This window comes from Schistocerca piceifrons, chromosome 1, assembly GCF_021461385.2.
Source record: "Schistocerca piceifrons isolate TAMUIC-IGC-003096 chromosome 1, iqSchPice1.1, whole genome shotgun sequence".
Lineage (NCBI taxonomy): Eukaryota > Metazoa > Arthropoda > Insecta > Orthoptera > Acrididae > Schistocerca > Schistocerca piceifrons.
Genome location: NC_060138.1, coordinates 847,188,402 through 847,332,580, shown reverse-complemented (window position 1 = coordinate 847,332,580; position 144,179 = coordinate 847,188,402). Strand labels below are relative to the sequence as shown.

General features: G+C 41.5%; 1 protein-coding gene across 1 annotated transcript; it reads left to right on the top strand.

The window, feature by feature from the left end:
* The first annotated feature begins 27,249 nt into the window (after window positions 1-27,249).
* On the top strand, window positions 27,250-143,398 carry LOC124775849. The gene is made up of 16 exons (XM_047250687.1): window positions 27,250-27,452; window positions 37,525-37,710; window positions 52,207-52,491; window positions 58,938-59,172; window positions 61,770-62,015; window positions 62,229-62,415; window positions 73,312-73,436; window positions 79,111-79,251; window positions 87,788-87,864; window positions 92,543-92,726; window positions 94,193-94,436; window positions 99,193-99,487; window positions 106,147-106,294; window positions 123,166-123,231; window positions 142,192-142,278; window positions 142,600-143,398. The coding sequence occupies exons 1-16, from the start codon at window positions 27,250-27,252 to the stop codon at window positions 142,759-142,761; spliced, it is 2,871 nt and encodes a 956-aa protein (XP_047106643.1). The 3' UTR covers window positions 142,762-143,398.
* The last annotated feature ends 781 nt before the right edge of the window (window positions 143,399-144,179 follow it).

Genomic DNA, 144,179 nt, shown 5'->3' with positions numbered 1-144,179 from the left:
TTTTGGTTAATAATTGTAAGTTCAACCAGTGTTGGAATTAACATCGGTTAAATTATCATTTAATCACGTTACGTTTTCATGTAAAAGTTTTATGAAAAAAAGCGTAACCGCTGTTAAAAATTGGTTTGGAGTTAAGTACGACCACAAAGCGGAATTAAGCGATTCGGTTCTTGAATAAAATTTTCCGCGCGATGTTAGGTTGGTTGGTTGGTTGGTTGGTTGCGGGGAGGGGGGGGGGGGCGCAAGGGTTGCAACGGACCAAACGACGACGTCATCAGGCCCCTTGATTCAAGGGTAATCCATCCGGAAGTAGAGACGTCCACCGAAAGATTTTTCTGATCTAGTCGGGAATTTCACAACAGTAAAAGTGAGAAGGCTAAAAACTTAGTGGACATTTTTCGTACCGTGAATAATAAAAGCAAGATCTAGGAAATAGGGACGTTAGCAGGTCGGCGTCCTTGGGGCTCTGCGTGCGAGAGGAAACGTCCCACCCTCAGCTGTCCCACTTCTGATCCATTACGGTCAAGAGCGCCCACTATCCGTGATGTTAGGTAGTTGAGTAAGGTAATACAGAAAGCAGGCGGAACATACGAGAGTCGAGGGGCAGGAAAGGGAGGCAGGGCTGAAAAGCGAATGAGACTGGGTTGTAGCCTATAAACGATGTTATTCAATCTGTACATCGAGAAAGCAGTGAAGGAAACCGAAGAAAAATTTATAGTTGGAATTTAAGTCCAGAGAGAGAGGACATAAAAATTTTGAGGTTTGCCGACGACATTTTAATTCTGTCAGAGACAGCAAATGACTTGGAAGACACCTGAACGGAATGGAAAAGGAATATATAAGATGAACATCAACAAAAGCGAAACAGGGATAATGGAATGTTGTCGAACTAAATCAGCCGATGCTGAGGAAATTAGATTAGGAAACGAGACAATTAATGTAGTAGATGAGTTTCGCTATTTGGGCAGCAATATAACTGATGATGGTCATAGTAGAGATGATATAAAATGTAGAAGAATGGCTATGGCAAGAAAAGCGTTTCCGAAGAAAAGAAATTTATGAACATCGAGTATAGATTTAAGCGTCAGGAAGTCTTTTCTGAAAGTATTTGTATGGAGTGTAGCCATGTATGGAAGTGAAACATGGACAATAAACAGTTTAGACAAGAAGAGAACAGAAGCTTCTGAAATGTGGTGCTACTGAAGAATGCTGAAGAGTCGATGGATAGATCGCTTAACTAATGAGGAGTTACTGAATTGATTTGGGAGATAAGAAATTTATGTCACAACCTGACAAGAAGAAGGGGCCGGTCTATAGAACACGTACTGACACAACAAGGCGTCACCAGTCTAGTGTTGGAGGGAAAAGTGAGGTAAACATCGTAGACAGAGACCAAGAGATGAATACAGTAACCAGACTCAGAAGGACGTGGGTTGTAATAGTTATTCGGAAAAGAAGAAACTAAGAGGTTTGCACAGGGTAGTGTATCATGGACAGCTTCATCAGTCCAGTCTTCGGCCTGAAGACCACAACAACAACGACAACAACAACAGCAACAGTATTATGGTAAATCCTTTTAGAAAAAGTCTGGGAATGCGATTCCTAGCATTGCCGCTTGTTACGTTCGCTCGAGGTTGATTAGGAATGATTTGCAATAGCTGCCAGTGTCGCGGGTGAGCACCTCGTATAATAACCAATAACGGTACCACTTTACGTCACAGTCTTGCCACAAGCTGAGGCTGTACGTGGACTCGTATTTTGGAGGTAAGAGAAATCCCAGGACCAGTTGAGAGATGAAGTCCATACGTTTCTCGTGTTGTATCGATGCTTGCAGAGCCAATTTGCAGATACCAGGTAATAAATTATATACTTTAGTTAAATATAACTGGACGAAGACTCGTCTTTTTGGTCTCTCACGAGAGAAAAAATACTTGCTCGCATTCTGTTCCCTCCCGCGGAGGAGTCCGTTTCGTCCATGAATAATTTAGACGGCGCTGTGTTCCGACGCGCGTTATTTATACCGGACACGGCCGCGGGGCACGCCGGGAAATAAATGCTGACAACATCTGTCTGGAGGAAGGAGCCGGCGGAATTCCAGAGACGCGGCCTGGAACGGGTCCAGCGCCGGGACAACGACAGGAATCACCGCCCGTCTCCAGCCAAGTACAGAAGCGCCGCTAACAGCGATACAAATTTCATCACGAAATGTGTGACCCAGGACAAGTATTGCGGGAATCACAAATATCCTATTATTTATAATCAAGAACGTGACCCAAGAGCACAGAAAGCTCAAACTACAAAGCATACACGTTACGCGACTTCTGTTATCATAGTTTCTCAATGTATATAAACTGATCGCTTTCGGTGTTTCATTCTTTGTCAGCTTGTCTATGCCTCTGGCTCTTAAGGAATAAATACGACGAGAAGTCCATGTAAATAATGAGAAGAAACAACGTACCTCGCAAAGCTGTTGCCGCACAGAATTTACATCAGGCTTATCAACTGGGACTGAAAAAAATGCAAGTCTTGGCTAACATCAGACTTTTACACTGGGGCTCCACGTTAACGTTTTAGACGTGCTAGCACATGCAGATATTTACGGCTCGTTCTGGTATAATTATTTCGGTTGTGTATCTTTCTGTTTGTGTTACGGAATATTTCTGTTCGTTAAACAGCTTTCCTCTTCTGCGTATGTGTTAGTACATTTGCTAGATTCTAGATACCGAAAATAGCATCTGCTTTACTATAACGTAAGTGATCCTGCTTGTGCAAGCTATTTTATCCTCGTTCCGGGAACTTAACATTACTATTGTCTTTCTTTTGTTCCTCTGTAAGCATCATTATTTGTCGAGATGTATGTCCAGCACTTTCTGCAGTCGTAAATCTTTGTAAGTTGGCACTAGGAGGACTACAATATTTGCGAACTGTCACACATTACTATTTTAATTTGATTCATAACGTCTCTTTCTCTTCTTTCATTACCTCTCCAGCACTCGCGCTAAAAAAATCAGCTGATAAAGTACATAATGGTCTTAAAACTATTTTGCATAAAAAGTTGTATGTTAACTTGTGTCAAATTCAGAAAAATCTCAACCTTTCGGTTATTGAGGCAGTCATAGACGTCAGGGGCAGATCATATTGCCCTGAACCTGGCAAGGTTCACACTTTTCTTCCTTGAGTATGAAATCATTGTCTAGATTACGCAATGCCACCCTTTGCATCCAGAGATTACATTTTCGCTCGCCGTACAGCGTCGCTTGCGGCGCCTCCACTCGCGTGGAGCGATAAATTGCATGAAGTCTTCCCCGGTGATCTGTCTTTGTCAAGCGCACGGTTCCATGGAGAGCAGGTGTCCTTGTTGAAGTTGCTGTCAAAAAGCCTTATTTTCTTGGCCTTCCTAATCACAGAGTCCCAATGCGTAGTTAGAAGTGTTAGTCAGAAGCCTCATCTATTCAAACATAATATTGTGTTTGTTTATTGGGCTATTAGTGGACATCGCTGGTTTTTAAAGATAGTCGAGGTGACGCTGATGTTTGGTACGACACGAAGCAGTAGTCCGTATAGAGTGACCCATGAAATTGCTGAGACATTCGCATCCCCCAGAGAGTTCCAGGCCGAGATTATCTTTTACAGGTCACAAAATTTAATTTTTCTAGGTGGCTGGAATAGATGTCTGATTCCTTACCTGTTTAAGCGCTGCACGAAGGCATTATCTGAACAGGGTGGAGCCGGCCGGGGTGGCCGAGCAGTTCTAGGCGCTACAGTCTGGAACCGCGCGACCACTACGGTCGCAGGTTCGAATCCTGCGTCGGGTATGGATGTGTGTGATGTCCTTCGGTTAGTTAGGTTTAAGTAGTTCTAAGTTATAGGGGACTGATGACCTCAGCAGTTAAGTCCCATAGTGCTCAGAGCCATTTGAACCATTTGAACAGGATGGAAATCGGTAGGTGCGATGTACATGTTCAGCGAAACAAATGATTACAATTTCGGGAAAAGCGATGATTTATTTGAAAGAAAGAGCTTCACAAACTGAGCGACTCAATAGCGCGTTGGTTCACCTGTGGCCCTAACAAGCAGTTATTTGGCTTGGCTTGACTGATAGAGTTGTTGGACGTCTTGCTAAGGGATATCGCGCCACATCCTGTCCAGTTGGTGTATTTGTCAAAATCCCGAGCTGGTTGGAAGGCCCTCCCCATAATGCTCCACATGTACTCAGCTGAGGAGAGATCCAGCGACCTAGGTGACCAAGATAGGGTTTGGCAAGTACGAAGAGCAGCAGTAGAAATTCTCGCCGTCTGCAAGCAAGCATTATCTTGCTGAAATGTAAGCCCAGGGTGGCTTGCCATGAAAGGCGAGAAAACGGGAAGTAGAATATCGTGGACGTACCGCTGTGGTGCAAGGGTTCCACAGATGACAACCAAAGGGCTATGCTAGAGATGAAATGTCACTCCCGATCATCACTCCTGGTTGTCGTGCCGTATGGCGGGCGGCGTCAAGGTGGTATCTCACCGCTGTCCTGGGCGTCTCAAGACACGTCTTCGATGGTCATCGGGGCTCAGTTCGAAGCCGATCTTACGACTGAAGACATTTGTGTTCCAGTAATGAGTTTACAAGGCGAAGAGGAGTCGCCCAGGATAGCTGTGGGATACCAGCCTAACTGTCGCCCGCCATGTGGCCCGACAACTAGGAGTGATGGCCAGGGGTGCCACTTCTTTTCACGACAGGACCCCTTTGGTTTTCATCCGTGGCACCCTTGCTGCACAACAGTACGTCGTCGATATTCTACACCCGGATTTTGTTGCCCTTCATGGTAAGCATCCTGAGCTTACATTTTAGCAAAATAATGCCTGTCCGCACACGGCGACAGTTTCTACTGCTTGTCTTGTTTGTCAAACCCTATCTTGGCCAGCAAGATCGCCCCGGATCGCTCCCCAGTTGAGAACATTTGAAGCATTAGTGGGAGGGCCCTCCAACCAGCTCGGGATTTTGACGATCTAACGCGCCAATTGAACGGCACTATATCCCTCAGTTGGTCACCCAATAAATCTGTCAATCAATGCGAAGCCGAATAAGTGCTTGAATAAAGGCCAGAGGTGGACCAGCGCGTTATTGACTCGCTCAGTTTGTCAAGCTCTTTCTGTAAGTGGGCTGCTTCTGTGTTGGCAGCGCTGTGTAGAGCTTTGCATTGGATCTCTCCGATTTCTTTGTAAGAGACTCTGTGGCTGGTTGGACTCGTCGTTGGAAGTTAATCGCCAGTAGTGTTGGGCAGTTGGAAGTTAGTCGCCAGCAGTGATGGATTTACTGTTGGGCAGTTGGAGGTGAACAGCCAGCAGTGATGGATGTTACATATGAGAAGTTAGCATTGATGGAGGGTAGAGGTATGAAGTGTTAGCGTAGGCTAACGATCTGTACATGTTCGAGATTGAATATTATTCATGATTGTACTAGATGTACTAGATGTCAATGACGATTTATATTCCTATTTGAACTAGATGTCACATTATTAAGGTAGAAAATACGTTATTTGGTTTGCAACAAAATCTTTTCTTTGCTAACCACATGCCTATTAGAAACTAGTGGCTTTAGTAGTTAGACTCTTTTATTTAGCTGGCAGTATTGACGCTCGCCGTATTGCAGTAGTTCGAGTAATGAAGATTTTTGTAAGGTAAGTGCTTAATGAAATGTATTGGTTATTGTTAGGATTTCTTTTTAGTCAGGGCCATTCTTTTGAATTAATTATTTGAAGTCAGGTTACCTTTTTTTTTAGCAGTCAGATTGCGATGCGCTAGGATATTGTGGGTCTGTCATTTAGCAATTTAAGTACAGATTCACTCACTTAAATAAAGAAGTTTCATTTCTTTTGAATAAATCATCCAATTTTTCTGAAACTGTCATCGCTTGTTTCTCTGTACATGTACATCACATCTACCGATTTATGTCCCATTTGGCTAATTCCTTCGTGGTGAGTCGTTTTTTCTTCTTTTTCTTTATCTTAGAGAATAGAAATCTTATTCGTTCTTGTACTGCAGAATGGAATTCGCACTGTGTGTTGGTCATCTTGCCTCGGTTGAACTGTTGATGTGTTGGCTCCCCAGGCAGCACGGACTTAATGTCACGGACTGAACAGACTTGTCCCCGGAACACTGTCTTCGTGTCATTAATTCGGAGCCGAAGTGACCCTCGTCCAAATTTGCGCTGGCTCTGTGTATTAGGCTATTCAACATATTTCTTTTCTGAGGTGGATGATGCAAGCTATATCCATTGAGATAAGGTTCGTGTGCACCTGTTTCCAATACAGAGATTGCTTTTGTTCATTCAGCACGATTAAGAAAGGCAGCTTTCCGCCTCCTCCCCCCTCCCCTTTCGTGTATCACCGCTGTATACATGATGTTTGGGTATATATTGTTTATACGGTAGGTAAGTTGTTGTATCACCTCACCACCATTTGACAAAACCAAATGTCTATTGTCAATATACCTTAAGAAGCGAATGGTCGGAAGGAGGCTCTGTTCAGTGCTCGTTTTTCGAAAACCTCCATGGAGGAAAAAAAACCGCTAGTTTGATACGTAGTATTTTCCCTTCCAGATCTGTTAGCTGACTGTTGCATTTGTTGTCACAGCAGAGCATTAATGTAGCGGAGTTCTTAATCTCCATTCCCTTTGTAAACACCTCATTCTCAAAAATTTCCGTGGGTATATGAAGGTGCGCTCGTTTCTCGTCGCACTTCGTTCCCTTTTAAATCAAAATAGTTTCTCCTGTGTCTCTACCTTCCTTTCGGCAAAGCTTACTGTCCAGGTTTCAACATTTTTGTCGCCTTTCTTAAGGACTAACCTGTTCCAAACATAAAAGTGTGAGATAGACTGGTCTGACAGTGGTTATCACATGCATACAGGCCATTTACTTCCAAAAATATCCATACGTATATCTTTAGATAGCATCAATGCTTGTACATCTGAGACCGCTGTCTTTCAGTCAGAAGCAATGTTACGCCACGCATCTTCTGTAAGCGGCAGTTTAGTCCTTTCCCTTCAGGCTGCTTTGTGGCCAGCAGGCAAGTTCCGGATCAGCTGTGACGTGTCTGCTGCGAACCGGCGTCAGATGTCCCGTGATACCACAGGGGGCCAACTGAGTCATCGTCTGGCGCTATTACGCCGCCTGCCGGAAATGCTGTTGATCGTCGCCATGGGAGCTGCTCGGCTGGGGAGCAGAGCGGGCGCGCGGGGGGGGGGGGGGGGGGGAGGGGACGCAAATGTACTCTGAGGAGCGCACACAGGCCTCGTGTTGGTCGTTCCTACTGCCTAACTTGCCGTCTCTTTTCTATTTTATATTTAGCTTTTTTGAGCGTACCACCGAACACCGAATCCGCACCGTGAGGAAAACCCGCCCATCACGCAATGCGAGTATGTGCTTTCTGGCCGTCGCCTCTAACGGCTTTAGTTTCGACGGAACGCTAAACCCTAGGCTTCCTTCTTTCTGCTCGGATATTCTTCCTTCTGCCACAATGTCACTACAGGCTACATTTGTAGAGAGGAGGGACATACCACCGCCATAAATCTTGTTAACTCTGCTTTACGTTTGTTGTTGCGTGAATTGCGTATAGTGCACAGAGGGTGAAAATGGGTGTCCAATCGGTGTGTAGCTTAAACGAAAGAAAATGAGTTTCACGATCCATCAACTCCAAGATAGCTGTAGACCGGTCAGGTGGAGGAGATGGACGAGGGAAGCAGTCGACCGTGGTTTCAACAAAAGGGACCATCCCGACATCCGCACGAAGCGGCTATGGGGAACAACGGAAGAGTTTCATCAGGAAGAAATAACCCTACTTACATCGTCAAGGCACAGCTGCTAAAATTAATTTGTCTTACAGACAGAAGGAAGAATTTGCTTCATTCCTCTCAATCCCAACATGTGCAGACTGTTGAAACGAGCAAGCAAGTGAACGATGAAGTTGACTCCATTCGTAATATCACTGATACATAAACTGCCTACTAGGTACGCAGAGTCGAAGAAATGGTTGCCCGCCTACTGACGAATATATCGTTCAGCTACTTGGCGAAAGGACGAATTCTACCTCCGGCTGGTAGTGTAGATTCCTAATTTGCCCAACTGATAGTTATCTACGCTACACCATTTTTGTCCTACACAAGATCATTAAATTTTATTGCAATACAGCTTTATCAAGTGAAGTGGGTCAGTGGTAAAGACACGCGGTCCGTACTCGATGCCAGCGAGTTAAAAACCCCTATACTCGTCTGATTTCCTTCCTTCTACGTACCCAAACGAGCACTGCGATGTCTCCCAGCCTTCAGACTCCACTTCCTTTTGTGTGCCTGTCAGTCGTTTTTTGCCTCTGATGTACATAACGTTGTAGTACTAACAATTCGAACTTTTTGTCGGAATAGTCAAGTGGCCCCTATCACCCCATCGTTCTCCGCACACTGTTAGTGTCAACTCATTGATTGGCTGGAATATTGCAGTACTTTACAAGGCATCGTCCTGGTGGATATGGTATGACTTTGCCTTCCTCGGACCTTAGAAGTGACTCAGATAGCCAGTTATACGAGGGTATACAGTTAAATGAGGACTCCGAACCATGTTTCCCGTTCTGATGACATTGGCCTAATCTTCCTTCCTTCGAACCATGGTGCAGTTTGGCGTTTTTCACACATCGTCGCATGAGGTGAAAGAAGCGATAAGTTGCTGAAGAAGTCCTAGGACCTACTGGGGATATAACACCGGACATTTGCATTTTAATCTTGGCATTGAGCCTTCAAGCCATCGAGCTGGTGCACACATTCATAACCTGCACGTCAATTGTTATGAGTCTGAGTACCGAGTAAGTGAGCTTGTTTAGTCAGTCCTGCGTACAACAACAAACTAGGGGAAAAATTCAAGGGGACATGTTTGAGAGAAAAATTCCTAGGCAGCTAGTCCATTTTAATAAACAAATAAATGGGGCATCGTTATAGATAGGCGCATATTACACTCTGATAATTGCAACAAACGAATATCAACTGCAAACCATCATGCGAAGGTTGGTCCAACGAAGCAGAGAATGTGGTCTGCAAATCAACAACCAAAAGACCAAAGTGAAGTCGTAGATTGCCGTAATGTCAACAGACCTGACATCACAAGAACTGCCTGCCACGAGAACTCTAATCTTTCCCATCATTACTTGTACTGCAGAAACTTGGACGATGAAAGTGGTGGATCGTCGCAGGATTGGTACTCTGGAATTTTGGTACTGTAGAAATTACTTAGAATACCATGGACAGCACATCGGACTAATGAATAGATCCTGAGGCAGCTCGGATTCAGAGGAAGACTGTTGACTATTGTCAAACAAAATCAGTTGAAATATTTTGGTCACACTGCTTGACGGCAACAGGCAATGGAAAGAACAATCATAGAAGAAAAAGTTGGCCGCCGAAGATCTAGAGAATGGAGCAGATTAAGAGCCTCACAGGGATGGGCTTGCGGTAAGCAAGTCGTCATGCCCAAGACAGCTTCGTGAATGCAGGTCGTCAAGGGGCTTACCCGGTGATGCTACTACACACTTGCATAGGTTAGGCCAAAGCGAGAGAGAGAGAGAGAGAGAGAGAGAGCGGGGGGGGGGGGGGGGGTGAGGGGAGTGGCTGCAAATTTTTACTGTCGCTCGGTTTGGCGAGGTGAGCGTCCAGACGGGAATTCCAGTGAGGGGTCCAGCGGCGCTCCAAATATACCGACGCCGTGTGCTCGCTCTCTCCAGCCCGGCAGCGCGGCAGGAATAGCAGAAACAGCGGCAGCATTAGCAGGCACTGCCTACTGGCCAGTGTCCGACGGGCCGGCAGCCTGGGGGCCAGGTCTGGCGTACTCCGTAGGCACAGGGACGCTGGTGACTGGAATTTGCACGGACACGTTCGTGTGACGCGGAATGACATCGCATGCATTGAAAACTTCTTACTGTTACTTTTGTGCCCAGATGAAAATTAGAAAAGCTGTTTTTGCAATGCTTTGTAGGAGTTTGATATACGTTCAAAAATTGGAACCGCCTTTACAGTATGAAAAGAAGTAAGGTAAAGTCTCACCATGCGTACTCAGCGATACATGAAAGAAACTAATCGAATCACAAGTGGCGATACATGATATGAATGGTCGGTGTTCTTCACGAGCCAATTGATGACGGGCAAGCAGAGATGCACAAAATCTACGTGGTACGACACACCTATTTATTTTCTTGGTGCAAATGAAGGTACTCGCGGCCGTGAAAAGACTTAAGCATCAATAATACGTTCTCCTCCAACAACAGTCTGCCAATACTGTAGTAACTTTTCGATTCCGCGACTGTCGGAATGTGGTGGTTTTGAGGCTAAGAATTCGTCGAGACGTGTTCGGAGCGCATTAAAAAAAAAAAAAAAAAGTGTTTCAAACGGCTCTAAGCACTATGGGACTTAAACCTAACTAACCTAAGGACATCACACACATCCATGCCCAAGTCAGGATTCGAACCTGCAACCGTAGCAGCCGCGTGGTTCCGGACTGAAGCGCCTAGAACCGCTCGACCACAACGGCCAGCGGAGCGCATTTTACTCCGTAAAGGTAGTTACTTGAAGGTTGTTCGATAGTCTGAATTACAAAACTCTTTACTTTAAAACAGTCCAGGACATCTACATTTCTATTCTCCTGTCGATTTTCCAAGTCTCCGTAATGAGTTTACAGAAGTGCTACAATATTTCGGTTGACGTACTTGTGTGAAAGACCTTCTTTCGATTGTGAAACTAAATAAGTCAAGATTACGTGGCAACTTGAATGCGAAACTCTGTGAAATTGCCTGCATCAGCCCGTATGCTGATAGTTTGTAGCAGATAAAAATTATATTATGACTTCAGCGTGCCAAAAGTAATTAATTAATATTAGAAACTTGTTTCGTTTGTCATCTATGTTGTTGAGAAATGTGAAATATAAAACCAAGTAGTATGCAGTACGCCTGTCCTGCCATTTAAAGGCGGCGCGTTCCCTGTTTTCCCCTCTTTACCCTCCTCGCGCTCAGACAGTGCGGCGTGGCGGTGGGGGAAATGTGAAGCGCGTCTGAGAGGCCCCTGGATCACATGAACAACTTACTTTAATGAACACGTATTACAGGATCAGCGCAGGAAACGAAGTATTTCGCTCCATGCAACAAACAATGAATTACCTGTTCCAAACACAGCGTTTATTCCCGCACAGAACGTCTTCCCCATATAAAATATTGGTTGGTCTGGGGGAGGGAACCAAACAGCGAAGTATAAAGACGTTCCTGTCATTTGTTGTTGACCATTGGAACTGTGTGTAGAAGGCTTACTTTATGTAGGGCAAAGAATGTGTCTGCTATCAGGGAATAAAGTATGTCACAGGAGTTAATAGACTTACCCTATATAAAGTCATAATGTTTTGCATCCGGTAAAGAGTTATGCTGAGCTTTGTCTTTCTGACTTAGGATGTCAGTCGCTTACAATGAACTTATTAGAAGTATTCTTAAATTCATTGAACAGAAGACGATTGACATGAATTGCACTAATAGACTACTACGAAAGTGTTTCAGTAGTGCCTGATTTATTTTAGTATTTCAAACTAATTTCCCCCCCCCCCCCCTTTTCCCCCACTGCACCCGCACACGTGGTGCATCTTTTCCATCATCCGAAACTATTTCTAAACTTCTAAATCTATTTGCTGACTGCGAGTTCGTTGACATCAGGTTTATCTACTACTCGATATTGACATACAGGGTAGTAGGTATATATAATACATTTGATGTCATCGAATTCGCAGCCACTAATAAATTTCGAAGTATTTCGCACAGCTGTGGATTGCCAAGAGTGTCTGTTCTTTCAGACGTGCATATAAGTATTTCTAAAATTACCTTCAAATTGCTGAGATCATTTATCGTCCCATTCATGCCTGGGCTTTCATCCTAGAAAAGCGTCTTTGCGTTTCTTTCCATCGAATCTTTACTTTGTGAAATACTTTGCCTCAAAACTGATCACCACTTAGCTTTCTTCCACTGGCAGCGTACATTCTTGTGAAATGACAAGCGGCTACAGCGGAAAAGAAATTAGAGTTCCTTACTGCAGCTCCATTCGGAAGCAAGATAAGTCTTGATCACCACATGCGCCTCACAGTACAGAACTTCACTGGTAACCTTTGTATGGCGTGGTTGCACAGGAGCCCAAATAATCGAATGAGTGTGTGCGGAGAAAAAAGGCCGCCATATTTCTGTCCTCGTTTGGAAACAGGAATCTTGTGTTAAAGCGGTGGTTCCAAAGAAGCCGCAGTTTACTGCTCATTCATATTTTTGCATACGTTTCAGACTATGACGCAAATTTTGAAGCGCTGTTCTCCTAAATTAAGGTACACTATCTGATCAAAAGTACCTGGAGAGCTATTAGAGGACATTAATATCGAGTGTGTCCACCATTCGCCTTCAGGACGGCTTGAATTCTGCTGGGGTCACTTTCGTTGGGGCACTATCAGTCAGGCTTCTAAACGTCTGTGAAGCAATTGCAGCCCATTCTTCCTCGAGGGCCAAATACAGATAAAAATGTAAGACGCTGGGATCAGGAGGGAAATGGAAGTTCTAAATCATCCCAAATGTGTCCCATTGGCCATTGGGTTCAAGTCGGGACTCGGGGCAGGGCAGGCCATTTTAAGAATGTTATTGTCCAGACACCATTGTCTCGCAGACACTGGTTTTTCATACGGTGCTTTGACATGCGGATACAAACACTGTCTGTGAACTGTTTCTCTGCTGCATACAGTACACTGTCTTTTCGCATTTAGTGTTTTCACAAGCGCAGTAAAGGGAGGACCCCTTCCTATACCGTATGACCAACTCCTTGGTACGTCACTGTTTTCACTACACGTGATGGCACGTAACGTTCCCGAGGCACTCGCCAATCCGGAACCCTTCCATCGGAATGCTACAAGATAGAGCGTGATTTAGGAATCCAGATCACTCGTTTCGAGTCGTACACTTTAAAGTGGCAACAGTCTTTACACCACCTCAAGCATCGCTTAGCACTGACTACAGCAGTATTTGGCTTATGAGGAACTGATCGACCACTGTATACCTAGTTCTCCTTAACTGCGTAAATACAATCATTGTACTAACTGGACTACTGGTGCCAGTTTCGAACTCACGAGTGATTTCTTCCGCTGATTTCATGAGCTTTTCTGCAACCGCCCTAGTGCTCGACTGTCCCTGATCGTCAGTAGACGAGGTCTGACTGGTCTTGGTTAAACTTATTCCTTCGCGTTTCCTTTTCAGAATCACATCACTAACAGTCGACTTTGGCAGCCTTAGAAGGGTTGAAATGTTCCTAACGGATTTGTTAGTCATGTGTCATCTAATGACTAGTCACCGAGCTCTCCTGACGACCCATTCTGCTGTCAGTGCTTCTCTACTGACATCACAGTACTCCTTGTCTCCGTTTATACTCGCAGGTTCATCCCTCGTGGCATGTAGAAGTCAGTTCCAAACTACATAAGGGTGTCCGGGGACTTTTGATCAGATGGTGCAAATGTGATTCTACCACGTATGGATTCTTAGTGTTATGCGTGCAGAAGCGTTTAGTTCTTTGCGAGAGCCTAAAATTGCTGCTGGCTGAGGACAAATGGCTCTGGGAATCACTTGATGTTTCTTATGTCAGGCAGACATAAATCAGATGTCCTCATGACTTCAACATCTTGTCCCTATCTCTTTGGCGGCTAATAATAACAGAGCAGCCTGGGTGCGGTTGGACAGCCGTACGTATCTGCGGGACCAGGCAGTGGGGAACGCGGAAGCAATCCAGCACGCTGGGTGGCGAGTGGAGCGCAGTGGAAATAGACTGCGACGGCCGGGGCTCTGTCTGAAGCTGTGCCCGCTGCTCCGAGAAGCTGGCGGGGAGTGGACTGTCCTCGGTGAGGCCGATGAGTCAAGAAAGAGCAAAACCTGTCACACGCAACACAGATGCGAAATTTTCTCCGTTGAAGTAAATGACAGGTCAGTAATGGGAAATTACAGCTGTTAAGGCGTCAGTACGAAGAAAGCAACTTGCAGTTATCACATGCTATGCCTGTCCTAGAAGATCATAGACTACGATATGACAGACATCCGTATTTTCTTCCATTCTTCCAGAAACATAGCGAAGAGATCTGTTGCTTGTGAAGCTGTTTGATCTGACCGCCGAAGGGCGCTAAATATTAGGTTCGTGCGTAAGTCCGTAGCGTTTCTCCGTAAGTTAAACACAACAGCTACACGTAACAGATACTGTTACCGTCAGTAATACGTATATTTTCCTTCACCATTTACAACTGTCTTCCAACGCTGGGGTAATTTTCCGATTCCGCGACTGTATAAATCACGTGTTTTGATGTGAAGAAATCGTCGATCCATGTCTGGAGCACATTTCCACCCGGAAAAGAAGTCCCTTGAAGGTTGTTCTGTAGAGAGCGGAAAAGGTGAAAATCTGAGGCCGCAAGACCGGGGAATAAGGTGGGTGCGGAATGACTTCCCATCTCAACTCCCGAGCTAGAGTTTTTGTCAGTGTAGCAGAATCGGGGCGGGCGTTATCGCAGAGCAGCAGCATCACCTCACGCAGTCTTTCTGGTCATTGTTTTTGGACTACGTCAATAAAACCTCTCTGTTGTTGACAGTAAATGTCGGCAGTGACTGTTACATCTCGGGGAAGCAGTTCGTAGTACACCAAATGCATAACATCTTTTATGGGTGTGCGCAGGTCTTTGTACGGGGAGATGCTGCGTGGCTTGTGTTGGCGTAAAGACGCCAGTTGTCGCCACCTGTTACGATACAGGATATTAATGGTCTGTGTTGTGCACGTGCAGCTTGATGACCAGCAAGCAGAGATGCACATGGGAGAGATGCATATGGGATACGTGGAGTGGCCGTGCGGTTCTAGGTGCTACAGTCTGGAGCCGAGCGACCGCTACGGTCGCAGGTTCGAATCCTGCCTCGGGCATAGATGTGTGTGATGTCTTTAGGTTAGTTAGGTTTCATTAGTTCTAAGTTCTAGGCGACTGATGACATCAGAAGTTAAGTCGCATAGTGCTCAGAGCCATTTTTTTATTTTTTATTTTATTTTATTCATTTATTTGTTTCTTTTTTTTGGGAGACGTGAAACTGCGACAAGAATTTGACAGAGCACTGAAAGACCTAAGCCGAAACGAGGTCCGTAGAGTAGACAACATTCCGGCACAACTACTGATAACATTGGGAGTGCCACCCTTCATAAATCTCTTCTATCTGGTGTGCAAGAATATGAGACAGGCCGAGTACCCTCAGACTTCAAAAAGTATAATTTCAACTCCAAAGAAAGCAAGTGGAGATATATGTGAAATTTACCGAACTATCAGTTTAGTAAGTCATAGTGAAAAAGTGCTAACAGGAATTCTTTACATAAGAATGAAAAAATTGGTAGAAGCAGACCTCGGGCAACATTTCTTTGGATTTCGGTGAAATGTAGGAACACGCGAGGCAATTCTGAGACTATGACTTATCTCAGAAGATGGATTAAGGGAAAGCAAACCCATTTTTATAGCATTTGTAGACATAGAGAAAGCTTTTGACGATGTTGACTGGAATAATCTCCATGAAATTCTAAAGGTTGCAGGAGTAAAATAAAAGGACCGAAAGGCTACTTACAATTTGTTTAGAAACCAGACGGCAGTTTTACGAATAGAGGGATCATGAAAGGGAAGCAATGGCTGAGAAGGGGGTGAAACATCGTTGTAGCCTATCACCGATGTTATTCAATCTGTACATTAAGCAAGCAGTAAAGGAAACCAAAGAAACATTTATGGAAGGTGTTGAAGTCCAAGGAGAAGAAATAAAAACATTGAAGTTTGCCGTTGACATAGTATTCTGTCAGAGACGGCAAAGGACTTGGGAGAGCAGTTGAACAGAACGGACAGTGTCTTGAAAGGAAGATATAAGATGAAAAACAACAAAAGCAAAACAAAGGTAATGGAATGTAGTCGAATTGATTCCGGTGATGCTGAGGGAACTAGATTAGGAAACAAGGCACTTAAAATAGTAGATGAGTAGCAGTAAAATAACTGATGATGACCGAGGCAGAGAGGATATAAAAAGTAAACTGACAATGGCAAGAAAAGTTTTTCTGAAGAAAAGATATTTGTTAATATTGTATACAGATTTAAGTGTTAGGATGCGTTTTCTACAAGTATTTTTATGGAATGTAGCCACGTATGGAAATGAAGTATGAGCGATAAACAGTTTATACAAGTAGAGAATAGAAGCTTTTCGAATGTGACGCTACACAGATGAAGATTAGATGGGTAGATCATGTAACTAATGAGGAGGTACTGAACAGAATTGGAGAGGAAAGAAATATGTGGCACAAGCTAACTAGAAGGAGGAATCGGTTAATAGGAAACATTCTGAGACATCAAGTGATCACCAATTTAGTACCGGAGCAAAGTGTAAGTTACTCGGAGATGATGAGCCTTGCACAGGATAGAGTAGCGTGGAGAGCTGCACCAAACAAGTTTCTGGACTGAAGTTCACAACAACAACAACATTTTACCCCTAGAACGTGATGTGTCATGTCTTATTATTCTGCTTTATCTCCGTAACTTTTACATGTTGATTAGGATATATTCCATGCTATTCTGATATTCATACAGATTTCCAACTGACTAAAAAAGGATGGTTCAAGCGAATGTCACAGTGTAATAAATGGAACATCACCTGGATTCTCTCTCTCTCTCTCTTTCTCTCTCTCTCTCTCTCTCTCTGTGTGTGTGTGTGTGTGTGTGTGTGTGTGTGTGTGTGTGATATGCAAATGATTAGCTTTTCAGAGCATTCACACAAGGTTGACGCCGGTGGCGACACCTACAACGAGCTGACATGAGGAAAGTTTCCAAACAGCAGTTGACCGGCGTTGCCCTTGTGAAACGTTGTTGTGATGCCTCGTGTAAGGAGGAGAAATGCGTACCATCACGTTTCCGACTTTGATAAAGGTCGGATTGTAGGCTATCGCGATTGCGGTTTATCGTATCGCGACATTGCTGCTCGCGTTGGTCGAGACCCAATGACTGTTAGCAGAATATGGAATCGGAGGGTTCAGGAGGGTAATACGGAACGCCGTGCTGGATCCCAACGGCCTCGTATCACTAGCAGTCGAGATGACTGGCATCTTATCCGCATGGCTGTAACGGATCGTGCAGTCACGTCTCGATCCCTGAGTCAACACATGGGGACGTTTGCAAGACAACAACCATCTGCACGAACAGTTAGACGACGTTTGTAGCAGCACGGACTATCGGCTCGGAGACCATGGCTGCGGTTAGCCTTGACGCTGCATCACAGACAGGAGCGCCTGCGATGGTGTACTCAACGACGAACCTGGATGCACGAATGGCAAAACGTCATTTTTTCGGATGAATCCAGGTTCTGTTTACAGCATCATGATGGTCGAATCCGTGTTTGGCGACATCGCGGTGAACGCACATTGGAAGCGTGTATTCGTCATCGCCATACTGGCGTATCACTCGGCGTGATGGTGTGGGGTGCCATTGGCTACACGTCTCGGTCAACTCTTGTTCGCATTGACGGCACTTTGTATGGTATCGATAGTAACGATGCCACATAGTTAAAAAGGTTGACACTACCACGAGACACCGACGGCAGCGCCCTCTAGCTGGTGCTGTGCAGCTCTACGAGCTCCGCTACAGATTCTGCCCTTTTCATCAGGTGCAGCGAGCCAGGACACTTCGCTTCAGCTTCGCACCTCATTCCAAGTTACGTATTCTTATTGCTTGAGTAAAGGGGATTTAAATTCATACAGCAGTACCGACGTGTTTCACCTGTTTCTGCTCCTTACCCACGCGCCGCCTCCCAGGCGGGATATAAAACTTTGAACAGTGGACGTTACATTTCAGATGTGTTAGGACCTGTGGCTCTACCCTTCATTCGATCTCTGCGAAACTCTTCATTTCAGCAGGATAATGCACGACCGCATGTTGCAGGTCCTGTACGGGCCTTTCTGGATACAGATAATCTTCGACTGCTGCCCTGGCCAGCACATTCTCCAGATCTCTCACCAATTGAAAACGTCAGGTCAATAGTGGCCGAGCAACTGGCTCGTCACAATACGCCAGCCACTACTATTGATGAACTGTGGTGTCGTGTTGAAGCTGCATGGGCAGCTGTATCTGTACAAGCCATCCAAGCTCTGTTTGACTCAATGCCCAGGCGTATCAGGACCGTTATTCTGGGTACCGATTTCTCGGGATATATGCATCCAAATTGCGTGAAAATGTAATCACATGTCAGTTCTAGTATAATATATTTGTCCAATGAATACTCGTTTATCATCTGCATTTCTTCTTGGTGTAGCAATTTTAATTGCCGGTAGTGTGTGTATATATATTTATATAATCTCGTCCTCGAGAATAGAGGAAGATGAACGGAAGGAAGAGAGGTTAGCGTCCAAGGACTCGTCGACATCAAGGTGACCATACACTCATTCCGTTCTCTTGATAGAGCGGGTTGTATGAGAAAGTGCAAAGCAGCCTTTCTGAATCACGTATCTCGGTATTTGCCTGTAGTAACTCAGGAAGATCGAGGAGAACTTCCCGGATGGTGCAATGTCGAAGGGACGACCTGAAGTCTCCCCTCCCCTTATTCCAATCTTGACCAATCCTCTTGTCTTCGCCCAACAACGGCATGTTTACACACCGAAAACAGTACTTCATTCGAGGAAAGTAATCGTGACTGATTTGTGACTTCTCGCTCATGTTAACACAATTCGCTCATGAAAACTTCGTAATCTTTCGAGATGATAAAGTACATTGAGATTTATGGACTAAACGCAGCGCGTAAACACGTACAATAAGTAAAATAACGAATTTTGTATATGAACGTGGGCTATACAGGGTGTTACAAAAAGGTACGGCCAAACTTTCAGGAAACATTCCTCACACACAAATAAAGAAAAGATGTTACGTGGAGATGTGTCCGGAAACGCTTAATTTCCATGTTAGAGCTCATTTTAGTTTCGTCAGTATGTACTGTACTTCCTCGATTCACCGCCAGTTGGCCCAATTGAAGGAAGGCAATGTTGGCTTCGGTGCTTGTGTTGACATGTGACCCAATGCTCTAAAGTACTAGCATCAAGCACATCAGTACGTAGCATCAACAGGTTAGTGTTCATCACGAACGTGGTTTTGCAGTCAGTGCAATGTTTACAAATGCGGAGTTGGCAGATGCGCATTTGATGTATGGATTAGCACGGGGCAATAGCCATGGCGCGGTACGTTTGTATCGAGACAGATTTCCAGAACGAAGGTGTCCTGACAGGAAGACGTTCGAAGCAATTGATCGGCGTCTTAGGGAGCACGGGACATTCCAGCCTATGACTCGCAACTGGGGAAGACCTAGAACGACGATGACACCCGCAATGGACGAGGCAATTCTTCGTGCAGTTGACGATAACCCTAATATCAGCGTCAGAGAAGTTGCTGCTGTACAAGGTAACGTTGACCACGTCACTGTATGGAGAGTGCTACGGGAGAACCAGTTGTTTCCATACCATGTACAGCGTGTGCAGGCACTATCAGCAGCTGATTGGCCTCCACGGGTACACTTCTGTGAATGGTTCATCCAACAATGTGTCAATCCTCATTTCAGTGCAAATGTTCTCTTTACGGATGAGGCTTCATTCCAACGCGATCAAATTGTAAATTTTCACAATCAACATGTGTGGGCTGACGAGAATCCGCACGCAATTGTGCAATCACGTCATCAACACAGATTTTCTGTGAACGTTTGGGCAGGCATTGTTGGTGATGTCCTGATTGGGCCCCATGTTCTTCCACGTACGCTCAATGGAGCACCTTATCATGATTTCATACGGGATACTCTACCTGTGCCGCTAGAACATGTGCCTTTACAAGTACGACACAACATGTGGTTCATGCACGATGGAGCTCCTGCACATTTCAGTCGAAGTGTTCGTACGCTTCTCAACAACAGATTCGGTGACCGATGGATTGGTAGAGGCGGACCAATTCCATGGCCTCCACGCTCTCCTGACCTCAACCCTCTTGACTTTCATTTATGGGGGCATTTGAAAGCTCTTGTCTACGCAACCCCGGTACCAAATGTAGAGACTCTTCGTGCTCGTATTGTGGACGGCTGTGATACAATACGCCATTCTCCAGGGCTGCATCAGCGCATCAGGGATTCCATGCGACGGGGGGTGGATGCATGTACCCTCGCTAACGGAGGACATTTTGAACATTTCCTGTAACCAAGTGTTTGAAGTCACGCTGGTACGTTCTGTTGTTGTGTGTTTCCATTCCATGATTAATGTGATTTGGAGAGAAGTAATAAAATGAGCTCTAACATGGAAAGTAAGCGTTTCCGGACACATGTCCACATAACATATTTTCTTTCTTTGTGTGTGAGGAATGTTTCCTGAAAGTTTGGCCGCATCTTTTTGTAACACCCTGTATATCATCAGTGGAGAGGTTCCAGCATTACTGCTTAACCACACCCCGCCGTACAACCTAATGGTTTCTACTGTACTTTCACGCTCCCAACCACTTCTGGGACACTCCCGTGGTACCATTCTACATCGGTTTACTTCATCTGGTACAAGAATTCTCATCAACAACAATTTCATTATATTATACATATTTAAATATTAATTCGTTATATTATACATATTTAAATATTAATGATATTTAAATCTATCGAAAAATTTGCAAGTAACTATTTAGTTTTTTCAGTAACTGAGCGAAATTTGTAGGAACGAAAGAGAGTTACTGAGGAAGCGTTAATATTTATCGGATGTAGATGATAAATAATCAGTGTAATACAGGCAAATCTCATAACTGATGGGCGGTTTAATTGTTTATCCCTCAAAAATTCGTTTGGAGCGCTACATTCGCAAAAACAAAAACTGTTTTGTTTCGATTGCTACCAGCTGAAAAACTAAAGCGATATATTGAACTGCTTTGACAGTTGCTACGCAAAAGCTTATTACCTTTCAACATCTGTCAAATGACATGAATTACAGCCGCCTGAGTATTGTATTTTTATTCTTTAACGCTGACAGACACTTTGTAGTAAAGTACGACGATTAGAATTAAAACTTTTACGTAATAAACCTTTTAATGTTACCTTCCCTGGGCCGTTTAACTGTTAGCAAACTCTTAGGAAGGAGAGCAATGTGCGCTTGCTGGAGGCGCAGCATATCTACAATATCCTCGGCGGTAAACGTCCACAGTGTTTGCTACCGAGATAGCGTAATTCTAATAATTATGAAGCACACGTGCGATTTACAGACCGTCAAAGAGGTGCTTTATGCGTCTTTATGAGTAGCATACCTTACTCCAAGCCAGGTGCATCGCCATAATTTCTTGATTAAGGGTAACTGCATCCACAGCTGTAGCACGATCATCGTAAAACCATGATGACGCAGTTTACGAGAGGTGACATTAAGGCGGTGTTAACGACGGTGATTAAGAATATGAGACGAGCGCAAAGCAATTACTCACGAATCCCATAAAAAGTAAAGTGGGTGGGAGTACCTCAAATGGATTGTCCAGTCGTCTGTTTTCAAGTTGTTTCAGTTTACTAGTGAAAGCTCGTCTATGGCCTAGTGTGAAATCCGAACCATGTGCCGTTCCTGGAGTATCTCCTAACGTCTAGCATAAAGGCAGAGTGAAAAATTTCACTGTCTGACCGGGATTCGATTCGGTGGCCCAAGGACGTAGCCAAAAAGGAAAGGGGGTGTCCAGAGCCCCCTATCACCTACATGAAGTAGTTACACATGACCTAGTTGCCAATTAGTGTAACTGAAAGGGATTTTGATTTTCAGTCATACGACAAGAAAGGGTTACGCACTGTAAATAGTGAACGAGATCATCGGCAGATTTAAACTATCGATACATAGCTAGCACTATCAGTTACCGCCCATCCCTACTTTTGCCAAGACCAACTACCGTTCACTGTTGACCTTACTTGAGCTCACTTGTTGTTACGTTACTTGCAGTTATGCAAGAGCTGCTGTTTATTGTTTTCGTGCTGTGTGCTATTGTGATAGTTCCCAATTATGCATAAGTTTGTAAAAGAAAGAGGAGGAAAACCGATTTTGATTCGTCCACTAGCGTTATGATAAGTGAAAAATTTGCACGCACTATTGTTACAACCTAATTACCTGTCTACAGCAGCTTAATGCTTGCAATGGAGTCGTTATTTGGAGACTGGTAGAGCTCTGGGGCTGCAATAATTCAGTATTTCACATGGCAGCGGAGCGGTAAACATCATTACATATAAGTGTATTAAAATAGTGCATAAATTGCTTTTGGATTTGCCCAAGCATCGCGTTGATCTACAAAAATGGAGCCAAAACAACGGTGCTTGCATTTGCTTAAAAAAGTTTGCTGAAAATTCTATCATTAGTATCCCAGATGGCAAAATATCGTCCAGTCTGGTTACCCGAGCGGTATTTAATTACGAAAATCGGTTCCGAAACGGAACCACGGGGATAGCTTTATGAAGAGCTGAAGGGGTACTCTCTAATCCGTTCGTTTCTAAACTATTTTTTCAGCGGGCTGCTTGAATTCGTCCGAGACGTCTGCGTCCTACGCTCCTCTCCCCTTTTATGACCAAAATCTATTTACGCTCTTGTAATACAATAATAACTAAAGCCAAGAATTCTATGCACGTTTAAATGTTAAAGCATGCATCCATTAATACACTGTCAAATGACCAACCATGATATGATCAGAGAGAACTCCATATTTTGTTGTGCTCTGTTCTTCAAGTTTTACTACAAGAATAATATTTTTCTGTGAAATTAGAGTTATTCGTAATATCCTTGGAACAGTCAGTTCAACCATCATAACTCTGAGGTAATTGTAAATTAATGTGATATAAACGAACGACTAAGTATGTTGTACAGCGTACAGGGGTTTATTAGCATCAAAGACAGCATAATCATATTATCATGGATAAACGCAAACTCATTTATGAGGTCACATACATCAGAAGTCTAATTGAAATCAGTGCTTGTATCAACGTTAAGATCCAAAAAGTGTAGCCTCACAGAATTCGTGTACTCTGTTTTGTTTTAAAAAATAAACTAGCCAGGTACCAGGCGTTGCCTGGATACGTATTACTTATTTATTCCAATCTTCTATTAGTCCATCTCCTTCTTCCCCCTCTCTCTGGCCATCACTTCCACTGCCCCTCTCTCTGTCTACTCCCTCCTCCCCCTCCCCCTCTGTCTACTCTCTCTTCCCCTTCTCTCTGTCCATCTCCTCCTCCTCCTCCTCCTCCTCCTCCTCCTCCTCCTCCCTCTGTCCATCTTCTCCTCCACCCTCTTCCTGTGCATGTCCTCCAGTTCCCTTTCTGTGTCCATCTGCCTGTCTGCGCTCTCTCTGTTCATCTGCTCCTTTTTCTTTTCTCTGCCATACCCAACTGTCCCCTCTCGCGGTGCATCCCACCCCACCCCACCCCCACCCCTATCCCTAACCATCTCCTCCTCTCCCTGCTTCTGCCTATCTCGTCCTTCATCCTCACTGTCTGTCCATCTCATCGTCCTCTCTTCTCTCTCCACGTTAACACATTTATCTAAATAGGAGGCTGGTGGTTCAACCCATACATTATTTCTTTCCAGATTGTAACTAATATGTATACCAAATTCGACTGAAATCGGTCCAGGGGTTTAGCATGATGTTTAGAGAACTTTTAAGTCATTTTCAGTCAGGTGCCCGAATACTTTTGATCACATAGTGTGCATATACACTCCTGGAAATGGAAAAAAGAACACATTGACACCGGTGTGTCAGACCCACCATACTTGCTCCGGACACTGCGAGAGGGCTGTACAAGCAATGATCACACGCACGGCACAGCGGACACACCAGGAACCGCGGTGTTGGCCGTCGAAAGGCGCTAGCTGCGCAGCATTTGTGCACCGCCGCCGTCAGTGTCAGCCAGTTTGCCGTGGCATACGGAGCTCCATCGCAGTCTTTAACACTGGTAGCATGCCGCGACAGCGTGGACGTGAACCGTATGTGCAGTTGACGGACTTTGAGCGAGGGCGTATAGTGGGCATGCGGGAGGCCGGGTGGACGTACCGCCGAATTGCTCAACACGTGGGGCGTGAGGTCTCCACAGTACATCGATGTTGTCGCCAGTGGTCGGCGGAAGGTGCACGTGCCCGTCGACCTGGGACCGGACCGCAGCGACGCACGGATGCACGCCAAGATCGTAGGATCCTACGCGGTGCCGTAGGGGACCGCACCGCCACTTCCCAGCAAATTAGGGACACTGTTGCTCCTGGGGTATCAGCGAGGACCATTCGCAACCGTCTCCATGAAGCTGGGGTACGGTCTCGTACACCGTTAGGCCGTCTTCCGCTCACGCCCCAACATCGTGCAGCCCGCCTCCAGTGGTGTCGCGACAGGCGTGAATGGAGGGACGAATGGAGACGTGTCGTCTTCAGCGATGAGAGTCGCTTCTGCCTTGGTGCCAATGATGGTCGTATGCGTGTTTGGCGCCGTGCAGGTGAGCGCCACAATCAGGACTGCATACGACCGAGGCACACAGGGCGAACACCCGGCATCATGGTGTGGGGAGCGATCTCCTACACTGGCCGTACACCACTGGTGATCGTCGAGGGGACACTGAATAGTGCACGGTACATCCAAACCGTCATCGAACCCATCGTTCTACCATTCCTAGACCGGCAAGGGAACTTGCTGTTCCAACAGGACAATGCACGTCCGCATGTATCCCGTGCCACCCAACGCGCTCTAGAAGGTGTAAGTCAACTACCCCGGCCAGCAAGATCTCCGTATCTGTCCCCCATTGAGCATGTTTGGGACTGGATGAAGTGTCGTCTCACGCGGTCTGCACGTCCAGCACGAACGCTGGTCCAACTGAGGCGCCAGGTGGAAATGGCATGGCAAGCCGTTCCACAGGACTACATCCAGCATCTCTACGATCGTCTCCATGGGAGAATAGCAGCCTGCATTGCTGCGAAAGGTGGATATACACTGTACTAGTGCCGACATTGTGCATGCTCTGTTGCCTGTGTCTATGTGCCTGTGGTTCTGTCAGTGTGATCATGTGATGTATCTGACCCCAGGAATGTGTCAATAAAGTTTCCCCTTCCTGGGACAATGAATTTACGGTGTTCTTATTTCAATTTCCAGGAGTGTATATGAGGTCGATCTGTCAAATGTTACATCCGTAACGATTGAATAACCCTCCAGTGTCTCCAGCACCGTTGGATTAAGCTGTTACGAAGCTTCAGCTAGAATAACATGGTACCGCTGAGATTTCGTCTCCGGCTAACAGACGTGTTTCCATCAAAAGTATGACAAGCTGTCATTCCATAACGCATTGCGGACAAGTTAGGAATTCAACGCCTGACATTGACGTGTAGTCTGGCAGTCAGAAACAGTGTGACACCACCTTTCCTTTCCTTGCTAACGAAATTATGCCGACGAAAATACTGTCCAACATCCAGTTTCGAACCGACTACCTATCTAACACACAAGCATGTGCTTGTGTTGACAGCTACTGTAGTGGGTAAAGGGTTTAACTGATACCTATCATGTCGTTACTCACCACTGATTCCTGACCGATTAGTATTCTATTTTTATACGGCAGCTACGCTACATAAGAGTCCAGAATTAGAACACAGTTATTTCACTAAATACACCTGTTGAATGTATTTACGGTGAGAGCTAAGCGCAAAGTTCAGAAAGACCTTTTAATCCGTTGCTGCTGCTAAGGTCATATAATTCATGAGATTTCACGTAAATTTTTGAGTCTGTTTCAAAAATAAATAATGTATTCGTGAGAGACAAGCGCTATCCATGTATTTAATTAAAAAAAAAAGAAAAAACTTAGTGAACTAAAAGCCTACGGCGTATGGTGATTTCAAAATGACGAGCTTGTTAGAAACAAAACACATATTTTCGGTTCCCTCACAAGGAATATTTGCACAAACACCTTCAACACGGGCGCAATGCAGAACACAACCGACGAGAAATGTGACAGTCTTCGATTGCTGTGGAGCGGTGTGTGTTGTGGGCGGGCAGTGGAAGAGCGAGCTGTGAAGTGGGATAAAACACACAAAGCTTCATGGAGTCTGATAAAGATATGGGGTATGGCGAATGTCCATAGACAAGAGTGGACGAGTACTGTCCTGCCGAAAAATAGCACTGTGCTATCGAATGAGAGGTAACGCACGAGGACGCAGGCTGCCTGTGATGTACCTTTGTGCTGCCAGTGTTCCCTCAGTCATTACCAGCCGCGACCTGAAGTCATACCCGATTGCTCCCCACACAACAACACCAGGAGTGACACCGCTGTGCCTCTCCAGAAGCCGGCCGGAGTGGCCGTGCGGTTCTAGGCGCTACAGTCTGGAAGAGAGCGACCGCTGCGGTCGCAGGTTCGAATCCTGCCTCGGGCATGGATGTGTGTGGTGTCCTTAGGTTAGTTAGGTTTAATTAGTTCTACGTTCTAGGCGACTGGTCCTGTGGGACCAAACTGCTGAGGTCATCAGTCCCTAGTCTTACACACTACATAAGCTAACTTATGCTAAGAACAGCACACACACCCACGCCCCAAGGAGGACTCGAACCTCCGGCTGGAGGGCATACTGTGCAACATTGGCTCGGTGTCACATATGAATACGTCACAAATCTGGGTACTGCAGGACTCGACCAGACGGCCAACTGGAGATCCTCAATAAGGTCCCTTTCAAACTCCTGTCAGGTGCCGATAAAGCCGTCTCACGCGAGTACGCATCATCTGCGTGTCTTTCACAGTGGTCACTTCAACATTTTATCCTGTTCACGCCTCTTACATACCCTACCAGGGCTGGTAAAAACACTAGAGGCAAACAACACCAATGCACTCTCGTGCTTCCACAGAGAACTGCAACTCTAATCATATACAGACCAGCCGATAGCGTGTACGAGTACGAAGGGTCAGTGACCTCAGACCACGTCTTCTAGATGATTCTTAATTTTTTTTTGTGTGTATCAGCCGGTGTACATGGACATATTACAATTACTTTGGAGCGAGACGCACTGCCTGGCGCTACTTGGGAATAGAGAACTTCATTATCCTGAAATAGGTTGCGTGAGGAGCGAGCAGATAGCTCTAGTGGCGATACGCCTTGTGTGTTTGCCTGATGTGTGTGGCGTGTGTTGCAGACGCTGATGAGGTGAGCAGCCGCGATGGAGGCGAGCAGCGACGCGGTGCCGGCGCCCGCCGCCGTTCCAGGCGGCCACGTGGACGTGGACGTAGACGTGGCTGCGGACGCGGGCGGCGGCGGCAGCGGGCCGGACTCCATCTTCCTGCTGGCAGACTCTTCCGGCCTCGACCTCACCGCCCTCTCCAATCCTGACTACAAGGTGCCTCACCGCACACCATTTATCACGTATACACACAGCGGTCCTTTCTTCTGAACTGCTTCGACATTTCGCGAGCATTCTGCTGTCAAAGAGACCAATGACCACGCTGTTGGGTCTCGTAAACGAGGACACTACGATCATGGCCACGATCACCACCACCACCACACGATCGTGATCATCGTCATGACCATCATCATCTACATCTACATAGATATTTCGCAAGCCACCGTACACTGCGTGGTGTAGGTACCCTGTACCACTGCTAGTCGTTTCCTTTTCTGTTCCACACGAAAATAATCCTAAGAAATTTTAGTCTTATGTCAAAGCGGTAGGTGGATCAAAACAAAATATTCAGACACTCTGTGACCAAAATGGTACTGAAACAGATGATGACAGACTAAAGGCCGAAATATTAAATGTCTTTTTCCAAAGCTGTTTCACAGAGGAAGACTGCACTGTAATTCCTTCTCTAGATTGTCGCCCAGATGACAAAATCGTAGATATCGAAATAGACGACAGAGGGATAGAGAAACAATTAAATCACTCAAAAGAGGAAAAGCCGCTCGACCTGATGGGATACCAGTTCGATTTTACACGGAGTACGCGAAGGAGCTTGCCCCCCCCCCCCCCCCTTCTTGCAGCGGTGTACCGTAGGTCTCTAGAAGAGCGTAGCGTTCCAAAGGATTGGAAAAGGGCACAGGTCATCCCCGTTTTCAAGAAGGGACGTCGAACAGATGTGCAGAACTATAGACCTATATCTCTAACGTCGATCAGTTGTAGAATTTTGGAACACGTATTATGTTCGAGTATAATGACTTTTCTGGAGACTAGAAATCTACTCTGTAGGTATCAGCATGGGTTTCGAAAAAGACTATCGTGTGAAACCCAGCTCGCGCCATTCGTCCACGAGACTCAGAGGGCCATAGACACAGGTTCCCAGGTAGATGCCGTGTTTCTTGACTTCCGCAAGGCGTTCGATACAGTTCCCCACAGTCGTTTAATAAACAAAGTAAGAGCGTATGGACTGTCAGACCAATTGTGTGACTGGATTGAAGAGTTCCTAGATAACAGAACGCAGCATGTCCTTCTCAATGGAGAGAAGTCTTCCGAAGTAAGAGCGATTTCAGGTGTGCCGCAGGGGAGTGTCATAGGACCGTTGCTATTCACAATATACAGGGCTATTACAAATGATTGAAGCGATTTCATAAATTCACTGTAGCTCCATTCATTGACATATGGTCACGACACACTACAGATACGTAGAAAAACTCATAAAGTTTCGTTCGCCTGAAGCCGCACTTCAAGTTTCTGCCGCCAGAGCGCTCGAGAGCGCAGTGAGACAAAACGGCGATAGGAGCCGAGAAAGCGTATGTCGTGCTTGAAATGCACTCACATCAGTCAGTCATAACAGTGCAACGACACTTCAGGACGAAGTTCAACAAAGATCCACCAACTGCTAACTTCATTCGGCGATGGTATGCGCAGTTTAAAGCTTCTGGATGCCTCTGTAAGGGGAAATCAACTGGGCGGCCTGCAGTGAGCGAAGAAACGGTTGAACGCGTGTGGGCAAGTTTCACGCGTAGCCCGCGGAAGTCGGCGAATAAAGCAAGCAGGGAGCTAAACGCACCACAGCCGACGGTTTGGAAAATCTTACGGAAAAGCCTAAAGCAGAAGCCTTACCGTTTACAATTGCTACAAGCCCTGACACCCGATGACAAAGTCAAACGCTTTGAATTTTCGGCGCGGTTGCCAACAGCTCATGGAAGAGGATGCGTTCAGTGCGAAACTTGTTTTCAGTGATGAAGCGACATTTTTTCTTAATGGTGAAGTGAACAGACACAATGTGCGAATCTGGGCGGTAGAGAATCCTCACGCATTCGTGCAGCAAATTCGCAATTCACCAAAAGTTAACGTGTTTTGTGCAATCTCGCGGTTTACGGTCCCTTTTTCTTCTGCGAGAAAAACGTTACAGGACACGTGTATCTGGACATGCTGGTAAATTGGCTCATGCCACAGCTGGAGACCGACAGCGCCGATTTCATCTTTCAACAGGATGGTGTTCCACCGCACTTCCATCATGATGTTCGGCATTTCTTAAACAAGAGATTGGAAAACCGATGGATCGGTCGTGGTGGAGATCATGATCAGCAATTCATGTCATGGTCTCCACGCTCTCCCGACTTAACCCCATGCGATTTCTTTCTGTGGGGTTATGTGAAAGATTCAGTGTTTAAACCTCCTCTACCAAGAAACGTGCCAGAACTGCGAGCTCGCATTAACGATGCTTTCGAACTCATTGATGGGGACATGCTGCGCCGAGTGTGGGAGGTACTTGATTATCGGCTTGATGTTTGCCGAATCACTAAAGGGACACATATCGAACATTTGTGAATGCCTAAAAAAACTTTCTGAGTTTTTGTATGTGTGTGCAAAGCATTGTGAAAATATCTCAAATAATAAAGTTATTGTAGAGCTGTGAAATCGCTTCAATCATTTGTAATAACCCTGTACGTAAATGACCTTGTAGATGACATCGGAAGTTCACTGAGGCTATTTGCAGATGATGCTGTGGTGTATCGAGAGGTTGTAACAATGGAAAATTGTACTGAAATGCAGGAGGATCTGCAGCGAATTGAAGCATGGTGCAGGGAATGGCAACTGAATCTAAATGTAGACAAGTGTAATGTGCTGCGAATACGTAGAAAGATAGATCCCTTATCATTTAGCTACAAAATAGCAGGTCAGCAACTGGAAGCAGTTAACTCCATAAATTATCTGGGAATACGCATTAGGAGTGATTTAAAATGGAATGATCATATAAAGTTGATCGTCGGTAAAGCAAATGCCAGACTGAGATTCATTGGAAGAATCCTGAGGAAATGCAATCCGAAAACAAAGGAAGTAGGTTACAGTACGCTTGTTCGCCCACTGCTTGAATACTGCTCAACAGTGTGGGATCCGTACCAGATAGGGTTGATAGAAGAGATAGAGAAGATCCAACGGAGAGCAGCGCGCTTCGTTACAGGATCATTTAGTAATCGCGAAAGCGTTACTGAGATGATAGATAAACTCCAGTGGAAGAGTCTGCAGGAGAGACGCTCAGTAGCTCGGTACGGGCTTTTGTTGAAGTTTCGAGAACATACCTTCACCAAGGAGTCAAGCAGTATATTGCTCCCTCCTACGTATATCTCGCGAAGAGACCATGAGGATAAAATCAGAGAGATTAGAGCTCACACAGAGGCATACCGACAATCCTTCTTTCCACGAACAAAATGAGACTGGAATAGATAGAACCGATAGAGGTACTCAAGGTACCCTCCGCCACACACTGTCTCGTGGCTTGCGGAGTATGGATGTAGATGTATGTATGCCTCCATATGAGCCTTAGTCTCTCTTATCTTCATGATCCTAATGCGCCGTGTTGGCGCAATGTTGGCGGCAGCTTCAAATGCCGGTTCTCTAGATTTTCTCAACAGTGGTCCTCGAAAAGAACATCGCGTTCCCTCCATTGATTCCCATTTGAGACTTACGTGTCATTTGAATCTACCGCAACGTCATAGTCGATGTGTAGTGAGCATTTGAGGGATATGCACTTGGGTGTGTTGCTGCTGTGTGACAGTAACAAATCTAGCAGCCTCCCGTTGAATTGCTTCGATGTGTTCGCTTCATCCGACCTGTACGGATCCCAAACACTCGAGCAGTACTGAAGAATATGTCGCACCAGCGTCCTATATGCAGTCTCCTTTACAGACGAACCTCATTTCCCTAAAATTCTCCCAATAAATCGAAGTTATCCATTCAACTTCCCTACCTCGGTCCTCACCTGCTCGTTCCATTTCATATTGCTTTGCAAAGTTACGCCCAGATATTTAAAGACGTGACTGTTCAAAGCAGAACACTACTAAAAGCTGTATTCGAACGAGCCTACACAACCACATTAACTTACATTTTTCCACATCTAGAATTAGCTGCCAATCATCACACCAACTAGAAATTTTGTGTAAGTCATCTTGTATCCTCCTACAATCACTCAACTGCAACGCCTCACTGTATACACAGCATCATCAGCAACCAACCGCAAACTGCTTCCCATGCTGTTCGCCAAATCGCTTCTGTATATAGAGAACAACTACGATCGCACTCCCTGGGGCACTCCTGACGACAGTACACTCATCAAAAAACGTTTTGCATCACCCCGGTTCCCAGAACACCTGAAGATAGACATTGCCTGTGGATATTGTATCACAGACACAGTCCCTTTGACTGTTCAGAGATGTCATTAAACTCGCCAACCATGCATGATCAGCGCGTATCAGACGGAGGGGGTCCGACGGCCGATCAGTTCGGTCATTCCACCAGGAAAGAGGTGCACGGATCGTGTTGTCTGTAGTTCAACCATGCCTATACGGTCAATACCGCGGTTCGATCGCGTCCGCATTGTTACTTTTTGCCAGGAAGGGCTCTCAACAAGGGAAGTGTCCAGCCGTCTCGGAGTGAACCAAAGCAATGTTGTTCGGACATGGAGCAGGTAAGAGAGAGACAGGAATTGTCGATGACATGCCTCGCTCAGGCCGCCCAAGGGCTACTACTGCAGTGGATGACAACTACCTACGGATTATGGCTCGGAGGAATGCTGACAGCAACGCCACCATGTTGAATAATGCTTTTCGTGTAGACACAGGACGTCGTGTTATGATTCAAACTGTGAGCAAGAGGCTGCACGATTCACAACTTCACTCCCGACGTCCATGGCGAGGTCCATCTTTGCAACCACGACACCATACAGCACGGTACAGATGGGCCCAACAACATGCCGAATGGACCGCGCAGAATTGGCATCACGTTCTCTTCACCGATGAGCGTCGCATGTGCCTTCAACCAGACAATCGTCAGAGACATGTTTGGAGGCAAACCTGTCAGGCTGAACGCCTTAGACACACTGTCCAGCGAGTGCAGCAAGATGCAGGTCCCTGCTGTTTTGGGGTGGCATTATGTGGGGCCGAATGTGCTAAATGGAGAAACACTAGAACAGGAGCAAAATTTTAAGTATCTTGGAAGCAGGATAGACACCGACTGGAAGTGCACCACAGAAATTAAAACAGGGATAGCAATGGCAAAAGAGGCGTTTTATAAGAAAAGGAGAATCTTCTGCAGCGGTCTGGACGGAGAACTCAGAAAGAGACTCATAAAATGTCTTGTATGGAGTGTTCTCCTATATGGCGCTGGCTGAAACATGGACTATGAGGAAAAAAGACAGAGAGAGGCTGGTAGAGGCTTTTGAGATCTGGACGTGGCGGAAGATGGAAAGAATAAGTTGGATGGACAGAGTAAAAAATGAAGAGGTACTGAGAAGAGTGGGAGAGAAAAGACAGTTACTAGATGTAATAAAGAGAAGAAAAAGAAATTGGATTGGACATATATTAAGAAAGAATGACGGACTGATAAAAACAGTTTTAGAAGGTTATGTAGAAGGGAAAAGGAAGCGAGGAAGGAAGAGATTCCAGATACTGGATGACATGATGGACGGTACAACATACAGCAGCCTTAAGAAGGAAGCAATGGATCGCAGAAAATGGAGAGGCAAAGGACCTGCTAATATAGCAGATAACTGATGATGATGATGATATGTGGGGCCGACGTACGCCGCTGGTGGTCGTGGAAGGTGCCGTAACGGCTGTACGATGCGTGAATGCCATCCTCCGACCGATAGTGCAACCATATCGGCAACATACTGGCGAGACATTAGTCTTCATGGACGATGATTCGAGCCCCCATCGTGCACATCTTGTGATGACGTCCTTCAGGATGACGACATCGCTCGAATAGAGTGGCCAGAATGTTCTCCAGACATAAACCCTATCGAACGTGCCTGGGATAGATTGAAAAGGACTGTTTATGGACAACGTGACCCACAAACCACTCCGAGGGATCTACGCCAAATCACCGTTGAAGAGTGGGACAATCTCGACCAAGAGTGTCTTGATGAACTTGTGGATAGTATGGCACGACGAGTACAGGCATGGCTGTGAGCACTATGGGACTTAACATCTTTAGTCATCAGTCCCCTAGAACTTAGAACTACTTAAACCTAACTAACCTAAGGACATCACACACATCCATGCCCGAGGCAAGATTCGAACCTGCGACCGTAGCAGTCGTGCGGTTCCGGACTGAGCGCCTGAACCGCTAGACTACCGCGGCCGGCCAATACAGGCACGCACCAGTGTAAGAGGACGTACTACTGGGTATTAGAGGTACCGGTGTGTACAGCAATCTGTACCACCACCTCTGAAAGTCTCACTGTGTGTTGGTACGACATGCAATGTGTGATTTTCATGAGCAATAAAAAGGGCGGAAATGATGTTTGTGTTGATTATTCCAATTTTCTGTACATGTTCCGGAACTCACGGAACCGAGGTGATGTAAAACTTTTTTCTTTATGTGAAACTTCCTGGCAGATTAAAACTGTGTGCCCGACCGAGACTCGAACTCGGGACCTTTGCCTTTCGCGGGCAAGTGCTCTACCATCTGAGCTACCGAAGCACGACTCACGCCCGGTACTCACAGATTTACTTCTGCCAGTATCTCGTCTCTTTTTTTTGATGTGTTTAGTTGGATTCCATCCTGTGGGATATCGTGTGGAATTCTGTTCAATAGGCGCGCTAGGTCGTCAGAATCCTGAGCCGGTTCGAGGGCTCTGCTCATGATGCTACAAAGGTTCTCAGTTGAGGAGAGATCCGGAGACCCTGCTAGCCAAGGTAGGGTTCGACAAACACGAAGACAAGCAGTAGAAACACGCGCCGTGCGCGGGCAGGCTTTTATCTTGCTGAAATGTAAACGCAAGATGGCTTGCCATGAAGGGCAACAAAATAGGAGGTAGGATATCGTCGACGTACCGCTGTGCTGTAGGGGTGTCGCGGATGACAACCAAAGGTGTCCTGCTGGGAAAACAAATGGCACCCCAAAACATCACTCCTGCTTGTTTGGCCGTATGGTACGTGACAATCAGGTTGATATCTCAGTGCTGCCCGGGGCGTTTCCAGACACGTCTTTGCTGATCATTGGGGTCATTTCGAAGCGGGAGTCATCACTGATATTATTCCAGTCATTGACGTTCCTAATGGAATGTGTCCGACACTACTGCAGACGATTTACTGGTGTACAGAGGTCAATGGTAGTCGGCGCAAGGGGTGCGTTGAGATCAGCCTCCTTTCTATTTGCCGGATATTAATGGTCCTCGCGATTACTGACGCACTAGTTAAAAGTCGAATCGATGATAATAATGAACCCTGGGCTCTGCATGCCTCTCTAGCGGTTGCTCGGTCCTCACGTTCTATCGTCTCTCGATGTCGACCGTTTCTTTCTCGGTGCTTTGTTCGGCCATTCCTGATAACGTCGTCGAATAGTGGCATCGCTCCTGTTCAAATGTCCAGAGATTCGCCGTCCAACTATCTTCTTCGAACCGAGCTAACGTGCTCTCTCAAATGCTGACATTTGCGTACATTGTTCACGCGCCTGTCTGCGAGGGATAGCTACTGTCCATCTGAGTACACGGAATGAAATTCGTAAGGATTTTATGCCCTGGTATCGACATCTCCCATATTTACTATCCTAGCCAGTTGTGCGGTGAAACTGCACTGGAGCGTCACATATTCGTCCATCGGCCGCCACAGTTAACAATTTTGCATTTTCCGTCAATACCTATACAAACATCAAAAAGTGAGCAATTTGCGTAAGTTCCTCGTAGTGCATCTTGTTTTCTTTTTTTCAAAGTGTATATCATTATGTCGGCTGTAAATAAAGTAGCGGTAACAAAGCTAGACACTTGCAGGAGATCGGGCATGCGCAAACAGGATGTGGGAGTTGTCAGTTGGCGCTGTTGTCTTTGTCGATGTGTAGTGTGCATTTGAGAGGCGTACACGTGGGACTGTTGCTGCCGTGTGGCGTTGAAGTGTAAAGTGTCGATTTCACCTCTCTAAAGCATGTTTTCATCTTGACTGAATCAGTCAAGATGGTATACTCAGTGACAAAACAAAGCAGTAGGCTTTTACCAGAAATATTGACCCTTAGAGAATGTGTCTAATAGTGTATTTTAAATACGACAGTATGCCATCTTAGGCACTTTATAACATTAAAACACTTGATAATGGCATTGTAAAGCCGAAATCATGATCTTGTAAATGTAACACTGCAAATAAAAAACAGTCTAATGGCGATACTGACTTCAAAGTGCTGCCAGATTAAAACTGTGCGCCGCACCAGCCTCGAACCTAGGACTTCAGCCTTTAACAGGCATTATGTCTTAATATTCGGACCAGGGAATACAGATGAGTGTGGTAGCTGACTCAAAATTGCTAAGGAGTAGATTTTAATGTGCTGTTGTGGAATTAGGTACGCTATGAACAGGGATTGGACAAAACCGCGAGAAATGCGTACTTGAAAATAAATGCAGGTACTAGCCGCGGCCGGCCGTGGTGGCCGAGCGGTTCTAGGCGCTACAGTCTGGAACCGCACGACCGCTACGGTCGCAGGTTCGAATCCTGCCTCGGGCATGGGTGTGTGTGATGTCCTTAGGTTAGTTAGGCTTAAGTAGTTCTAAGTATAGGGGGCTGATGACCTCAGAAGTTAAGTTCCAAAGTGCTCAGAGCCGTTTCAACCATTTACTAGCCACGCCAGTAGATTGCGCTCTTGTATTTGACCACGAATGGCAGCTGTGCAGTGCCCTCAACACGTTGCAAGTGCTCGTATAACGTTGTCAGAACACATTTATGAGTGCATTCGGTCAGAACTAAATGGATTAGAACGGGGCAGATTGTTGGCGCTGGTATGGTGCGTGCGTGCGTGCGTGCGTGCGTGCGTGCGTGCGTGCTCCCCTAGCCAAGGTAGCGGAAGTGTCTGGTGTTTCAAGAAGCATCGTATCGAAGATTTATGCGGCATAAAGGGAAGGCGGAAAAACATCATCAGCTAATTTACAACGAGGACGAAAGTGTGTGTCGAGTGATCGTGGCAGACGATCGGTAAAGAGTACTGTGACGAAAAATAAGAGGATGACAGCTTCAAAAGTCGCTGTAGAACTGAATGTCGCACTCGGAACCCATGAGTGCACGAAAACAATAGGAGGGAAATTGCAGAGCGAGGTGCAACTCCAAAACCACACATCAGTGATGCAAATTCCCATAACAAGTAAACGTGGTGCAGAAGCCTTTAAAGTTGGACTACGGAGTCAGAGCTAACGCTCCAATGGTGATACGTAGTAGGGGTTTGGTGGTGATTTGGGCTGTCATGTGGTATTCCATGGGTGCCATGGTTACTCGGCAAGGTCGCATTCCTGTCAGGTATTTTGTGACTATTCTGGCTAATCTGGCCTATTTGATGGTACAATATTTGTTCGCTACAGAAAAATGCTGAAGATTAGATGGGTAGATCACATAACTAATGAGGAGGTGTTGAATAGAATTGGGGAGAAGAGGAGTCTGTGGCACAACTTAACGAGAAGAAGGGACCAGTTGGTAGGACATGGTCTGAGGCATCAAGGGATCACAAATTTAGCATTGGAGGGCAGCGTGAAGGGTAAAAATTGTAGAGGGAGACCAAGAGATGAATACACTAAGCAGATTCAGAAGGATGTATGTTGCAGTAGGTACTGGGAGATGAAGAAACTTGCACAGGATAGGGTAGCACGGAGAGCTGCATCAAACCAGTCTCAGGACTGAAGACCACAACAACAACAACATCATTTGTTCGCCAGTGGGAATGGCGTGTTCAACACGACAGGCCCCTTGTTCACACAGCTATGGTTTTGTGAACACGACGATGAATTGTATAATCTCCCCTGGCCACCACAGCCACCATATCTCAATATCATCGAGTCTGTGTGGTCTACTTAGAGAGAAGGGTGCGTCATAGCTACGTGAACGGTCCGCTATTTTGCAGGAAGACTGATATAAGATTTCCTCGAAAACCATACAGGACCCGCAGTTATCCATTCCCTGACGACTGGACACTGTTTTGGGTATCGGTGGGTTTCTTACCCAGTATTAGGTCTGGTAATGTGTTGTGTCTGTGGTGTTCATATATTTTTATAATACATATTTATAGTTGTCACAGCTGTACACGTGCCGCCGGTCCAGGACGTGTAATGAGTTACGCCCTGCCGCAGGTGGACGGCAGCGACAGCGGCGTGGAGGCGGGCAGCGTGCGCGGCGCCACCCCCGCCGCCTCGTGCGACTCCAGCCTGCTGAGCTGCTGCTCTGACAGCGACGACCCGCCGCCCGCGCCGCCCTCGCCCGGCCGCCGCGCCTCCCCGGCCGCCTCCGCCGCCTCCTCCACCGCCACCAGGCCCGCCAGGCTCTTCCGAGGGTCAGTACACTGGGAAACCTCTACTTCTCATGAAAATTCTAACTCACTGCTCTCACGAAAATTCTAAGTTACTGCTAAAGGCAGGGATATCGCAACTTTGTTACAAATCACACAGACGAGGGGATCATTAGACCTGTTAATCGGGGATTTTGATGAGTCTTAGGTGTGTTGTAATGTAGAGCAACCTGTCTCAGTACCTGGCTAGCGGCTTTTCAGGCGACGGCCCTGTTTCCGAGAAAATCGATGTTCAAGTTTCAACTGCTATACCTATAACGTTATTCATGTTACGACGAAGGCTTAAAGTCCTCTAGGTGCGTAAACGTGCGACAAACCGTCGCATCATTTTGCATAACAATGCGCGTGTAAAAGATATGAGTGCAGAGCAATGGAGCGCCACTGCTGCGAGCGAAACGGCGCGGTCGCCTGTTGTGCACTGTCGCGCGACCGTGCACAAGCTTCAGATCTGACTGAATTTTTTGTGCCAGTGGCGCGGCACAACGAGAAGCTAATCAGTCTGGTACAAACACGAAGATGCTTGTGGGATCAAAAGATGCCTCAGTATCACACGAGGAATGTTACTTACAAGTTGTGGGAGGACGTAGCTATAGAATTAGATGGGACAGGTCATTTTGTTTGCTCTCGTTTGATGGATGTTGGCACTTCTGCGTGGGGTTCCTTCACATAGGAAGGCGAGTGTATGTGCAGAACTAATGAACATTCTCGTAAGGAAACAAGAGCAGCGTATATTGCTTGAACAATATTCAAGTTTGTCATCTGAAAGTTTCGTGTGTTCTGGATACATCATTACAGACGGCAACCATATTACGGATTTCTCGTACACTGAACTTAATCCTCATTAAAGGTATCGTTTCTACGAATTTGGTTTTACATTATTAGTTGACCACTTCTTTTGTAAACACTTGATGGGGGTTTTTATATATGTAACAGCAATGGATAAAGCACTTACCTTGAAGTGAGAGTGCGACACAGTGTTCGCGTACAGTAGTTTCTCTGAAGTTGCTATATTTCTTCAAGCAATGCACAAGGCGTGTCAGAAGGTATCCTAAGGTACATTTACTGATTCTCAAGTAGACAAAAGGGTATTTATCATTTTCTTGCAGTTCCGTAAATAAGTGACCAAATTCTCCATACGTAGTTCATTTGTATAAGGTATCATTCACCTATTTTGCTTCCGTCTTCTGTTTCACTGTGTAGTAAGCCCTGGCGTGTCCCATATATTCATAAAAAAAAATCGGATAAAGGAATAACAACCGCACTAGCCAAAAAAGCCGACTGCACTGATTTAGGCGGACGATACCGTGAGCAAAGGACACAGTGTTCTCGTGCGGTAACTTACACATGTTAACGTGCGACGGTCTGTCGCATGATTACGCATCCAGTGGACATAGCCCAAGAAAGCGTAGCGCAGCGGCTAAGGTTCAAGTGTACCATGCCGGCGCTACAAGCTCAAATCTTTTTTTCTCATGTTCATCGTACAGAATATTAATAAATAATACATGTCATGAAAAATTATTCAAAACATTCATTAATAAATCAAGCACTACAGCAAACCTTCTTTAAATGTGTGTTTAGTTTGGCATATAATAGTTAACAGAAACATCTTCCTCGCTATGCATTCGTTGCTTGCTGTGCTACAACAGAATCCCGGATGTTATTTGTCGCAGAAGCAACCGAAACACAAATTCCCAGAACACTGCGCAGACTTAATGAAAGTTATTGTATTGCAAGCACACGGATTTTTCAGAAGCCATACCGGAAAACACAGTTAGTTTAAATTCAAAAAGATGGTTCTGCCTTCTATCAACATCGATGCGCACCACACGTATTTTGTCATTCGTATGAAAGCAGGTGCACTAAATTCATGCAGAATTAGGGAAAGCATTTTTATGGAATCTTCCCTCGAAGCGACTTCTTTCTTACTATTTTGCAAGTCAGGAGCATTTGTAATTTTTTGTGAAAATTTTATCCTGTCGTTGGCTTTGGCAAGCTTCCCATGAACTAATAGTGTAAAGAAACTTTTCGTGTCCCAAGTACGGAAGAATATCAGATTTTAAAACACTTCGTACATTATTTTTGTGATCTTTCCTGAAGGTCACAGTCAAATTTATTAAAATTGTAAATCAACTCGTTAATTTTTTTTTCAACAATATGACCAACTTTTCCAGATGGTACCTGTATACATAAGAAAACGTAAGGGCATATCTTTCCTGAAGCAATTGCAGTAAGCGTTGCTTTGAAGGAATAACTAAACTTTTTTTCTGCACAGGGACGGCTTCGCTCCTTTTTCCGCAAGGATCTATTGCATGTCGGTTGGTACTGGCAGCTGGTTTGATCGGTATTGATAACATGATTAGGGCCAAAATTAGGAATGAGTACTTTCACCTGTATTTGCAATCCTTCCGTAGCTGCTAGTACTTCGTCCATCGTTGCGAACTCTTTGGAACAGTCCAAGTATTTGGAATTTTTTCTTCGAAACACAAACGAAATACACATTTGAAGAAAGTTTGCTGTAATCATTGGTTAACGAAATTACTACCGTGAAAATGACTGATTTTTAATGATTTTGCATGACATATACTATTTAATAATATTCGGTACCATGAGACTGACAAATAGTGCAGGCTTTGCACCAGTACCACCAGCAGCCTTTAACCTTAGCCGCTGCAGTACGCTCGCTTGGTCGAAACAAGACTAACGTTACAGGTATAGGACATAAGCATCAAAGAATCAACATGGATTTTGTTGGGAAACTATGGGCCATCGCAAGAAAAGCCGCCAGCTGATGATCAGGACAGGTCCGTCATCAACACACTGTAGACTCATCAAAAGTGGCTGAGTGGTTCTAGACGCATCAGTCCGGAACCACGCTGGTGCTACGCTCGCAGGTTCGAATCCTGCCTCGGGTATGGATGTGTGTGATGTCCTTAGGTTAGTCAGGTTTAAGTAGTTCTAAGTCTAGGGGACTGATGACCTCAGATGTTAAGTCCCATAGTGCTTAGAGCCATTTTTGAACTATTTGAACTCGTCAGAATCCTTGATTAACAGATCTGATAGCCTCCTTGTGAGGTTCTGCTTCGGAAAAAAATCGGTTGTGAAATCGCGTGAAAATAGGTGAACAGGGGCATTGAATATTATTATTGTAATGCTTGTTGCTCGATCGCGCCTATCTGCGGTGCGCACGCCGACTTCGTAAAACATCCCTTCTTTCTTCCTTTCCTGTTATTCTCCTTCTTAATTCTGTCCCCCAATTTTTTTATTCCTTATGATTCTGTAGTCTTTCTTTTTCTGCTTGGACGAGGAATATTATAAACGAACAAGCGACCCGCCCCGACTTCGCACGTGTAGCACTAACAAGGAGACCACCCGGCAATCGGGTTTTTGTAGTCTTTTATATTTATGGTACGTGAAGTTCAGAACTCAGATATGTTAGCCAAAGCATTCAGTGCAGCTCTAAAACATTCTTGAGAGAAAATCGACTTTGAAGTTTTCCGAGTAACTTTAATTCACTAACTTTAAGGCGATTTTCACAATTGTCTGTGTTGCTGACTCGATATCGTCGGAGACTCATTAGATCGGTGGTTGAAATCTCTTCTTTTTTCATCTCGATTGAATACCTACATCATCTATACACAAAATCATTAATATGTGTTACTTAACACATACCTAATCATCACTTTTTATGAAAGATGTATGTCTTCTTGTTTGTAATTACATATTGCAGGTAACATTCCAGTTTTCGTGGCACATATAATTTCTTAATTACCGATATTTTACAAAAAAAAAAAAAAATCAAATGGCTCTGAGCACCATGGGACTTAACATCTGTGGTCATCAGTCCCCTAGAACTTAGAACTACTTAAACCTAACTAACCTAAGGACATCACACACATCCATGCCCCAGGCAGGATTCGAACCTGCGACCGTAGCAACCGCGCGGTTCCGGAGTGCGCGTTTTACAAATGAATGTTAATAAATTTTTAATGTTTTCTTAATTTAAATGATCTTTATTAACGATCTTTTATAAAATTTCGATAATTGAGAATTTATATTTGTAGTACGCTTGATATGTAATTTTCGTAAAAGAGATGGTTCGGTATGTGTTGATTAGCATACATTTATTGAATTTGATTAGTAACCAAGTTGAGTAACCAGGCGTTGCCTGGCTATTTCTTTATTCCACAAATCTGTTAGTTTCCTCCTTCCCCCTCTCTCTCACTCCCTCTCCTCTTGCCCTTCTCTGTATCCACCTCCTCTTGCCTCCCCCACCCCCCTCTCTCTAACCGTACACTCTCTCTTCATACATCTCTCCTCCCTCCTTTCGTATCCATTCCCCTTCACTTCCACCGCCCCCCTCTCTCTGCCCACTTACTCCACGCCTACACTCTCCCCCCCTCTTTGTCAGTGTTCTCCTCCCTCCCCCCTTTGTCCATCTTCTCCTCCCCCCTCTGTCCATCTGCTCCTCCCCCCTTTGTCTATCAATATACTCCTCTCCACTCTGTCCACTCCTCCTTTCCCTCTCTCTGTTCATCTTCTCCTCTTTACTTTTTCTGTCCATCTTCACATTATCCATATCCTCCTAACCCTCTCTCTATTTATCTGCTCGTCCCCCATCTGTCTACCTGTCTCTTCCTCCCCCTGTCTCTGCCCATCTCCTCCTCTTTTTTTTGGTTTCTCTGTCCATCTCCTCCTCTCCATCCACTCTCTCTCACTCTGCCCTCCCTTATCTCTCTCTCCATGTCCTCCTCTTGTCTGTATCTGTCTCCTCCATCCCTGTTGGTGTCTGGCCACCTCCTTGCCCTCCCTTCTCTTTCTGTTACCACACTTACACCAAAAGGGGGCTGGTGGTTCAACCCCTACAGTAACTAATATGTGTACCAGATTTGATTCAGATTCTTCCATGGGTTTAGAATGAGCTTTTTATCTGTGACTTTCCTCGTGTACATTGTCATGTCAAGTATATTTTACAGATATTTAATGTATTTCACGCAGCTTAACCTTTATATCGTCATATCTCTTGAACTATGTGTCGTAAAATGATATTCTGTCTGTAAACGATATAATAAATTTAAACGTCTTGTATGATGTAATTTTTCACGTATTCAGTCGTATCTCCCGAACTAAATGTCGTACAATAACATAATTTGTGTGGTATATTCAGTGGTGTATGTGAACACTATCTGCAAAAGTCACGAATACAGTCAACAGTAAAGAAGTCATCAATTAAAATGTCATACTTAATGTGGCAGTTTTATTGAATGATCAGTGAAAATTTAATAAGCGACACACTTTTTCCCTTTCATCATTTTGTTGGGGTCTTCAACGACAAAGAGTTTCGTAAATATTTGAAATTATGTGTAAAGTTGTTGCGAGTCTCTAAGTGCGCTCATTCTCAAGTACTCGATGACTAAAGTATGGGTATTCTTGCGTTGTGGGCTACACTGCTTTTTCACTCCCAGCCCCGTGACAGGAAGGCAATTCATACCAGACAGTGATTCCTTCCAGATAGTAAATGATATGTGTACCAAGTTTGGTTGAATCCATCGTTTGGTTTAGGAGGAGATATGGAACATTGGTACATCGAGTAGATACATTCATCCATCTTTATAATTTTTATGGATGATTTAGGTATTCTAATTGAACGATAACAATAAAATGAAAAAAAGACTATAGAGAGATTCGAACCAGCGATCCATTGACAACACAGTTACCATTCTCCGACGCTCGTTGTAAGAAATGACCAGAATTTAATTGAATTATAGTTCCTCGGAAATCTTCAAAGCCAGTTTTCTCGAGAATTAGAGTCGCTTCAAGCTGCTTTCACTGATTGGTATTTGTGTTCTGAACTCCACATAGCATAAACATAACAAGTTACAAAAACCCTGTTGCAGGGTATGTACGGCCGGACAACTTGTCTGGCGTAGAGGTAACTTTTTAATTTTGTTTACAGGCGACTGCGCAGAGTTATGACTAGAAATCAGATAATAACGTTATGTAAATCAAAATTATCGCTTTCGTATAAATTAAACAATTCAAGCAGCACACACCACTTGCTGTCGTGCTGCAGCCCCTAAAGGCTTGGGGAGACTGGCCTAACTCAACCCGCTAACAATGCGAGCCCTGCATCAAAGGCACCGCAACTTCACGCCTATTCGCAAGTCTGCCGCGAGTTATCAGAATGTCTACAGTAGCTCCAGTGAGCAGCCTTCACACGCAAACTGAAAAACACGGCGGGGGACTGTGATTCATCATAGTTCGGAGGAATTGCACCAAAAATTATAAATTATGTACACGAACCTTCTTTGTGAACCAGTCTGTCTATTAGTTAAAACGGTATCACGACCCCATAGCAGTTCCTGAGGTTAATATTGATACACAGGTAGAAAGGAGAATGATAGAATGAAGACTTTCACGACCGTATGACATTGCTATTGGTAAAACTTTCAGAGTATAAGGTCATGGCCTACGAAACTGTCCTGTTCCTAACGTTTCGTCCAGAACTGCGCTCAGAGGTGTTGCTGCTCCGTTGGGTCTTACCGATTGACAGGTCAGACGTGCGAGACTGACATACGTACTGCAAAATAGAGGCGTGGTCGGAGTTACACGTGATACGCAGAGATGATCCTTGTCAAAGATAAAACTTAATTATCTATTGCCGACTTGTCAAAGATAAAAAACTGTTTAGTGATTCTGCGGAGGTACGGTCCATATGTCGCTAAATTTCATGGTCTCTTCTTTCATAAAATTGAAACTTCCTGGCAGATTAAAACTGTGTGCCCGACCGAGACTCGAACTCGGGACCTTTGCCTTTCGCGGGCAAGTGCTCTACCATCTGAGCTACCGAAGCACGACTCACGCCCGGTACTCACAGCTTTACTTCTGCCAGTATCTCGTCTCCTACCTTCCAAACTTTACAGAAGCTCTCCTGCGAACCTAGCAGAACTAGCACTCCTGAAAGAAAGGATATAGCGGAGACATGGCTTAGCCACAGCCTGGGGGATGTTTCCAGAATGAGATTTTCACTCTGCAGCGGAGTGTGCGCTGATATGAAACTTCCTGGCAGATTAAAACTGTGTGCCCGACCGAGACTCGAACTCGGGACCTTTGCCTTTCGCGGGCAGGTGCTCTACCATCTGAGCTACCGAAGCACGACTCACTCCCGGTACTCACAGCTTTACTTCTGCCAGTACCTCGTCTCCTACCTTCCAAACTTTACAATTCATAAAATTGATCTTCCTCTGAGATCCATTGTTACCCTACCAATTCTCTCAGGTATGAAATAGAGAAATATCAGGCAACTCATTTACAGCCGTATATTGGGAAAACTGACTCTTATATATGAGGCTCCCGTCATTTTATAGAGAAAATTGAAGGGCTCATTCTCGCTGCGGCAGATACCATAATAAGTTTCGACACAGCGTTTTTATCCACTATGGTCCCAGTCAACGAAGTTGTGATTTTTATAACGGATATTTTTCCAGCAGATTTGTCTGCTCTTTTCATACATTGCCTTACTTTCAGTCTGTCCCAGTTGAATGATGAATTTCATGAACGATTTGCTGGCGTAGGTCCTACTATAGCTAATTTCTATATAGAGATATTCGAATAGTCAGCTTTAGAAAAAGCAAACAAGAAACCATCTCGCTGGTATCAGTTTCTGGATGACATTTCTGGTCTGGCCACACGCCAAAAAATTTTTGGATGAATTCTTTGGTTTTCTATGTAATATAAGTCCAAAAATCCAGTTCACCATGGAAGCAGAAAATGACAACACAATCCCTTTCTTGGATGTTTTAATTCTGAGACAGACCGATGTAAGTATGGAACATAAGGTTTTTCGAAAGGTAATGCACATTGACAGATAATTACATAAGAACTCTGAATACCATCCACAACAGAAAGAGAGGTGTCATTAAAAGCCTTGTCGATAGAGCCAAAAGGATTTGAACGCTGGAATATCTGGACGCCGAATTAAAACATCTAAAGCAGGCTTTCGAGAAAAATGGCCACTCTGGGAAAGAAGGAAACAGAATTTTACGACCAAATAACGGGAGGCCGAAGAATAAGGACGAAAAACAACGACGGAGGAGTACAACTTCTCTCCCTTTTATTAAAAAAGTAACAAATCAGATCGGAGAGATTTTACAGAAACGTGACATTAGACCGGCCTCGAAACTTAGCGACGTATGGTCAATAACTCTGCAGAATCGTAAAATAGTTTTTTTTCTTTGACAAGATGATAATCGATAGTTAATTTTCATGTTTGAGAAGGATCATCTCTACGTATCATCTGTAACTCTTTTTCCACAGTATACAGAGTGGTCCATTGATCGTAACCGGGCCAAATATCTCACGAAATAAGCGTCAAACGAACTTGTCTAGCTTGAAGGGGGAAACCAAATGGTGCTATGGTTGGCCCGTTAGATGGCGCTGCCATAGGTCAAACGGATATCAACTGCGTTTTTGTAAATAGGAACCCCCATTTTTTATTACATATTCGTGTAGTACGTAAAGAAATTTGAATGTTTTAGCTGGATCACTTTTTTCGCTTTGTGATGGATGGCGATGTAATAGTCACAAACATATGGCTCACAATTTTAGAAGAACAGTTGATAACAGGTAGGTTTTTTAAATTAAAATACAGAACATAGGTACGTTTGAACATTTTATTTCGGTTGTTCCAATGTGATACATTTACCTTTGTGAAGTTATCATTTCTGAGAACGCTTGCTGTTACAGCGTGATTACCTGTAAATACCACATTAATGCAATAAATGCTCAAAATGATGTTCGTCAACCTCAGTGCGTTTGGCAATACGTGTAACGACATTCCTCTCAACAGCGAGTAGTTAGCCTTCCGTAATGTTCGCACATGCACTGACAATGCGCTGACGCATGTTGTCAGGCGTTGTCGGTGGATCACGATAGCAAATATCCTTCAACTTTCCCCACAGAAAGAAATCCGGGGACGTTAGATCCGGTGAACGTGCGGGCCATGGTATGGTGCTTCGACGACCAATCCACATGTCACGAAATATGCTATTAAGTGCCGCTTCAACCGCACGCGAGCTATGTGCCGGACATCCATCATGTTGGAAGTACATCGCCATTCTGTCATGCAGTGAAACATGTTGTAGTAACATCGGTAGAACATTGCGTAGGAAATCGGCCTACATTGCACCATTTAGATTTCCATCGATAGAATGGGGGCCAATTATCCTTCCCCCCATAATGCCGCACCACACATTAACCCGCCAAGGTCCTGATGTTCCACTTGTCGCAGCCATCGTGGATTTTCCGTTGCCCAATAGTGCATATTATGCAGATTTACGATACCACTGTTGGTGAATGACGCTTCGTCGCTAAATAGAACGCATGCAAAAAATCTGTCATCGTCTCGAAATTTCTCTTGTGCCCAGTGGCAGAACTGTACATGACGTTTAAAGTCGTCGCCATGCAATTCCTGGTGCATAGGAATATGGTTCGCGTGCAATCGATGTTGATGTAGCATTCTCAACACCGACGTTTTTGAGATTCCCAATTCTCGCGCAATTTGTCTGCTACTGATGAGCGGATTAGCCGCGACAGGAGCTAAAACACCTACTTGGGCATCATCATTTGTTGCAGGTCGTGGTTGACTTTTCACATGTAGCTGAACACTTCCTGTTTCCTTAAATAACGTAACTATCGGGCGAACGGTCCGGACACTTGGATGACGTCGTCCAGGATACCGAGCAGCACACATAGCACACGCTCGTTGGGCATTTTGATCACAATAGCCATACATCAACACGATATCGACCTTCTCCGCAATTGGTAAACGGTCCATTTTAACACGGGTAATGTATCACGAAGCAAATACCGTCTGCACTGGAGGAATGTTACATGATACCACGTTTGTGACTATTACAGCGCCATTTATCATAAAACGAAAAAAGTGGTCCAACTAAACATTCATATTTCTTTACGTACTACACGAATATGTAAAAAAAAATTGGGGTTCCTATTTTAAAAGAACGCAGTTGATATCCGTTTGACCTATGACAGCGCCATCTAGCGGGCCAACCATAGCGCCATCTGGTTTCCCCTTCAAGCTAGACGAGTTTCGTTCTTTGTAGTGTTTTCGTTTGATGCTTATTTCGTGAGATACTTGGCCACGGTCACTATCAGTGGACCACCCGGTATATGTCGCTCTCAGACGTCGGACAGATCAGTCGACAAGACCCAACGGAGGATCAACGTATCTGACGATATCCAGCGCATTCCTGGACGAAGAGTTCCGTGGACCACGACCGTATACCCCGAAAGCTTAACCAGCAGAAAGGAGAAAGTTTGTATTACAGTACAGCTTCTGGTAATAATAATGACCCGGTGCAAGTTTTTCAATTGGACGTCACTTTGGCAACTTGCGTCTCCGTAGTCAATTATGCAATCGGAAAAAGGCGGCCAATTGTTCAACGCGGAATCCGAACCACGTTTCGTGTCTGGTGAATCTCCACATCACTGAGAAATAAATTCTACATTAAAAGGCAGAAAAATTCCGTGGTCCTGCCGAAATTCGATCCCTAGACCTTGCGGTTACCAGGCAAAAGATAGAAAAAATGTCTCACTTCAACTGAACAAGTACTCATACCCCTTAAGGTATGCATTTGAGAGGTCATGGTTACTATACTGTGTTCATCATAAGAATAAACCTGTGAAAACATTACACCATGAGTTCTCCCTCGTTTGCTGTAATCTTATTGGATTTTGTTTCACGTGGAGCGGAAGCCAAGTTGTCTCGAGTACAGTCAAGCACGATAATAAGGATACGTTTTACGCAGTGCGTTACGCGCACATCGTCTGAGCGATAACACGGGACAATAGCTTCACCGTCGTTTGGACAGCATTGGCCAGGCAGGGGGTACAACTAACCTGCAGTGATTCAAACAGCTGCAGTTAAGGTGTAGAAAGAGATGAGCTGAGAAACAATATAGCTTCGAATATCATATGATTTTTAAAAGGAGTGGAATAATATTCAGCAAAATTCCAGCTATACCGTACGCTTCTTAGGGGACCAGATGGAAAGCATAACACGGTCTCGTTCTTAGCCAGCATAATATTTTATTAAAAAGGAATGGTGATGAAAATTCCTAATTTAAACACTGCGCAATTTTTCTGAGCGAGCTATGCGTGACGCAAAAGCGTATCGCAGGAATTTTACCGTATAGTTAAATACTGAAGTCACTGAAGGTATTAGTGTCACTCGTCTGGTAATTTCTTAACTCCTTCTATATCCGAGAAATTCATTTCAGTTCTGAAACTGTCATCTGCGACGTTGATAATGAGTCGATCAACAACAGAATCGACGAAGAAAGCCAAGCGCCACATTTCCCCCTCTTCTTTTGACACAGCCTTTCGTTGTGTATCCCACCAGCGTTTGGCAGTAACCTGTGACAGAAAGCTTCGTCCATTAGTTCCAATACGTCTCGCACCTAAAATGTCGTGTTACTTTTCGCGACAAATCCTTTAACTTAGCCCCAGATCAGTGGTGTGGGTTCATATTGCAATGGTACGGCGGCAGCTGCAAAATGCAGCATTTGTATGGTGCTCGATGCTCAGAAAATTATTATTTATACCGAGCGAGGTGACGCAGCACATTGGACTCGCATTCAGGAGGACGACGGTTCAAACCCGCGTCAGGTCATCCTGATGTAGGTTTTTCGTGATTTCTCTATATCACGTCAGGCAAATACCGAGATGGTTCCTTTCAAAAAGCACTGCCGGCTTCCATCCCCATCCTTCCCTACCCGATGGGATCGATGACCTCGCTGTATGGGCTCATCCCCCAAATCGACCAACCAATTAAACTATTGTGTACCTTGTTTCTACGACGCTGATGACTCTGACTCGTGTGGGACCATGTCATGGTATAAAACAATGGGCATAGTCCAAATAAAGTGTACCCAATTTTTCATTTTTGTCGTAAAAATTTTTTCCCGCTTTAAACTAACTTTATTGACAATACTTTATATAATATCGATAGTAAAGAATTTATATTTGCATTGGAAATGAAATGAGCGTTGGGCGTCATTGGCCGGGAGGCCCCTTACGAGGCAGGTCAGGCCGACTTGGTGCAGGTCTTATTACATTCGACGCCATATTGGGCCACTTGCGCGGCGAACGGGGATGTAATGATGATGAAGGCAATACACCATCCAGGCCCTGAGCGGAGAAAATCACCCGAACCAGCTGGGAATCGAACCCGGGCCCGTAGGACGGCAATCCGTCACGCTGACCACGTAGCTATGGGGGCGGACTATATTTGCATTGAAAACTGGTGTTTTGTGTACAATACGTCAGAAACAAGAGGCCCTGTATCTTTCATAAAAAATTATCATTAGATATGTGTTATATGAAAAGATCTGACAAATTTTACGTTTAAAAGATTTAGGTATTGAACGAAAAAAGACCATAACCAGATTTGAGTTCCTGATTCGTGGACTGTACTAGATTACTGTTGTCCAAAGCAACCGATTCAGCTACGCAACCCCCTGTTTTTTTAAAATGACTTATCTGTATTAAATGCAGACCCTCGGAAAACTTCGAAGACGGTTATTTCCGTAAAGTTCTAAAAAAGTTAAGAACAACTTGTTTCTCGCCGCTTTGTAATGGTGTTCCACGCGCGTGTAGCAGGAAGCAACATCAACCATTCTCGCGCTGCGTATTAACGGACCACAACAGTACAGAGACTGCGACTATAAACGATTTTTGAAATAAAAACTACATATCTGAAGCATGATTAAGAAAAACGTTGATGGCTGTAAGCATACAACAATATTTTAACGTTTCATTTGCCGTAACTTACAAGGGAACCTCCCCATCGCACCCCCCTCAGATTTAGTTATAAGTTGGCACAGTGGATAGGCCTTGAAAAACTGAACACAGATCAATCGAGCAAACAGGAAGTTGTGTGGAACTATGAAAAAAATAAGCAAAATATGTAAACTGAGTAGTCAACGCGGAAGATAGGCAACATCAAGGATAGTGTAAACGCAGGAGCGCCGTGGTCCCGTGGTTAGCAGTGAGCAACTGCGGAACGAGAGGTCCTTGGTTTAAGTCTTCCCTCGAGTGAAAATTAATTTTCTTTATTATCGCAAAGTTATGATCTGTCCGTTCGTTCATTGACGTCTCTGTTCACTGTAATAAGTTTAGTGTCTGTGTTTTGCGACCGGACCTCAAAACCGTGCGATTAGTAGACGAAAGGACGTGCCTCTCCAATGGGATCCGAAAACATTTGATCGCAAGGTCATAAGTCAACCGATTCCTCCACAGGAAAACACGTCTGATATATTCTATACGACACTAGTGACGGTATGTGCGTCACATGACAGGAATATGTTGTCGACCTTCCTAACTTGTACACTTGACGAATGGGTAAAAAGATTCTTCTGCCTTGCCCGATTTAAGTTTTCTTGTGGATGTGATAATCTCTCCCAAAAAAAGTGGTGAAAACATAAGAGTTTGTCACATAAACTGAAACAAATGAATGCAACAGTTTCACAGTCGCACAGTTTTCCCTGTGCTCTGTCCTATTTTTAACGTTTTCAGTTTTTTCCGTGTGTGGACCGTCAAATCCTTCATATGTCCAAGCAAATCTGATCATGTCCTAGAATTTTGGAGAGCGAAGTTGATCATATAAAAAATTAAACTTTTCACTCGAGGGAAGACTTGAACCAATGACCTCTCGGTCCGCAGCTGCTCACGAAAACCACGGGACCACGGCGCTCCCGAGCTCACCCACTCCTTGATGTTGCCTATCTTGCGCATGGACTACTCAGTTTGTATATTTTGCTTATTTTTTTCATAGTTCCACACAACTTCTTCCAGTTTTTTCGATTGATCTGTGTTCAGTTTTTCAAGGCCTCTCCACTGTGCCAACTTATAACTAAATCTGAGGGGGGTGCGATGGGGAGGTTCCCTTGTTAGTAATAAGATATATGAACTAACAACTTTCGACTCGTTCGTTTCCGGACCAGGATATCTTACCACAAATTGATACGTTTAACCTTCTCCATCATCCATGAAAGTTTGTAACGTAACCACAGAATTCCCGCATATAACGGCGTTCACAGTAGGGACGGTAGCGTGCCGTGCCGACGGGCGAGATCACGAAATGATACTCTAGAGATGGTCCAACAAAATTTTGCGAATAGCTGTTTATTGGTGGAGCGCGAGACAAGCAGTTTGTTGATACCTCTGTTTTTAGGACGGACACACGACACTGGTGTCATCTGTCGGCTTTGCGATGAAACGCTTTTCGAGCTTGTAGGGGAGGTGTCTGAGCGTCCCGTGGTGCTACAGCAAAGGCAGCCCCGGCGGCGGAGCAGGGTCCGGCGGCAGCGGCAGCAGCGGTGACAGCAGAGGCCGCGGCCGCGCGGCGCGCCCCGCCTCGGCCGCCTCCTCCGCCTCCAGCGGCGGCCCGCAGCCCCACCCCCACCACCAGCGGCCGCGCCCCCAGGCTGCCTCCCGCGCGCGCGCCGCCCCTGCCGCCGGCTCGTCGGGCGCCGCAGCAGCCGCCAGGGGCTCCGGCCGCCGCGGGGGCGCCGCCGCCTCCACCTCCGCGCGCACCACACCCGTCGCCGCCTTCGGCCGCTGCACGTCCGCCACGCCCAGCCGCAGGGACAAGGCCAACGCCGCCGCCGCCAGGTAGGCGCGCAGCTGCCCCCATCTCATTGCCGTCCGCTGCTTCACGCGTGTACTGTCCAATCCAAAGAGCTTCTGGCCGTGTGTAAACTACACTATCCGATCTAAAGCATCCGGAAATCTACACTCCTGGAAATGGAAAAAAAAACACATTGACACCGGTGTGTTACACCCACCATACTTGCTCCGGACACTGCGAGAGGGCTGTACAAGCAATGATCACACGCACGGCACAGCGGACACACCAGGAACCACGGTGTTGGCCGTCGAATGGCGCTAGCTGCGCAGCATTTGTGCACCGCCGCCGTCAGTGTCAGCCAGTTTGCCGTGGCATACGGAGCTCCATCGCAGTCTTTAACACTGGTAGCATGCCGCGACAGCGTGGACGTGAACCGTATGTGCAGTTGACGGACTTTGAGCGAGGGCGTATAGTGGGCATGCGGGAGGCCGGGTGGACGTACCGCCGAATTGCTCAACACGTGGGGCGTGAGGTCTCCACAGTACATCGATGTTGTCGCCAGTGGTCGGCGGAAGGTGCACGTGCCCGTCGACCTGGGACCGGACCGCAGCGATGCACGGATGCACGCCAAGACCGTAGGATCCTACGCAGTGCCGTAGGGGACCGCACCGCCACTTCCCAGCAAATTAGGGACACTGTTGCTCCTGGGGTATCGGCGAGGACCATTCGCAACCGTCTCAATGAAGCTGGGCTACGGTCCCGCACACCGTTAGGCCGTCTTCCGCTCACGCCCCAACATCGTGCAGCCCGCCTCCAGTGGTGTCGCGACAGGCGTGAATGGAGGGACGAATGGAGACGTGTCGTCTTCAGCGATGAGAGTCGCTTCTGCCTTGGTGCCAATGATGGTCGTATGCGTGTTTGGCGCCGTGCAGGTGAGCGCCACAATCAGGACTGCATACGACCGAGGCACACAGGGCCAACACCCGGCATCATGGTGTGGGGAGCGATCTCCTACACTGGCCGTACACCACTGGTGATCGTCGAGGGGACACTGAATAGTGCACGGTACATCCAAACCGTCATCGAACCCATCGTTCTACCATTCCTAGACCGGCAAGGGAACTTGCTGTTCCAACAGGACAATGCACGTCCGCATGTATCCCGTGCCACCCAACGTGCTCTAGAAGGTGTAAGTCAACTACCCTGGCCAGCAAGATCTCCGGATCTGTCCCCCATTGAGCATGTTTGGGACTGGATGAAGCGTCGTCTCACGCGGTCTGCACGTCCAGCACGAACGCTGGTCCAACTGAGGCGCCAGGTGGAAATGGCATGGCAAGCCGTTCCACAGGACTACATCCAGCATCTCTACGATCGTCTCCATGGGAGAATAGCAACCTGCATTGCTGCGAAAGGTGGATATACACTGTACTAGTGCCGACATTGTGCATGCTCTGTTGCCTGTGTCTATGTGCCTGTGGTTCTGTCAGTGTGGTCATGTGATGTATCTAACCCTAGGAATGTGTCAATAAAGTTTCCCCTTCCTGGGACAATGAATTCACGGTGTTCTTATTTAAATTTCCAGGAGTGTATTAGTAGACTTAATACGGCGTCTGTTCACCCTTCACTTTTAAGACGGCTCGAACTCCACCGGGTGCACATTCGTCGAGGTGCCCGAACTCTAAAGGGCCGGCGCAAGCCCAAGTGCCGCCACGTGCGAGCTGCTAAATTGCCGCCCTCCCCTTTTATTTTCTTTTGTTTTCTTCTTCTTCTTCTTCTTCTTCTTCTTTTTTTTTTTTTACGAAACGTTTGTAGAATTTTATTTAAACAAATCTGTAGGAAATGTCAGCTGTCAATCGCAATTTTTGTTTTTACTTTTCAGATCTACCTAGGTTTCGGCCACTGACTGGCCAGTCTCAAAGCTTTTAATATGTGCTTACGTCTAGTGTGCGAGTAGTATTGTCAAACAAAAGTGCCGATCAGAGTTTAATTGTTGCTCATGCAGGCGGAGACAGGTGTTTTGTGGCTCAAAAACCAAAGTGTCCGACTATCGCTCTGAAATAGATAGCAAAAATTTTCAAAAATATGTCAAAACCCAACCAGGATTATTAGCAATGTCTTTATCCCTTGTAATTACTCACAGCGTATTTACCCATTCGGAATACTTCTAGTCATTGTAGGTGTTGGACATGTTTGGCTGTGGTAATGTTCAACCCTTTTTTTCCCCCATAACACGGGTAGAATAAAACACTCAGAAACTGCCATTGAAGGGCTTAACAAAATTGCTTCAGACTTAACATGTAACCGTAGAATCGAATATTGCATTCGAATTTCCAAATTAGATTTTGTCTTCTGCAAAATTAATTGAGAGTCAACGCACGGTACGTAACAGGCTGGCAGCGCTCCACTCGTAAGAATACTGGCTTATACAGCTGTACGCCAGACTGCTTCCATCTCTCTGTTCCTCTGGCATAAGCACAACGGTGCGGCCACAGTGGCAAGGAAGAAATTAGTCTACTTTCCTCCCCTTGTTCAACAGGGGCGGCCGGCAGGTAGTCGAGGCACCATGCCACAGTTCCCGAAGCCGCTCCCTCAGAGGTTTGGTTTCGAATCCCCTCTTGGGCATGAATGTTCAGTTTGTCCTAAATAGGAAAAAAAAGGGGGGATAGGGGGCGGCAAGTTTGCCACCCCTCGGAAAGTGCCACCCCGTGTGGCCGCACTTTTCGCTTGTGCCTTGCACCGGCCCTGTCTGAACGTCTGTGGAGGGATGGGTACCCGTTCCTCCTGAGAGTTGAAATTCGGAAAGGTAGTGAAGCAGGACACTGTCTGAAGTGAAGTTGACGTTTTAAGTTTTTCAGAACATTTCCATTGGGTTCAGGTCAGGACACTGAGTGGGCTACACCATTTCGAGAATGTTACTGCCCACAAACCACTGCCTCAGATATGCTGCTTTATGACAGGGTGGATTGTCATGCAGATACGATCGGTCATTGTCTCCTTACTGTTCCTGTTCTGTATACTGTTCACAATGCTGTAAAAGTGTTTGTATCCTTCAGCATTTAGCGTTTTCTTAGGCACAATGTGGGGACCAAACCCTGACTATATGAGAAACACTGACATAGTGTAACAAACACCTCTTCTGTATTTCCCTGCTGCACTGCAAAGTGATGGTAGGTAACATTATCTATGCATTTCCCTTCTGTGGGATTGCCTGGAGGCGCAGTGTGGTTCATCACGCTAAATCACTCATTTGCAGTCATCCTTTCCAGTGGTTTCACTCTTTACACCACACTGAGCATCGGTTACCACTGACTACAGAAATGTGTAGCTTGTGAGGAGCTGCTCAACCATGTGCCGTTCTTTTTAACTCCCTATGCACAGTCATTGTACTAGCTGGGCTGCTCATGGCCGAACAGAACTTGTGAACAATTTAATTCCTCCCTCGTATTTTATGTAGTTTCTTACAACCACCTTGCACAATGCAGGGCATTGTTTCTGTCTGTATTTGAGGTCTGCCTGGTCTTCGTTTTGCTCTAGTTGTTCTTTCACCTTTCCACTTGACAATCACATCACTAGTGTTGGACTTAGACAGCTTTAGACAGGTCGATTTGTCCCTGACGGATTTGTTATTTCGGTGACATCCGATGACTATTCCACATTCGAAGCCACAGGACACTCGTGACAAACCTGTTCTCCTGTCACTGTTTCTCTACTGAGAACACACTACTGCCACTTCCCTTTTATACTGGCAGATCCACCTCTCATGGTGTCTCACGGCCAACTCTGCAGTACATTGGGGTGTATGGATACTTTCAAGTGGATAGTATATGCCAACAGCAGGGCACAATCAAGATCTTCGCTCCACAATAGAAATAGTAATGTTATGGACAAGCATACCACAGAAGCAGAGTTATTAAACAAGGTTTTCCACAACTCTTTTTAGTAAAAATTTTATTCAAGAACAGCTGACAACATGAATAACTTGAAAGGAGAAACCCTGTCCATAGCAAAGCATCTTAAGTCACTTGATGAATAAAATGGAGGAAATAGAGAAGGAACGGAAAAATATAGAAATTGCATGTAGGTGTACTCTTACATAGAAGATAAAAGCAACCAGCCACTTTTTACAGTGCTATTTATTTATTTAAATAGCACCATTACTGGTTTTTAACCGATGGGTTCATCTTCAGATGGCTAGTTCACATTAGCTTTCACCCTTTGGTTTCTTAACTGATGAAATTTCCATGGGGTGGTGGTGCCCTACAATCAACACAAGATGTGAGACAATATCTTTTTAGCTATAATTGTACTTCACAATGATTTTAAGCGATGTAAACAAATTATTAAAGGAAAGATGTTTTGATTATTTATGATGAAAACTCCATGCCATTATGTTCCAGTGCAGACTGCTTCTATGCAGGGGTCAACCTATATTTTGTACACAGCCATTGGCTCAAAATGTCAGTTTTTGACAAAATAATGTTAGAAATTGCAGTTAAGAAAGTAGCTGAAGAAGCCTTAGGAAAATAGAAAAAGAAGTTGTAAAGAGTTTAAAAAGTTGTACATCAGAATTATATAAGGTTTTAAAGAAAAGACAAGATGCTTATTTTAAGAATCTCCACCAATCAATGGAGCAGAATCATCCAATTTACAAACAAGAGAGAAATGCAGTAAATTGAGCACTGAAATGAGCTCATCAACAATTTTGCAATAAGTTTATGAGTGTAATAAAAGGAATAGTCAAGGAAGATCAATGATAACTTGTAAAACATTGAAAATGTTCAGTTAATTGCTCAAGTAGGAGGGGTGTTCACAAATGATTCACAGTACTATTTTTTTGTTCCTTATTTATTAATGAACATGAGTCAGTTTACATGGTATCTCTCAATAAACTCTCCACCAACATCAGTACACTGCTATTACGTTCCTGGAAACTTCATTATTGCATCATGAAACCACTATGTGGGTTTACTACATACCCTCTCATGGACATCTGTGTGCAATTCTTCATTCTTGCTGAACGTCTTACCTCACAGCACAACCTTCATGTTATCAAATAAAACATAGTCAGATGGAGCAAGATCTGGTGAATATGGTGGGTATGGCACAACAATGAACCCTAGTGCTGTCAACTTTGCAGTCAGTCATGGCATGAGGCTGCCATTGCCATGTTGTAAGAGCACTTCCTTCAACCACCTTTACTGCCTCCTTTGCAAACAGCAAAGCAGCTTCATATTAATGGAGTGTCATGTTTCAAATTGTGGAAGCAATGTTTCTGTGAAAATACATTGTTGTAATTTTTTTAAATAAAATGGTTCATTCATTTATTTGGCCCTTACACAGTCACAGTGAGGGGTTTTTGCCTGCGATACTAGCAAGCATTTACACCGTGGTCTAGATGTATGTAATAAACCACCCAAATATGCACTAAAATTGGATGGTAGTTGTAGGTTTGAGCCACTGTAGTTCCATGTTCCCAGTTAGACAGGCCTGTCAGTTTGTCAAAGAATATTTTACTTCTTTCTCTGTATATTGGCTGGTGTTGACGAAAACTTCATTCATTTTCTTCTACTGCGATAAATGACATGTTGTAATTCCAACTGATGTGGTTGGAGCCATATGTAAATCATAAAATATCAGACATACTGTTATCATTCTGCCATATCAAATTCATTATAGTCTCAGCAAGTGGACAAAGGTGTAGGCTGTGGTTAATAAGTAGTGCTGGGAGGGATGTAGCAACCCCTATGAATTTTGAATTATATTTGCCAAATTTGTGTGTTATTGGTGAGAGGGGGAAGGGCATATGGCGATTGAGTCCACGCACCATGGTTTTGCACCCATTCTATTTTGCAGCTTGATAAGGTTGTGTACAGGGGAGTAGGAGATAGCAGTTCTTAGAATTTCTGCATGGATTTAGAAAGCATCATTTATCTGAAGTACAGCTTCCCCTTTTCACACACAAAATCATGTGAAACATGGACCCAGATAAATAGGCAGGTTCTGTATTCCTAGATTTCCAATAATCTACAGCACTGTAGATTGGTAACAGATGTCCGAGCATATGGAATAGGTTCTCAGATATGTGACAGGCTTGAACACTTTTTGAATAATACACCCAGTACACTTTCCATGATGACAAGTGTCTCTGAGAGATGAAGGTACTGTTAGAAGTGCCCCAGTGAAGTGTCATATGACTGCTCCTATACCATGTGTATGTCAGCAGTCTATCAGATGGGATGTGCAGCAATCCAAGACACTCGATTATGATGTGTACTGGAATATATTATCATGGAGAGAATGTCGTGCTGTATCTGCTAGAAAGGGCTTGATGAGAATGGGACTATCATCTGGATATCTGTCACATTTCAAATGATGTTCAATCTTGCAGTTACATGTTCTTCTTTGACACAGTGGTAAGATGGTATGTTTTCATTCAGTACATGTATAAAATTGTATAGTTACTTGTACTCTGATAGAATACACTTCACAGACGGAGTGCAACACCAACACCAGCACCTACACCAACATCTGCGGCTGGCTCTGGCCCACCATCGCTGGGTGCGACCAAGGCTGCTGGTGCACCACCTGCCACATCACCACGAGGCCAACCGCCATCGCTGGTGGGCTCTACTGCTACGTGTACTGCAGAGGCACGTCATGTGCTTGCCACCTATGCCACCCTGCCCAGGCGCTCTCGCCGTCGCACACAGTCGCCACCTGCAAAGGTCAGCAACACCCTTTTTTGCACAATATGATTCAAACTTCTCTGAGTGATTTAAGTAACAATGAATTTAACTAAGAATTTGGAATAAAACACCTAAACACTAGTCACCTCCATCTCAATAATGTCTGACACCTCAAAGGGCCCTTGTAGCAACTACTGCAAGTCCTGGAGACATCAAAATAAGCCACACATGTGTGTATTGTCCAATTGGTCTGGATGTTTCCCTGCCATTATGTGCTTCTAGGTGAGCTCAGAGATTATCAATACAATACAATTCAGAACCTCTTCACTGCTGTCTAAATAAATATACTCACTGAATGTTTTTCATGCCAAGCAGTCATAGATAACTAGAGAATTTTCATCTTGGAAGACACAGTTGATTATCTTGCCCTTATTAACATGATGGACGAACAGTAAATTTTCTCATACAGTTGTTCTGAAATGACCAATTTCCATATAGTGAAAACATTTGCCAAAACTCACAGTGCCTTCTGCAGACTGCAGCATCTCTTACATACAGCTGCCACAAGACTGTTTGAGGTCTATAAGCCAGCATACATTAGTCATATACAAGTATGAATAGGAATGAACAAATAACACATTTCCAGTTCTCCATTGTGCTCACTGGGGATTTCTTTGCCCTCTGGAATCAGATATTGTTCTTGGCAGAAGTGACCAATGGTCTCTTACATGCAACATTGCTTCAAATTCGTTCATCCAGTGCACTCCATCCCCAGTCGTCATCTAGAAACTGGTTGGTGAAAAACAGTGCTGATAAACTGCTGATCTCACATGTGACTAATAAGTTTCACAATTAAAAATTGGTACTTTCATAAACATTTACACTGTCACATTTTAATATTATAATCTGACTCCTACTCTTTAGACAATGCAACTTCCCTTCATCCACTTGTATCTTTGCTTATTTCCCTTTTATTTCTCCATTGCACATAAGTTTGGTGCAACAACAAAAAGCAGGATGTGTTTTTCCATAGCCTCATGCTGGGGATGTAAATTACTGGTGGATCAATTTCTGAAATGAAGTGACATGTTCTCTTCAATGCTTTCTGCAGTCCATTCATGATTCAATCAGTGGCATATATTTGCTGAGCCTACACGGCAAGACATCTGTGTTGGCATTTTAGATTTTCCATCCCAATGCATGTTTTTGACCTACTACACACAGTTAGTTAATTATATCAATTTCTCTTTTTTAAGGTATACATTGGTTCATTCGTCCCAGAACATTCCCATTAATGACATGTTCTGCAGAGTCTGATGAATGAAGTGAAGAAAAAGATTGAAATAATGAAAGATAATTGGATTGCTAGCTTTTTATTTGGCATTTAGTACCATTAAAACCATTGTTAATTTGTTAGGTACATTTATCACTGTTTTATTTGGCATTGTATGGCATTTTGAAATCTTTTGATTCCCACTGATGGGTTGAGATTAGAGATTAGATTAGATTAGATTAGTTTTTCGTTCCATAGATCCGTGCTGAGGAGATCCTCGTGGATGTGGAACATGTCAATTTTTTTTATTTTTTTTTAAGCTGAAATAACAATATTAATAGTATGAGTATATACAATACATCATGTTTTTAGCTGAAATAACAATACTAATAGTATGAGTATATACAATACATCATTTGTTTCTATTAAAAATTTCGTCAGTGGAGTAGAAGGAGTTGACCACTAGTAAGTCTTTCAGGCTCCTTTTAAATTGATCTTTATTGTTCCTTTCAATCTATGCCAAGACTTATTCTCTTGGTGTGGTTTACTTCCAGTTGCATTTTGACATTGTCATTATCAGCAGCAGCATATGTTTTCAGTATCTTTATATGCATTATTTCACCGTATTGAAAACTTCACAAAGAATGCTTCTCAAAGAATAAATTCATTCACAAACCTCTCAGGTAATATCAACTCATAGCAACTAGTTAAATGCTATGCTGTACAAGTCTTTGTAGTGGAAAAGACACCAGCCTTTTATTGTAAGGAGTGGGGCTTAGATCTCCACCTGGCCTCCTTGACTTAGATTTTCTACACATATAATAATATGACTATAACATAATAATATGACTAAGTAGTTACTATGCTACTAAGCTGAGGTGAAATTCATACTATAACCTTCTCGACTACACTGATGCACCGTATCTGATCATCTTGATTTAAATGAGATGCTAATCTCTTAACTACTTCTTCCTCTGGGCCCTGTTACAAAGTGTTTTTGTATGTATTTTTGGTTCAGGATTACTTCCACTGCATTCTACCCATCTACATCTAAAGTTGTTGTTGTCCACATATTTATGAGCTAAAATGCTTCACAGGAGCTCTTTTTCTGAATAGATAAACTTATAACCTTCCTAAAAGACTTGTATTTACCCAGCTGATTAATTATAATTTTGAGTGTGTGATCTTTGAAGAATAATACGTCTGAGGATTGCAAGGATTATAGTCTCCACTTTTTGTAAATGCATGCTGTATTGTTTCATAGTTTTATCGTGGCACTTCATTATAAAATTCAGACCACTTCCTAATGTAAATTAAAAATATGTAGATGATGGAACTGCAAATTTTATTCACCATCCTCCAGATCCCATCGACAGCTTCTGGCCGAGCTCAGTTAGTACGAAGCCTGTCGGCCAGCCGCGAATCGTCTGCAGGTGGCTCTTCACTTGTGCGAGCTGCCTCATTACGCCGTCCTCAATCGCACACCGGCTCCACTCCCAGTCGCTCTCTGCCACCGTATCCTCGGCCACGCGTCACACGGCGTGTCTTTTCGGCACCGTCTGGTGTCACTACTGTGGATGCTGCTGCTCAGACTGATAGTCTTCCAAATGTGAGACATACTGATGGAATCAACACTAGTGTGTGTGTGAGAGAGATAAGTGTAAAGTAAAACTACCTTGCTTTATTATATATTACACAAATTTACTCATCTTTAAATAATGGACTCTCCTAATTAAAATTAAAATTTTAGTTTCATGGTTTATTCTTTTAAATATAGCGATATAAGTGTAAACATAAAAGGAATCTAACAATGATGCTTTAGGCGGAGGAAGTTCGTCATCTAGAGGCACACATACGCTTGCTGACAGAGGGTCAAGCAATGCAACAAGCTGAGTCTGAGAGACTGACAAAGCTACTGCAACACGAGCAGTCTCTGCGGGCTTCTCACGAGGAGGAACTAACTCGCACACTGAATAGAGTCCAAGCCTTGCTCGGAACTGAGAGGATTGGTAAGCTACTTTACTGCTTCGATTATGAAAACCTGCATAGATTTAGTTTGTACATCATACTACAGTAAATGATTTTGTAAAAAGAAAAATTCTCTCCACAAGGCTGTAGAAATCACAAAGAGACTGAAAGGCTAGCAAGTTGTTATCTTCAGGCTGTTTAACTTCCAGTATTCTCAGTGTAAATGCATTAAGTAGATCACAAGTCTATAGCTTTTGGAACAATAGATTCCTTCTTCAGAGAGGAAAGAGAATGGCTGGGAAGAGTTTGGACAAGAAGGTAGGTCATTCAAGACCCCAGCTAAGAGGGACCCACCTTGTATGAGAAGGAAGGAAGGCAAATAGGAGGTCAAAGATAAAATAGGAGGTCAAAGATAGTACAGAAGTAAACAAAGTGCATCATTTGAGAGGTTATAGAAGGGACATATAGGGTGAGAAGTAGAGATGAATTAGGATTAGCAGTGGAAGAGGAATGCCATTTAGTAAGAGTAATGCAAATAAAGTACAATGAATAGAAAGAAATGAAATGAAGGAGAAAAAAGGGAGACATTAGCATGTGGGAAGATGTGTAGGTTGTATCTTTGGGGAAGAAGAGTAATTAAATAAATAAAATGGATGTCAGTCCTCACTTAATCCAAACATGGGAGTGTCACAAATACTTCAGTGTCAGTTTATCTGTTAAGATCATGAAAGCCTTCCACTTTCTTGTTTGCTGTTTCTACATTTGTTGAATACAAGACAATAACTGGCTGTTCCCACCAATTCCTTGCCAGAATGTTGTGAATAAACTCCTTTAAATTTTAAGTGTGTATTTATACTGTTTAACCTGCCTTATCATGTGTCAAGTTTTTACTCATATTATTTAATTTTGTTTGCCAGCATTTAAAAAAACTTCTGACAGATTAGAACTGTGTGCTGAACAGGAACTTGAACTGAGCACTGTTACCTTTTGCAGACAAATGATCTATCAACTGAGTATGCAGGCTTGGATGGCATAGCTGGCAGAGCATTTGCCCACAAAAGTCAAAGGTTCCAGATTCAAATAGTGGTCTGACAGACAGTTTTGATCCACTAGGAATTTTCGGATAAGTGCACTCTTTGCTGCAGAGTGAAAATTTATTCATGTACAAAATTATTCGAAATTCTGTTATTAATTTGGCATTATTGTACAGAATAATTCATGGAAATAGTATGTTTTGTTTAGCAGTCTGAAATCAGTTTACAATAAGTAAGTCAGAACAAAGCATCAATTAATAATTTAAAAAAAATTGCAATTGGACTGAGTCCTAGTGTATGACAGCTCTAACAATAAACACTGGCTTATCAGAAACCCATCTTTATGGCAAGAAGTATGGACTTAATTGAAACTGTTGGCTCTTGCCCACCCGTCTCCTATGGGGTGCTACCGGGATGCTTTATTCTCGGAATGCTATACAACTATTCAAGCAAATGAAATTTGTTGCTTTATTTCTATAAAGCAAATTGACAATACTTGACTTGACTTGTGTTTACAAAGGTGTCATAAATGATGGGTGACATACAACGTAAGTCCAAGTTCTTGCTATACACAATGTTCCTGCAAGTTGACACATGTCACTGATAATTGATCTGCAAGTGCCAGTCTGCAACTGTGCCTATACTGTCCACTAATGTCTGTATACAGAGCTGATCTGAGCAGCTGAGGCTGGCAGGAGTGGTACTTATATCCACTTCTCACTGAGGTGATCATGGTGCGGCGCAGTCCTAATCAGTGCACCATTTTCTAACGTCGTTTCACCACCTAAACATCCCCCGGAAAACAACCAGAAGAGTGTGTGTCCACCTCCTGCTACCATGAACCAGATGAAGAAGGCAGCGATTGCTGCAGTGTGGGTGGGTCCAGCTCTATCAGTAGGTCGAGAGGAGGTGGAGGAAGTGAAGGCTCAGTCTGCATGAGGTCATCACGCGGTGTCATGATGACACCCTCTGACAGTTGCTGTGGCCATGCTGTCCTCTGGATCCGCAAATCTGAGGCAAGAGAGACTGAAAGATCGTTGTGTACATGACAGAGGTGAAGTTGATTTTGATGGCAGTGCTGGAAGCCATTTGGATCTGAAAGATGATATTGGTAAGCACCAAGTCGGTGGATGATCTCACCTCCTGCCCACCATATGCTGCTGCTAAAAACCCTGTAAAGGACAATATCATGCGGCGCGAAGTGAGACTTTGGCCTTCCTTCAGCGCTGGATACTGAGGAGGGTGGAGCAGGTGGAGCAGTGTCTTATAGCAGTGACCGTGAAGCAATTCCACCAGTGATGGTCCCTCTCATGGGTGTGAATGATACGAGGCGAGAAAGAGCTGCAATGATTGATCCCTGGTGTGTATGGAGTGGAGTTTGGCCATCTCCTGCTGGAATGTCCTGACAATATGTTCTGCTTTTCCATTTGTGGATGGAATGGTGCACTAGTCACCTAGTAAACCTTCTAGGCAAAAAATCGATGACAATACCTGAATTGTGCTACATGATGTTGTTGAGTTCATTGGCACAGCAAAAGGAAAGTTGCTATATAATTCAACAACTATCAACCAGCGAGTGTTCCAAAAAGGTCCTGCAAAGTCTATGTGTACATATTGCCATGGCGATTGTGACTTAGACCAAGCATATAATTTTTGTGGTGAAGCAGACTAATTTTTTGCACATGCGTGACACTGTGACGTCATCTGTTCTACACTCCTGGAAATGGAAAAAAGAACACATTGACACCGGTGTGTCAGACCCACCATACTTGCTCCGGACACTGCGAGAGGGCTGTACAAGCAATGATCACACGCACGGCACAGCGGACACACCAGGAACCGCGGTGTTGGCCGTCGAATGGCGCTAGCTGCGCAGCATTTGTGCACCGCCGCCGTCAGTGTCAGCCAGTTTGCGTGGCATACGGAGCTCCATCGCAGTCTTTAACACTGGTAGCATGCCGTGACAGCGTGGACGTGAACCGTTTGTGCAGTTGACGGACTTTGAGCGAGGGCGTATAGTGGGCATGCGGGAGGCCGGGTGGACGTACCGCCGAATTGCTCAACACGTGGGGCGTGAGGTCTCCACAGTACATCGATGTTGTCGCCAGTGGTCGGCGGAAGGTGCACGTGCCCGTCGACCTGGGACCGGACCGCAGCGACGCACGGATGCACGCCAAAACCGTAGGATCCTACGCAGTGCCGTAGGGGACCGCACCGCCACTTCCCAGCAAATTAGGGACACTGTTGCTCCTGGGGTATCGGCGAGGACCATTCGCAACCGTCTCCATGAAGCTGGGCTACGGTCCCGCACACCGTTAGGCCGTCTTCCGCTCACGCCCCAACATCGTGCAGCCCGCCTCCAGTGGTGTCGCGACAGGCGTGAATGGAGGGACGAATGGAGACGTGTCGTCTTCAGCGATGAGAGTCGCTTCTGCCTTGGTGCCAATGATGGTCGTATGCGTGTTTGGCGCCGTGCAGGTGAGCGCCACAATCAGGACTGCATACGACCGAGGCACACAGGGCAAACACCCGGCATCATGGTGTGGGGAGCGATCTCCTACACTGGCCGTACACCACTGGTGATCGTCGAGGGGACACTGAATAGTGCACAGTACATCCAAACCGTCATCGAACCCATCGTTGTACCATTCCTAGACCGGCAAGGGAACTTGCTGTTCCAACAGGACAATGCACGTCCGCATGTATCCCGTGCCACCCAACGTGCTCTAGAAGGTGTAAGTCAACTACCCTGGCCAGCAAGATCTCCGGATCTGTCCCCCATTGAGCATGTTTGGGACTGGATGAAGCGTCGTCTCACGCGGTCTGCAGTCCAGCACGAACGCTGGTCCAACTGAGGCGCCAGGTGGAAATGGCATGGCAAGCCGTTCCACAGGACTACATCCAGCATCTCTACGATCGTCTCCATGGGAGAATAGCAGCCTGCATTGCTGCGAAAGGTGGATATATACTGTACTAGTGCCGACATTGTGCATGCTCTGTTGCCTGTGTCTATGTGCCTGTGGTTCTGTCAGTGTGATCATGTGATGTATCTGACCCCAGGAATGTGTCAATAAAGTTTCCCCTTCCTGGGACAATGAATTCACGGTGTTCTTATTTCAATTTCCAGGAGTGTATTTGGGCATCCATACCTTGCCAAGTACAGTGTTGACATGCTAACTGTTTCATACGAACAATCCCCCAGTGTCCTTGGTGAAGTAACTGCAACACTTCTTTTTGCAAAGTTTTTGGGATCAACACCCGTGACAGGGTACTGTTATTCTGGACAAGAATCACATCTTTCTGTACGGTGAGACTATGCTGACATGCAAAGTATCGGCATGCTACAGGCCAAGATGTGCAAATGAAGTTGAGCAAAATGTTCAGATCTGGATCAGCTTTCATGGCCTGTGAATTTTCCTACAGTTCAGCAGAAAGGATTGAAGCAATTCAGAATCCTGAACATCAATGTGACAACAAGATGCAGCAGAGGTGTCAAAGTCTGTGCCAGGGTCAATCAGAAGGTGTGAAAGCATGTCAGCATTACCATGTTGAGCTGCTGGACTATACACAGTCTCGTACTGATACTGAGGCAACAACAAAGGCCATCTTTGCAATTTATGGGCAGTTTGTACAGGAACTGGTTTTGTTGGATTAAACAAGGACTGAAAATGCTTATGATCCAATACTAATTAGAATTTTCTGCCATACAAATGGTGCTGGAATTTGGTGTCACCAACACCATACACAATAGCCAAAGCCTCTTTTTTCCATTTGTGAATAGTTACACTGAGCTTTGGACAACACTTCTCATGCAGAAGCAATAGGTCTGTCTTTATCACCAATTCTGTGTGAAAGCACTGCACTGATTCCGTAAGAGGAAACGTCAACTTCCAATACAACTCGTTTAGGATCAAAGTGAACTAAGCCTTGCTCACTTAGCAATGCATCTTTTTAAGTTTTTGAAAAGCTACTTGACACTCATCTGTCCAAACAAAGGAGACAGGTCTGGGGAGCAAAACCAGTGGACTTACCCATTGACTGGCTGATATGGATGCAAATAACTCTGCTATCCTGCAATTCTTTAAGTTCAGCCACAACTTTGTCCTGTAATGCAATGGGAACAGTTCTGGCCTGGTAAAATTTCGGCTGAGCACTGTCTTTCAGAGTAATACGTGCAACAAAATTGTTAGCTTTGCCTAAATCTTCAGAAAAGAGTTCTGGGAATTCTTTTAGCAACCTAGCTACACTGTCTTTTGCATTGAATGCTGACACTGACAACACATTGTCCTGAGTGTTAAAGCCAAACATGTCAAAAGAATCAAGACCAAATATGTTCTCACACTCACGTGATTGTATGATTGTAGCACTGTAAAAGTCACTGTTCTGCGTATGCAAGCAATACATGGCAGGCAAAGTACATTTCCGAGAACGGTAATGTCTTGTCCATTACAAGCTGTTAGTTGCATGCTGGTTTTAGATGGGCGTGGGGAGCCTAACAGTTCATATGTGTGTGATGATTAAGCAGTGTGACAGAGGCACCTGTGTCTAAACGAAATTTCACATGTTTCCCACAAATAAGTTAATGAACAAAGAGTTTGTTTGATGGGTGTATCACTGAAGAAACTGCACACTTGCTAGGTTTGCTAATGCCTGTTGCAGACTTGGAATATACTGCATTAATAACTTGGGCCTTGTAATTAGATTTTTGTGAGTGAGCCAAATTTTTATGATTGTTCCGTTGCAAACATACAGATTGTACATGTTCTTTCCTACCACAGGTGAAACACTGAGCTTGTGGGGAAGGCCAGTCTTGGCATTTGTGTTGTGAATAACACTTATGGCAAGATTTAATTCTATTCACCTGTTCAGCAAACTGCTTATGCGGCATGGAAGGTTGTGTACTCGGTGTGGCCAGCGCTTGCCACCGGTGCGGAATGGCACATGCACAGACAAGGGAGTCTACCTGGAAAATAGCTGGCTGCTCATATGTATGAGCCAACAGGGCACTGGAATCATACTGATCTAATATTAGCACTACCTGCTGAAATGATGGATCGGACTGTTTTAAAATCTGTTCTCTGATTTTGACATCAGGCACGTTGTACACAATTACATCATGTAACATAACATCTGAATGTTAAGCACCGCAAGCACATTTAAATTTGCATTTCCTTGTCATACCCTGCAAATCTGTTACCCATTTGTGATAAGTTTGTTCTGATCATTCTTTGCAATTAAAGAATTGATATTTTGCTGCTACCACATTCACTTGTTGGTCATAAGAGTTAGTTACAGACTGTATTACTTGGTTGTATGGCAGTTCACTCAGAGTGGCATTAGGAAAGAGTTTTTGAATTAATCTGAACACTGCGCTTCCTACCATGGATAATAGATATGGAAGTTTCACAGTACCTGGGATGTTGTGGGCAATGATGTGGGTGTCAAACTGAGACAATCACTGTGGTCATTCCTCATCTTGTTCTCTAAACTATTGAAAAGGTGGTATAGCAGCTGTAGTAGGCAGTGCTTGTTCTGTTGGGCATGAAGCATTGGTGAGTAGCTGCTGCACCATGTTGAGTAGTGCTGATATTTGCTGTGTCTAAAACTGAAACATCTGCATTAGCTGTGTGGCATCTAATGCTTGCAGCAGTGGTGTCTGAGCTCAGGGTGGGACAGGTGGGATGGTCATGTTGGGAGACACAAAAGTAACAAATAGATAAGGCAGGCAATCTAAATAATGACAAAATCAAAGAATTTATCTCCAACGCCCACCTGAAAACACGAATCAGCATATACAACAAAGAACTGTTATAGCAATAAGCACCCCTGCAAAGTAAAGACAAGAAAGAATTAAGGCACCTGCACAAAATACACGAAATTTTGTGGCCATCAAGAAGGCACGGATGTTGGTGGATACTCGTCACCAGTTGTTGGGTCTTGCCCACTTGTCTCGTATAGGGTGCCTAAGGGATGCCATGTTCTCAGAATGCCATATAACAATTCAGGCAAATAACATTAGTAGTTTTATTTCTATAAAGCAAATTGACAGTACTTAACTTGTATTTATAAAGGTGTCACAAATGATGGGCTACATACAATGTAAGTCTAAGTTCTTCCTATACACAATATTCCTGCTAGTTGACACACATCACTGATAAATGATCTGTGAGTGCCAGTCTACAACCGTGCGTATACTGTCCACTAATGTCTGTAAACTGAGCCAATCTGAGCAGCATAGGTTGGCAGGGGGGCACTTATATTCAGTTCTTGCACAGGTCACTCCCGGTGTGGCACAGCCCTAATCAGTGCACCACTGGCTGACATTGTTTCACTGCCTTCTCTGGCCTTTCAATTTTCGTCTTCGTTCTGGCAATTGTGGTTATGCCAGAACAGAAACATTGCCAAAATTATGCATTGAGGAAACATTTTTCTTGATTTCACCTGTTCCAAGGAATTGGTCCTGCTGCACATAGACAAAGCAGTAGATGCTAATACAAGGACACAGAGCGAGGTGTCGCAGTTGTTAGCACACTGGACTCGCATTCGGGAGGATGATGGTTCAATCCTGCATCCGGCCATCCTAATTTAGGCTTTCTGTGATTTCCCTAAATTGCTCCAGGCAAATGCCAGGATGGTTCCTTTGAAAGGGCACAGCGAACTTCCTTCCCTAATCCGATGAGACCGATGACCTCGCTGTCTGATCTCCTCCCCCAAACAACCCCACCACTAATACAAGGGTGAGATGCATTGTCCTTGGCTCAGAGATTGGTGTTGATAAAATTTTACTTGTGTTGTGTTGGTACCTATGTTAGTAATGCAAGTGAAGTATTGGTCGAGGCACTGGAAAATGTTCACAAACTCTACATGAGTGTGTGCTACTGCTGCACCAAATTCCTCCAGATCACCTTTAATACTACAGTGGAACTTCAATTTTACGTTCTCCAATTTTACATTTTTCAAGATTCTACACCATAAATTCATAGCCCCTGTGAAAAACCCATAAGATCAGAGCTAAAAATTTCCCAATTTTACATTTCTTCCTTTAAGGTTTACCTCGATTATAAGTTCATACTCAACATCTCGCTTGACTTTGTCCCATTTTCTTCCTATTGACATTTGATGTAACTGGACGAGTCATAAATAGCACAAAAGACAAATGGTTTGCAACATGGGTGGTGGGAGATCTAGGGGATATTTTAGGTCATTTTATGTAACTGGACGAGTCATAAATAGCACAATAGACTAATGGTTCACAACATGAGTGGTGGCAGATTTTAGGTCATAGTGGGGAGGGGAGATGTGAGAGAGGAACTGCTAACATAATCACAATCTGTGTTGCCAACACAACTTGCAGCATTTAGCTTCACTGTGCTATTATGACACAATTACTGCTAGGTTTCAGCGGTAATGGAAAAACAAGACAGTCAATGTGAAGTATTCTGGACTGAGGCAATACATGGCAAAGGTGCCCAGCCACCACCATTTCTTGTGGGACTTACAACTTTGTCTCATCCTTTTGTGTGTATTTCTGATGTACTGTGTTCAGCAACAATATCAATCACAAATCTTTTAAATTCTGACACTGAGTCTCGAAGAATACGCTCAGTCAAAATTGATGAAAAGTCACCCATTACCAGCTAGTGAACTCTTGTCAGCTGGTGACTTGTTAAATCACTGAATAGCCAGTGCAGCCACCACACCACACTAACACACATAAGATGAGCTCACCTACCTTCAGTGACCAGTGTCCAGGTAGGGATGAAAACTTTTTGTGAAGTGCTGAAAATATACCTTTCATGCAGATGATGTACTGTGACAGAGGTGTTACACAGAAATAGAAAAAGGGTTTTGTGATAGCACATTTTAAAGACTTATGTTCAAAACTGGCCTGATACAGTTGCAACAACCACATACACTTCTCACGTATATACTTAGCACCCCCCCCCCCCACCCCACCCCCCCACCCCGGCCCGCGCGCGCGCGCACACACACACACACACACACACACACACACACACACACACACACACACACACACATACTGTAGATCATAAAGATTGGTGACAGTGATAGAAGGCATGAAAAGAAACTGTAGCACCTGAGTTTTCTTTCAAATTTTACATTTTAGACAGTATACAGAAATTCACTGAGCCACTTCTAATAAGCTTGTAATGTCATTTGGAGAAGTAAATTCATTTTTTTCACATCTCTGTTTCCCTCATCAAGCCTAAAATAATACTTTAGCAGTGGTGAGGATATGAAATGCGGCTCTTTAAGTTAGAGCACTAAAACAGGGTTGGCGAACCTTTTCGGCAGGTAGGCGAAATTTTTGAAAGGGGACCTCCCCCGTGGGTCGCATCACCAATTTTTGTTTTGTGAATCAAAACAAGCAAGAAGTATTAATTTATTTTTTAAATAAAATAAAACAAATCTGAGGAAAGAAAATTTATTACACTATTTAATAGAACACTATGTTAGTGCGATGTCTGGCTTTGTTTGACTGAACTGAGTGAGTCAGCGTTGATGTCAACTGAAGTTGTTGCTACATGCAAAGAGTTTTCCAGATGAACATCAGTTATTCATGTTCTCATTTGTGATTTGATGTAATTCATCTGACTAAAAAGCTGTTCACACATACAAGTGTTTCCAGATGATGAAATCATTTTTAAAGTATCTTTGTAAATTGATGGATACTTATTCTTGTCCAGATATATTTTATAGAGCTCTTCCAAACCAGCCTGATTAAATTTCTCTTTTAACTGTGCATGCTATTGCATTTCACAGCATTCCGTTTGCAAATGTTCAAGTAGTGAACTTACGTCTATGGAGAATGGCATAGCAAATACAGAAAAAAAAGCAGACAATGTTTCCATAAATTGCCACTTGGGTGGTATTCAACATACCTGCACATTCATTCAAAGCCAGAAAATAAAATATAAACTCAGATGCAACTTTTTAAAAATTATCTTCAATTTATCTTTCAATTTCATCCACACATCTAGTAATAGTTTGACAAGACAGGCTTATTTTTTAAAAATCCGTTCGCTTTCACATAGCATGTTGACTCTGAATTTGCCCTTGTAAATGTCTGCTGTTGAGCTGAAAGTTCCCTTTTTAAGTCATTTATCTGGTCTTTTTGACATTGTCCCTTGTACTTATCAAACTTAAGTGCATGTTTAGTCTCATAATGCCATTTGTACGTATGGTATGTGAAGTTCAGAATCAAATATCAGGTACCTAAATTAATTTGATGCTACTGTCGAAAATTCGCTACAAAATCCTCTTTAAAGTGTGCAGCTGTTAGTGACAAATGTAGAACTAAGTGTCTGGTGTCAAGTATATGAAACTATTTAAAAGAAACAGTTTCTCCTGGAAGCCTGTATTTTATAGAACAATAATTTATATTCAATGATTTAGCAGTAATCTAGTCATACAGAAAAGAGGATAGATTTCTTTTAAGAAAATCCAAGTGCACTGAGGGCAGCTAGAAAAGAAAAATTACAGAAAGTAATTTAGATAACAATAATTTGTTCACTTGGGAAATTAAGTTCAGGGTAAAGCTTTACACATCTGCCTAACTTCTTTCATTCTTAACAAAATATATATTTATTATCTTAATTAAAACCACTGAGTACTGTGTAGGAGTTAGTATGCACTAATGATTATGCTATCATGCATCTTTGTTGAGAAAAGAAAGAAGAAAAAGATAGTGAATTCAGTTCTTTTGAGAACTCTGAAAAACGTACGTATTCTTGAGACTTGCTGCTTTTTGTTGCATGATGATTTAACAGACCACATCAGTGACTCAGTGCCTTGTTTTTGAAAGTTATTATTCAGGAATGTAATTTATCTTTCATAGACAATGCTTGTAGTTTTCTAAGTGTGTTCTCATCTATGTTACAGACGTGGATGAAGGAAGTGATAGCTTACAAGAGCTTGAAATGAGAGTGCAAACATCTGATCATATAGTCCTAAGGCAGCAGCGAGAGATATCAGAGCTTCAAGCACTATGCACAACCTTGCAGAGGGTAAGCTTTACATGGAGACATGAATTAACAGCGAGTGATAGGCAGGGGTCATCAGTGACTTTAGAGATTGAGAAACACTTGAGTAAATTTAACAAGGAAGTGGTACTTACAGTATAAAATGACACGTGATTATTAATAATTGATAATAAAGGGCAACATCAACATGAATGAATATATATATATTTTGTGTATGTATGTGTGTGTGTTTTAATAGTCGTTACAGGGGTTGGACAAAGACATGGACACACCATGAGAAATGCATTCTTTTGAACATAAATGCAAATGCTAGACAAGCCTGCTGGTTGCACTGTTGTATTGACCATGAATGGCACCTGTGCAGTGTCCTCAGCATGTTACAAGTGTCATCTGTGGTCAGAGCAATGTTCTGTATTGTTGTGAGTGCATTATGTCAGAGCTAAGTGAATTCGAACATGGGCAAATTGTTTCTCCCTATATGGTGGGTGTTTCCATAACCAAGATGGTTGAAGTAATTTGTTTTTCAAGTGGCCCTATATTAAAGATTTATATTGCATGCAGGGAACATGGAAAACATCATGTGCTAAGTCACAATGCAGATGAAATTGTGTGTCAAGTGACCATGACAGACAGTCATGAAGAGAATTGTGATGATAAATAAGAGAATGGCAGCTGCAAGAGTCACTGCAGAACTGTATGTCACACTCGCCAACCCTATTAGGACTGAAACAAAATGATTGGAACTCCATAAACAGGAAGTTGTAGCAAAATCTGGAATTTCAAAACCGTCTGTGATTATGGACGCACATAGCAGGGAAAGGTGGTGCTGAAGTCACAAAACCTGGACTGTGGAGCAATGGAAGAAAATAATTTGGTCAGATGAGTCTTGTTTCACACTGTTTCCAACTTCTGGCTGAGTTTACATCCCAAGAGTGAAATATGGTGGCTGTTCACACAACTTTCTTCATCCAGGACTAGTTTTCTGAGCCCGAGGATGAATTGTCGCATATGCACTGGCCACCAAAGTCATCAGCTCTCAATATTACTTAGCCTTTGTGGTTCACTTTGGAGAGAAAAGTATTTGATTGCTATCTACATCCATCATTGTGATCCAAACTTACCACAAGTTTGCAGCAAGAATGATATAAGACCTATACAGGACCTGTATTTATCCATCCCACAAGGACTAGAAGCTATTTTGAATGCCAACGATTTTCCCACATCGTATTAGGCATTTGTTATTTTTTCCGCCCCTAAATTGCTTCATCTGCAGTGACATGATTCACTTCCCCCAAGTGTGAATAACATATTGCCTTAATTATAATTATTTAAGAAGAATGCTAGTGACCAATATGAAGACTCCCTCCACAAATATCTTGTGAAAGGTATTACAAGGCTTTTTGAGACATTGTCTATCTAGAATGAATTTTCACTCTGCAGCGGGGTGTGCACTGAAACTTCCTAAAACCGTATGCCGGACACTCAAACACAGTCCGAAGTTTGAGTCTCAGTCCAGCACACAGTTTTAATCTGCCAGGAATTTTACATTGTCTATCAATTAAAAAATTAATCAACAGACTGTAGACTTTCTTGGCATATGCTACTGGGGAAAAGCTCTTGGATTTCCAGCTGAGTGGTCATTTTAAAATACTGTGACATTTGGAAGAGTGTCATCATACCTGTGGGGATTCAACCAGTGAGACTCCCCAACACATCTCTGACTATTGAGTGGTGCTGATTTACGATACATAAGGTAGTGAACTCTAATGAGTGGATTTATTTCATATCTTATTGGACCCTCTGTACCTGAGTTCCCACATTGGTGACCCATGACTCCTGCACTGGGTCCTATTTCCTCACTTTACTACCAAACTGGTTACCGCGCAGTGACAATGCAGGCATAATCATATTCTGCCTCTTTGCATTCACATGAATTGACAGTAAATTTCCTGCATCCTTGTTTTACATACCATGCTACAGTATAGAACATTCATGTACAATGCAACAAACTGTGTTCAAACCTGAAACAATAACACAGTTGTGTAGTGTACCGACCACATGGTGCATCTGCAGTATCTCACCCTCCATTCGTGTGCAAGAAATGGCTCATTTAGATATGGAGTATATAGCTGATATGTTTTGCTCTTCGCAACAGTGCTTTCAACACTCTCCATGGGGCTGAAATTCAGGTATGAAGTGTCAGTACAGTTCCAGATGTAGACATGCTATCCAACTAGTTAGACAGTGTGCTCTTATTGATGCTTTTGTTTTGACCGCACTGTGTTTGGACAGTAAACATTTTCACGATTGTGCCTTCTAATCGGTTTAAAAGTGCTCAAATGCTACTTTTTGCCCTACTATTGTGAACAATTGATAGTGTGTCATTGACACTGTCAACAGTGACAGCCATCTAGCTTCGTCACAACCTCCACTTGCCTCTTGTGATGGCAAGAATTTGAACTCACACAAATGCATCCAAACATCATCAATCATGACGTCCTTGTCACCATGCCATTCAAGCTGGTTGATGTATCATGGCTCCGCCCAAATGCTGCTGAAGAAGCCAGCATCCCCTCCCTGCCATGGCAGTCAGCTGTGAAGTCATGCCTTCATCTGAATAACAATGATACTATGCAATTTGATCTGATTACCATCTCGTGAGGGGATGACATTTTCCTACAGCTGGTGTCAGATGACATAACAACGTGTTGCATGGTGGACACTGATCTCCTACCAGGCACCACATGTCTGAGCTGTTTCCACCAGTGTTTCAGCTCTTCCGCACACAAGTTCCTAGGGCTGTGCACACTTTGCCACCTTGTTGTGTGCCCCACAGCACACACACTGAACCACAGGTGTTACCCAAGGTGCACATACCAGATATGACATCATCCTCAACATAATCGTCCTGCAGCATTTGCACTTCCTGGAGAAAAATGTTATTGCACTGACAAGATGTTACAGTAGTAGCACAGTTTCTCCAACATCCAGTGGGCAACTTGTTACACACCAGAAGCCACCTTCACAACATCTGTTCCCTCCAGAATGACTGAAACAGCTGCATGACCAAGTCATGGCATACAATTTGCTGCTTTGAAGTAGCCCTTATTGCGATCTGCTGCCTCTGTCATAGTTATGAAATGTCAAACTGATGACTCATACCCTACGATTCTCTCTGCCGGTTTACTGAGGACTAGAGCTGTGTTATGTTAGGATGTTTGGTACATGACATTGTGCATACATAGTGTAAACAAAATAGTGAGGTCTAATGTATGGATCCATGTCATATCCCCACCTGGCCATACCTGAGTTGCTACATCCTCATCATCTTTGCCAGAAGTTATAGTGTTTTAAAACTGCCACCTGCCTGGAAACTTGAAAACTTTTCATTGCTGTCACTATAATGTTCCTTTTTGGCATGCTAGTGTCCAAGGCATCACAGATTCAGATTTAGCATTGGAAGAAAGCTATGTGGACTCTTGCTGTGTATGTCAAATCTTAGATTCAGTGGCACAATTTAGTATCACAGAAAGTAGAATCTTCAACAAACACTATTTATATACACATTACATTGATTTATTATCTTTTGCTTTATTACTCCCTACTGTTAACTTCTTCTTGTATCACTGCAGGTCATTGTTGTTGTTGTTGTTATAACAAGTGATTATAACATCAACATGTTATAATCACTTCATTACATTGCAATTTTCACATAGGATGGATGATATCTCCAACAAGGCACTAAAAATTGTCACCTTATAGTACATTATGGTTTTGTCCCATAATTAAAGTCCATTTTCCTGGATAGATTGAAATATGCCATTTTTAGGCCACTCTACAAGAAAGGTGACTCCATATATGTCAATAACTGTTATCCAGTATCACTCCTTACATCCTTTTTTCAAATTTTTGAGAAGGGAATGTGTTCCAGTGTTGCCACCCACCAGTGTAGTAATATGGTACTTACCCACTCATAGTTTGGATTTCAAAAGGGCCACTCTACTGACTCAGCTATTTATACATTTACTGAGTACATAATAAAATATTTAAATGATAAAATATCACTATTTGGGTCTTCTGTGACTCACCAAAGACATTTTATTGTGTCAGTCATAATATTGCATTAATGAATTTAAGTTTTTATGGAATACATAGTTCAGCTCATCCTTTGTTTATTTCTCATTTAAGAAACAGAATGCAGTAAGTTTCCCTAGGCTGTTTGAGTAGTACAAAGAGGGAATAAAATCATCTGCATTGGTAGAAATAACAATGGAAATCCCACAAGGTTTGGTCACTGGTCCACTACTGTTCTTGCTCTGTCTTAATGACCTACCATTTTATTTGCCTCAAGAGGCAGAATTAGCCCTGTTTGCACAGATGGGCTAGCTTTAAAAATTATCCAGTTTTGTATAGTAAAAATATCCCATCTCCAGTTAACCTAGTATAGGAACTTCTAAGTTCTTTGGTGTACATATTGCTGAAAATGTAAAGTGAAAAAACCATATATCAGACCTGCTAATAGTATGAATTTGTTTGCTTTTGCCATAAGAATAACTGCCCTTTTTAGGGACATGGAAGTCAGGAAGTTAGCATATTTTGCACATTTCTATTCACTGATGTGTTATAGGATGATACTTATACAAAAGGTATTCATTGCAAGAAAGAAAGTAATTAGAATTGGGGTTCACTCAAGCATCTCTGTAAGTGCTGGGTATATTAACCACAGCCCCACAGTTTATTAATTCATGCATGAAATTTGTTGTCAGTAATCCATCTGAGTTTGAAATTGACAGAGATATTCACAAACACAACAGCAGAAGGAAAAATGATCTGTGTTACCCTTTAAAGAATCTATCTATGGCACAGAATGAGATGAAATATGCAGCTATGAAACTGTTTGACACACACACACACACACACACACACACACACACACACACACACACACACACACACACACACATTCTGTTGCCACATTCCATATCATAACCTTAATTTTGAATGTGATCAATGGAGCAAGTAATTAATCAACAGAGTTTAGATCTAGAATTATTTAGTCTCTTCTACAATAATTTTAAGGTGCCTATTAATTTTTGTAAATGGTTGTCTGGAGAAAACACATTGATGCTGGCTTTGTAAAGTATTCATATGCAGCAGAATGCACAATAGGAGAGCACTGTGGTATACAAGTACGGAAGACTATTAACAGCTGGATCTCACCCCATTTATATTTTGCTACAGTGTTAATCCCATTATCTGATAAGGGTTGTAAATGTCATTAGTCTGGCTAATAGAAAAGTGTAAACAAATAAATGAAGGCCATAAAAATCATGTTCCTTCTAAATGAGTGTTTGTGACTCTGAGGTACATTCATGTGTTTGTTGAGAGATTAAATTCTCTCATGAGCAGTACAATAATTGCACCTTGTTTGTCTTTGGCTATTAGTAGACGTGTCTTTGTTTCCCAGATGCGGGTAGCTAAATATGAAAGTTTGAGTTTTGAACTACTTTTACATTAACCTGGAAAATTAATTCATCCTTTATCATAAATTTATTATGAAATGACACCAACATATTATTTATTAGTAGAAATTGGTGACTGGTAGGAATAAGGGGACTCAAGACATTTCATGCTTATTGTAATTTGTGGTAAGACTAGAATAAAGAAGAGCAATATTGACTGCATTCCATTTCTTCAGGATCTGGACAAGAGCCTGGCAGCACAAAAGATGTTATTGCAACAACAACAAGATCAGGAGGCTGAATCTATGGAGCTTCAAGAATTCCTTCAGGCTGAAAAATCAACACTTGCTGAAGCCCTCCGTGAAGCAGAAAATGAGGTGTGTGATTCTTAAGTAACACAGATATAAATTGTGCAGATACATACATACATATATACATACTGTGTTTGTATGCCAGTTTTCAAAAGCAATCGAAAAATAAACAAAGTGGGCTAATTTTTTTAAAAATTAACGGTTTTTAGAGCCAAACACTTTTAATATTTTTGAAGTATTTTTCATATGTTGGAGTAGTTTGATATCATTGCATGACAAATGAAAATTTCATAGCAGTGTTCTCCATTCATATTTGAATGATTTAACACCATCTTTTCCCTTTACATGATTTAAAGAAGTGTACTGTTTATTTAAAGTAAAATTCGTTTAAACACTTGAACTCATGAGAGAACAAGTATGGCAGATTGATGTCTTATGTATTGTCAGCCATTCAAAGTGACCTCTGTAGATACTCTATCTATGAGCACCAAAAATTACTCTTACTGTCTGTTGAATTGAACTGGAAGTGTTATGGTAGAAACTGAAGTACAATATTATGGCTGCAATACTTGTAACAATGAGCTGTGCAGTGTTGTTGAAACAGTATGTGGTAGACACTATGCTAAATTACACATGCTGCATGAACTGTTAATATTTTCAGTAGATCAATCATTGGAATTTTCATTTAAAGTTCTCATCAGTGACCATATTCTACGTCTATGCTTTGCAAACCACTGTGAAGCACATGGCAGATGGTACTTCCCACTGTACTAGTAAATAGGACTTTTTCCTGCTCCATTAATACATGGATAGTGGAAAGAATGATTGCTTAAATGCCTCTGTGCATGCTGTAATTAGCCTGGCCATGTCTTTGTGACCTCTATGGGCAACATGTATTGGACTGGTAGTACAGGGTGATCAAGCCTTAATGCAACTACCTGGTGGGCATTTTAGTGCCCCACTAGCAGCCAGCAGGGAGTATATTTCACCTCTGCTGTGAGGCCTTTGTTTGTGTAGAATCATTGCACAGGTAGCATGTATCTGTTAGGTGACAGAATACAGTGTGTTGGGTGAAAGTGTTTCAATTGAAATGGTGAAATAGAAGTATTCTAGTTGCCAAAGAGTGCGTGAATGATTCCTACGTGTGTATAGAACCAGCATGTGCCATAAGGAGATCATTTTAAGAGGAATTTCCTGATCTTCAAGTCGCTAATCAGAGTATGAGTCATCGACAGATAAATGAATTTCCTGAAATGGGAAGTGTTCATGACAGGAACCATAGACAACCACATAAAGTACTCACAGAAGAAACTCTAGATAACATTGAGCGTGTTCTCAGAAGGTCTCCTAGAAAATCAGATCAGCATATTTCTCAGCAAATGGGAATCACCTGTGACTCTGTTCAAATGGCTGAAATGTTACTAAAGTTAGAGCCCTATAAAATAATTGCAGTGCAAGAACTTAAACCAGTTGACTCTGCAAAAAGATTACAGTTTGGTGAATGGATTCTGAATAGGGTGTGTGACATGAAATTGATCCTCATCTAGCTTTCTTTTCAGATCTCCACATTTCCCCGTAACTGGATATGTTAATTCACAAAATAACTATTACTGGAGCTCTGTGAAGCCTAATGTAATACATGAGGAATCCCTGCATGATAAAATAGGAGTGTGGTGTGCTATTAGTGGTGGGAGAATAATATGCCCTATTTTTTCAGGAACAATGAACAGTGAGGTACATATGTGGAAAATACTTTTCAGTCTTTCTTTGGCCAATTTACTTTGAGAGACTGTGCTTTTGTGACCTTTCGGCAGGACTCTGGCACAGCACATATAGACAACTTCTCATTACAGGAAATTTGTGGCATGTTTCAAGACCCGTGATGATTTGTGCTCTTCTTTATACAGGGTGTTACAAAAAGGTATGGCCAAACTTTCAGGAAACATTCCTCACACACAAATAAAGAAAATATGTTATGTGGACATGTGTCCAGAAACGCTTAATTTCCATGTTAGAGCTAATTTTAGTTTCGTCAGTATGTACTGTACTTCCTCGATTCACCACCAGTTGGCCCAATTGAAGGAAGGTAATGTTGACTTCGGAGCTTGTGTTGACATGCGACTCATTGCTCTACAGTACTAGCATCAAGCACATCAGTACGTAGCATCAACAGGTTAGTGTTCATCACGAATGTGGTTTTGCAGTCAGTGCAATGTTTACAAATGCGGAGTTAGCAGATGCCCATTTGATGTATGGATTAGCATGGGGCAATAGCCGTGGCATGGTACGTTTGTATTGAGACAGATTTCCAGAACGAAGGTGTCCCGACAGGAAGACGTTCGAAGCAATTGATCAGCGCCTTAGGGAGCACGGAACATTCCAGCCTATGACTCGCGACTGGGGAAGACCTAGAACGACGAGGACACCTGCAATGGACGAGGCAATTCTTCTTGCAGTTGGCGATAACCCTAATGTCAGTGTCAGAGAAGTTGCTGCTGTACAAGGTAACGTTGACCACGTCACTGTATGGAGAGTGCTATGGGAGAACCAGTTGTTTCCGTACCATGTACAGCGTGTGCAGGCACTATCAGCGGCTGATTGGCCTCCACGGGTACACTTCTGTGAATGGTTCATCCAACAATGTGTCAATCCTCATTTCAGTGCAAATGTTCTCTTTACAGATGAGGCTTCATTCCAATGTGATGAAATTGTAAATTTTCACAATCAACATGTGTGGGCTGATGAGAATCCGCACGCAATTGTGCAATCACGTCATCAACACAGATTTTCTGTGAACGTTTGGGCAGGCATTGTTGGTGATGTCTTGATTGGGCCCCATGTTCTTCCACCTACGCTCAATGGAGCACCTTATCATGATTTCATATGGGATACTCTACCTGTGCTGCTACAATATGTGCCTTTACAAGTACGGCACAACATGCGGTTCATGCACGATGGAGCTCCTGCATATTTCAGTCGAAGTGTTCGTACGCTTCTCAACAACAAATTCGGTGACCGAATTCCATGGCCTCCACGCTCTCCTGACCTCAACCCTCTTGACTTTCATTTATGGGGGCATTTGAAAGCTCTTGTCCGCACAACCCCGGTACCAAATGCAGAGACTCTTCGTGCTCATATTGTGGACGGCTGTGATACAATACGCCATTCTCCAGGGCTGCATCAGCGCATCAGGGATTCCATGCAACGGGGGGTGGATGCATGTATCCTCACTAATGGAGGACATTTTGAACATTTCCTGTAACAAAGTGTTTGAAGTCATGCTGGTACATTCTGTTGTTGTGTGTTTCCATTCCATGATTAATGTGATTTGAAGAGAAGTAATAAAATGAGCTCTAACATGGAAAGTAAGCATTTCCGGACACATGTCTACATAACATATTTTCTTTCTTTGTGTGTGAGGAATGTTTCCTGAAAGTTTGGCTGTACCTTTTTGTAACACCCTGTATATGTTCAATACAGGTCCCACAAGTGTATTGTGTGCAATTTTCTTTGTAGACTGCTTACATCAAATAGAAGCACAAATAGGAGAACTGGAGGAGCAAAATGGGTTTAGAGTGGGGATGCTCATGGACAGATGGCCTCGGAAATGCCACCCTAACTTGGCAATGGTTCTTGCTTGTGATGCTTTGAGAATTACTGATCTCATTTTGCTATAAGAGGATTTTTTAGTATTTGCTACATCAGTAGAACAGCATATTGAACACCTGTGACAGCTTTTTTGAGAGAATAGGACACAATTATTAACAAAACAAAGTGTACATTGGGAAAACATGAGGTTAAATTCCTGGGATACTAGGTCTCCACTGCAGGCCTGTCACCATTGCCCAAGTGAGTTGAAGCAGTACAACGCCACAACTTACAGTGAGCTTCATAGAGTTTTAGGCAGGTTGAACTTCTACCAATGTCACTTGCCTAAAATAGATGCCATACAAGAGTCACTTACATCATTATTCACCACCAAAAATATTATAGGAAATCATAAAATACCATTAACTCCAGATGTGGAAACAGCTTTTCAAGACCTAAAGAAACATCCATTGCATGCAACACTGCTGGGACACCCAAGATGGAGTCCCCTATGGCACTTACGGTAGATGCAAGCCAGATAGCAGTGGGAGCAGCACTGCAAAAAAGGGTGTTGGCAATTTTCTCTAAGAACTAGACTCAACAGCAACAAAAACTTAGTACCGTTGACTGCGAGTTACGTGCTATTTACTTCACTATCAAACATTTCTACCCATGTGTTGAAGAGAGACCTTTTGAAATTTTTATGAATCACAAACTGCTAGTGGTCATCTTTCAGTGGACACAGACCTCTTCAGTTCACCACATTAGTGCAGGCAGGTTGAGTATATTGCACAGTTCACAACTGATGTGCATCACATAGAATGAAAAGACAGCCTGGTTGCAGATTGCCTAGGCTATCTCAAAACACCAGCACAAAAGTTCACTGGTCAGAGTTGGCATCAAAGCAACAAGAAGATCCTAACTTGTGCCATCATATGTAGTAGCAGCAAACAGCATTGCAGCTCAAATGTGTACCTGCCCCAAACGTTCCTGATGGAATTTGGTGTGAAGAAGTGAAAGGGGAGAAATAACCCTAAATACGAGAACAATATTATTGAGAAATTTTTGAGTCACTACATAACCTAGCACACCCAGGAATCTGAGACAGCCAAGTTAGTCTCTGGTGAAGTCATGTCACCTGGCGTGCAAAAAGATTGTTGCATATTGGCATGTGCGCACCTGACATGCCAACATAACCAGATACACACATCTTCACACTTATTGCCCAGTTCCTGATACCATTGGCAAGATTTTTGCGTTTACATGTAGACATCACGGGACCATACTCTGCAGGAAAATGTCATTTGCTTCTCATTATTTACCATTTTACCAGCTGGCCAGAAGTCTTCATAATACAAGATGTATCTACTGAATTGGTTGCAAGAGCAGAGTGCTCTCACAGTTTCCCATATTTGGCTTACCAAAAGACATAACTACAGGTCACAGAAGGCAGTTTGCAAAACAACTTTTTAACAAATTTTTACTACCGAGCAGCTGCAATCTCCTCTGCAGTGTAATCTGCTATACTGCCAGCAGCAGAATGGTAGAACGGTTTCACTGCACACTTGAAACTGCCCTAATGAGTAGCTCATCTTGCGGTCTGAAGCCCTCTAGTTCTACAGGGATTAATGATGACAGTGAATGGGGACATTCAATGCTCTCCTCCTCCATAATTGGCCTACGACAAGCAGCTGAGGGTTCCAGGAGAACTGAGGACCATTTTCACAAACCTCTTCAGCTACAAAAAATAAAACTTTCAGAAAACACATTTTACTGACTTGTTTGAACAATATAAATTGCTGATGTCTTACAAAATTACATTGCCTAAATAAACTGTAGACACGTAATGCAGTGGTGGAAAATGTTTCTATTAGCTTCCAGCTGCATAGTAAAAATTGTGAAGATTGTGATTTTTTTTACAAAGCTGAATGTCTGCAGGTTATTTATTTTATAGCAGTAATTTTGTAGTTTATTTTAACATACTGAACAAATATTAATTTAATAAATTTGTTCATTAATGTACTGTACTTCATTATTCCCATTGTCATATTCATCACCATGCTCTAGGGCATACCTGTTGAACTCTAGGGCTTCTGATGAAAATATCAAAAAATCTCTTTAGATTTTTTAAAAACTATTTTCACAAAATGGGTTCTTGGTTTTCTTACAACTGATCGATCAATGTCCATGAAACTATTTATCCATACAGGTACCATTGTGGCTCAGAACCTCATGATAATGTGATGTTAAGGTTATGTCAGTGGTACCAAGTACCCTATCACGAGGCATCCCTGATTGGGAAGTAGTGGTCTACTTTATTGAAAACTAACAATAAATATCTACTGCAAGTGGTAGCTGCTCACATTTGGCAAACAGCAAAGGATCTGTCTCATTTAGAAGTACACAAACATATATGTAACTCATTTTTGCAAATTTTATAGTTGTTGAGTTTTGTCAGAACAGACCTCAATTAAACGTGCCATTATCTGCACAGCTGATTGATGCTGAGCTATGTACACAGTTCACAAACTTGGCACCAGAGTGAGGAACCTTAAACCTACCAACCCTGTCAGACACTGTGGCTAGAGGGTGTTCATGCACAAAGACCTGAAAGAGAAAAAAAAGAACAAAAAATTCCACGTGTGGCTTAGGCATGATATAATGCACCAACTGCTTATTTCCTTATACTCAGGACCCTGCAGAAACATGCAAGATGACATCACAATTTCAGAATTGAAAAGGACAGCAAACAAGAGAGAGTCTCAACTGAGCAGCTCAAACTTGCTTTAACCAATAGGGTACCCTCCTTAGTCAGCCTACAACATCACAGTCTGACATGGAGGCTGATGTTTAGGCAAACAGTTTCACTGCACTTCCAGTACAAGAAGGATGCCAATGTGACAACAGTAGAACTGGAGCAACCCTTGCCTGCACCAGTAGTTCTCATGGGAACAGAGAGACAAACCAAGTGCAAGTTCTCCTATATACCAGGAGCACCCCCTTTCAAGAAAATGGAGACTGATGTGGCAACATCACTAATTCACTTTGTCACAATGAGTGGTGAACCCATAAATTTAACTTTGCAATGGTCAGCATGGTTACGGTATTTACTCTCATTTCTGTTTTGTCATATGTGAGTACAAATAAAACGTTATCCCTTAAATAACTGGGCAGTTATTTTATGAGGCTAATACATAATATATGAGCTCCCACAAGCATGTATGTGAGAAAACGCTTAGAAAACATTGGAAATTATTTTTAAAGTTGTTGTTAGTTGCTAAATGCTCTCATTATTAAAGACTGGATGAGTTTAGTCTGGGTAATTTGCACTCCATTTAAGCAAAAACTAGTTTTTCAGACATCTCAATGCTTATGACATCATATCTCCTGAAGAATGTGTCGTACAATGAAACAATTTTGCATGTACATTCAGTGGTATACATGGATACTATCTGTAAATGTGTTAACAAATAGAGAAATAAATTAAAATGTTATGCTTGATGCAGCAATTTTACTGCATGAAGGGCAAAAATGTTGTAACCATTAAACTTTTTTCCTTTCATTGTGAGTGTTGAGGGGGGAGGGGGGTGGGGTGTCAGTGAGCAAAATTATTTTAAAAGTAAAGTTTTCCACTAAATTCTTTCATTCTCAGATTTTGGATGAATACAGTCTGGGCATTTGTGCATTGCGAATTGCTCTATCGCAAGACATACACACAGTTTCTAACTGTAATATTTAAACCTTTAACCTGTTAATGAGTAAATGATGACAGTATTTTGAATGCATCATATCATGAACCATGAATGTAACAGCTTAGTAATGTAGATTGCTAGTCAAATAAAGTGGACAGTCAAATTACCTTACTTCTCTTGAAATCATGTAGATAATTCATGTGAATGAAAATGAGCTTAATGTGGTAGGCAGTTGAACAGGGCAGTTCCTAAATATGAGACTCTTGTCTTAACCACATGGCCACTACCATTGGTTTATTTGAAAGTCAAAAATAGGCAAAATACCAACAGATTAGTCCCTGATTGTAAAAATAATTGGGTGGAGCACTATCTGTGTAATGAAATATTTAAATTTGTTCCTTCAGTCCAATGAATTCTATGTAAATTGTGAGATTAAAGAGGAGTGTTTCAGAATATCTGACCAATTTCACCAAAGCCCAAAGTTAACACAGTTGCATTCTGAAATTTTCAAATAAAATATGCTAACTGCTTTGGGAAACAAATGACACTAATGTCAAGGCTATGAGGATGAAACATAGCAATGAATGAAACATGCTGCATTGTGTTTCTATTAATTCCACATAGCTGAAATGTTTCAAGAAAATGATAACTTATGACATTTTTGCCATAGGAACAATCTTAGAATTATATTACTTCTGCTGCTTACCCACCTAGTTATTTATGTATGTTATTCTTTCTTCATACTGTATTGAGAGATAATTCTAAGTTACACAAATAATGTAAATTATCACTAGTTTTCTTGTAAATGTCAATGTAAAACAGACATTATTGATGGTGATGAGAGAACTGTGTGTATCTCTAAGATTTCTGGGCCATTGCTAATAACGATGCTCAGCAACATACCTTACAAACTACAGATTATTCTATCAGTAACATGTCATCAGTTCTGTATCAGAGTTGTTCTGTTTGGCTATTGCTGTTCATGCATATTCAGATGTACTGCATCTGTGTAAGAATATACATTTTGTATGTATTGAAGATGTGGACATTTACTTGCTTTCTTACTGATAAATACCTATGTTCCTTGTGAAAGATCTTAGTGTACTTCTTTGCAGGCTGATGAATAATTTAACAGTGTGCTGATTGGTCAAAATAATTTGAAGGAAATGTAGGTGCTCAAGTTGTGCTAAAGCACATTTCCAGTCATTGGACTATTACACAAAACACACTGTTCATGATTGAAGATATTGTAAGACAAGTTCCTATAACTGAATTTGTCTTCATGGCAGTAGTAGTGATAAAACTTCATTTACATGTTTCAGATTAGCAGACTGAGTGCAGGCTTGCAACAGTCACAGGAAGAGTGCAAGCACCTAGTAAGAATCAGTGAGCAGCGCAGGTATGTTCCTCAAAAAGATAGCAAGATCATAATAGTCCATCAAGATTCTTAACTCTTTTGGTCTTTTTATCATCATCACTGTCACTGTGGTGATATGCCATCAACTTCATATTCTATCAATTCTATGATAATTTTATTTGCATCATCCCTTTAGTCTGCCCACACATATTTTATTTCATTTATTTTTTTTATCAAATAGGAAATTCAGGTCAGAAAACTGTTAGGTGTGGTTTCCACTGAAGTGATATGATATACAAGAAAACACACTGCAATAAAGGTCATGCAGTTCAAGGCTTTTACTTATGACTCTTTTATTTGTGACACTCATGTTCCTACTAGACCAGCATGACAAAAAACAAGGCGGCACAAATCACATTTCTGCCAAAGTTGCAATCATGAGCTCTTCTGAAGAGGACATTGTTGCAGCTTATCAGCTTTTCAAGCACAGAGAGAACTGAAAAGGGTAAGAAATACTGGATACACCCATACCTTGCTATAGATATCAAACATAGTTCAAGTGTAATGCCTCATGAGCCCTCTCAACTTCTGAACATGAACACAAATTCCATGAGTTTTTCCAAATGATTCCATATAGTTTCCAGATTTTGGAGAAATTAATATCAATTACTCTGACAAAACAACACACAAATTCTCTACTTGCTATTTCTTAATCTGGGAAGTTATTTATTACAATAAGATAAGTTGGTGCAAGTGATTGAGTGACATTAAAAATGCCACTATGAAAAGTTTACTTTTAGTAAGACACCTAGTATGGTACTTTACTCAATGTGGTATCTGTATAACTAATGGTTTTCAGTTAATAAAGCTAAGATAGTATTTCCACAACTGTTCAGTTTCACAAGGTAGTATATGATTCAGCTTGAGGTGTCTTCAGAAGAAACATTGGTAGATTTGAAGTGAGATGAGTCACCTTCAATGGTGTAGCATTGGATGGTGAACTCTGCAAGGTGTAGGCAATGCGTTTGAAGAAATAAATGTAGCCTATGATAATAAGGAAAATCCTGACATGTCCTTCTGGGCTTCATCCAGTTGCTCATTCACAAATAGCAAGAATTTAACTTTCAGATTTCTCTTATGCCTGTTTCAAAGTTTCCAGAAATCAATGAGCATCAACTGAGAAAAGAATCCAGTCAGCATTATCAGCTGATGACATCCAGTGTCTTTCCATTTCCATCTTATGCTTGTATGAGCATCATCTGAAAATTAGAAAGATAAGGGAGCTCTGCATAGCAGGCAACAGTAGTCTCGTGTGGCATGTCACTGCCAACTTCATCATCGATATTCTCAAATACATATCACTTATTTACACAACACTGGAAGGAAACATGTCTCTCTTTCCAGCATTAAAAATAATTTTGACATATTAGTAATGTTTCATATGCAGAAATGTATGACCTGAAATGTACATAATGTAAACTGTGACTACATTTTTTTACTCTAAACTTATCAAGATAAGTGCAGTTGTTTACTTAATTTTAAAGTATCACAATAACTATGGGAAATAATTAAATCTGAATCAGGTGAGAGGTTTGAGATTCTGTGTGGTTAGGAAGGATTCCTCTACATGGTCCATGAATAGGTTGGTACAGGACGGTGCATTATGGGTGCCTCGCTGTATCATGCTTTCGTTTGTAGGTAATGCCTTCAAAAGAGAAGTAATTCTTTGTTACAATATAGTTGTTCAAGATGCCCCATTGTGGCCAGTTACTATGCCCCACTGAGAGAATCTCTACTCTCATCGAGCAACACCGTCAGCCTGTTATATACAATCAACCCTCCTATATATACGTTACCAACCATTTCCTCCACTGACCCTCTACAGTTCCTGTTCCTTTACCAAATGGTGCCCTGCTCATCAATATTGATGCCACATACCTCTACAATAACATCCCTATGCCAGTGGACTTGCTGCTATTGAACACTACATTTCCCAATGCCCGACTGACTCCTACCCGACAACCACCTTCCACCAGGATCAGGTGAAGTGAATGAGGTTCTGGGGGGAATGTGGATAGGGTCTCCTCACCCTTGGTCCAGATCACGAAAATATCATAAGTGAATCTGAATCATGTGAGAGGTCACCATGATCAACCATAGTCAAAGAAGTCCCTTCCATATAGCCTAGCCACTCATGTCGCAGTATTCATAGAGATGAGCAGTCCCTCTCCAAATATACCAAGAATCTCACTGAGGCCTTCACAGACCAGTATTACCCTCCCAACCTTGTACAGAAACAGGTCTCCTGTGCCTTGTCTCTCCAGTCACATACCACCTCCCACATGCCCACTGTCTGGCCACAAAGGAGCATTCCCCACGTGATTCAGTACCAACCAGGACTGAAGCAACCAAATTTCATTTTCTGCCAGGGTTTCAACTACCTTGTGTTGTGCCCTGAAATTAAGAATATGCTACTCGCTATCCTTCCCATCCCACCCACAACAATATCCCACTGCCCACTGAACATACACAACATTCTTGCCCATCACCACTCCATCCCTGCTGGAAGCAGTCAAGTGATTTACAAACTAAGCTGCAACCATTGTGCTGTGTCCTACGTGGCCATGACAAACATTTGGCCCACGCAGTTGCTGAAGATACTGCCCAACACCATATGCTTTACTTCAATGACTGACCTCTGGATCCTGCACCTCTGGATCCTCCCTACCTTCCTACCAACACTAACTTTTCAGAATATCATGGGTGGGAATTCTCCTTGCAGTATATTCTGTGTTCCCGTAACATCCTGGCTCCAACCTTCACTAGTCTCTGTCTCTCACCTATCTATCCCCAGCCTGCTCCCATTCCCGATCTATGCAATATTCTGTTCAACCAGTACACACACTATTATTTTTCTTGCCCTCTCTACAAGACTCCTATTCCACTTGCCACCCCCCCCCCCCCCCCAAATCTCGTGACTGTATTTAGCATTCCTACCCTGCTCCCAGAACATCCCTGCATGCTTTCACAAGCAGCACTACATCTTACCCCACCCTTATCCTGCTATCCCTGCCTCTCCCCACCCCAGCCTCCTCCTTACTCCCACCACCCACAGATTGCTTCTCCCATCACACACAGTCGTAGTACACAGTTTAGCCTTAGCATCCAAAGATGGTGGTTATGTGTGTGTGTGAGTTGTGCTTGTGTGAATATGTTTTATACTTCAGGAGAATGCCTTTTGGCCAAAAGCTTAGCATATAGCATTCTTTTGGTTGTGCCTGCCTGTGATTCAGTGTGTCCTTTGTATGATAGCTAGCAATCTATCTTTTTATTATATGCAATTTGTTTTTCTGATCTCCACCATTCCTCATATTTTCCAAGTGAACTAATTAAAAATGAAATTTTGGTTCAATGGCATTACACGCTGAGCCCATTTCAGAGTGCTGTGTTTGGCCCCACAGATTTTTTACTCAAGTTTTGGCACCTTATCAGTCTGTTTTATTTTTTTGTATGCATCTTTTATCATTATATCTTTCCCATATAAATTTCAATGAATGCCAGTTTTTTTCTTTTTCTTTTTGGAACATAAGTAAGCAACTTAAGTCTGTTCGTGTATAACATGTCAAATTGTGTGTAAATCAAAGGACATGATACAGTTAGGGACCAACCAAATGAGGCAGCACAGTTGTTAGGACATTGATCTCATATTGAAGAGGATAGAGTTTGCTGTGTCTGTCTATCTCGATTTAGGTTTCTGCAGTTCCCCTAAATCATTTCTGGCAATTGGCAGGAAGGTTCCCTCAGCAAGGAAACGGCTTACCACTTGTCCTATCCTCATTAAAAAAACGTATTTTCATACCAGTATTCCATGTGTATGTATATTGTGAACTATTTATTTTAATTGCATTACAGTTACAAATCCTATATCATTGTGAAATGATCGTTGGATTAATAAATAAATAAAATCAGAATCAAATGTACATTGATTGGCAGCACTTATCCAATTAAATAATACTTGGATAGATTTACACTTTGTGGCCTCCAGAGACATGGCATTATTACACTTAAGATAGAAGTTATTGCAGCTTTAGACTGTTAAGGAAATTACTGTAAACAATACTGTTCTGTTTCAACTCTAAAAAGATTATAATAGCCACTCTAAACAGTAATGCTTAAGACAACCAATCATTGATTTTGTTACAGATTCAGTTAGTGTACATAAGGATCACTTTTTTCAAATATCAAATGAGTTGTGCATTTGTGCACTGTACTGCACGCTACACACATAATAATACCTGTTGGATTTTCATCGGCTTAATTCATGGGATCTCTTGTCAGCCTGAGCCTTTCACACTTGGTTACAACTTCAATGCTTTGTATCAAAATAGAAATGAAGTCAACAATAAAATTACTTTCATTTCTCCATAACAGTCAACCAAATATTTATTCCAAATGGTCAAAAGTGTCCACATTTTAAGCACATTCTTAGTGTAGTACCACTGCTTTCATGAAAACTCATGTTATATTCCACCCTCCATTGTGCACTTTACATTACAGATACATGTTTTGCAGTATTATGCAGGCTCAGGACTACCTCAGACTATACATTTACATGTGTGAAAGTGTAACAAAACAAATGGAATGCTAGTCTCAGATTTAGGTTATAGCAGTTAATACTGTAACTAATGAAAAATCTTAATAAAATGAAGTTTTATATCAGGCAGGAGAACATGGCACTGCAGGCAAGGCTGGGAGGCCTGGGGGCTCGAAGTGAGGAGCTGCTGGTGCAGCAGGGCGCAGCTGTGTCGGGTGCAGCGGTGCAGCTCCTAGGCCTGGGCTCACGTCTGGAAGCTCTCATTGACCAACTTGTTGCAACGTACAACATTTCTGAGAAGGATCTGGAGGTAAGCTCCAAAATTGCATTGAAATTCTTTCTCTTCAGCAGGATTAGGGGCATATGAGGATATGGAGTAGGAAATCTGTCTATAGACTTGATTTGGGGATATTGCCTGTCCTTGAAGGCCTTAATGAGACCTTCAGCATATTGGGCATGGAAATTCCCATCATTGCAGACGGAGTCCATGGGTGGCCAGACTATGTGGGAGTGATTTTTTTGATATGGGAAGAATGACGGCTACCAAAATGCAACTGCTGTTGCTTGTTAGTGGACATGATAAGGAGGACAGAAATATGGATAGAACCATCAGAGAGGTGGAGATACTGTTCAGGAAGGTGGCACATTGGGTTGAATAGATATCACCAATGAAACTGAACCAGACACTGGGTTTGGGTGGCTAGGATATTTGCTCTAGACAGCCCATAAGATACACTAACAAATCTGCAGCAGAGCCATAGGGGGCCACTTGGCATCCTCCTATGCCAGCCCTTGTCAACTACTCCAGGTCTGTATTATTTGATGAGTTTATTCCTAAATTATTTACATTCCACCAGAACCTTATATAATCATACTGTAACTGAATAACTGACACATTCCATAACATAATGAGAGGTTGCAATTATGTTCCACAGAACGTGCAAATTACCAACCACCCAGCCTCCCTTCCCATCGGGTGGTCTCAGTTCTCGTCTGTTTACAATTGTAGTCGACTGCCATGTTATAGCATCCACAGTATAGTTGGTGTTGTGTTCTGTGCAAGTTGTCTTCATTTTTGTAAAGCAAAATTGATATTTTAGAAGTGTCATATGATTATTTTACAAATATTTCTAAAAGAAATCAACTAAATTAATGGATTACATTTACAAGTTATCCATGCTTCTCACCTTTTTTTTTTCTACCAAGGAATATTTTAAAAATTTTGTTAATAGAGGCATGATTTTGTTGCCACTGTCTTTCATTACTTTTAAAGTGTCATTAATGCATACTTTAGTACGGCATTTGTTATTATGTTGCTCATAATGCCTTGAAAATTATAAGCCAGCAGCACTATTCAGCTCTATTCAAGTTATACACTTATTTTGAAGAATTTTATCCCCTTGAATTAAGGCAATGGGAGAAAAGTATCTTATACAGGGACATTTCATGAAGAAAGTTGCTTGATGGTTATTTTTTGCATGGCATACACAGTGATACCCACATAGTTGAAGATTGAATAAAACAGACTAGTTTTGCTTACACAGGGTAGCATTATAAGCTGACATGCTCTTTACTGCACACTGTCTGCTTATGCAAAGCTGCCAGCATTGATTTTTGTTGTTTGTGAATTTTGGTGGTTACAGTGGCAAGGTTATCAGCATTCTTATCTTCACCTGAATAACATTTTCTTTATGTCATGGATGGAAATGCAAAGAGAGATTTTCTTAAATTGTGATTGATATTCCACCAACATATAATGATAATTCTATTCTACAGGATGTAATATTTCATAATGAGGCTTACAGCAAAAGTGAAAGCAGTGTAGAGGCAAGCCCTGAACACAGTCGTGGCAAAACTCCACCACAGCCTCCAACTTCAAATGCACCACAAGCTACAAATGGGGAGCTGCCGTCCATTCAGCCACAATCATCATTTGTGGCAGCTGTCATTGGAGCTATAAAAAGTGCCACAGGTGGTGGAATTGCTAAGAGATTATCAGTCTGTTCTGAGCCTGGTACCGGTAAGAATCAATTTCAAAATAAATTAATGAAAGCAAGAAAATATTTAAAAAAATGTTAACTTAAGAAGGCAAAATCAACAGTATATTATAGAGTATGATTAATCACTCTAAAACAATGAAAATATGGCACACTTGACAGAAACACAAAAAGGGAGTAAGCTGCATAATCTCAAGTGTATGGAACTTGTATTTCTCGATACTTAAAAACAAATGGAGAAGTAGTATATGGAGGTGAGATGTACAGGTATTCAGTCAAGAGCAAGAGAACCCATCTGAGGCAGGAAAGAACAAAAACATTACGAGGAAGATTTCTTTCCCTAGCCTCTTCACTATTTGTTTCATGAGACAAAGTAACGAAACCTTTAGAGACACTAAGTTTTTTTGTCAAGTTTGCTCTATTTTCTACATTTTGTAATAATTTCTTTTGTTATAAATTTTCTAGAGTTAATAATCTGTTTAATAATAGCTACAGAGTGAAAATGAAAAGTAACATATGATTCTCCAGGACAGAACCTGTGGTCTAGGGATAAAGTCTTTGACCAAATATCAAAATGTTGTATGTCTGGGATTAAAAACCAGCCACTGCTTAAGTTTTGAATAAAAATCAGCAATAGTGGTCAAACACCTCTGACATCAGAAGCCACCCTCATTCTACCAACAACCTTGTCAAAGAGGGCAGAGGGGTGAACAGAAGTTCAGGGCACTCTCTTGTCCTTGTGATGGGAAATTGCCCCTAAAAGTTAGAAGAATGAGTAGTTGTCAAAAGCATGAGGATGCAGAAGACAATGGAAACCAACACATTAAAGACACACAAAGAGTATCCACAGGACATGTGGTCTGTAATCGAAAATCTGTCATGACAGTCTCTCTATTGGCAAAATATTCTGGATCAATCCCCCATTCAGGCTACTGGGAGGGGACTGATAAGGGGGAGGTAACCATGAGAAAAAGGTGGAATAGCCAGAATAACCAATGATGGGCTAACATTTTATGAGTCAGTGCATGGAATGTCAGGAGTCTGAATGTAGCAGGAAAGCTAGAAAATTTGAAAAGGGAACTGCAAAGGCTCAATCTAGATACAGTGGGGGTCAATTAAGTGAAATTGAAAGAAGGATTTCTGGTCAAAAGAATGTAGGGTAATAGAGTTCTACAATAAATGCTAGCTAGTAATAGCAAATCCTCTGTTCAATAATCACAAGAGGAGGTGGTATACTTGGAAAAGGCCTGGAGATGCTAGAAGATTCCAGCCAGATTACATCATGGTCAGAGATTCTGAAATCAGATACTGGATTGTAAGTTATAGCCAGATGCAGATATAGACTCAGATCACAATTTAGTAGTGATAAAGAGTAGATTGAAGTTAAAGAGAGTTGTCTGCATGAACTAGTTTGGAAGGAAGTGGAATATTGAAGCACTGAGGAATGATGAGACATGTTTTAAGTTTGCTAAGGATGTTCTAACACTGGGATTTCACAAGTCCAGTTAAAAGTTTTTTTTAATAAACACTGTCCGCAAACTGACAAAATTTTATTACGATTCAGATACGTTTTCAGTTAAAAGTCACACATCTGAATAAAAATAATGCACACAGTGTTCACTGAATTCACAAAATATGTCACATTCCTAAAATAAGAAATATCTTGTACTTTTTTCCTTGTGAAGGATTTTTGTGAAAAATTATAACAGTTCTTAATTTTATGAAAAATAAAATGTTATTAGAAAATTTTGTAAGCAAAACTTACATAATGCAAAATATATGCTAATTACGGCCACATAGAAAAATGGAATTTAGAGGATAATTTACTTTTTTAAAATCAAAGGTAGTTATGGGTTTCCAAACTGTTACAGAAAACATGGTAAAGAGAGACATTTAAATGAATGTTGCCATTCAATACATCAATCCCATAGACTCCCTCCCTAAAAATAAAATTTGCAATTTAGGATAAAACAAAACTGAAAAGTGAGTCTGATTGCACGTTTTGTCAATCAGAATAGGTAGCATAAACTACTGTAAATACACATTCATTATAATGTTGATGCTGTGTACAAAAATTAGACAGACAGAAATAGGTACAAGGAACGTGACTGTGATGAAAGCTTAGGTGACAGAAGAAATATTTCAACTGATTGATGAAAGAAGGAAGTACAGAAATGTTCAGGAAAAGACAGGAATATAGCAACATAAATCACTTATAAGTGAAGTAAACAGTAAGTGTAGTGCAGCCAAGGTGAAATGGCTGCAGGAAAGATGTGGAGAAAAAAAAAATAAAAAAATAAATCATATACAGGGTGTTACAAAAAGGTGCGGCCAAACTTTCAGGAAACATTCCTCACACACAAAGAAAGAAAATATGTTATGTGGACATGTGTCCGGAAACGCTTACTTTCCATGTTAGAGCTCATTTTATTACTTCTCTCCAAATCACATTAATCATGGAATGGAAACACACAGCAACAGAACGTACCAGCGTGACTTCAAACACTTTGTTACAGGGAATGTTCAAAATGTCCTCCATTAGTGAGGATACATGCATCCACCCTCCATCGCATGGAATCCCTGATGCGCTGATGCAGCCCTGGAGAATGGCGTATTGTATCACAGCCATCCACAATACGAGCACGAAGAGTCTCTACATTTGGTACCGGGGTTGCGCAGACAAGAGCTTGCAAATGCCCCCATAAATGAAAGTCAAGAGGGTTGAGGTCAGGAGAGCGTGGAGGCCATGGAATTGGTCCACCTCTACCAATCCATCGGTCACCGAATCTGTTGTTGAGAAGTGCACGAACACTTTGACTGAAATGTGCAGGAGCTCCATCGTGCATGAACCACATGTTGTGTCGTACTTGTAAAGGCACATGTTCTAGCGGCACAGGTAGAGTATCCCGTATGAAATCATGATAAGGTGCTCCATTGAGCGTACGTGGAAGAACATGGGGCCCAATCAGGACATCACCAACAATGCCTGCCCAAACGTTCACAGAAAATCTGTGTTGATGACGTGATTGCACAATTGCATGCGGATTCTCGTCAGCCCACACATGTTGATTGTGAAAATTTACAATTTGATCGCGTTGGAATGAAGCCTCATCCGTAAAGAGAACATTTGCACTGAAATGAGGATTGACACATTGTTGGATGGACCATTCGCAGAAGTGTACCCGTGGAGGCCAATCAGCTGCTGACAGTGCCTGCACACGCTGTACATGGTACGGAAACAACTGGTTCTCCCGTAGCACTCTCCATACTGTAACATGGTCAACGTTACCTTGTACAGCAGCACCTTCTCTGACACTGACATTAGGGTTATCGTCAACTGCACGTGTGTGTTAAGACATCAGGGAAAAACCTCTATTGGTACTAGAAGGAGTTCTAGAGAATAGGAGCTTTAGGGGAGGACAGCAATTGGAATGCAGCCAACAAAAGGTTTAAATGCTCCTCTGAGATGAAGAGGTTAGTACAGGGGAAAAACTCATAGTGGGCTGCATGAAACCGGTCAAGGGGGTGAAAAAAGATCTGCCATATTTTTGTAGGCATGATTAACGGTTTGCAGTTGAGTGTTATGCCGAGTTGTATCCAATTTATGCACTTTTGCTATTGTGTGTACTTTCTGGCTGAACTCCAGCCAAACTCGCAAGAAGACAGCTCAGTTGGTCACCAAAATACAGGGTGTTTATAAATGAATATTGAGATTTTAATGCTTTACAATATTTATTAAATTAAATGTGCAGTTATAAATGATATGTCAAATGAAAGAGCAACTCAAACAATTGTGTTTGGCACCAGTGCACATGTGCAGTACGCTTTGTTGGTTGATGCGATTGGTTGAACTTCACTGTACCCAAGCGCTGGATAGGCCGCAAGGGGCCCCATGACAGGGCTTGCTTTGCAAGGCCTCCATATTAACCCGACCTAACGCCATGTGATTTTTTTTCCTTTGGGGCTTCATCAAGGATTGTGTGTATGTGCCTCCACTACCAGCAGACCTCCCTGAATTAAAAACTGGATTGAAGCAGCTGTTGCCACAATCACTGAAGACACACTTATCAACATTTGGGAAGAACTTGGCTATAGTCTTCATGTGTGCCGTGTGACAAATGGTGCTCACATTGAACATTTATAAGGTTCTTGATAAAACTGTTTGAGTTGCTCTTTCATTTGACATTCCACTCCCCATTTCCTCCTCCTCCTCCTCCTCCTCCTCCTCCTCCTCCTCCTCCTCTCTCCCCACCCCTCCTCTTAGCCCCTTGTCTCTCAACCAACTCATCTGAGATGGAATTGTTGACGATAACCTTGTAAAACTATGTATGCACTGCTGAACACAGTACAGTTTCACGATCAGTTTATTCACTTGGTTTTCTTTTCTATAGGAGAATGTCAGGCGTATATTTTTCATTAGTCTAATTGTGCCATGCTTGACAGGATTCAGTGCTCATTGTTGTCAAGGTATCAGACTTTTCATGTGGCTCAGGGCAGACTGCTAGGAACATCTGTTGTAAATTTATGCAGACATTCATTTAATCAAATGTAGTTTATGTAGAGCTGTAATTCTTACTCACAGCCTCAATGAACATCTCATACATACAGCTTGTAAACAACAGGTTATGATAGAATGTTTCTTTAGCAAAAAATATCCTCTGTGTGTGAGACCTACCATTCTCCAGAACATATTGGTGAGGCTCAGAAGTCCCTTGCTTGTGATACTATACTGAATTACGTGTCATTTTTACACAACTGCATTGTACATCTATTTTACAGATACTGATATGGAGAATACAGTACAGGATTCCGTCCAGAAACACAATCAACACAGCTCAGAAGCTAATGGTCGCTTAGTCAACAGCCCATCCCTACAGGACCTTTCCCAGGCCATTCTGGAACGACAGCAATCTGAGGGTGACAGCTCTGGACCTAACAATCGTCTCCCCTCTGCACCAGCTTTGGCTCTTGTTGATCAGATTGTAGAAGCTGACAACTTACTGACACGCTTGCTCAAGGTGTTACGTATTGTGCAGCTGGACAAAGATTCTGGTTATACGGATACCAGTGACAGGTATGTTCAGTATTGAGTGGGTGCATGCTAGAGCAAGGTTTTTATGTATTATCAGATAGATGTTGTATGGTTACTAATTTTCAAATAATTTATGTAAATACAATAAAGGATTTCCCAACCAGCTATCTTACTTGCTGGTGAAACATGCAAATTGTATAGTCATGCTCCATGAAATCTTACTGCTGCTGACAGATTATCTAGAGCTGCATTCGAAGTCTTGAGAGGTGCTCCAGGTTCAGCCAAGTCTTAACAATTCTGCAAGACCCTGTGGAACCAAGAGCATGTCTGAAGTTGTACAGTGTAGCTCTGAATGATCTGTGAGGAACAATAAGGTTTCATGGACCACAACCATACAACCTGCGTATTGCGTATTTCACCAGCAAGTGATTTATATAAGGCTGGATTTTCTGTGATTTGACTGCAATTGTTCCAAAAGTAATTAATATTTGAATAAGTCTTACAGCTTTAAAATTGTCTTATTCATTTTCATCGTTACTGTTTTCATTGCAATTGACTGGTCTCTTCAATCATCTTAGATTACTCAGTTTTAGGTTTTGTGTGAAAAATAAAGTTCTAGTCAGTTCCTTTTTCCTGAATGTATTTTTTTTTTTAATGAAAATGAATGTTCAGCTGTTTTTATCTGCAAGTTTTGAGATAAATGTGATCTAAAATCTCTCTGATCAATCTGTAGTGTGGGAAGTTTTATTAGTATGATAAACAACATAAAGGATCCATTGTTTATAAATGTTACTTGACAGCTGAGTAAATATAGTATATTTTCCACTTACATAAAAAAAAGCAGCAGCACGTCTCTTTCCTTTCCATCAAGAAATAGTATTGTCACTGTCTCTAAAACATAAAAATATTTTCTTATTACAGTGCATCTGCAAAACCAAATTGAAGAACACAAAATACAAGAATTTGAATCGAACACACATGCTTACTACACAAGTAACTCAGAAAAATTATATCCCTGCCTAACATTTGTTCCACAATATCAATATTTTGTGAAGTCATTGTGATGTGCAGCATATTGACAAACTTCCTATTGGCTTCTGTCTCGGGTTCTTCGGCCGACGTTCATCTAATGATTTTTCTGACGTTTCGCCAGCACGAGTGGCTGGCATTGTCAAAGCTTCACCCTCCATTGCCGGTGGTGAACTGGAGCCGAGCTCGCAGGCGCAGACTATATGTACCTGGTGCGCCAATGTCCGAGGGCTTCTCCGCGGTCATTTCCGGTGCGGTTCTCCTCTTGCTACCTGTGACGGTCGTTCGCTGCAGTACGGGAAGCCAGGATCCATTTACCTTAAGGTTTTCCTCTTTCTTGTTCAAACTGTTCGTGTGTTTTTGTATTTCTACAGCTTCTCTGAACAAGCGTGTGTGATAATGCTTCTCTACAGCCAGAACTTCCGTGTCAGCGAATTTTATTACGTGGTCGGTCTCATTCAGTGCGTGCTCTGCCACGGCCGATTTCTCCACCCGCCCCAACCTGCAATGTCGCTTATGCTCTTTGATCCTGGTGTTGATGGATCGTCCAGTCATTCCGACATAAACTTTTCCGCATGTGCATGGTATACGGTATATTCCCGACATTGCAAGTGGGTCTCTTTTCTCCTTCGCCGATCTAAGACACTCTTTGATCTTCCTTGTCGGTTTGAAAATCATCTTTACACCATGTTTGCGCAATATACGGCCGATTCTGTCCGTCACTCTGGGAATGTATGGCAGAAAGGCCGTACCCGACATTTCTTTTTCTGGTTCCTTACTTCGCCGAGTGTTTGGCTCTGTTACATTTCTAATATAATTTGTGGAGTACCCATTGTTCCTCAGGACAGTTTCCAGGTGTTGCATTTCTCGTTTGAGGTGTTGCGGCTCACATATTCGTCCTGCTCTCATTACGAGCGTACTAATCATGCCTCTTTTTCTGGCTCGGGTGGTGGTTTGACAGTTTGTGAAGGTATCGGTCCGTGTGTGTCGGTTTCCGATACACGCTGTGTCCCAGGTTTTTGCTGTCCCTTGTGACCAGCACATCTAGAAATGGCAGTTTCTTGTCCTTTTCTACTTCCATGGTAAATGTTATGTTGGCATGGAGGCTGTTAAAGTGTCTTAGGAAGTCACCGAGCTGTTCTTCACCATGGCTCGGTGACTTCCTAAGACACTTTAACAGCCTCCATGCCAACATAACATTTACCATGGAAGTTGAAAAGGACAAGAAACTGCCATTTCTAGATGTGCTGGTCACAAGGGACGGCGAAAACCTGGGACACAGCGTGTATCGAAAACCAACACACACGGACCGATACCTTCACAAACTGTCAAACCACCACCCGAGCCAGAAAGAGGCATGATTAGTACGCTCGTAACGAGAGCAGGACGAATATGTGAGCCGCAACACCTCAAACAAGAAATGCAACACCTGGAAACTGTCCTGAGGAGCAATGGGTACTCCACAAATTATATTAGAAGTGTAACAGAGCCAAACACTCGGCGAAGTAAGGAACCAGAAAAAGAAATATCGGGTACGGCCTTTCTGCCATACATTCCCAGAGTAACGGATAGAATCGGCCGTATATTGCGCAAACATGGTGTAAAGACGATTTTCAAACCGACAAGGAAGGTCAAAGAGTGTCTTAGATTGGCGAAGGAGAAAAGAGACCCACTTGCAATGTCGGGAATATACCGTATACCATGCACGTGCGGAAAAGTTTATGTCGGAATGACTGGACGATCCATCAACACCAGGATCAAAGAGCATAAGCGACATTGCAGGTTGGGGCAGGTGGAGAAATCGGCCGTGGCAGAGCACGCACTGAATGAGACCGACCACGTAATAAAATTCGCTGACACGGAAGTTCTGGCTGTAGAGAAGCATTATCACACACGCTTGTTCAGAGAAGCTGTAGAAATACAAAAACACACAAACAGTTTGAACAAGAAAGAGGAAAACCTTAAGGTAAATGGATCCTGGCTTCCCGTACTGCAGCGAACGGCCGTCACAGGTAGCAAGAGGAGAACTGCACCGAAAATGACCGTGGAGAAGCCCTCGGACGTTGGCACGCCAGGTAAATATAGTCTGCGCCCGCTAGCTTGGCTCCAGTTCACCACCGGCAATGGAGGGTGAAGCTTTGACAATGCCAGCCACTCGTGCTGGCGAAACGTCAGAAAAATCATTAGATGAACGTCGGCCGAAGAACCTGAGACAGAAGCCAATAGGCAGTTTGCCAACAAGTGGCCACAAAAGCCTTAACAAGTTTGTGCAGTATATTTTTCAAATAGCTCACAGAACACTGACTGCCTCTCTTGTTACCACTGATATTAAACAGATTTAAGTCATAGTATGTGCATTCAGATTATCCAGCTTTCAGAAATGATAGGATGATGAAGTTGAACTGAAATAAGGTATCCACCACTATACTATTTGTGATGCCTTCAATAGTAGAAATGTAGACACTATTGTCAAAACTTGTTTTTTTATTTCTTTCCAAAACAGCTTCATGTGATAATGTAGTATTTTCTTCCAGAATTATTTGTTACTTTATCATGTGGAATGAGCTACTGCAGTTAAATGGTAATGTTCTTATTATTGGGTTACTTCCAGCATGCAAGATAACAAGACTTCCAAAGTATTTTGGACCTTTCTCCCATTTGAAATTTTTAGTGTTCTTATTCAAATATCAGTGAATGAAAATTACTGTAATTGCTTCAATTTTTTTTGTGGAGAAGTGCCGCAATTTACAGCTATAAACAATAATGGTCTAATTTTCCATTATGTTTTTTTTTTCTATATCAATCAAATATGTTGTATTTGTGTGTAAATGAGGTCATGTAGACTTCTTTCCATCTGATCATCTATATGGTAACCAGCCAATATTAGTCTCTCAGTAGCAGGTTCTTCTTTTCTTGTTGTTGACATCAGCTATATTCTCACCAAGTAAAAACAGAATAAAAAAGATATACAATAAGAGAAAGGAGACAAAAATTCTGTTTCTCATTGGTTATCAAGTACATAATTTGCTTATTAATTAATTAATTAATTAATTAATTATTGATACCAGTTCTCTGGTGACTTCACCTTTCAACAAGTATTTCTGCTTTTATAACAAACATTACCTGTGCAGGTGATATGCCACATTGGCACATAAACAAAGTAAGTGAAGTACATGAACTGCAGTACATGAACTGCAGACCAGTACCCTTTACTGTTATAAAGTTTTGCAATGATTGTATTGGCTGTTGACAGTGATATGAGCCTTAACTATTATCTGAGTATTTATTCAAAGATATGTGCACAGAATTAGTTTTTGGCATATTGTTTTTTCAAGGGATATCAATAATGACATACCTTCCTTAGCTATGCTGGAGTATAACAAGTAGAGTGGGAAACTCAGTCATATAGTGGGTTCCTAGGGGCACAGATGGACAGGGTGGCCAACACAACTGACTGGTGATTAGTCAGGGAGCCTGGCCCTAGCGTATACAATCCTAGAGGCCATGGCTACAGCATACACAATTGTAGGAGCCCTCGCTAAAACCCAGGCCTTCCACATATTATTACATGCACTGCGATAAGCATGTTATAAGTTACAGCTGATATAGAATCCAACAGTTATAAATTACCGTCATCATCATCATTATCATTATCATTTTCATTTTACAGTTCGAGTTCCTATAGTACTGTTAAGAAGCCTCTTCCCCTTACTTCCATTCATGTGTAACCTGCCATGGAGAACATTGTCTATTGTCCTTTCTCTGTCATCATGGTCATCCTTAATGATGTTCATTGTGGATGTGCTGATTGAGTTTAAAAGGAATGTCTTGTTTCCAGCTTTCTTCCTCACCTCCTCATTCCTTAACTTATCATTCTTGGTCTTCTGGTAGTGAATCTAATAAATTTAATTTCTGATGCCTGGAGTCTCAATGACTCTCTCCTTGTTAGGGTGTGTGCTTTGGTACCATAGGTATCAAAGTATCTGTTGTACATCAGTGATTTTGTTTTTTATGGAGTCATGTTGTCCACCAGAGGGTTCTCATTTGCTGGTAGAATTCAGAACTCTTTTGCACCCTGTTGGTAATCTCCTGTTTGATCACACTGTTCCCGGAGATTACACTTCTGAGGTACAGGAATTATTACAGTTAGAAGAAAAGAAACACAGATTACATTCCTTCAAGAGAAGTACAATAATAAAGACAAATTACAGGTAGGTGTATTTAAACTATGAGCATTAGCAGCAATGGACATGAAACAATGTGTTCCAAGCAATGTGGTACAGTGATTAGTGCACTGGACTCAAACTTTGGAGGAGTATGGCTGAAATTCCGATTTATCTATCCAGATTTAGGTTTTGTGTGATTTCCCTAAATCACTCCACGCAAGTGCCAGGATGGTTCCTTTGAAAGGAACTCATTCTTGAAACATTCAAAGTGTGTGTTTTGTCTGTAATGACACTTACGTTGATGGGACATTAAAACCTAATTTCCTCCTCCTCCTCCTCCTCCTCTCTCTCTCTCTCTCTCTCTCTCTCTCTCTCTCTAACCTGTTGTACCTTTTTGTTGTCCACCTTATTTACACAATCTTTTGTTATTTGATGCATGACAACTTTTAAGTATTTGAACATAATGTTTCTTTTATACCAACTCTAGGTTCCAAAGTTGCCCAGCCAGCACTTCTGTTGCTACCTATTCTGACCCTACTGTTCATAACATTTATTTTATCAAGCAATAACCCACTTGAGAGACTAGGCAAATTTACATAAACTCACATTGTACATACAATAAGAGTGAAATACATTGATAGACTATGTTTACTGGTAGCAGAGTGGCAGAGGTCTACACTTAGTCTTGTATAGTCTTCTTTTCCTTCTTGTTCTTGTTATTTTTCCTCTTTTTTCCATTTTCTCATTTCTTTACAGGATCAACATTGTTATATGAATGGGTTTTGGCTGTGCTAGTGACAGTTGGTGGCCTGACGCCCTTTGTGACACCACAACATAGCTGGAACAGAATTTGTATAACCCATCTGTCTGTGTCTAGAATAAATAACATCTTCAAGTGTGAGAATATTCTTTGAAATGTTTGTGCAGTGTGTATCTGAGGGATGGCATGGGTACCAGTGTGGTAATTATGTAGATGGATGTGGAAAGTGGACCAAAAACCTCTTCCAAGCTGGCTGGCCCACCAGCCCATGTCATTAATCCACTATTTGACCCAGGGCAGGTTCGCCTCTCCAAATCGTGGAAGTGGTATATTAATGTGCTCAGCTGTCTGGGTGTGTTGCATTGTGTTTTGTAAATACATTCCACAAAACTGATAACTCCAGACACTGCATTAGAAGGCTCAATTTTCATCACAAGTTTCCTTCAATACTGTGGTCATATATTATCCTGTTATAATCTTTTGTAATCTATTGTCTAGCTCCATATTTCCACTTGTAACTCTCTGTACATATTTTTCTTGGTTGTTGCCCTTCTGTCCATAAGTTTGAACCTTCCCTCTCATTACACACATTCATCTTTTTCTGACTGCCTTAATGTTTGAAGTGTGTTCTACTCCTCTTTGAGATAGTGCCTTGTAACACACTGCATGCTTCCATTGTGTGTATTATATCTTTTGTTAATATAACTTTCTTATTTTTGTACTAGTGGTTTTGCTCTGATTTACAGGTCTGCACTTCTAGAGAGACTGAGACATCAAGAGGAGCTTACTCGCAACTGGGAAACAACAAGTGAACAGCTGCGTGTGGAACTGCAACGTGCCCACGAGGATCTTGCAGTTTGCACAAGGCAGCTGGAGAAGGCACAGCAACTCCAGGTCTGCTACAACAACCATACTCCTGAACACTTGCACTAGGTCACTCTCTTCATTTGGTGGTCTGTTCCCTGCACTCATGTAACACAGTTTGGCCTGAGGTTTTATTAAGTGTTTTGGTTTTGGGTAAATTTTGGTATGAAGTGCTCAGCTGTTTAACCTTTGCTGTTGCTTGATGGAATCCTAATTTATACATCATGAAGTCTAATTATGCACTTTTGATCATACATTTCTGCTGTGTTCCCTTTGCTTCCTGCACTGTGGTGTGTGTAACAGCATAAAAGTTTTCAATAGAGATGCTATAAATACAAACAAAATGACAGAAAGTGTCAAGCAGAAAGGTACTGCATGTTCCACATGTAGCACTAATAATGAAAAGGAGTTACGAATACATAGAACAAATATTGTGACTGGAACATGCCAACATTAAAAATTTGTACAAAATTTTAAAGAGCACAGTAATGCACTGTTGACTACAAACTTATTTTTTAAATTGTATTATACAGCTGCTGGTATCAACAAACAGTTACTGAGATTGTGGTTGAATGTATGCAAGGGTTTTGTTCATAATTTGGTTGTGGAAGTTTTATTTACTAGAAGAGGGTAATTGTTTAAAATATTTGCCTATCTTACAGATGTAATTTATCATAGCATAACATACAAATAACATAAATATTTCTATGCTGATTTGATAAGTTTCTCCCTGTTTCAGAATTAATGTGGTTTTTAATTTTGAAATGATTTTATGGAATTTAGGGTTCCAGGTGTTTCTGACACCTTTAATGTAGTTGTACTATCATGACTTCTGATGTATTTACCATTGCAGTACATTGCTGATTAAAGTTAGAATTGATCTCACCAGTTGATTGAAGAGTCCAATTTTCCATGACATAGCTGTCTATATAATTCATGCAGATACTTTGTGTGAACTCAAAAATACTCTGCAGGCAAGTCATTTGCATCATAAAACTCTGTAAAATCTTTACTTAGGCTGTGGCCACACTGCGTTATTGCACACAGGAAGTACTGTTCACACAAATCTTTTAGTATTCCTTGCCATCTTATAGCAGTCATTATTTAGTGAAAAAAAAAGGACCACCAATGGATAGCTCATTGTGCCTTTAATGTTCACTTTTCTCTATCGTTCCAGCACAGATGTGCAGGTTTTTCATTTCTGCTGAACCATAGATTTATATTTATTAACTGTTTAATATGTAAAATTCGTTTCTGTTGCAGACCACAGAATATTGTTCAGTAATTTCTGTCATCCACCGTGTGATTCAAGATAAATTTAGGATGTTTACAGTGACATTGCAACCTTCTTGATGCTTGTCATATTATTTACTTACATCAGTATGGTTCTAATTACATAACTTTTGTGGATTCCTTGTGAATATTTGATTGGGAGCACTTTTTTGAGAGTATCTTCATGTGCAATTGATATAAAAAATTCTCTTATATAGAGATATAACGAATCAAATATCTCAAATTCAAACAAGTGGACCTAGAAGGCATTTAAAGGGTCTTTAAAAGACAGGTAATGTAAAGTACAATAATACTTGCAATGTATAGATAGGAAATGCATCACTTACAAGGATGGAGTTAATGAATGATAGACATTAACTGGTTTGTGCAGATTTCAAAACTGGCCGGGGTACTGTTACACAATATTCACACAACAGCATAGGTAATGATGCCCACTAGCAGCAGCCTTTGTCCTCAAACATGACAAATTTGCCCGGCATTATTTCTAGAAGTTTCATTTGAAATGTTAGTAAGCATTATGTAATTGGCCTCATCTTATTTTTATAGCTGTCACCTGCAAATAAAAAAAAAAAAACCTGTAGCTGTGTTTTAGAAAATGAAAAAAGAACAATAAATGATAGTTGGTTCAATATCTCAGCTGATATAAAGTGTTAGAATTTCAAAGTTGTGCATTAGTTTCTTTCAATTTTGTGCCAAATTTTCATCAGGAAGTAATTTATACACTCTGTAATTTGTCGAATGAATACCATTCTGTGGCATCTCCTATAGGCTTATTTTGGTCCCTCTTTTGTTTAATTGTCAAGCCTGGACTATTAAGCATATGTTTCACAAAATTTTTCACTTATTGGTGTGGGTCTTTTTAAACATTTTTTGCTTTACCAAATGTGTCTAAAACTTCTTAATTCATCTCTCCACTTAATTTCCAGTATTCACTATGTTTCAAGTGTCCCTAGTTTTCTCAATTCACTTTTCACTTTCAAGCAGTGCTATGTTCCAAACACATTTTTGAAAAATTATTCCACAGTTTGACTAAATTTGTTCTAGAAAATTTGCTTTGTCTATGCTAGTCTATTCCTTGCATTCCTTTGTTGCTACTTGTATGAAATTCTGGCCTTAGGTAATAGATCACTTCATATTTATGATAGCTTTCCCAATTTTGGCACTGAATAGTTATGGTGCTCTTCTTAATTTGTGCTTGACCCATCAGTCTCACCATTGGCTTTAATAGCTCTTGATAGTCATTTTTCTTTTAGGACCTTATCACTGATGTACAATTATCATGGAATTTTCTGTATCTCTGTTATACCTTGCAACATTTGATTGTCCAAAGCCTTTAATGATATCCCACTGTTGATCTTGGAAATCAGCTGTTGATGTTGTGCAACAGTGATCATCTATCCCTAACTCATTCTAAATCTAATTTACTTCCAGATGCATCAATGATTTGGTTTTCCATTAAGGTGCAGTAACAGTTCTTCTTTCTTAATGAAAAAAATACAAGCATTAAGCCCTGGTTTTCCAGTGTCACACTCTTTAGTAACATGTCCCAGTAGCTTTATATTTGTTGGATTTTGGTTTTCAGTTTTAATAGCTCAGAATTACACTCTTTTCACATTGTTTTGGCATCCTCCACTACACAGATTTGTATTCCTCATACTTGTTTCCTATGAAATTGTAACACTGGTATTAAGAAACTGTACCTTCATATTTCAGTTTATCATCATGTTTCACCTGTAAAGGAAAATTGTAGAACTTGCATCTCAAACTCTACCTCCAGGACTTGAATGTTGTTCAACACTTGAGTGGAAACAAAATCAGTTAACAAATAATTTTAAAAAACCACAATTGTTCAATAATGGGGAGTGGCTTGTCAAACTCTGTTTACATTACCCTATAGTGCAAAAAGCAGACTGGTCAAAGACTTACTGCCATTGTTTTGATGCTGCATGTTTCATAGATTTGTTTTTGATTAAGCACTTTGATTCTATTTGTTTATGATTATGCTCCATTGCAATCACTTTGTTTAGTGACTACTAAATTTTCAATCATATTTTATTTGCCATATTTTAGATAAGTGTATAATACAGCACTGTTAAAGTTGAAATGGAGACAGGGACAGGAATAACCTTCTCCCTATACACCTGGAGTAAACAGTCGTACATGTAATTGTAAAAAGACATTTTCCAAGTTAGAATCAGAGTTAAAAGCTTTTGCATATGAATATACTCACTGCTTTTGCATTCATAGAATGTATGATTTGTTTTATACTGTCAAACAGAAGTTTTATTCATAAGGTTTGTGATTAGTTACATGGGTGCTTTTCTGTACACTCTAAGCCTGTACCATCTTTAAAGGTGCTAGTTAAGCTTGCCCTTTGCACACGATACATGCTTCTGGCTGTGTGAGGTATATGAAGTACATGTGCAAACTCCATGTATGTAGACTGCAGGAATAGTGAATACTGAGTAAAAAAATCAGTAATTGTATTTCTTTCTCTTTATTGAGATTTATACAAACAACTTTGTATTTAATTTTAAATACCCTGTATTTTTGCAGTGGACTTATTTTTATTACTCTTAGCAACACCTTCTATAAATGATGTATGTTTGTATGAGATTCATAAATTTTTAATACAAAATATAGTTTTTTGTCTGCATATGTTGGTAATACACCCATTTTTGTACCTAGTACTTCATTCCCCCTGTTTTCCTTCACTCATTTGTGTACCTAGATGTAGAAACTTCTTACAGTTAACAATACTGTGTAGGTAAATTTCCTTATTTTGTTTTCCTGTATTTAGAGTTTATAATCCAGTTACAAAAACAGCCTGCTCTTGTTTATTAGGTTCCCCAGTAATGTGAGTAATAGAAACAGAAACATATTGATAAAATGTTCAAGACCATGAGTGAAGATGTTGCTTCAACAAGGCACAAAAAGAGGGAGTGTAAAAACATGTACTGTAATGTGAAGAATTTATCATTTATGAAATTGTGTATACCCATGTAATGATGTCATAGAGAGAGAATGACTGGACCTGATTTTCCCGTGTAGGGCAGAACTTTACCATGTATCTGTAGGCATATGTGAGTCATTCAGAAGGACAAAGATCACACAGTGGAAAATCCAGGATGGAATGTAACAATATTATAAAAGGAAAGTTGCTATTCACCATATAGCAGAGATGCTGAGTCACAGGTAGGCACAACAAAAAGACTATCTTTTTGTTGTGCCCATCTGCAACTCAGCATTCCCACTATATGGTGAGTATACACTTTCCTTTTCATAACATTGTTTCGGTCAGAAGGAAGTTAGAAATATAAATTAAAACATTTGTGGCAAAGGAGGAACATGCTCTTAACCATTTACTGAAACATAAGTAAATTCGACAGGGAGTGGTAGTCGGATTCAAACATACAGTAAAATCTCAGGATTTCAGAATTTCCAAAAATTCCCAAATCAGGAGACCAGATAAAATTGGTAACAGGAGAAATAACAGACATGATTTGCAGGTGCATTTCACTGGAAGATGACTCACTCTGGAACATTTAAAAAAATTGAATTTGAATGTATTTTATCCATAATGGATGTAGTTGAACTCGATGACTGTTGCTTTATATGGTGTAGAACTTGTCACTTTCAAATGTTTTCTATATCTTGTGTTGCTCCAGGGCATGGAACAACTTTTTATTCCTTACAATGCTGAAACATTTAGTTTCCTTTTCTTGTTTCAGATGTTTACCTTTCTCCTAGTGACAGATTTTTGAAAGTTATCAAAAACTGGAAATTAAACCATGTTCTTAAAGATGTATGTCTGTCATCTCTACTTCCATGTAATTACACGTTCTTAAAATTTCTATGAATGCCCTTGATGCAGAAAATCTAATTAGAATTTAGTAAGTACTTATGCATTCCATTCATTCCAGCAAAATGAGTGTTACAAATTGTACACCTCTTCTTTGAAATTATTCATTACGTCACCTAATCTGAATTTGAATACAGGTGAATTATCTGACACTCATATCAGGATGAATGACACAAGATTCTGGTAAGCCCCACTATGTGCCCACAAGACTCTGCACAGGCACTGGTGCCCATTCCAACAAATATCAATCATGTAACAAATAGCCTGTTAGTTTTTATTTACAGAATAAGCTTTCTGCAATGCTGTGGTGCACATAAAGAATTTACTACCATTCTTCCAGATGGATGGTGAAAAATTGATTTCACACACAATCAAAGCTGTAGTGCATCAAGGTTTGGTTGAGGTTATGGATAAACCATTCCAGAAAATAGTTTATATATCCATTCTTACATTGTACTAGTGCTTGATTTGTAGACAGGAGTATTATCATACTGTGATCAAACCATCACACCATCACTACTTAATTACTACAATACTATTCACCAGGAATTTACCAGAACCACAAACATCCATCTAAGTGACCCACTATGTACTGTGACTCTGTCTGTAAACATTCTTCCACTGCTCCACAGAACAAAAATTGCACTGTCTGCACCATTCTAGGCAATAACACGTATTCACTTCTGTATGCAGCCAGTTATTGACAGTTGAACATTGAATCCTGTCATATTGTGACAGTTTGTCTTGTTACTGATGTCTGCACCTGAGCTGCAGTGGGAGTCCTCTGCAGTAACTGACAGAGATGCTGACTAGTCCATGGCTGTTAACTGAAGACTTGAAATAAAAAAGGCTCTAAGCATCAAAACATGAATTCGAGGAAAACTTCCTGAAAGTGGAAATGCGATGAAGACCTCTAAATGCCGTAGTTCAGTACCCACCAAAAAGATAGTAAAGAGGACAAATGAATGAAACAAATATGTTTTTTGTTCATACTCCAAAAGTTCATTCTGTAGTACTTTTATAAAACTATATGTTGTCATTATTTGTCAGGTACTGCATTATTTCTGTGAGGTTTTCCTTCTTTTCTTCAGAGATGTGGCATGTAACATCCAGGGCAGGGAGTTGCATTTTCTTGATGTCCTGCAGTTGCATACATTTTCTCAAAATAGCAGTAACTTCCCAGGCATCAATTTCGATTAAGCTTATGCTGGTTTAAGTGCACAGGACTTCTGTCTGTCCACCTGTAGCCACTGTACTTTGGAAGTGTGCCTGCTATAGTGATTCACTCTCATTGAAAAGACCGTGTATGCTGTATCACTTGATTTTCCGTTTCGACACTGAATTTTCGGAGTTGTGTTTTGTAACACCTGGTCTTCTTGTAAGTGGTAAGACCTTAGATAGTACCTGGGTTTTCTTCTGAATTAATGAAGATATTTCAGCAAACATTCCTCTGTAAATGAGCACCAAAGACATTCCTCTGTAAATGGAACAATGTAATGAACAGGTGATTGTCTCCTGCTCTGTGATGGATCATTAGAGGTACGATGAGGTCTTCTTTTAACGTGCAGTATTTGCATCGACACCATCAAGTATCTCTCTTATCTTTAAACATCTTACAGGGCATAAACGTCTTCAAAAGACTGAATATGTTCATAGCTGAGGTTCTTGCATTTATACTTGCATGCACACTGACTCTGAAAGCAAGGAAAACTCTGTGCGCTATACCTCATGATACTCTTTTTATGTTTTTCTTTCATCAAAATCAGCATGATTTAGTTAGACTTCATTGTTGTTTTCACGCAAAAAGAACAAAAAGAAACATTCTGTCAAGGTATGGTGTAGTTATCAATTGGTAGTAAGACTTTCATCCTGTGCTGGATGAGCTTTTTCAGGAATATGTTTATTGCTGAACCTATGTATTCATTCCCTCCATTTTTCAGCTTTTCGTGATTGCAGCTGCAACATCTTCTTTTTTAAAAATGTCATTTCTTTCCAGTCAAACTGTTATAAACATTTGCTGCCTCTGCCGTTTTATCTAACCCTGAGGAATAATCGTATGAACCCAGTGCCTTCTACATGTTGCTGCAATGACTGTTAAAACTGTGTGCCATCTGTTGATTGATTGCATTTGGTGCTATTTTTTTATTTGTGGCAGTTGGAGTCTTTTATGTGTTGTTGGGTTTGGCATCTAGATCTCATTTTACACAAAACTTCAGAATTCCTTATCACGGCACTTATAGTGTCATTTTTTTTCAAATTTTAAGTCTTAAATTTATTACAGAGGGACACTGTCTGGCAGTGTGTGAAGGGACTAGAATGCCAACAGGCACAGACATGTGGGAACAGTAGGTTACTGTAGGTTGAGACCAGAATAATTACAGGAACAGAGAATGTGGTATAAAAATAACTCTCATATAGGCAGTTCAGAAAAACTGGCTATGGAAGGGAGGGACCAGATGGCTTGGGTTGTGAAGCACCCATTGAAATCAAGGATGTTTATGTAGCTGCATGTTATGACACATGATGACCTACTTTGCTCTCAGCCGTAGCTTGGCGGTGGCTATTCATCCAGGTAGACAGCCAGTTGGTTGTCACACCAATATAAAAAGCTGTGCAGAGGTTGCAGCAGAGGTGATAAATGACAAGGCTGCTTCACAGGTGGCCCAGCCCCTTTTGGCATAGGATAAACTTTAGCCCTACACCGAATTTAACCATGCTGGACTTGTCAGAGATCCACTCTCCTTCTCCCCATCTGTGCAATGGAAGCACTTATATGCCACCAATCCTTCCAATCAAAACCAACCTAATTCAAACATTGAACCCCGGGTCTCCCATTTTCCCATTTCATACCACAATCCAACCATGATCTTCCACCCCCCCCCCCTCCCCCCCCCCCCCAATCTAACCAGCCACTGGTCACCTTCCAGGAATTCCTTACCTCCAGCTTAGACTCACCATCCTTCCTCAGGTCTTTCCTCAGAATACCAATCTTTACACAGAAGAAAGAATATATATATATATATATATATATATATATATATATATATATATATATTTTTATTCTTTTAGTGACCAGTCTTCTAACTGGTTTGATGCAGCCTGCCACCAAAAATTCCCCTCCTTTGCCAACCTCTCATGTCATAACAGATATCCTACTAATACTGTTCCTGTCAGTGTTTTCCACATATTGCTTTCCTCTCTGATTCTGTGTAGAACATATTCATTCCTAACCTTATCAGTCCACTTAATTTTCAACATTTGTCTATAGCACCTCAGCTCACTACCTTACAATGCTGTGCTCCAAATGTGCATTCCCAGAAATTTCTTCCTCAGATTAAGGCCTATGTTTGATACTAGTAGGCTTCTCTTGGCCAGGACTGCCCTTTTTGCCAGTACTAGTCTGCTTTTAATGTCTTTCTTGCCCTGTACATCATTGGTTATTTTACTGCCTAGGTAGTAGAATTCCTTATCTTCATATATTTTGTGACCATCAAGCCTGGTGTTAAGTTTCTCACTGTTCTCATTTCTTCTACTTCTCATTATTTTCGTCTTTCTTCAGTTTACACTCAATCCACATTCTGTACTCATTAGACTGTTAATTCCATTCAGCAGACCATGTAATTCTTCTTCACTTTCACTGAGGATAGCAATATCATCAGTGAATTGTATCATTGGTATCCTTTCATCTTGAATTTTAATTCCACTCCTGAACCTTTCTGTTATTTCCATAATTGCTTCCTTGATGTACAGGATGAACAGTAGGGGTGAAAGACTATATCCCTGTATTACATCCTTTTTAATCCAAGCACTTTGTTCTTGGTCATCCGCTCTTACTAGTCCCTCTAGGCTCTTGTACATATTGTATATTACCCTACTCTCTCTATAGCTTACACCCCACTTTTCTCAGAATTTCGAACATCTTGCACCATTTTACATTGTCAACCACTTTTTCCAGGTCGACAAATGCTATGAATGTACCTTGATTTTTCGTTAGCCTTGTTTCCATTATCAACCACAACATCAGAAATGCGTCTCTAGTGCCTTTACATCCCCTAAAGCCAAACTAACCGTCATCTAACACACCCTCAATTTTATTTTCCATTATTCTGTATATTATCCTTGTCAGCAACTTTGATGCTTGAGCTATTAAGCTGATTGTGCGATAATTCTCAGCGTATCTTAACCTACAACTACTTCTCCTTTGAAGGAAAGGTATACAGACGAATCTGCAGCACAGCCATGGGCACCTGCATGCCACCCTCCTATGAAAACCTGTTCAAGGGCCATCTAGAGGAGACCTTCCTAGCCCCCCAAAACTCCAAACCCTTAGTCCGGTTCAGGTTAATTGATGATACCTTCGTGATCTTGATTCAGAGCAAAGACATCCTATCTTCATTCCTTCACATCCTCAAGCCCTCCTCTCCCATCCACTTCACCTGGTCCTCCTCAACCCAGTGTGCCACCTTCCTAGATATTGAACTTATCCTCTCTGATGGCTTCATCTTCACTTCTGCCCACATTAAACCCACTGACCACCAACAGTACCTGCATTTTGACACCAAAAGTCCCTTCCATACAGCCTGGCCACCTGGTGGTGGCATATATGCAGTGACAAGAACTGTCTTGCTTAGTATGCTGATCATCTCACCAAGGCCTTCACAGAAAGGTACTGTCTGCCAAACCTAGTCCACAAACAGATCTCCTGCGTCATCTCCCCTCAAACCCCCAACCCTCCCACCACCTCCAAGAACTGGCCACCAAAAATTGCCTCTTTGTCACCCAGTACCATGCTGGACTGCAACAACTGAACCACATACTTCTCCAGGACTTTGATTACCTATCATTATGCCCTGAAATGAGGGATATCCTATTCCAGATCGACCCTACTCCTCCTAAAGTGGTGTTCCATTGCCCACCCAACCTCCATAACATCCTAGTCCATCACTATGCCACTCCCAATCCCAGTTCCTTGCCACAAGAATCATATCTCAGTGGGAGATCCAGTTGCAAAACATGCCCTCCATCCACCCAGCACTTCCTATTCCAGTCCTGAAACAGGTTTATCCTACCCCATCAGGGGCAGGGCCACCTGTGAAAGCGGCCATGTTATTTACCAGCTCTGCTGCAATCATTGTGCAGCTTTTTATTTTGGTACAACTACCAACCAGCTGTCCGCCAGGATGAATGACCACCACCGAACCATGGCGAAGAGCAAAGTAGACCACCATGTGCAACAACATACAGCTGTTCATAAAATGCTTGATTTCAGTGGCTGCTTCACTACCCAAACCATCTGGATCCTCCCATCCACCACCAGCTTTTCTGAACTGCTCAGACAGGAGTTATCCTTACAACACATTCTCTGTTATTGTAATCATCCTGGCCTAAACTATGGTAACATGCTTTCCCCACACCCTCTACCCAACCGTTTCTACCTCTGTCCTATCATCACCTCCCCATTCTTGTCTCCCAGCCTCTTTGTTTGCTGCCCTCTGTGAATGCACCAGCCCTTCTTTCCCAGCTCCTGTCCTTTTTGCTCCTTTTTCCCTCACCTCCCTGCCCCACAACTTTCTGATGCTGCACCTGTTGGCGTTCTAATCCTTGCACACTCTGTCCCCCAACCCATATACTACTATCCCTTACCCTTCCCCCACCCCCTCCAGATCACTGCTGCCATCCCACATGATAGTCGCATTCTGGCTTGAGCTACCAGTGCTGGTGGTCATGTGTGTGAGAGTTATGCTTGCTTGTGTGTTTGAATGGTGTGTGTTTCTCTGTTTCTCTTTTTCTGATGAGGGCTGTGGCCGAAAGCTTTATGTAAGTGTCTTTTAATTGTGCCTGCTGCAACTTAGCATGTCTTCTTTTAGGTAAGCAGCAATCCATCTCTTCCTTCATTGTTGAAAGATACTCTGCTGCTCGTAGCAATTAAAGGATCAATCAGTACATTGTGATACACATTGGGAGAATATGTGTCTAAAGCACACACACCATTACAACAGGAAGTAGGGAAGGGCTCTTGTACTCACTTCAGAGACTTGAATAGTTATTAGTATACTGCATTAATGTTAATTTTCATATGAATAAGAGTGTTGTGATGCCCAAAAATATAATTTGCTAGGATCGCTGGTGTTTCAGTCCACTGGAGCAGTAGAATCCATTTAGTCATGGCATTACATAACAAATACTGTTGGAGAACCCTATGGAATTACTTAAAAATGGGAAATAGTCAAAGTAATTAAGACAAGGTCATCCCCAAGCAACCACTCCCAGAGACAAATGTTACATATTTCTCAAAGACCATTGGAATAAATGGAAGAAAGGAACTCAGCTGCATTGGGCACTACTAACAGCAATACAGACAGATATTAGCTCAAGCTTCATGCATTTGTCAACAAATGTGGTTTGCCACACACCACCTTAGTGCCTGAAGATGTGAGATGAACTGATGGAGACTCACTGAGTGTAATAGATACCTGCCCACTCTGGCCATATTTATCTGCAGTTTAGTTTAAATGTTTAGCCTGAAACTAACCTGTATACATCTGGAAGAGCAATGAATGTGAAAAATGCACACCTCTGCATGAAAAATCCCAATATTTTGATAGCAGACTGGCTTTGGTGGTCTAAATAAGCATTGTCGTGCATGAGGAACTCCATGTCAGCAATGAGTTTCTGACAGTTTGAAGTTGTCAGCATTACTTTTTGTTCTACCATATGATGAGACTATTGTAGATTATTTCATTTTTACATTGCACAATGCTCATTCTCATAGAGCTTACTTTGGAGGATATACCAGCAGCTGAGATATAACACAAATGCCATGGCCAGGATGCTGTTTGAACTTCAGTTCTATTGAACATGTCTGTGATTTGCCTGAAAAATGTAGGCAGCTAGTCCACACATTTCAGAACTAGTCCAGAGTTGCATATTGATATTCCATATATATGTGATCAATAATCTCTTGAATTCAGCACCCTAATGGTGCAAAGGACAATCTTCTTTTATTTCTGTTAATAAGCTTATCATGTATTTACGTGGTTATACTGCATTAACAGATCACTTAACAGAACAGCAATGAATTTCAACATAAAACACGCTATATTAAGTTTAATCCATATATATATATATATATAAAAATAGAGGGAAACATTCCACGTGGGAAAAATTACATATAAAAACAAAGATGAGGTGACTTACCGAACGAAAGTGCTGGCAGGTCGATAGACACACAAACATACGCACAAAATTCAAGCTTTCGCAACAAACTGTTGCCTCATCAGGAAAGAGGGAAGGAGAGGGAAAGACGAAAGGAAGTGGGTTTTAAGGGTGAGGGTAAGGAGTCATTCCAATCCCGGGAGTGGAAAGACTTACCTTAGGGGGAAAAAAGGACAGGTATAGCGATTGAGGCACTTATCGTATCTCTTCACAAGCTTTGAAATTCCTTCTGCATAAAAATCACCCGCTTGTGCCTGGAGCCAGCCTGTGACCGCATCTTTGAGCTCTTCGTCGTCATCAAACCGCTGTGACCCGAGCCATTTCTTCAAATGCATGAAGAGGTGATAATCACTTGGCGCCAGGTCTGGGCTGTAAGGTGGATGGTTGATAACGTCCCACTTGAAGGACTCAAGAAGGGCCGTTGTTCTGCGAGCAGAGTGAGGACGGGCGTTATCGTGCAAAAAAACGATACCGGAAGTCAGCATACCACGGTGTTTGTTCTGTATAGCCCGTCGTAACTTTTTTATTGTTTCACAGAACACGTCTTGATTAATGGTCGTACCACGTTCCATGAATTCAACCAACAACACCCCTTTGGCATCCCCCCAAAACACCATTGCCATCAGTTTTCTGGCAGAAAAATCTTGCGAGGCTTTTCTTGGTTTGGTAGGCGAATTTGAATGTGCCCACATCTTTGATTGTTCTTTTGTCTCAGGGTTCACGTACTTAATCCAGGTTTCGTCACCGGTCACGATTCTGTTTAACAATGGTTCTCCTTCGTCCTCATAACGTGACAGAAAGTCTAATGCAGAGGCCATTCTTTGAGTTTTGTGGTGGTCGGTAAGAATTTTGGGCACCCATCGTGCACAGAACTTACGGTAACCCAATCTTGCTGTCACTATCTCGTACAAGAGAGTCTTAGAAATCTGTGGAAAACCAGTAGACAACTCCAACATTGAGAAACGTCGATTTTCACGAACTGTTGCATCAACTGTCTGAACGAGTTGGTCAGTCACCAATGATGGTCTACCACTCCTCTCTTCATCATGAACGTTTTCTCGTCCACTTTTAAATAAACGTACCCATTCACAGACAACTCCTTCACTCATAACTCTTGGTCCGTACATGGCACAAAGCTCATGATGAATAGCTGCTGCAGAATATCCTTTGGCTGTAAAAAACCTTATGACAGCACGCACTTCACATTTGGCGGGGTTTTCTATTGCAGCACACATTTCAAACTGCCACAAAAACTAAACTAGCGCAGGTACGACGTTCACTCGACCACGGCTTGATGCCGACTGACCTGTTGAGTGCGTGAATGAACAGATGGCGTCGCTACTCCCCCACAACCCGCACTGTGACCAATCGGAGGTTACTTTCTGAACCGCCCTCGTATATATATAATAGAGGGAAACATTCCACGTAGGAAATATATATCTAAAAACAAAGATGATGTGACTTACCAAATGAAAGTGCTGGCAGGTTGACAGACACACAAACAACCACAAACATACACACAAAATTCAAGCTTTCGCAACAAACTGTTGCCTCATCAGGAAAGAGGGAAGGAGAGGGAAAGACGAAAGGAAGTGGGTTTTAAGGGAGAGGGTAAGGAGTCATTCCAATCCCGGGAGCGGAAAGACTTACCTTAGGGGGAAAAAAGGACGGGTATACACTCGCACACACACACACATATCCATCCACACATATACAGACACAAGCAGACATATTTAAAGACAAAGAGTTTAGGCAGAGATGTCAGTCGAGGCAGAAGTGCAGAGGCAAAGATGTTGTTGAATGACAGGTGAGGTATGAATGGCGGCAACTTGAAATTAGCGGAGATTGAGGCCTGTTGGATAACGGGAAGAGAGGATATATTGAAGAGCAAGTTCCCATCTCCGGAGTTAGGATAGGTTGGTGTTAGTGGGAAGTATCCAGATAACCCGGACGGTGTAACACTGTGCCAAGATGTGCTGGCCGTGCACCAAGGCATGTTTAGCCACAGGGTGATACTCATTACCAACAAACACTGTCTGCCTGTGTCCATTCATGCGAATGGACAGTTTGTTGCTGGTCATTCCCACATAGAATGCGTCACAGTGTAGGCAGGTCAGTTGGTAGATCACGTGGGTGCTTTCACACGTGGCTCTGCCTTTGATCGTGTACACCTTCCGGGTTACAGGACTGGAGTAGGTGGTGGTGGGAGGGTGCATGGGACAGGTTTTACACCGGAGGCGGTTACAAGGGTAGGAGCCAGAGGGTAGGGAAGGTGGTTTGGGGATTTCATAGGGATGAACTAAGAGGTTACGAAGGTTAGGTGGACGGCAGAAAGACATTCTTGGTGGAGTGGGGAGGATTTCATGAAGGATGGATCTCATTTCAGGGCAGGATTTGAGGAAGTCGTATCTCTGCTGGAGAGCCACATTCAGAGTCTGATCCAGTCCCGGAAAGTATCCTGTCACAAGTGGGGCACTTTTGTGGTTCTTCTGTGGGAGGTTCTGGGTTTGAGAGGATGAGGAAGTGGCTTTGGTTATTTGCCCCTGTACCAGGTCGGGAGGGTAGTTGCGGGATGCGAAAGCTGTTGTCAGGTTGTTGGTGTAATGCTTCAGGGATTCCGGACTGGAGCAGATTCGTTTGCCACGAAGACCTAGGCTGTAGGGAAGGGACCGTTTGATGTGGAATGGGTGGCAGCTGTCGTAATGGAGGTACTGTGGCTTGTTGGTGGGTTTGATGTGGACGGACGTGTGAAGCTGGCCATTGGACAGGTGGAGGTCAACATCAAGGAAAGTGGCATGGGATTTGGAGTACGACCAGGTGAATCTGATGGAACCAAGGGAGTTGAGGTTGGAGAGGAAATTCTGGAGTTCTTCTTCACTGTGAGTCCAGATCATGAAGATGTCATCAATAAATCTGTACCAAACTTTGGGTTGGCAGGCCTGGGTAACCAAGATGGCTTCCTCTAAGCGACCCATGAATAGGTTGGCGTACAAAGGGGCCATCCTGGTACCCATGGCTGTTCCCTTTAATTGTTGGTATGTCTGGCCATCAAAAGTGAAGAAGTTGTGGGTCAGGATGAAGCTGGCTAAGGTAATGAGGAAAGAGGTTTTAGGTAGGGTGGCAGGTGATCGGTTGGAAAGGAATTGCTCCATCGCAGCGAGGCCCTGGACGTGCGGGATATTTGAGTATAGGGAAGTGGCATCAATGGTTACAAGGATGGTTTCTGGGGGTAACGGATTGGGTAAGGATTCCAGGCGTTCGAGAAAGTGGTTGGTGTCTTTGATGAAGGATGGGAGACTGCACATAATGGGTTGAAGGTGTTGATCTACGTAGGCAGAGATACGTTCTGTGGGGGCTTGGTAACCAGCTACAATGGGGCGGCCGGGATGATTGGGTTTGTGAATTTTAGGAAGAAGGTAGAAGGTAGGGGTGCGGGGTGTCGGTGGGGTCAGGAGGTTGAAGGAGTCAGGTGAAAGGTTTTGTAGGGGGCCTAAGGTTCTGAGGATTCCATGAAGCTCTGCCTGGACATCAGGAATGGGATTACCTTGGCAAACTTTGAATGTGGTGTTGTCTGAAAGCTGACGCAGTCCCTCAGCCACATACTCCCGACGATCAAGTACCACGGTCGTGGAACCCTTGTCCGCCGGAAGAATGATGATGGATCGGTCAGCCTTCAGATCACGGATAGCCTGGGCTTCAGCAGTGGTGATGTTGGGAGTAGGATTAAGGTTTTTTAAGAAGGACTGAGAGGCAAGGCTGGAAGTCAGAAATTCCTGGAAGGTTTGGAGAGGGTGATTTTGAGGAAGAGGAGGTGGGTCCCGCTGTGACGGAGGACGGAACTGTTCCAGGCAGGGTTCAATTTGGATAGTGTCTTGGGGAGTTGGATCATTAGGGGTAGGATTAGGATCATTTTTCTTCGTGGCAAAGTGATACTTCCAGCAGAGAGTACGAGTGTACCCACTTCCTTTCGTCTTTCCCTCTCCTTCCCTCTTTCCTGATGAGGCAACAGTTTGTTGCGAAAGCTTGAATTTTGTGTGTATGTTTGTGGTTGTTTGTGTGTCTGTCGACCTGCCAGCACTTTCATTTGGTAAGTCACATCATCTTTGTTTTTTTTATATATATATATATATATATATATATATATATATATATATATATATATATATATATATATATATATATATATATATATATATATCAGTATGAAATAAAAACCTTAGATTTCCATAATGTTTGATCATTTGTCTGATATAATTGTTTTGACCGTTGCAGACAACTTAACATGCACATTTATGCAAGGCACCAGAAACAGATATCAGAAGTTTGGCTGAATTTTCTCATTTGATTTTCCACAAATTTCAATAATGCTAAAGGGTCATTGAGTAATGGTAAACATAATTCATTTGATATGTATCTTATGCTGAGTTTTGCTAGAGGGCAAAGCCAGACATGCAGATTAGAAATGCTTCATTAGCATTGATAATTCCTGCTATTAATTAGTTGTATTGTGGGTTTATGTCTGTGAATGCAGCAAGAGAGTTGGCAGGAGAAACAGCAGCTGCTCCGTCAGTGGCTGACCAGTGCAGCTTCCCGGGAGGTGAGTGTGATTAGGAAACATGACCAAGAAGTTGCTGTTAGAGATTTGATATGTGCAGATAAAATTCAATTCATTATGGCAAATGCATTTGCCAGATAAGATGTTAGAATTTGATAGTAAAATTCTCAACTGTAGTGGATCAGATTTTACTGGCCACTGTCTGGCAGTTTCATCATCTGGAATAAATGATGTTCTCAAGGGTTCCCCATGACTGTGATTTATAATAGCAAATAATGTTATAAACAATCCTTAGAGGAACAACAAATAGCACTCAGCATATTACAAATGTATATTTGCTAGAGCCTCTACAATGTTTCTGTTCTTGTCACCAACTGATAAATGACCTTTAAGCTCACTACAAATTACTTTCAGTAGCCTCTGTATATTGTGTAGCCATAGATATTTGTATTAGTCTGTTTTAAAACATTAACAAAATATTTAAACCTAGGGAATATACTGTTTGTCTAGTGTGTGCATGGGTTTGTGTTTGTGTGTTTCCTTCAGATTATTTACTGTCCATCCACTGCTCTAGTAATTATTTTCTTTTAGTACTAAATCCTTCTCAACCAAAAAATTCTTAAGACATGTTAACTCATTATGTTAGTCACCTTGTGACTTTCATTCTTACATGACTAGGTAGTAAAACTCATGTCAAGGAGAGTCCAGTGCTTCTGTTGCTATGCACACAGGAAACTGGAGAACTTCAAGAGTTTCTGTTTGAAATGTCTTTTTTTTATAATATAAGTCATACCTTTTTTAAATACTGATAACTAGTTTCAAACAGATATTGGATGTCTTCAGATTCTAGTAGTTGCAGAGCAACTAATGACAACAGTGTTTCTAGGAAACCCATGGTTGCTATGCACAACAATTGCAAATGCTTTGCAACTACTGCGATCTGAAAACTGGAACAAAAGCTTCCATGATTTGTAACTGAACAATATTGGAGTGCAATGGTGGCTACCCAAGAATTTTTGGATCTTAAGTTTAGTTTGACCTACAGCATTTCGTGTATTTTTATAAAATTAGGTGATGAATTGAGCATTTGCAGATGAGTAGAAAACGCATATAATTCCTAGCTTTTGGAACATGCTAATCTTCTTGTTCCAAAACTGCGGATAGCAATTAGATTAGGAATTCAGACATTAAAAGTACCTAGTGGATGAGTTTTGCTTTTTGGGGACCAGAATAACTGACAAACGCTGAAGTAGAGAGGATATAAACTGCAGACTTGCTCTCCTGGAAAAGAGAAGTATTTTAACATCAGATATAAATTCAAGTCTTGGTAGATATTTTCATGAAATGTAGTCTTGTAAGGAAGTAGAATATGGACAATAAACAGTGCAGGGAAGAAGGGAATAGAAACTTTGAAATGTGATTCTAAAAAAACAAAAAAGAAAAACAAAAACAAAAAAAACAAAAAATCCTGAACAGTAGATGGGTCGATTGGATAACTGAAGAAGAGGTACTGAACCAAAGTTAGAAGAAAACAAATTTATGGTACAACTTGACTACTGAAGGGATCAGTTGATATCACATTTCCTGGGGCATAAAGGAATGGTCAGTTTGTAATGGAGGTTAGTGGGAGGAGGAGTAGAAGTTGTAGAGTGAGAACAAGGCTTGACTACAGCAAACAGGTTCGACTGGATGAGGAGACTTATTACCATGGAGAGCTACATCAAAGCAGTCTTCATACTGAACACCATAACAAGAATATGTTTTAGCCATTTTGTTATTGATTTTGCAATTTGATCTGTTTTCCATGGCTGCCTTTTTCAATCCTAATACTTTTTCTTCTACATTAAGTACATTTATTTTAAGGACACCGAGTACTTTTTTGGTTCCATATTACATGAAAAACAGCACCTACTTCTTTCATGCACTATTTAGGTATTTTGTGTAAGTTTTACAGTTTTGTAGTTTATCTTAGTTAACACAGAACACTTCTAAACAATTTTCATGTATTTTGAACAACTTAGACTACACTGAAGCTTATAAAAAACAATAATTAAAAAGTGATGCACTAAATTTTATAAAATTCATATTCAAATTTAGGTATCATTCAGTCTCACAATCCAGACATGAAGGAGACCAAATATTTACCAAACATGTATGATTTGTTGGCTGAGACACTAGATCTATTTAATAATTCTGCACATTAACTATATCAATAAGAATAAAAATTATTGTGTCTTATATTTTAATTTTTAGAAAACTTTTTATTTCTCTATTATTTAATTGAACCTGCAATAAAGTTTAGGTTTACTAGATAGGTATAGGCTATTGTAAGTTACAAGAAAAAATTAGTTCATTGCTTTGTGAACTAAGGAGGTATGTATACCTAAATTCCGATATGCACAACGTGTGGTAAATAGCGAATTAAGATTTGAGTCATACTACATTGTGTCTCAAAACATTACTGAAGTATCCATATCGACATCTATACTCACTCTCTATACTCTGCAAATCACCATGAGATGAAGGGCAGAGGGTACATCCCACTGTACCAATTATTAGGGTTCTCCCTATTCCATTCTTGTAAGAAGCATGGGAAGAATGATTGTTGGAATGCCTCTGTGCTTGCAGTAATTGTTGTAATCTCACCCTATGATCCCTGTGTGAGCAACACATAAGGTTTAATAGCACATCCCTAGAGTAATAATTTAAAGCTGGTTCTTGAAACCTCATTAATAGAGTTTCTTGGGATAGTTTACATCTGTCTTCAAGAGTCTGCCAGTATCTCTTCAGTATCTCTGTGATTCTCCCCCATGGATTAAACAAACCTGTGACCATTTGTGATGCCCTTCTCTGTATATTTTCAGTATCTTCTGTTAGTCCCATCTGGTACGGGTCCCACACACTTGAGCAATATTCTAGGATGGGACGCATGAGTGATTTGTAAGCAATATCTTTTGCAGACTGATTGCACTTCCCCAATATTCTACCAATAAACCAAGGTCTACCACCTGCCTTACTCGCTACTGAACCTAAGTGATCATCCCATTTCATATGAACATTTACAGCAAGTTGCCAATCTTTGCACCATGTTGAAATCTTATAAAGATCTGACTTAATATTTATGCAGCTTCTCTCAAATAGTACTTCATTATAGATAATGGCATCATCTGCAAAGAGCATTATATTACTATTAATATTGTCAGCAAGGTCATTAATATACAACATGAACAGAATGGGTCCAAGCACACTTTTTTGGGACACACCTGAAGTTACTTGTACATCTGACAATGGCTCTGCCTCCAATATAACATGCTGCATCCTCCCTACCAAAATGTCCTCAATCCAGTCAAAAATTGCACTTAATGATCACATGTTTGGTAATAAGCATAGGTGTGGTACTGAGTCAAATACTTTTCAGAAATCAAGGAACACTTTGTCTATCTGGTTGCTTTGATCCAAAGCTTTCAGTATGTCACATGAGAAAAGTGTACGTTGGGCTTCACATGATTGATGTTTTCAAAGTTGATGCTGGTTGGCATTGAGGAGGTCATTCTGTTCAAGATACCTCATTATGTTTGAGCTCAGAATTTGTTCTAAGATTCTACAACAAATCAATGTCAAGGGTATTGGATGGTACTTTAGTGGATAACTTCTACTACCCTTCTTGTAGACGGGTGTAACCTGTACCTTTTTCCAAGAATTGGGCACAGTTTTTTGTTCGAGGGATCTACAACAGATTGTAGTTAGGAAGAGGGGCTAACTCAGCCACAAATTCACATGAATTTCATCAGGGCATGGACCTTTGTTCAATTTTAACAATTTCAACTGTTTCTCAACACATCTGTTTCTCACACTAATCCTTATTTCATTCATCTTTTCTGTGGTACGAGGATTAAATTGGTGCTGTTATCCTGGGTTTTCCTTTGTAGAGGAACATTTGAAAATTGAGTTAAGCATTTCAGCTTTTGCTTCACTACCCATGATTTCATTTCCTGTCTCATTCACTGGAGGCGACTGACTTTGGTGTCACTAACAGCGTTTCTTTGGATTTTGAAAAATGTAATTTGACAATATTCTGCTACGATAGCCATTGAAGGCATCATGCATTGCTCTTCATGACAGCCAAACATGTTTCATTCAGTATCTCTCTATCTATAGCCCTGCACTTTGTTTTACATCTAATATGCAGTAATTCTGTTTCCTTAGACGTTTTGTTATAGTGCCATATACCCTCGAGGTTCCCTCCCATTATGTACTGTTCTACTGGGCACATATCTATTCAGTGATTGGTCAAATAGTCTTTTAAACTTGAGCCAGAGTTCCTCTACATATTCCTGGCATGTGCTGAAAGGTTTTAGTTCCTCTCTGAGATATGACACTAATGATTTCTATGTAGTTTACTGAACATGTATATCTTTCTGCTTTGTTTTAGTTAAACTTCGTACTTTGTTAATCATTGTTGCCGCAACTGCATCATGATCGCTGATACCAGTTTAGATGTGGACATCCTCAAAGAGGTCAGGTCTATTTGTTGCTATTAGATCAAATATATTTCCATCATGAGTGGGATTCCTAACTATCTGTTCTAGGTAGTTTTCAGAGAAGGCATTTTGTGATGTTTCACAGGATGTCTTATCATGCCCACCACTAACAAAACTGTAATTTTCGCAATTAATTGTCGGATGATTAATGGATTACATCAGGAGATGAGTCTGATGGGCGATAGATGGATCTAATTATCATTTTATGCCCACCCCTGATACTGAGTCTTGCCCAAACAGTCTCACATGCAGCTTCAATTTCTGTCTTGCTGGATTTGAGTTTCTTGTCTACTGTTACAAATAAACCACTTCCATTTTCCCCCATTTGCTTATCCTTTCGATATACACTTAAATTTTCCCCAAAAATCTCACTGCTATCAATTACAGGTTTCAACTAGCTTTTCGTACCTAGTATTATATGAGCTTCAGTGGTTTTCATGAATGCTTCCAACTCTGTTACTTTGTTGTGAATGCTTCAACAATTTACCATTAGGCTTTTAATACTCTCACCTGTGGGAGTCATTTCATTCAGTATTACACTGACACTTCTGGGTTTCCTACGGCTATCATTATCTGGATTGGACAGAGTGTCACCTAATCTATAAAACCATTGTGTGCACCTCACACACAGTCAGCTACCTGAGAGCAGCCTCTGATGTGTAGTGCACACCTGACCTATTTAGAAAGACCCTATATTTCTCAAGCCTATAGCACAAGTCCAGGAAGTCACAGCCTAGTTTGTCACAGAATCTTTGAACTCTGTGGTTCAGTCCTTCCACTTGACTCAGAACCAAAACACCAAGATCAGTTCTGGGGACAACACTGCATATTGTGAGCTTCATTGAAACAGAGTCTACACATTGCTGCATTTTGTCTCCAAGCTTCCTCTTGTCATTCCTTTTGGTATTTATAACTTACTTCAGAGAATGTATATTAATTATTTTTACATCAACAGACTTCAGCAAAAATAACTATTAAATCCCTTTTTTGTAGCATGAGTTTACTAGGCAGATAAATAAAGTTTACATAAATGTTGACTGAAAGAAATAACATGTGCCTAGCAGTACACTTCTACACCTAATTCACTATTATGTGTAAAATTCTGGGAGGTACTGTGATATAATTTCGTAATTAGTTGTTGATTATCAAAGCATCCTTGAAAAAGGAAGGGGTGATATACAAACAATGTGATGCTGCAGATTGCCTTAAAGTAACTGAGGAACAAAGTAGTAACAAGGTTTGGCATCCACAACAAACAGCATCACTAAACCAGTGAAGTGACACTCAGGTACCTCTCAGTACTATGGACTGCTTCATTTGTAAACTAGTTAGACTAGAATTTTCTTTTATCAAATTTCCTGATGGTTGTCATTGCTAGTATTTATTGCACACTAATGAACATCTTCACCCAAAAAATCCTCTACAAATTATGCAACAAACTTTCAGTAGTATGTAAACGGAACATTCCCTTAGAGCAAGAACAAACAGGAGCAAAAATGATCCTATATAGGTGCTGGAAACCAACTGTGTTACTAACATACATAATGTATCACAAACAGAATTGCTACAAGCAAATATTTTGCAGTTATTTTGTGAAATACTAATGATTTTCTGCAATTTAAATAATGGTTGCATGGCAGTATAAATGACTGGGACTCTAAAATATAATAGACAGTAGTCATTTTGCATCCTAAACCCAGTAACGTATATGTCAATGTAATCAGTAAAGGCTATAGAATTTAACAAAGCTATTTAAAAAATCAATTTTTCCATCATTCAGAAGTACCATGTGTCCTTAAGGCTGTTCTACTAGTTTTTCACATTATTTTCTCCTGGAAGTTCAATTATTACTTTTATCACATGTTCTGCCACATTCTAGGCTTTTAGTTACTTCATCTTGCCTAGGTTACAGGTATTGGTTGCTTTTCCTATAAGTTCTTGAATTTAAACTGGCATTTTGCTAATACCATATTATGACCACTACAAATGTCAGCACTTCAGTAACTCTTGCTGTTATTGATTCCTGAATCCTTGTTTTACTCATCTTTGATCCCTTGGCATCTTCGATATATACCTCTTTTTCCAAGGTTTTTTTTTGTTTTGTTTTAAAGTGTATTGACAGTTATTAACACTTTCAATACTGACCTTCTCAGCACTTGGCTGTGAATTGGCATAATTTTGGGTTTTACTTTAATATCATTGCAATATATGAAAGTGTGATAAGAATATGATTCTTAAAGCATTTAAAATGGAAAAGTAAGTAGTCAAATTAGTTTATTTCAGAATGTACAATTCAAACTAGCAATATAATTGGAACAAGAAACACATGAAAAGCCTGAAAAAAAATTTGCATGCTCTCCCCCTAGAGTGATACAGTTATGTTCCTCTCTGCAGTCACAAAAATAGGAATGTTTAAAAAGTAGTTATAGGTAACTGAGAATATTTCATGTGGTTCAAATATTATTACATACCAGCATGACAATTTGTTTCACCTTTGATGTGTTGAATCATTCAGTCATCAAAGAAATGAGTAAAATAATCATACTCCTCAGCTGCACCTGAAAACTGAGAGGCTATACCAACATTCTCAATCTTGCTCACTGTCCTTAGAGATATGCACACAACTAGATACTATAGATGATGACTGATGGTCTGTGCCATTACCAGAATAGAGCAAGAGTACTTAGATCAATATTCAGAAGTCACAAATGGAAATAAAGACGTGTATATCACTCACAATACAAAATACGAGAATGAGCTACTTGCTTCACAGATGACTGAAACCCTTGTGTGAGTGATTCATCATATGTATTTTTGCCTGGAAAGTATGAGTCTTCTCTATCAGTATCTTCTATTTCTGATCCTGGCACTCCATATAAAATATCGAAAATATCCAAATTTCTTGTTAGCTTCCTTCATGGCATTTCTGTCTTTGTAAACATCCATGAAAGAACTAAAAATGAAGTGCTCCTTGTACTTCTCTCAATCACCACTAGGTTGACATAGCCTGTAAGTTCAGCCTCTGACAACAGAACAAGAAACTACCTCTACAACAAGTGCTGAAACAGCTTCCATTCTCCACTAAATGACCTTGAGGCAGATGGTAGATTCTCAGTCATACTTGATATGGACGCCATTGGGAATGTGAGGGTGGGCCCTCCTGTGTGGCATACAGGCACCATGCTGGAAGTGTTAACCTATGCCCAACAAAGAAGTCTATTAATTTTATAGCTGAGACTGTACACTCTTGTTATTTTCTGTTCCCTTCCTTTGCTGATGTTTGCAGTCTAATCTGCCATTATGATTAAATTCTCATCCTCTTTGACATATTTTAAGAGTTTCTTATCATCATACAATTCAGTTTCACTGTGATTTAAATCTATAATTACGGTGTACGTATGAATTATTGAAGTATCTATTGGATATCCACTGAATATCACAATCGGTATTCTTTCTGCTTGCTGTAGATAAACTTTTTCTCTGTTACCAGTTTCCCTACTCATTAACAATTGTTACTCCTGCTCTGCTGTTATCTGTACTAGTATAAATGATCCTACCATCCTCGTTCCAAAAATGCATGTCTCCTGGAACTGCATCTCACTGCTTTCTAAAATACCTGTGTACTTTCCATTTCTGTCTCTCTCCTCTCAATCACCACATGGAGGTTTGATGGACTATTTTAACTGAGACAAAGCCATCATGACACTTCTATCGCAGGGCTGCATGTACCAGGGAAATACAATGGGGTGGTTTCTCCATTACCTTCAATACTGCAATACTGTCTCTGTTTAAAGTCATCCTGACTAACTAGTTGCTGTACCTCATCCCTGATTTCCTTCAACCTTGACTATTGGACTAACTGCTGACTTATTCCACATGAAGCTTCTCATTGTAACAATATCAATAGAGAAAGTTGGTGCTTCCAGTGTGTGAAATATATTGGTGTTCACTTTGACTCCTTCATTATTCCCACTGATTTATCCTGGTTTATGAGGGTAGTAGCCTAGCCTCCCTAGTGAGGTAAGATTGGCAGGTTTTCCTTCAATACAGCATCTTAAAATAGACATAAAAGAAATAAATGAAAGCTAGTAACTGTGGAAATTTAGATAAAAAGCTATACTCTCCGACTGCAGAACCTGAAGTAAGCCTACAAAGGCAATGAAGATATAATTGGCTGACCTGAGCATTTGACACCAAGTAAATCTTTTTAAAGTGCTGCAGTTAAATAAAACTGGTAATCGTGTACAAGATTCAATAAGCAAAATGTAATTGAAACAGAACATGGAACCAACAAGATTATACTAGTGGCATCATCTGTAGTCAGATGGTTTGAGATTAGCGTAATGAGGAAAATGGAATGTCAGAAACAAAGGTATGTAGTTATAGTTAAGCAAACAACACTCAAATATAAGGAATGTTATCAACAGCTACATGTTTTGGGAGCTGTGCTCCCATCATCTGCCTGTCTATGTTTAACTCTTCATGCAAAATGCTTAAAAATGCATAAAAACAGTTGTAAAATAAAACAGAAGTAATCAGAGTTGAAGCCCATGTTTTACTTTAAAATTGGCAGCATTGACCCTCTGTTTTGCTTCCTCATATTACTGCCCTTTTGCCAAAGTGTTCCTTTTCTGTAACAGTACCTGACTGTATCGGCGTAGTATCATACCAGTTGCCTTCCAGTACACTGGCTTGTTCTGCAAACATCAGGCACACTGTGCCACTGACTGCATTAAGCCACCAACCATTCTTCTCTGTTCCAGAAATGACACAGGGGACATCTGTAAAAACAGCTTATGTATATCATATTACCTATAAATTAAAAAAAGATCCACTCTCCCATTTTTGCATTGAGCACATTACCAGATCTATCCTGGTGAACTGATATTTCTAGTTCTTCAAGTGGGTTAACTTTCCTTCCTTTCTTCACTATTTGTGCCACTTTTAAATCCTCCTCAGAATCTTTTAGTAGGTGACATATCTCTCATGTGTAAGTTTGTTAGTTAGTTGGTTTCGTCTTCTGTGGATCATTTTGCAAGAGGAATCATAATGATGTGGAATGAGTCATTTCACATTCACATCACAAATTGATTTGTAAATCTGGCTACATGCTTAACTTTTCTATTTTTTACAAATACAGTGCTGGAAAAAAAATACAACACCAAAAAATAATTTATGTAAAGTAATGAAATTATATTGTGACAGTCTTTTTCTTGTACCTATCTGCGACTCAACCTCTCCACTATATGGTGAGTAGCAGCTTTCCTTTTCTTAATATTGGTGTGATATTTTAATAAATGTCATCTTTCAGATGTAGAAACTCAACTATGAACTTTTGTTTATGTCCCACAACTCCACATTGGTGTTGCGATTTTATTCCATCAGTGTGTACAGACACAAATTAGTAATTCCCACTTGCTGCCTTTTAAAACATTAATAGAAATTATTGTAAAAAATAGGAGTGGTCAAGAATAAATTTTTCAGCTTGTTTTCAAATTTTATTTAGCTGTCACACATTTCGTCTCTAGGTAGTTGAAAACAATTTTTTTGCAGCATTGTGTGCCGCTTTTTGTGCTAAAGACAACCTTAATATCGACTGATGAATGACATTTTTCTTTCTGGTATTGTAATTATCTACATCATTGTTCCTTTTGAAATGTAGTGGATTTTTTACAACAATCTTCATGAGGGAATACATATACTATGAAGCAATAGTGGAATGCCCAACTCTTTAAGCAGATGTCTACAAGATAATCTTGGACAACCACCAGCACATTTTTGAACCCTGAAAACTTTCTTTCTTAAGCATGAGTTACCCCAGAACATTATTCCATATGACATTATTGAATGAAAATATGCAGTGATTCTAAATGCAAATGCAGCTGAACTAAGTTGTGTTAGTAGTTCGGAAATGTCCTTTTTCCAGTTTAAATTCTCTTCAGTATGAACACACAAGAATTTTGAAGTTTCAACTGTATTTATTATTTCCTCACCAAGTGTTACACTTATTGTTGTTGTAGTACCCCAAACATGCAGAACTGAATACGCTGTGTCTCTAAAATTGAGGTTGATACCATTCATAAAAAACCAGTAAATGATATTTTCAAGGACATTATTTACCATTTCTTCTGTTTTTTATGTGTACTTGAATTGATTGCAGTACTAGTGTCATCTGCAAAAAGAACTAATAATGTATATGACAGCAGATTGTTTACATGTATGAGGAACAATAGTGGTCCTAAGACTGAGTCTTGGGGAACCCCATGCATGATTTCTCCTGTCAGAATAGTGTCCCCAGACTGCATTAACTGAATTACTAAGTACAACTTCCTGCATTATTTTAGTTACATATGACATTATCCATTGTTTGGCTGTACTATCAGTCCCATAAAACTTCAATTTATCTAGGAGAATGCTATGATTCACCCCTTCAAATGCCTTATTTAGGTCACAGAAAATACTAATCTGCCCATTTAATTATTTAATGCTTGTGAAATTTGGTGAGGGATCGCGGAAATGCGTTCTCAGGAGAGCAACTCTTCTGAAACCCGAACTGTGATTTCCTGAGGATATTACTGTTGCTAAGGTGAGATACTATTCTAAAATACATCACATTCTCAAACATTTTGGAAAATGATGTCAGCAGTGAAACAGATCAGTAGTTATTGACATCTCTCTTACCATATTTCTTAAACAGGGTTTCAACAATGTCTCTCTGGCAAACTGCCTTGAGTTACTGAAGCATTACATATTTCATATAAGACTGGAATTATCATGTGGGAATAAATTTTGGTACTTTATTGGAAACACCATCAAAACCAGATGAGCTTTTATTTTTGAGAGAATGTGTAATTTTCTTAATTTCAAAAGGAGAAGTGGGTGATATATTCAAGTGATTAAATTTCATGAGAGTTATGATTGCAAAATATTGCTCTGATTTTTCTCTTGAAGTCTTTGCTTTCTACTATATTTAAGAAATGATTAGCAAATATATTTTCTACCTGTGACTCATCATTTATAACCATTTCATTCAGTTCAATTGTCATGTTTTATTCTGTAGCTGGTTGTCCTGTCTCTCATTTCACTACCTTCCATAAAGCCTTAAGTGTTTGGCTCCAACAAATTTTCCAGATGTGCCCAATGTGAAAGAGTCTTTGTGCTCTTTATACCTGTCTTGTACAAGGTGATCCAAAATTTGTGCATTCGGATGCCACAGCATTATTCCTTGCGCACTGGCAGTACAAAAATGCCTGTAATGAACTTCTGTTTGGTGCATATTTTTGGTAGAAAATGGACAACAAAGAAAGGCAGTCTGTCAACACTGTAGTCACCTATACAACAACTGTTTTAAAGTACTGTCTACCTGAACTGTACAGTTAATGAAGTAGGTAGAGTTTCATATGAAAATACTCGAGGTAAGTACCAATTATAGTGTAATTTTTTTTATTTTTAAACAATGGAAAATCTGGGATGGAATAGTGACAGTATTATCAAAAGGATAGATTGCTACTCACCATATAGAGAAGATGTTGAGTCGCAGACAGGTAAAACAAAAAGATTGCTGTACATGTGAGCTTTCGGGCAAAAGGACTTATGCTAAAGTAGAAAATACACACACATTCACAACTCACACACACATTACCCCTGTCTCTGGCTACTGAGGCCAAACCAATGGCTTCTCTTGCCAGAGACAGTGGTCATGTTTATATGAGTTGTGCTTGCAAGAATGTGTGTGTGTTTTTTTACTGTATTAGAAGTTCTTCGGCTGGAAGCTCACATGTAGAGCAGTCCTTTTGTTGTGTCTGTCTGTGACTCAACGACTACTCTACATAGTGGGTAGCAGTCTATCCTTTTCATAACATTATTTTTTCATTTTCTTTCAATCCCGCATCTGGCCATCCTGATTTAGGTTTTCGGTGATTTCCCTAGATCACTTAAGGCATATGCCGGGATGGTTCCTTTGAAAGGGCACGGCCGATTTTCTTCCCCATCCTTCCATAACCCGAGCTTGTGCTCCGTCTCTAATGACCTCGTTGTCGACGGGACGTTAAACACTAATCTCCTCCTCCATTTTCTACTTTTAGGCTGTGTTGTGGCATCTTGACTTAATTGTCATATAGAAATTATAGCACATCTTGTCTAAACATGTACAGTTACTGAACGCTAACATATAAATGAAATTACAATCATTCTTATCGTTCCCCTTTTAGACATATTTTGTCTTGTATACCCCTTTCTCTTCTATGCCCCTCCATGCTTTTTGCCTTATTGTCAGTGTTGATGCCCCTTTTGTCAGTTAAACTTCTTACCCCAGAGCAAAAACAGGAAAAAAGGATTCCACCATTCTTTTTCTTCATCTAGACCTGTATCTTTTATCCTAGGTACTTCCCATGAAAATCACATAGCCACATTCTTTAATATGACTTCATCAACTACTTTCAAACCCAGTTTGCAGCACACCTTCCAGCAATGGTGCTATTGATAAGCACCAGGTACCAAGCTTAACACTTTTATGTCCATCATATTCGTTTAAGGTGTTAAATCAGCAGTACGTCTAACAAACCCCTTCAAAAGTATTTACCAAACTCGGTAATATTTATTGTACTCTACCGATGGATGTAGAAGAACTGTTACTGTGCTTCTATGCTGTTCTTGTAACTGTGAAGTCCAGAGAGGCACTTTAAGCATCTGCACTGAAGACTGTTTCGTGAAAAACATGCTGTCATTGGCAGTTTATTCAAAATATTTCAATCAGGTGCTCTTGCTGAAAGTAGCATATTAATGTGACCACAGTGATTTGTTTTGTAGTTATTTCTGTCCTTTGACAAATTATTTTTAATTGATTACTACTCTTCATGAATATTTTTGACATATCTTACCAATAATTGTTATTTACAATGTTAAAAAAAAGTTGCAATAATACAATATGTATCATTTAATAAACAGCATATGCTAAAGCATATTAAAATGTGAAAATAAAAATTACACCTAGACCCGGAACTGAACTCTTGAACTCAAGTATGCTAACCCAAAATTCTATCCAGTGCTCTAACTATGCACTGCAGATATACAGTACTGAATAACCACTCTTGTGATACGTGGGTTGACATCTTTTTTTGTACTAAAAATATGTATGGGATGAAAGTTTCTTCAAGGCATTTTTGAAATGTTAGAAAGCAAGAAATTGTGCTGTGGTGTCCCTCACATTGTATTATGGAGAGTATATTTTGCATACTCTTGCTTGTTGTTCTAGTTTACGTTTCCCATTCCCTACCATATGTCTTAAATTATATCTAAGTTTTTCACTTTGAATTCCAACTGGACATTGTATGGTTTAAATGATCTTCTTATTAGCCTTAGCTATTTCCTCTTCCTCTTGTGGATAAGGCAGTTCATCATGCATAAATCAAATTAGTTATTTATTGCTGGTTGCTTAGTAAAGTTCTAACTCATTCAGTCTATCCACTGCACCCATTCGCAATCTCCTCCCTTTGTTCACTAAAATCTGAGCACAGCTCCTTCGTGTGGGTAACATGATTCATTAAGAACCACAACATTTGCTGCTGTTTGCTTTCTTTTTTAAAAGCATGCAGTTTGTCTTGTCTCATTACCTCAGTGTGTAAAAACTGAGTATGATTATTGCATTTGAGCTCTACAGTGAAGTTAATTTTTTCATGGAACCCATTAAATTTACTGATTATTTGATTGATGTCCTCCTTAGTTGTTTCTATGAGTAATGTGTTCTCAACATAGTGTTTATAATATACTACCTTTTCCATTAAAGGACAGTCAAATTTAAAAACATTCTCTTCAAAATTGCAGGTAGAGAAAACAAAAAAATGGCTTCTTGTATAACCATCATCACCACCAAAAAATGTAAATATGATTCCCAAAATAATGTTGTTGACTTTGTTGGAAGGATGCAAGTAATGCCATGGATTCCTTTGGAAAGCAAAGACCTCAGCACATTTCTCCGTTCCAGTTATAGCTGCTGTTGTACAATCTGATTTCTACAGTTCACTTGACAGAATTCCCTTATTTTGATGCATGGAACAAGATATTTCTCTGGTCATACATAGTTCTCTGCTTCTTTGTGCGTCTGTGTTTGTTGAATGGTCATTTATTCAGACCTTGCTATTTAATGTGCTGTAGAATTTTTTGAAATTGTACATATGGACTGACCAATTTGATTGCCAGCACATTTGTAAAAAATGTTATAAATCTCAAGGCTCTAAGATTGTCTTACTGAACATAGCATATCCTCTTTGACTTACATGGTTGGTAAATAAGCTTATCTGCCCAGAACCCTGTTTAAGTTACTCAGTGTAGTTCTGCAGAAAGGAAGGATTGCTATATCATATGCTGTGACGATCTATGTGTTTTTATTTTTTAAAGAGTGCTCTATTAATGTTGTATTTACTACAGCTGTTCTTTGATAGCACATTCTTCAGTCATCCAATGACTGGATAAAGGTAGTTCTTAGAGAACGTCATTATAGCCCTATTCTCTGACACTTAGGGGGATGGTGCAGTGGTTAGTAGACTAGACTTGGGTTGGGGAGGATGACGATTCACATCCGCATCCAACCATCTTGGTATAGGTTTCCTGTGGTTTCCATAAATTTCTCTAGGAAAACGTTGGGATGGTTCCTTTAAAAAGCAAGGCTTTTTTCCTACACCATCCTTGAGACAGTCCAAGCTTATTGTTTGTCTCAAATAACCTCTATGTCGAAGGGACATTAAGCCTTAATCTTCCTTCCTTCCTATTGACTCTCTTCTGAGATATAAGTCAGTGTGGACTTGATTGTGGTACACAGATCTGCACTATAACTTGGCGCAGCAAGTAAACCAAGAAAATTTTGCTATAGAATGTTACAGTTAACTACTAGGTTACCAATACAGATGTGTGCCACAGTTTATGGAGACTCCAATGGGCAGTAGGTTACAGGTGGCTAGTATTAAATGTATTTGTTAAGATATTTATTGAGTTTATAGAACATAACTTGGACGCTATGGAGATATGTGCAACGTAGTTTAACAGTGTGCATTATGATGGAGGGGGGGGGGGGGGGGGAGTAGGGAGTATAATGGCTCATGTTGGAGACACAGTAGAGGCCGGATATTACAAGGGCAACACATTTTTTTGTGAAATCAAGTTGGCTTTATCCAGGATTTCAATACAGTATATTATTTCCCCCTATTTTGGCTATAAAATCCTGTTTCTTAACATAATATTTGTTCAGTGCAATGAATTATGCCACCTTACTGGGAGAGAATGTATGCTCTCTTGGTATACTCTGCTGGGTAACACTGGAGCAAACATCTTGCTGCATCAATAACCTCCCCATCAACCACATTCTGCTTCCCACAGAATGCATCCTTCACTGGGCCAAACACATGGAAGTCAGATGTGAGATCTGGGATGTAGGATGAATGAGGAAGAACAGTCCAATAAAGTTTTGTGAGCTGCTCTGGGGTGTGCAGACTTGTGTGAGGCCTTGTGTTATTGTGGAGAAGAAGAAGTTCATTTGCATTTTCGTGGTGATGTGTAGAACTCATTTCTTCAATTTCCTAGGGGGTAGCACAATACACTTCATGGTTGATTGTTGCATCAAGAGTGAAGGCATCAAACAGAATAACCCCTTCAGAGTCCCAGAAGACTGACACCATGACTTGACCCGTTTAGGTTGCAGCTTTGACCTTTTTCTTTGCAAGAACAGTGGTATGGCACCACTCTGTGTATTCCTGCTATCTTTCCGGTTCAAAGTGATGAACTCATGTTTCATTTCCTGTGATGATATTTGACAAAAAATTCTCACAAGCAACCTCAAAATGCATAGGAAGTTCTTCACAGATGGTCCTTCAGTGCTCTTCATGGTTTTCTGGTAGGCAGCAAGGAACCTTGTGCACACACACCTGGTGAACTGTTGTGTCTCTGTCAATTACCTAGAAGGAAGTCCGCCCCGGTAGCTGAGTGGTCAGCGTGACAGACTGTCAATCCTAAGGGCCCGGGTTCGATTCCCGGCTGGGTCGGAGATTTTCTCCGCTCAGGGACTGGGTGTTGTGTTGTCCTAATCATCATCATTTCATCCCCATCGCCGCGCAGGTTGCCGAAGTGGCGTCAAATCGAAAGATCTGCACCAGGCGAACGGTCTACCCGATGGGAGGCCCTAGCCACACGACATTTCCATTTACCTAGAAGGAGAGTTTTTGCAAATTTCAACATTGCAGAATTCACAGCTGTGTGCAGTTGACTGACACGTAGGAGATCAAACAGCTTTGTGAGACCTTGTTGCTGTTCACTGTCAGATCTGTGTAGTCTTTTTGGTAGCACCTATGAATATCTGTGATGCTCTTGTTTTCCATCAAAAGAATCTTAATGACAGTTTTCTGTTTGGAACACACCTCAGTTGCAGACATAATTTTGAAGGCTATTTATAGTGTTGTCACAACTGGAACTCTATGTAGGTCTTATGGGCTGAAGCAGGAATATTCCACACTGTCCCACAACAAATTCTACATTTTTCCAAACAAAATTGGCTGAGAAAAAAAAGTGTTTAATTACTTATTGAATGGCCCTCATACACAATCTCTCTGCATATACATAGTTAAAAGACTCACAATACAGCAAGTTTTTCCATTTGAGTAAATTCATTATGGAACCAGTATTAAAATTACAGATGACACCTTTATGTTAGAGTGGGGCTCATTCTTTTTCTCATGGTCATGATCAAAACTTCTTTTTCATCTGTCTGGGATTACTCAGTTCTGTTACAGCATGTTAAACCTCTTAAAATATTATGAGTTCAGGGTGACTGGAAAACAAATAAAAAGTTATTTCTGTGGTGCATAGTGTGAAAATTGTCGCATCATTGACATACAGACCCTGGAGCTCAGGCTTTGAAATTACAAACAGATAACACAAAAGGAAGAAGGAATGATTTGCCAGAAAGAATTCATTTCATCTCTCTCTCTCTCTCTCTCTCTCTCTCTCACTCTCTCTCTCACACACACACACACACACACACACACACACACACACACACACACACACACAAACCAAGCAGGTGCACCAATTTTCTCAACAGAAATGGACATGCACTGTACTTTGTACTCATGTAAAGAATAGTTGTCTTTACCAAGGTAAACATGTATGAGCAACAACACAGTTTAATCTTAGTTTAACTAAATGACAATAAAGTAAACTTATACGAGGGCTATCCACAAAGTACATTACGTTTTGGAATTAAAAATAAATAAAGTATTGGAAATTTTTTTTATTATATACAGATGAAAGCCACACTTAAATACTACTTTTCTACATAGTTGCCATTTAAATTAAGGCACTTATCTTAGCGATGGACGAGCTTGGAAATTGCTTCGTCATAAAATTCGGCCGCCTGCGCCTTCAACCACGTAATGACTGTCTTTTGGGACAGAAAAGGTGTGATTTTTGTGGATTTCCTGGAAAGAGGTACTACAATAAACTCTCAAAGGTATTACCAAACTCTGCACAACCTCAGAAGAGCAATACAAAACAAGCGCAGGGGAAAGTTGGGCTCAAAGATCTTGCTGATTCACGACAACGCCCAGGCCCACACGGCAAATGCCACTCGTGAAGTTCTCGAACCTTTTAAGTGGGAGTTGTTTCCTCATCCGCCGTACGGTCCCGACCTGGCACCGAGTGACTTCCATTTATTCCCAGCAATGAAGAAGTGGTTGGCTATGCAGCATTTTGATGACGACGCACAGCTTCAAGAAGAGGTAACCATGTGGTTGAAGGCACAGGCGGCCGAATTTTATGATGAAGGAATTTCCAAGCTCGTCCATCACTACAATAAGTGCCTTAATTTAAATGGAAACTATGTAGAAAAGTAGTATTTAAGTGTGGCTTTCATCTGTATATAATAAAAGAAATTCCAGTGCTTTATTTATTTTTAATTCCAAAATGTAATGTACTTTGTGGATATCCCACGTATTATATGAGCTAAATCAGTGTTTACTAAACAATAGTAAAATTAATTTTCATTATATCACATACTGTGTTACCCAATAGTAATGAGCCCCTTGGAGCATTAAACAGCTTAATTGCATCTGGTCTGAGCCAAATCCTAATTCAGTGACTAATTATCTCATAGACAACTGCCTCATTGTGGGACCATGCTGCTAGCTCTGATGCTGGGTCATTTTCTCACACAGATCATACATTTTCTCTCACACAGCTGACTTTCTTCATTACTGCTGCTCACTTGGATGTACAAGACAATGTTATTTGTGGTGCATTTAATACATAGGCATGCCTGCTCAAGTGTCAGTTTAGAATAATTTATCCTTGCAAAGATAATCATATTATGCATCCTCATCTGAACTCAGAAAACAACTGGGAGACTGAGACAACAGAATTCCATTTTCTGCCTTACAAGCTGTGGAAAACCTATATTTATGGAATGTTATCTTTACAGATTCCAGACTTGAAACCTGAAAGTCTGACTGGTCTTGCTATGCAGGAAGTACGTCGACAGTATGAAGTTATTGATGGGGCACTTGAGGTAAGCAGGTCAACATTCTTGTGTTCTGCCACTGATTATATGTTGCTCCAACAGCTCACATACTCATAGAACTATGTAATGTATTTGAGATGAAATGAACAATTTGATTGCTCTCAGAAAACGTGGCAATAAATGGTATTGTTGTAGTTTCTGGAGAAATATCAACTATACTGATACATTTTATTCTGAGATAATATCCTCTTTGTAAAACGTCTATTGAACTCTCTCTCTCTCTCTTTCTTTCTTCTTTCTCTTTCTCTCTTTTGCAGTGTCATATATTTAGGTTATATCCTAATACTATATTTATATTATTCTTTACAGACATTGCAGGGCATCCAAGGTGTAGTGATGCAATGTCCATCATTGGCTAAACTCCAGCAGGACCTGGAAGAAACTAACTTCCACTGTCTCACTACTCTACCACTAGTTGGTGCTGATGTCAATGCTAATGCAGCTGTTTTAGGAAGCAACAGGATAGCATAAAAAGTTAGAGACTGGGGAAACATGACCTTACTTCTTTTACACTAGCAGGAATTTTAAAATTCAGTACTTTTTAATAATTTCAAGTGAATTTTACTGTTTTTCAAGCTACGTGTAGAAATGTGCTATATTTTATATTTCTTATTTTTAGGCTATGTAGTACCTATTGAGAATACTTAAGTATATGTAGGGATACAGATGTAAGTTTTAATGATTTTAGACTGGTTTAAGAATTAAAATTCATTAATTTGAATGAAATAGTTACAGTGTAGCAGATTGCCACAACTAGTGCAAATACTGTAACAGTCTAATGGTTCAAAGTGAAGTGATATAAAAACTGTGCCATGGAAGAAAGCTGCGCATTGTTTGTGCATTGTTGAATATTTACATAGGAGTCTAGGCTACAGCTGTCAAAGAGTACAGTCCTAGTTAACATTGAGAGCAATTGGTGCTTCTGTACAATAGAGTTGTAGGTGCTAAGACAGTCCTGGAAGATTGTTCACTAAAGCTACTTACCCAATTTTTCTAGTTTCTCTCACAACTGTATTTATTTACTAATACAGTGTAAATTGTAAGATGAGAAACATTTTATATATTTGACCTATATTTTTACATAAACTTTATTTCATATATCTTAAAATTTGTCTTTACTTGTATATGTGTGCTACACAAGTCAGCAGCTCCTGTAAGGTGTCCACCACCTTATGTCTAACAGTAAACTGCACCAACTGTTTTATATTTTGACATTAACATACATACTATTGCACTTATCTCTTTGTGATGACATTCACACTTAATGCCGAACTTGTCATTTCACATACAAAACTGTTTCCGGTCCTATTTTTGTACAATAAATTTGAGCTAATTTTATTTAATAAACTACAGTTTGCTATGTTTGATGAAATTCAGATTCTTTTTCAACATTTCAAATGTTCATGGATAAGAATTACATAATATTAAAAAAAATCTTTTTGATTTTCATAAATAGCAGCAAATGCATGTGTAATATGCTTGATGAACTACTGTATGGTACATGTAATTAGGTAAGAAAAGAAAAAGTGCAGCGATGTTCACCAGCATGGTTGTAACTATTGAGACTATTTTAACCACCAATCTGTGTTATGACACAAGAACCAATTCCTTTAGTTAATGTTCTTGTACAAGAATTCCATTTTATTTATGTGTGCATTGTATGTGTTTGATGTTATTTTAGCCATTGAAGTTTTTGTCAGTATGACCATTCTGATAACTTTGTGGTTTGTACTGCCAACAAGTATGTCATCTGCATGTGACCTCCCGTTGCAATTAGGCTACTTTTGTAGATTTTAGGTATAGTAAGGTTGATACAAAGTATGAAGAGACATATCTTCAGTGCTAGACAGTTGTTTCTAGCAAGAAATTATTCAAAGCACAAAGTCACT

What these genes read in the sequence shown, in the direction of transcription:
- LOC124775849 (XM_047250687.1), top strand. Translation starts at nt 27,250, where the DNA reads ATGGAGGCGAGCAGCGACGCGGTGCCGGCGCCCGCCGCCGTTCCAGGC. An exon ending in TATGCACAACCTTGCAGAGG is followed by an intron (nt 73,437 to 79,110) that starts GTAAGCTTTACA and finishes CCATTTCTTCAG; the next exon opens with GATCTGGACAAGAGCCTGGC. An exon ending in AGAATCAGTGAGCAGCGCAG is followed by an intron (nt 87,865 to 92,542) that starts GTATGTTCCTCA and finishes GTTTTATATCAG; the next exon opens with GCAGGAGAACATGGCACTGC.